A 125,270-nucleotide genomic window follows, 5' to 3' on the forward strand; every position below is an offset into this window, starting at 1 on the left:
AGGACTGTGCTTTCTGAGCTATGAGGGTAAGGGAAGGGACCTTGTTTTATGGTATAAGTCCCCTGATCCCAGACAGAACCTGCTGTCATCATGTTGGTGAATGGCTCTGGGAATGGGATTGGTTTTTAGAGCTGATTTAAAAAAAAAGGGTATTATTCTATGAAAATATTTAGTCAAAGAGTTGAACATTTTCAGCCAGCTATATCGATTTTGTAGCTGTCTATGAACTTGTACTCAACTCTGAGATAAAAGCCTACTATTGCTTCAGAAGGGAGTGGCCTCCTGAGAATCTCTCTCACACGTGGCCTTTCCCCAGTCCTGAATGGAACCCACTAGAGTTGCTGAGACCCCAGCATTGAACAGATGCAAAAGAGTCCTGTCCGTTGGGGAAAGGGGCTGGTATGGTTCTGCCACACTTCTAGAGGGAACCTGTTGATGCTCTGGTGAATAGCATCAGGAGAGATTCAATACAGAAAGAAATGGAAGGAAAATAACTTCTTTATTTCACCACAATTTTGGGTGTGAATAATAATATTAATATTAATATTATAGAATGCAGTCCCCTTCCTTTTTCTTATCAACTGAAATTCAACCAAAGACACTTATTGGTATCCAGGCCTTTAGTGAATTTTGTGTTCCTGCGTCTGGATAATTAGTCACAATACTTGTACACTTTGTATACTGGTGGGGGAGAAGGAGTGTTTAAAGGACATTTGGCATGCTGTATCATATGATGTTGGTGTTTCTATGCCAATCATGCTTTAACTAAATACTCTCCCAGAACAAAAGGTGGAGTCACCTCAGGCAACTTTTGTTTCATATCTATGAATATGTGATTTTCCAATTCTCTGGTGTTTTTTTTTAAGTTTCAGTGGATATAATGCATTCAGACACTCCCTTTTTTTAATGACAGAATCCGTCTTCTTGTCTACACTAGTCTTCAACAGCACAAGGGGGAGTTAACCACTTACATCCTGGCTAGCCAATAGATTTGTTTTACTTGTTCCCAATTCATTCCAGACTTTTATGAGGAAATATTCAAAAATAAAGCTGAAGAGCTGGAATAATAGTCTCTCTTCTTCAAGGCCTCAACTACTGTAAAGTGAAAAATATGCCAAAAATGTGGGCATTTTCAAACATGTAAGCAGTAGCCTGAAGGCCTCACACAGCACAGCTGCTTCCTATAAAGCTTGCCATGTAGGGACAGATTCCCTGAGTTACAGAAATTATGAGTATTTTTACACCTCTAATTAAGTCTCCAGAAACAGACAAGTATTTTCATTATAAATGGTTTTCAAAGCACTGGTTTTCAAAAATATGTGATAACCACAGATTCCAGCATCATTTTTTGGGACCCAGAGACACCATTTTTGACTGACTATATGTCATCCAACTAAAACTCCTTCCGTGTTAGGGTACCTGACATTTTGCTAAAACTGCAATATTCATACTTTATACTATACAGTATCTACATTCTGGTTTAGAGGCCTTAAGTAATACAGGATGCTACAAGTGGTATGAAAAAATGAATTTTTTAAATGGTATGATGTGTCAGAAGAAAATTTCTATCATTTAATAGGCTCCAAAATGAACACATCCCTGCAGAAAAGAAAGATTACAGAAGAAGAGGACATTTGGGGCATAGCTACAGAGAGGAATAGAACAGGGTCAGTTGATTTACAAATATGCACATGCACCAGCCATTTCCCCTGCGTAGGAAGCACAGCACCCACATAAATACTGCAGACCCAAAGCAACAGTAGTATCCATAGAGTGATTCTACTGCTGCTCCATTGTCTGGGAGGGAAGTATTTAGTTTTTTTTTCTTTAGGATCTCTAAAGAAAGCTCCGTATTGCCTTAATAGTATTTAATAGTATTTTCTTGGTGAGAGAGGGTAGGGAAATTTTTTTTTCTGCTTGTATTTTAATCTAAAAAAATGTTTGGCATATCAAATTGTTGTTTGCAGTCCTATTGTAGCCATGTTGGTCCCAGGATATTAGAAAAAGACTAGGTGGGTGAGGTAATATTTTTTACTGGACCAACCTTTGTTGGTGAAAGAGACAAGCTTTTGAGTATACACAGATGTGACCCGAGGAAGCACTATGTATAAGTTCAAAAGCTTGTCTCTTTTCACCAACAAAATTGGGTCCAATAAAAGATATTACCTCACCCACCATGTCTCTGGAATAGCAAGTGTGCTTTAGTTTTTTGAAAAATTGGTCCTTAGAGCCTTGGTTTCTTTTTGGTTTTCATATTAGTCAGATCTGCATGTCTAGCTAGTCATTTCAGATACTGGCCCCATTTCTATTCCTTTCTCTAGATTTTATTTTTAAAAACAAAACAAAATTAAGGCAATTGGGAGTTCAAACATGGATATTTGTATTTAACCACTCACCAGATCCCTGGAGAGCACTTTGTGCTATTTTAGTTTGTTTATTTATTTATTATACTCTTTTAGCTGGATAGTCAGCAGTCCAATTCAGTTATAAAGTGTATAAAAAATAAATAAGGTATATAGCTTAAGTATCTTAAGAATTAACGCTATTTTACTCTTATTGCCATAGCTGAAAACAGCATTTTTATAATATCTTGTAAATGCAATGGCCAGTGAATTCCTCTGAGTTAATGTCATTAACCTCCAGTATAAATAATCCGTGGTGTATATTGTAATAAGATAATGTGAAAGTCCAAAGGAACTCATTCCCAGACTACATCAGAAAAGCTACTAAGTCAACAACTGGAGCAGACAATAACAGTGTGAACTAAGGGAGCAGAACTTTTAAAGCATGTTACTTAAAATAGAAAAGCATTTAAAATGCCACTGACAAGATTAAATATGTGCATTCAGACTTTACTGCTATGTGAATTAAAGTCAGAACATTAAAAATGCTGTATCAATCAGATCTGTATTTCTTAAATGACAACTAGCTATATTAAATTACATCATACAAAGCCATTACTTTTCCTGTTTTGTGTTGTCATCACCAAGTTTCACATAATTGAAAAGGAAAATCATTTACTTAATCTAATTTTTAAACTACACTTCATACAAATACACTCGCATCTAAAACTCTCTGTGCTTCTTTACATTTTGATTCCCTGTGTGTACAGGAGGTGCATGCAGGCCAGATGGATGGCAGGAGAGAGATCACTTGATCATTACCTGTTAGGTTCACTTCCTCTGGGACACCTGGCTTTGGTCACTGTCAGTAGACAGGATACTGGGCTGGATGGACCTTTGGTATGACCCAATATGACCATTATTATGTTCTTAGATGTTAGGAGTTGGAGTAAAGACAAAAAAAAGACACCATGATAGCAATGAACATGTCGTTCCAACTGTTCTTTCAGATTAAAAATAGGATTTTAGTTGGTTAGAATTGATTCAACTGGACTCTGCTTTGCTCACCAGTCCCAGACCTCTTCTAAAGGGACAGAGCCTCAGCTCCTGAAAACTGGCCTTGTGCCACTGAAGTCAATGGAGCCAGACCCATTTAGCTGAGAGGCTGGCCCAAAGTGTTTTAACAAGTTGACTATACATGAAGAAGCAATACTGATGCCATATGCCCATACTTATGAAAAAGAGCATCGTTTTTCACTTTACTCGACCAAAGCCACATAGTCTGGTATATTGTTATATCGTATATTTGATACATCAGTGCAAAATAAAACAAACACAAAGCAGTATTGTGGCCGAGAATCCATACCCACAGAAGTCAGGAAATTAAAAATTATGGTTGCCATAGCAATTGTAATTCAACCCACTTGTGTAGTTTCTTTTACTATCCATATTGTTAAAATGTATGCCTTAAATCACACTGGAAAGGAGTGGACCACCACCACACTTGTTATGGACTCAGATACTTCTTCTAAATGTAATCCAAAAAGCATCTTTCTAGGAGCCACCTTCAGTAACTAACTGTTCTCATGGACTGGTTGCTCTTCACATTGTTTAATAAAAACCACCCTCATTTAATAGCTACACCTTTACTATGCAAGCCACAGGGGAGAACTGTTATATTAATATAAACCACCTTTGTTTTGAAGTTTCTCTTGATTTAAAGCCACAGCATGGAAAAGTAATTACATTTAATAAAAGCCGCCACTTCTAAGCAGAAATATATGGTACAATGCGGCCAAGTTACAATGGCTTTGAATTTTTGTGCACTTAAAATTCACTACCATAATGCTTTTAAGGCACACATGCATTGCAGTCTTTGATTGTTTTCCTAAGAGATATAAGGAAAAGAGTGACTGATGGTAGTCCCCCTCTGCTCCCCAATGTTCACCATGATTCCCAGTGCATATTTGAAGGGATGTAGCTGCTGAGCAATAATTCTCTGATCACATAAGTGAAAAAAAGAAATGTTTCCTCATGTTCGTATTTGGACTTTGCAAAATTCACCAGGCTTAAATCCACAAATTCTAAGCCCAAATGAACAGAGTGATAAAATGTTATGGGCCTGATTAAAATTCAATTTAAAAAATCACAAGAAAGACCTCCGTCATCTTCAGTGGGAATCGGATCGGCCCTATGAACCTAGCAATCTGTGCAAACAATACACAATGTCTAAGATGCATGTTCATAAGCACAAACATGCAACTAAAGCAAGAGAGGCCTGAATGTAGTAAGCCTATAAAAAAAAGTTCAGATAAAACAATAAATTAACCTATCATAGAATTATAATCTGGGTCACAATGTCCATGTCCATAACTTCTGCCCAGCCTCCATTACAATGGCAGTCTGCAAAGTGGCACCATTGGTTTTTAGAGTGCTAAATGATGCAGACAGGAGAATACAGCTCTGACACCATCCCTCTTTTAAAAAGGTCATCGTTATGTCTCAGCTCGGCAAGTGGCTTTGCTTTGTTGCAGTGGACTCTGTGGAATGGAAGTCTCTCCCAGCCAATATCCAAAGTAACTATGGAGTGAAGAATCAAGCTCAGTGTTCTCCAGAGACTTTGCTGGAACATTGCACCACATCATCATTCCCAACATCATAAAAGACACAGTTTAGCTCTAGGGTGCATAATTAGCCAAGCGTTAACATAGGACTAGCCAAACTATATCAGAGCAATGGCCCACCTGGTCCAGTCTCCTGTCTTGGACACTTGTTAATACCAGCTGCTTCAGAAGATGGAGTAAGAAACCACATAATGGATAATTATGAAGTAACTTACCCACAGAAGACTCTTCTTCCTAACCCCCCCATCAGTTAGCGGTTGGCTGACGCCCTGACGTGAGGGTTTATTTATATATGTATCTATTGAACTGTGGCTGTTCTAATTATCCGCATAGATGCCTAATACTTTTTTGAATCTTGCTAAGCTGTTGACCTCAATGGTACCCAATGACAATGAGTTCCAGACATTGATTGTGCATTATGTACAAAGTATTTCCTTTTATCATTAAATTTGTTGCTTTTCTTTACAATGTCCCCTCCTACTTGTATTATACAAAAAGCGAACACGGGAGAACCCAGTTTGCTCTCCCTCTTCCATTCATTATTTTAGATTCATATATCAGGCCACTTCTTATTCACCTCCTCTCCAAACCAACCAGTCTCAAGCTTTCCTCATACAGAACTCTTTCTCTCTATCCAGCTTTATTAGATCCTCTCTGTTTTACAGCTTTCTAAAAGGCCTCCAGGCAGATCTGTCATCCCTAAATTTAGCCTCTATTTTCAGAGTTTTACTCTTTTGTCCCTTGTGGTGGGTGGCAAGCACAGAAGGCAGAATCCTCTTTGCTTGTCCCTGTGGATTTTCATTTGCATCCAAATTTTACATGACACTCTAATCTCACTTGAGTTTTCAAGAACTGAGCAGCATGTGACGCAGGCAACATAGTCAGCAAGCCTGCCTAAAGAAGGACACTAGGTGCTGAAACAGCCTCTGGCCTCCTCCCCAGGACATGAAGTACCGGAATACAGCATGGAATGTGAAGGGGGGTAAGGGAAATGAGAGGGGAATGAAGGAGACCACTTCTCACTGCTGTTTCTCTGGCTCCTTTAGTATCTGTGCCTGTATTTCCATTGAAATATACATTGAAATTATAAGCCTATGGGTTTTAAATCTATTGATTTAATAGGCTGATAAATAATAGTTAATAAGATAATACTATATTAGTAATAAAAACAGTATATAGGGTAATAGTGCTTTCCTAACTCACAGGGGCGTTGGAAGATAAATATGTCCAAGATTGTGAGGCCCTCTGATACTAGGGTGGTGATGATAAGAGGATACTTTAGGCTATGTATACACCGCAGTCACGGGGTGTGAATGCAGCCCGTATGCACATACCCAAGCTTGCTTTAATCTAGCTAGTCGGGTACTGCAAAGTGGAGCTGTGACAGCACAAGCTTCAGGGCAGGATGTAGAAACCTGCCTGGAGTCTTGGGTATTTACTCAGGTGGTGCTGCTCCACTGCTGCTCCACTGCTTCACTGCTCCAGTATCCAAGCTAGCTAGATTAAAGTAGCTCAGGTACATGATCTACAGATGAGTCTGCATGTGAGTGTGATGCAGTGTAAACTTCACCTCAGAGAGACAAAAAGAGCTCTGAGAGGCTCACTGTTCTCTCTCTACCCAGTTCTCTCTGCAAATCGTAAGCCCCATCACATCAAGGAGACTTTTATAAGGAAACTCTGCAAAATGAACCTCCTAGATTTCACCTCCTTCCCTCTTTTCATGCTCCTGTGGGTTTTACCATGACACAAGAAGATTACAATCTCATAACATCAAAACCCTTAGTTTAGAAGGTGTGATCACTTCCAAACGCAGATGCAGCTAGAGAGTTCAAAGCTTCTCTGTGCAAGTTATTCAGTTTCTCAGGCCGTAACGTGGTTTCAAGGGCATAGAAAAACCAAAACAAAGCAGGTGTGTTCAGACAAGTTGATATACACGCGTTATTGACTCTGAAATGTGGTCAAAAGTTTTGTTTGGGTTTCTGTTTAGCAATTACTAGAAGCCAATCAAAAAAGTTTCACCAAGAAGGCAGAAACCAGATGAGATCCTCAACCCTGCTCAGATACCTACATCTGGGTGAGAGGGCCAGAGTGGTGTAAAGGGGCCCTACGCTCTGGTTACTGCAGGGGAAGGATTCCCCCAGTGCAGGTACTGGAACAAAAATAAAACATCTTGAGTGTCTCTTCTGAAGATCCCATTGCAAGCCAATGGACACTGTCAGAACAGTCAGGCTCTTAGGGCTAAATTATGTAAGGACTTCTCAGTCTCTGGAGAAGCCCAGCAGAAGGATGGCGCAAGGGTCACAGACACCACAGATCCCATCCTCAGAGTCTGCAGCTCCAGGGTCTCATCTACCCTTAAAAGTTTTACTGGCATAACTATGTCTGTTAGGGGTATGATGTTGAAACAGTTACACAAGTAAAACCCCTAGTGTCAATGCAGTTATACCGGTATAAGGATTCCTTATCCCAATATCGTTTATTTCAGTTCCTGAACAGGAATCAGTTGTACCAGCATAACTATGTCCATGCTGGGGCATTGTACTGCTTTACCTATACCAGCAGAGTTAAAGCAGCAAAATTTTCTAGCATACAAGAGTCCTAGGGGTGCGTCTACATAGGGATAAAAGATCCATGGCACAGCCACTGCTGGCCTGGGTCAGCTGACTTGGGCTTGTTGGGGCTTGGGCTGCCAGGATAAAAATTGCTATGTAAACACTGGGGCTCAGGCTGGAGACCAATCTCTAGGCCCCTCCACCTACTCAGGGTCCCAAGTATGGGCTTCAGTGCAGGCTAGCCACCTAAGTAAATCCCCAGGGCTCCAGGCAGGCTTTTACATCCTGCCCTGAAGCACATGCAGCCACAGCTTCATTGCTCCAGTACTAGAGCTAGCTGGATTAAAACTAGCTTGGGTATGCATACATGGGCTGCATTCATGTCCGGTGATTGTGGTGTAGACAGAGCCAGCCTGAGCCCAAACGTCTACACAGCGATTTTTCATCTTAGAGCCTGAGTCCAACAAGCCAGAATCAGCTGACCTGGGCCAGCCACGGGTTTTTTATCCCTGTGTAAACATACAGTAAGATTTGCTGCACAGAGTCTCACCCTCTGCTTTTAGAGAAGAAGGTGTGAGAAATGGAAGGAAAATATTGATAAGCCCATGAGGAAGCCTGCTGGAAAAAATACACTGTTGTAATTTGTATCCATGAATCTGCTTAGAAAAGACATCAGGGTAAAATACCCAAAGGACTTTTTATGCATCTATCATCCAGATTTTCTTTGTAGCAGGGATTTAGTATCAGGGTTGCGTAAAGGAACTGTAAGAACTTCAGTGCCATTGTTGACACACAGGGCTGGTCTACACTAAGGGGGAAAATCGATATAAGATACGCAACTTCAGCTACGTGAATAACGTAGCTGAAGTCAAAGTATCTTATATCGATCACTTACCCGTCCTCACGGCGCGGGATCGATGTCCGGGGCTCTCCATGTCGACTCCGCCACCGCCGTTTGCGGTGGTGGAGTTCCGGAATCGATAGGAGCGCGTTCGGGGATCGATATATCGCGTCTAGATGAGACGCGATATATCGATCCCTGAAAAATCGATCGCTACCCGCCGATACGGCAGGTAGTGAAGACGTAGCCTAAGAGGATGTGGTCTAATAGCATGTTGGATGGAGGAGAGGAAACAGTAACATCAATGGGCAGAACAACTTGCTTCCAAGCCATCTGCTTTGGAATATTTTGACAGAGATAAAAAATGGAAAATGCTCCCCTAATACATAGAGACACAAGGTGGGTGAGGTAACCTCTTTTATTGGACCAACTTCTGCTGGTGAAAGAGACAAGCTTTCAAGCTATATAGAACTCTTCTTCGGGTCACAGAGCTCTGTATAGCTCAAAAGCTTGTCTCTTTCACCAACACAAGTTGGTCCAATAAAAGATATTCCATCACTCACCTTGTCTCTCTAATATCCTGGGACCAACATGGCTATAACAATACTGCAAACCCCTAAAACATAGCTAAACATATGATGCAAGCCACTAAGATCAACACTCCAGTTAAATCAGATGGATGGAGTGACCAAAAGCTATGCAAGAAGGGCTTAGTGGATTTGTACAAATTCCTAAAACTGATAGAAAAGTTTTCCTGAGAGATGTTCTAATCCCACCTATACTGCTTCTCTCATCAGATATGCTGGTCAACCAAACAGCAATTTGGCAAGGACTAAGTGCTCAAGTGAATAAAAGTCCCAGCTGCTGTTTATATATTGTGCACTACCTTACACACACTTGTAATGACGTCAGAATAGGGCATGAACATGTACTTCCATTAGAGTTACTCTTTTTATGGAAATATTTCAGTTTAAGAAATTCTACCAGCTCTATTGCTGGAGAAATGAATGAATCTGGAAGAGCATGACTTAATATCATACTGTGGGATTTTCAAAAGCTTTCAGGTGTTGCATAATTTTGCTCCCTCTGAAGTCAATGGGAGTAGAAGGAGACCAATGTTTTAGAGTTTTTGAAAATCCCACCTATAGTGTCTAACCAGGGAGATTTCCTGATCAACATTCTCTGATGCAGCGAGTGAACATTTCTGGCATCCTTCATATCTCTGGCCCAGACAAATACAAGAGGAAAGCTGAGGATGCATTACTGACTTCCCCACACTCCCTCAACTTGCTCTTGAGCCTTAAACTCTTCTACCTGGTTTCCAACAAGACAGTAGGTCACTAATACGTCACACACAAAATATTACACCTATCCATGAAGTCCTGAAGGCATTCCTATTTGCTGTAATCTTCAGATAGAGATAACAGATTAAGCTTTTGATGTTTTTTTAAATAGCAAAACTGTAAAGCATGTAGAAAGTCTGGTATGTCTGACATGAATATTCACATAGGTCTGCTCCAATTCCCATTGAAGTTTATTTTGGGCCAAATTCTATCATGACCTTTCATGGAAGGTCTGGTGGGGCTATGTGCATTAGCAAATGTAGACTGGAGGCTGGTGTATTGTTAGTGGCTGTTTGAACTATACAAGTGGCTGAATTCAGCTCCATGCCAACAAGCTGAGTGTGGCAGCTGTGCTCCCAGATCGCAAAATAGTATTCTCTTCTACCATTGAATTTGGTAGTTACTTGCTAAAGTATGGGAACCAAGGAGAATAAAGGAATCCTCTCTACTAAAATGAACGAGGAGTCCGGTGGCACCTTAAAGACTAAAAGATTTATTTGGGTATAAGCTTTCTTTGGAAAAAAAAACACTTCTTCAGATGCATCTGAAGAAGGGACTTTTTACCCATGAAAGCTTATGCCCAAATAAATCTGTGGATACAGACTAACATGGCTACTCCTTTGATACTAAAATTAAGTTCAATGTATGCACTGGTGATGCTTTTTCAGTGACCACAATGTAAAATGCAACTTTGTGTTATATGTCGCACCAGCCTGGCACTTGGGAATGTCCAAAGTGAGAACTCTGTGGCATGTGAAACAAAATTAGGGTAAGTTGTCCTGCTAATGCCATGGATAGCATGATTCACTATTATCTCAGAAGTAAAACTGTGAAGCTGACTTATTTCAAGATACTACTATGCTTACTCCCATTGAGTAGCAGCTTTACTGTGCAAGTAGCCCATGGACCAAAAGTTACTACTTAGTATGGGTCGGATGGCAGAATTTGGCCTTTGATTGCACACCACAGAACCAAATTCTGCTCTGGCTTCCATCCTGTATAAATCCAGAGTAAATCTATTTAAATCCATGATGTTGCTCCTGATTTATACTGGCATAAGTGAGAGAAGCATATGACCCAAGTCTGTAATCTCACAGTTAGCTTGATTGTTCAAAAAAAAATTACCAGGTGTGTACATTTTACTCATGATAAGAACCAGGTTTATCCACCCAAAAAGCAAGGAATTACTTTTTGCTTGAAAGCAGGCTTTCTATGAAAGTGTTTTTTCATCCTTCAAAGATGATAAGCAGTGAAAGAAGCTACATAAAATCACTGTAACAAGAACGTCTGACTTAAGAAAATGGATATCACTTTGAAAAACTACAGCTTTAGTGATGAGTGTAAACTGTAACTCCCTCACCTGCTCCGATGTATCATTTAACAAGCACACCTTTTAGCCTCCAGTGTTTTTGTAAGAGTTGTACATTTATTTTACTAAAATGGTTGTAGATATGGACAAAGAATATAGATTAAAAGCATCTCTCAAATTTATTGCTTTCATGAAATTAGCATTCATATAGCCCTTCGATAATAAACATTCATATCTCAGAGCCTCAGCTGTAGCACTGAACAATAACCATTGCGCACAGATGTTAAACAAACACACTCCCACACATGTAGTATCCAGCCTAATGAAACTGCAGCCACTGGCAGGTTGCTGGAAAATGTTCAGGTTCCAGAAGGAAAGGTGGCACACCCACGACCAGCAACAAAAGAGGTCTGTCACAGAGCCTCAATGTGCACAGCTAATCAGCTGTTCTCAACACCTCTGTAAAGAATGAGACTGACGGCCAGATGTTCAAAGATATTTAGGCACCTAAAGATGCTGGTAGATACATAAGTCCTGTTCACTGCAATGGGAGTTAAGCACACAGACTGCTTAGGCACTTTTGAAAATCCCACTAGGCACCTGCATCTTTAGGTGCCTAATACTTTTATATCTGGCCCTGAGTCCATAAAACAACAAGATTATAGAGAGACAAGGTGGGTGAGGTAATATATTTTATTTATATTTTATTCTGTTGGTGAGAGAGCCAAGCTTTCAAGCTTACACAGAGCTCTTCTTCTAGACCTGAAGAAGATCTGTGTGTAGACTTGAAATCAAAGATGACCTGGGCCTGCCAATAGTGGAAATGGGGGACAGAGCGAGGGCAATGTTACTGAGCATGCTCCATCTGTGTTAGCATGCTCGGTACAAATCAAACAGCAAATCGGGGTGGGCACATGACCCTGCAAGACACCCCACGTGACCCCACATGTCCCCCCATGTGTCACCTCTGTTTGAAAAATAGTCTTTCTCACCAACAGAAGTTGGCCCAATAAAAGATATTAACTCATCTACTCTGGCCTGGTCTACCGTCCACACTAGGAGGCACCTATATCGATTTTAATGGCTCGACAGCATTCTGAACTCTTTGAATATTTCCTGTTTACCCAGCGTGGAGCTCTGATCAGCCGGGTGGTGATGCAGTTAATCAGTGATCGCTGTAAGGGCAGGCAAATCTGTTCTATCAGAAGACGACATTTCAAAATCATTTTTAAATATCTCCAGACAGATGCCATAGCAAAGCCAAAGAATCAAATGGACGCCATGGACTGGAGGACTCAAGCTATCCACAGTTCCTGCAGTCTCTGAAAAAATTGCATTTCTCTTGGCTGCTCAAATGCTTCTAGGGTCAAAAACAGATGACCAGCATCTGTTAGGTTGATTAAGGGTGCCTGGTCCTAATTTTTCATGGTAGATGGTGCAAAGATTCAAGTGCCCCTGAACTAGCAGAGGATGCTGGGCCTCCTCTCCTACACACTCTACTGTCCTGTGTGGACTCATAGCAGCAGGCTGAGGCCTTCCACCACATCTCATTAACAAAATCACTGTGTCTATTCCTTCTTTTTTTTATATTTTCATCACACAAGTGGGGACGCTGAGGGAAGAACGAAATCACAGGGTGGGTTTGTTGCAGGAGCACCTGTGAATAGAATACAGCATATAAATTTCTGCAGATCTGACACAGAGCAGAGCTGCTCTTGGTTCTTCTATGATAGTGGTTCACAAAAGGCTAAACAGGTCCATGATTTTGCCATGCTATGGCATTCCAGGGCAATCCAGGGAAAAAAAGGAAATGCTTGTCTGCCATGCCTTTCCCAGCAGAAGGGACAAAAGGCTAAACAGGCTCCATGATTTGCCATGCTATGCTCTTCCTTCAGGCAATCCAAAAAAAAATGAAAAAAATGTGCATCTGCCATTGCTTTCCCAGCAGTGGACAATGATTTTTGCGCATCAGGCACTGGGATCTCACCCGAAATTCAAAACTTTGTCTCTCTAATATCCTGGGACCAACACAGCTACAATACTGCATAAAGCTACAAGGTGCTATATATTTCTCAAACTATTTCCATTGACAAAATCACAAGAGGGCATATATATTTTGAAGAACCATACACACAGGCAATGCTACTGCTGAGAATCACGATGAGAGATTAAGCAAGAAGAGTAGAGATAAAGGGCCTGATTCTTGACAACCTTGTAACTCTTGTAGCTATTTCCATTTGCTCAAAGGTAAAGTGAAGTGAGGGTATATTTCTGGCTTGGCAGCATTTCACAACTGCCTTGTACAGGTGTAAATGGCTGCACAAGTTACTAGACAATGGAGAATCACACCCCTAGAGAATAACAACACTTAGCTCTTATGTAGCACTTTTCATCCAAAGGTCTCAAAGCACTTTGCAAAGAAGGGAAATTGAGTCACAAAAAGGTGAAGATACTTAAGAACAGAAGAGCGGCCATACTGGGTCAGACAAAAGGTCCATCTAGCCCAGTATTCTGTCTTCCAACATTTGCTAATGCCAGATGCCCCAGAGGGAATGAACAGAACAGGTAATCATCAAGTGATCCATCCCCTGTCGCCCATTCCCAGCTTCTGGCAAACAGAGGCTAGGGACACCATCCCTGCCCATCCTGGCTAATAGCCATTGATGGACCTATCCTCCATGAACTTATCTAGTTCTTTTTTGAACCCTGTTATAGTCTTGGCCTTCATGACATTCTCTGACAAGGAGTTCCATAGGTTGACTGTGCGTTGTGTGAAGGAATACTTCTTTTTGTTTGTTTTAAACCTGCTGCCTATTAAACCTGCTTGCCCAATTGTCACACACAAGGTCCGTGGCAAAACTTTTAGGACCTTAATAGACTAACTGCCAATTTAGTGTCCTGTCCCTGGACCACAAGCATCCTCACCTTATCTTTGGAGAATGTAGATGTCAAAGTTTAGTCGGAGTTTTCACGGACAATAGTTATTTTGGACATAAGTAAATTCAGAAGTAACTGAGGATATTCTGCATTCTAAACCTTAGGGTTAAGTTGTCTGTTAGCCACAGATTGTTGCAAGGGGTAGTGCAGTCAAACCACACCAGAAGGAGCCCTGGGAGGCATTACATACAATACTTCTTGAGCACTCCAGTTGTGTTGGGTGGGTAGTTTACTCAAAAGAATGCAGCATAGGGTATATACTCACTGCAGAGTCAAGTCAGGTGATCAGCACCTGGGACCAAGCATCCAGGTTAGTCTAACTAAGGGTATGTCTACACTACAAAATTAGGTCGATTTTATAGAAGTTGATCTTTAGATGCTCCCATTAAGCGCATTAAGTCAGCCGAGTGCGTCCTCAATACCGTGGCTAGCACTGATTCACAGAGTGGTGCACTGTGAGTAGCTATCCCATGATCCCCTCAATCTCCACTACCCATTAGAATTCTGGGTTAACTCCCAATGCCTGATGGGGAAAAATATTGTTGCGAGTGGTTTGGGGTACATGTCGTCAATCTCCGCTCCCTCCCTCTGTGAAAGCAAAGGCAGAAAATCGTTTTGCACCATTTTTTCTGTGTTACCCATGCAGACGCCATAGCACAGCAAGCATGGAGCCCGCTCAGCTCAGCGCTGCTGTTTTGAGAATTGTAAACGCTTTGTGCATTATCCTGCAGTATGTGCAGAACCTGGCTAAGAGACAGCACGAGGACGATTGTGAGGAGGACATAGACAAGATGTTCCTGAATTCATGGGATGTGGCAATTGGGACATCATGGCAGCAGTGGGGCAGGTTGATACAGTGGAACACCGATTCTGGGCCTGGCAAACAAGCACAGACCGGTGGGACCGCATAGTGTTGCAAGTATGGGATGATTCCCAGTGGCTGCGAAACTTTCACATGCGTCAAGCCACTTTCCTGGAATTTTGTGAGTTGCTTTCCCCTGCCCTGAAGCACAGGAATACCAAGATGAGACCTGCCCTGATAGTTGAGAAGCAAGTGGCGATAGCCCTGTGGAAGCTTGCAATGCCTGACTGCTACCGGTCAGTTGGGAATCAAGTTGGAGTGGGCAAATCTACTGTGGGGGCTGCTGTGATCCAAGTAGCCAATGCAATCAGTGACCTTCTGCTAACAAGGGTAGTGACTCTGGAAAATGTGCAGGTCATAGTGGATGGCTTTGCTGCAATGGGGTTCCCTAACTGTGGTGGGGCAATAGATGGAATGCATATCCCTATCTTGGCACCGGACCACCTTGCCAACCAGTACGTAAACCACAAGGGATACTTCTCAATGATGCTGCAAGCACTGGTGGATCACAAGGGACATTTCACTGACATCAACGTGGGATGGCCGGGAAAGGTGCATGATGCTCACATCTTTAGGAACTCCGGGCTGTTCGAACAGCTGCAAGAAGGGACTTCCCAGATCAGAAAATTACTGTTGAAGATGTTGAAATGCCAATAGTTATCCTTGGGGACCTAGCCTACCCCTTACTCCCATGGCTCATGAAGCTGTACACAGGCAGCCTGGACAGTAGTAAGGAGCAGTTTAACTATAGGCTGAGCAAGTGCAGAATGGTGGTAGAATGTGCATTTGGACATTTAAAAACTCGCTGGCGCTGTTTGCTGACTAGGTTAGACCTCAGCACAACCAATATTCCCATTGTTATTGCTGCTTGCTATGTGCTCCATAATATCTGTGAGAGTAAGGGGGAGACTTTTATGAAGGGGTGGGAGGTTGAGGCAAATCTCCTGGCAGCTGATTTTGAGCAACTAGACACCAGGACAATTAGAAGAGAACAGGTAGGAGCGCTGTGCATCAAAGAGGCTTTGAAAACCAGTTTAATGACTGGCCAGGCTACGGCGTGACAGTTGTGTGTGTTTCGCCTTGAAGCAAAACCACTTCCTTTGCTGAATTTACTTCCCTTTAAGCCAATCCCCCTCCTCCCTTCGATCACAGCTGGCAAAGGAAATCAAGTCCCTATTGTTTTGAATCCATGCATTCTTTATTTATGAAAAAAAGGGAGATCACTGACAAGGTAATCTGGGTGGGGTGGGGTGAGGGAAGAACAAGGCTACATTGCTTATTGTAGCCACACTACAAATCAAAGATGTTTAAATGACAGCCTTCTGTTGGTTAGGCCATCCTCTGGAGTGGAGTTGCTGGGTGCCCGGAGCCTCCCCCTCCGCGTTCTTGAGTGTCTTGGTGAGGAGCATATGGAACTTGGGGAGGAGGGCAGGCGGTTATACAGTGGATGCAGCGGCAGTCTGTGCTCTTGTTGCCTTTCCTGCAGCTCCACCAGATGCCTGATCATGTCCGTTTGCTCCCTCATTAGCCTCAGCATCGCCTCCTGCATCTTCTGATCACGCTCACTTAATGCTTTCCTGGCCTCTGTCACTGAATGCCTACATGCATTCAGAGGTGCCCTATCAGTGCAGGAGGACTGCATGAGCTCGGAAAACATGTCATCGCAAGTGCATTTTTTTCACCTTCTAATCTGCGATAACTTCAGGGACGGAGATGATACGGGGAGCATAGAAACATTTGCACCTGCAGGAGGGATAAAAAGGGAGAGTAAAATTTAAGATGATACATTTCTGAGAACAAAAGGGAGACTCTTTCACAGTGAATCAAGCAATTCACAGCAGATAGCACGTGTTTTAGGTACAAGGTCGTATTTTGCCTTTTTATATTGAGTGCCTGCCAATATGGTGACACACATGGCTGGGCAACATAATTCAGTTTCCAGGCAGCCATGGTAAGCCAAAGGGTACGTGGAGTTGGCTTCTAATGCCTTGATAACATGTGGGAATGGTTTCAAACTGCAGTGCCCTCCTTTCCCATAGCGAGCAATGCTGGTTGGGTTTGCCATTTAAAAGGAGGGGCTGAGGTTTTGGGGTGGATGTGCAGCACACTCCTCCCTCCACCTCACCACATGGCAATTCTCTGGGATGATACCTTTTAGCCAAGCACAAACAGCCCAGCTTGAATGGGGTCCTTTTACTGTTCCCTTACAAAAATTCCCCTATTTCAACCAGGTGACCATGAATGATATCCCTCTCTTGAGGCTAACACAGAAAGATAAAGACCAAATGTTGCTTGAATGCGACCAAAACCCAGGACCATTCTCTGCCATGCTTTGTGCTGCAGTGATTCCAGACTACTTGCTACCGGCTTGGCATGGTAAAGTGTCCTACCATGGAGGACGAAATAAGGCAGCCCTCCCCAGAAACCTTCTGCAAAGGCTTTCTAGGATAGCTTCATGGAGATGTCCCTGGAGGATTCACGCTCCATACCCAGACATGTTAACAGACTTTTCCAGTAGCTGTACTGGCCGTGAATGCATCCCAATTCTTTGGGTCAAATCATACATTAAACACAATTGCTTTTAACCCCTGTAGTGTAGTTACAAATGTGCACTCACCAGTGGTGCCTTCTCTGGCTTCAGGGTCCGGGAACCCACCTTGGGAGGGTATTGGCTCCAGGGTAATGAAAAGGTCCTGGCTGCCAGGGAGAACGGATTCTCTGCTTGTCTGCTGCGCATTCTCCTCCTCCTCCTCTTCCTTATCAACAAAATTCTCCTCCGTGTTGCGTGAGTGGTAGGATCCCCACATAGAATGCCATGCAGCTGATCATAGAAACGGCATGTCTGGGGCTCTGACCTGGAGTGACCGTTTGCCTCCTTTGTCTTTTGGTAGGCTTGCCTGAGCTCCTTAATTTTCATGCAGCACTGCTGTGTGTCCCTGGTGTAGCCTCTCTCCACCATGCCCTGTGCGATTTTGGCATATATATCACCATTTCTTCTTTTTGATTGGAGTTCGGCCAGCAGAGATGCTTCTCCCCATACAGAAATCAGATCCAGTGTCTCCCATTCACTCCATGCTGGAGCTCGTTTGCGATTCTGGGACTGCATGGTCACCTCTGCTGCTGAACTCGCCACACTGACCAAACAGGAAATGAAATTCAAAAGTTCCCGGGGCTTTTCCTGTGTACTTGGCTAGTACCTCGGAATTGAAAGTGCTGTCCAGAGCGGTCACATTGGAGCACTCTGAGATAGCTCCTGGAGGCCAATTCTGTCAAATTGTGTCTGCACTACCCCAAATTTGACCCAGCAAGGTCGATTTTAGCGCTACTCCCCTCCCTGGGGAGGAGTACAGCAGTCGATTTTAAGAGCCCTTTAGGTCGACGGAACGGGGTAGATGCATTGCTTATCAAATCGACCTAACACAGCTAAATTTAACCTAACCTCATAGTGTAGATCAGGGCTAAGTGTACAAAGTCATACCCAAGTTACTGTGTCCATTGATGCTGCTCTCACCTGTGTGTGTTACTAGGACTTCTGGGGGCACACCCTATAGTACTTTGTGTTGCAGTTAGCTGAGCCATTTTATGATTCTTTCCCAGTGAATTGTGGGAGAACCTGTCCATCTTGGGCACACGGGGGAATTGTGGGAAGGCACTGGAGGAGCATTTGTGCAGTTTAGCTTAGTCCTCACTGAAAAGTGATTCGGTTACTAATGGATTTGGTATCCAACCCCACAATAGGCCATCTAGCCAGGACTGAAAGCACCACTAAATTCAGGTAACAGGGTTTTGTGTGTGGATGGGTGCAAGGTTAGGGGCAATACCCAAGTACAGTGAAGATATACCCCTAGTCTCACATATACACAGCACCAACCTACTCTCCCCCACTTCTTTTTTGACTACTTGCTACTTGGCAGTCCTTGCAAGCCCACCTCTTCCATACTCCCTTCCCCTTTGTGTGGCCACACACTTAGCCTGATTGTGCAAACACTTACACACAAATGATATCATTCATATGTGCAAGGACTGTTTGTAGGATCAGGACTAAATTAGCAACCAGACATTAAAAAAAGTTTAGTAATCTAGATAAATTGAGTTGTGTGTGTAGATTATGCAAATGAATTGTACAGGACTAACTCTGAGATACTTAATCTATTTCTTTTATACACACTGCAGTATCCCACCACCCACACAAAAAACAAGCATGACATTTTATATAGTCTTTGACTCAAATATCCCAAAATATTTGACAAGTTCATGCATTTATTACAAGCAATGATATCAGTCCAAAAGCCCATATCTACTAACACGTTAAATCTCTAGTGAAGACAAAGTATTAGTGTTGTTCTACACTGGGAACTTACATCCGCATAGCTATATCTCTCAGGGATGTGAAAAATCTACACCCCAGAGACATAACTATACCAACCTACTCTCACCAGAAGAGCCAGAGGCTATGTATGCAAGTTACAGAGTCATATGGAATTAAGAATGGAGAAATTACTTTTCCCCTTTCTCTGCTGCTGCTGCTTTTTGAAGTCACATCATATAGTAAATTAAATGTTTCTAACTGTAACACTTTCTGCTATCAAAGATTTTGTATTTACAGCCACTCTAATTCTGAGGTAAAATTACATAAAATTGCACTTGCATAGGAGGCCTTTCATCATCAGAGCATTTTACAAACATTAACCAACTGATGAGCGCTAATGGCCACTGTGTGATAAGGAGAACAGGCAGAATGGTTCTGTGTAATAGACCACAGCGCATTGTTACAAAATCCTTCATCCATTGGGCGACACTTTTCTTTATTAATGTTCATGGGAATGCTCGTATTAAGGAATCTCTTGCCAGTTAAGGGGCTGATTGAGCAAGGTACTTAAGCATGTGCCTAACATTAAGCATGTGAGTAGCCCCTCATTGAAATCAATGGAATTACTTCCAGGATTAACGTTATGCACATGATTAAATACCTTGCTCAATGCTCAATCAGGGCAAAAGGCTCTACATTACTTATAGCAAGGGGTATTAAGATTTGCCATAGGCTTTGTTCACCTGGGATCCTTGGAGTCCCATACAAACATTTTTTAAACAGAGTAGCTAGTGTAGGGACGGTCATTCTCATGCTACATCAGTCTCTTCCTCCATCTCCAAGCACATGATTACCAACAATAATAGCAATGTCATATCACTACTTTCCGGAGGGAACAAAATGATATTCACTTGTGTCATTCAAGACCCTGTGTGTGCATTTTCTTATACACATGACTGCACAGTCACATAGCATATCTGGAAGACACATTTGATTTCATTATGTTTTAAATGCAGGAAATATAGGGACAATATGTTACTATATGTGAAATATAGGGACAATATGTTACTATATGTTTCTGTTATAGTATTTTAAACACTACTTCTGTTTGCATATAGACAGACAATGTTCCCATCCACTAAGGCAAACATCAATCAAAAATACAGAATTTAAGTGTAACATGGCCATTTATATTAGTATATTTCTATTAATTTGTTCCACAGAATCCCATGTGTTTCTTCTTCAATGGATTCATGATTTGGCTTTTAGTATTTCGGATGCTCTAGAATATGAGTGATTATTAATCATAACACATTATTTCTCAGAAGGTAAAATGGCAATGTCCTGAGTAAGGATTTCAGAAATGGACCTGCAGGAGACAATAGTTAATACAAAGAAAAAAAAACACAGCTGAGGCCTTTCCACAAGGTAAAAACTGCCCGGTTCTGCTCCCCTTGGGGAGCTTTGATGTTCACTTTACTGGGAACAGCCTGTAAACGGGGCGGTACTCACCCCTGCCGCGCCTCCTGCTGGTTGGCCCGTCCCTCCCTCCCCGGGGCCCCCGCCCCAGCAGGCTGGTGACCCGCCTGTTCTCTGGCCCCCCGCGCCCTCCTGGACCCGGTGCCGCTATATATATTGGGTCTCTCCCCCCCAGGGAACCCCCACCACCTATCCCCCTTTGCCTCAGTGTGGTGCTACAGTCATGGTCTGGCCCCACCCCCTGGGGGGGGGCAGACTCAGCCCAGCCACACACTCACAGGGGGGGGGGGTTGCTGCTTGCTGCCCCTGCCCCCCTGGGCTGCCCTCAACCACCCCTACCCACTATGGCCGGGGCGCAGGCCTGTCCTGGGGGGCTGTCTGGCTGCTTCCTCCTCTCCCTCCCAGCCTACCCAGCCTCAGGTCTCTGGTCTCTAGCTAGCAGCAGCTAGCCCAGCCCATCTCTCCAGCAGCAGAGAGAGAGACTTGGCTGGGCTTTTGGCTTCTCTTCCCTGCCCCCCAGGGCCCCAGGGGGGCGCGGCCCCCCAGCCAGCCCAGCCATCTCAGCCAGCCAGCCCAAAGCCCCTTCCCCAGGCCCCCACCCACCCCGCCAGAGCAGAGCGCCACTCCAGCCACGCCCACAGCCCCTTGCATACTTCTGTTCTATCGCAGACTGGTGGCAACAGTTTGTTTTTAACTGTGGAAGATAACGCTTCCCAAACTGCTTTCAAATCTCAACTACGAATATTTTAAGCAACACAGAACAATCCTTCCCCTTCAAAAACCCAGCTGCAGCATTTAACTCCATGACCTCCTATGCCAGGCAAATTCTACAAGTTGGCTATATGGTTTCCAATCATCACTGGCACAGAATGAGGTCAATTTCCTATTATGTCAGAATTTGTCTCTTTATACTGAACATAAGAAGACAGGAAAGATAAATTCAGCCTTTTCAACCACACATTATTTTCTTTTAAAAACAGAGTAACTATATAATTTAGAGGCCTGCAGAGCCGAGGGAGGTGTGGGAAAGGGAGCACTAAAAACACCTAACAAGCCTAATGTGGTATTACACCTTCGGGGGTATCTTCCAGGGGACTGGAGAGTGGTATGTGTAGCACCCCGCTTCAGCCACTCTACACCCAGCATGCCCTCACTCCATCCCCTGAAATGCACAGAGAACTGTCTGGGGAGGATTTTGCCACAGACATCCCTGAGCCCTCCTTCCAGACAAAGGAGTGGAGATCACATGAGGCAGATTCAAAGCAGGAGATGCCGGAGTGAAACCATTTGGATATTTTTAACTATCACATAGAGAGTTAAACTACTGTAGTTATGCTAGGAGTTGTACGGATTAAGTATAGTATCGTGGGAAGAAAGGGATACACTCACATAATAATTAAATGCACTTTGATGTTAATTAAGAACCGCTACTGTTGTAAAATTACAGTGTTGCATTCACAGATTATAGCTAAGGTTCTGCCAGCTCTTTCACTGCAATATTTAGTAAGATTAGTCATGTTTGTTGTTTTGTTTTACAAAGTAAAGATGACACAATTGAATTAAGAAAAACTTTAAACGAACACTCTCAAGTTTATAGAAGCTTTTTCTTTGTTGTGTGTATATGACTAATAACCATGATGTGTTCTTATGCCTGCATGCTTGTGTACTAAACAGGGGCAGAATTAGGTTGGGTAACTGCTAAGTGTAGGGAACATTTGTGTGTGTGTGTTCCTATTACCTTTTGATAAATATTGATATTTACATGGCAGTAGATGTCTATGACAGACAATTAAAGGTCAGATTATCAACCCAGTCTTACTCAAAATTGACAAAATGTAACAGAGCAGAATTTGGCCTAGTAAGATTGCATGGAGCATAATTTAGCACAGAATTTGGCCCAATGTGCAAGACATTCAGTCTTCACGGCTGAGGATGTTAGGGAGATTCCCAAACCTGGCCTGGCTTTTGTAGGTGACAAATCTGAGGAACTGTCACAGATTGAAGTATCACTAGAGGAGGTTTTGGAATTAATTGATAAACTCAACATTAACAAGTCACTGGGACCAGATGGCATTCACCCAAGAGTTCTGAAAGAACTCAAATGTGAAGTTGCGGAACTATTAACTAAGGTTTGTAACCTGTCCTTTAAATCGTCTTCGGTACCCAATGACTGGAAGTTAGCTAATGTAACACCAATATTTAAAAAGGGCTCTAGGGATGATCCCGGCAATTACAGACCGGTAAGTCTAATGTCGGTACCGGGCAAATTAGTTGAAACAATAGTAAAGAATAAAATTGTCAGACACATAGAAAAACATAAACTCTTGAGCAATAGTCAACATGGTTTCTGTAAAGGGAAATCGTGTCTTACTAATCTATTAGAGTTCTTTGAAGGGGTCAACAAACATGTGGACAAGGGGGATCCGGTGGACATAGTGTACTTAGATTTCCAGAAAGCCTTTGACAAGGTCCCTCACCAAAGGCTCTTATGTAAATTAAGCTGTCATGGGATAAAAGGAAAGGTCCTTTCATGGATTGAGAACTGGTTAAAGGACAGGGAACAAAGGGTAGGAATTAATGGTAAATTCTCAGAATGGAGAGGGGTAACTAGTGGTGTTCCCCAAGGGTCAGTCCTAGGACCAATCCTATTCAATTTATTCATAAATGATCTGGAGAAAGGGGTAAACAGTGAGGTGGCAAAGTTTGCAGATGATACTAAACTACTCAAGATAGTTAAGACCAAAGCAGATTGTGAAGAACTTCAAAAAGATCTCACAAAACTAAGTGATTGGGCAACAAAATGGCAAATGAAATTTAATGTGGATAAATGTAAAGTAATGCACATTGGAAAAAATAACCCCAACTATACATACAACATGATGGGGGCTAATTTAGCTACAACGAGTCAGGAAAAAGATCTTGGAGTTATCGTGGATAGTTCTCTGAAGATGTCCATGCAGTGTGCAGAGGATGTTAGGAATCAAACAGGAATCAAACAGTGTGCAGAGGATGTTAGGAAGCAAACAGGATGTTAGGAATCATTAAAAAGGGGATAGAGAATAAGACTGAGAATATATTATTGCCCTTATATAAATCCACAGTACGCCCACATCTCGAATACTGTGTACAGATGTGGTCTCCTCACCTCAAAAAAGATATTCTAGCACTAGAAAAGGTTCAGAAAAGAGCAACTAAAATGATTAGGGGTTTAGAGAGGGTCCCATATGAGGAAAGATTAAAGAGGCTAGGACTCTTCAGTTTGGAAAAGAGAAGACTAAGGGGGGACATGATAGAGGTATATAAAATCATGAGTGATGTTGAGAAAGTGGATAAGGAAAAGTTATTTACTTATTCCCATAATACAAGAACTAGGGGTCACCAAATGAAATTAATAGGCAGCAGGTTTAAAACAAATAAAAGGAAGTTCTTCTTCACGCAGCGCACAGTCAACTTGTGGAACTCCTTACCTGAGGAGGTTGTGAAGGCTAGGACTATAACAATGTTTAAAAGGGGACTGGATAAATTCATGGTGGCTAAGTCCATAAATGGCTATTAGCCAGGATGGGTAAGAATGGTGTCCCTAGCCTCTGTTCGTCAGAGGATGGAGATGGATGGCAGGAGAGAGATCACTTGATCATTGCCTGTTAGGTTCACTCCCTCAGGGGCACCTGGCATTGGCCACTGTCGGTAGACAGATACTGGGCTAGATGGACCTTTGGTCTGACCCGGTACAGCCTTTCTTATGTTCTTATGTTATGTTCTTATGATGATTCAAAATTCAATAACTTCTTATCAGTGATGACTAAAAGACAAAATTCAGCCAAAAAGGACATAACATTTTTCAATCTGTTGCTACAGTATTTCAACCTATTGAATACTTCTCTCTATCTGAACTACTTCTTTGGCCCCTACCACCATGACACCAAAGCACCTTGCAGCCTGTAATGTGTATATCCTCACAACACCCCTGTGTGCTAGGAACGTGCTATTATCACCATTTTACAGGTTGGGAACTGGGGTACAGAGAGACTGAACTGCCCAAGGTCTCACACAAAATCTGTGGTGGAGCAGGGAATTTAACTCAGATCTTCCAAGTCCTAAACTGCCACCATAACCACTAGACCACATTTCTCCTCTTATATCCCCCTCTTCTGGGACACACAGAATTTAAGGTTGGACAGACCTAGTCTGACCTGTCCATCACAGATCATTAAATTTTACCCGGTTACCCCTGTAATGAGCTTAGTGTGACAGTCTATATCCCTATGTCAACCCCTTTTTCAAGACTATGATATGTTTTGTACAAAATATGCCTTGTAAGGTATCATCTGAAAACTCATGATATCCTGATCATTATTGTTCTAGTAAAATATGCATGGCAACATTGTATGTAAATATATAAGATTTGTCTGTATGATGTCACAAACACATATTCTGAATCTGGGGAAGCAGCCATAAACCAGTTCCTCAGAGACAAAAGGCAAACTGACACCTCAGCCAGGGTCATCAAAATCAAATGGACTTTCACTTTGTTAAGTGGCCATTCTTTGGCAGGAAGGGTGTGAGAATTTTACATCTTGGCAAAAAAACAGCTGGAAGTTCCCATTCCCACAGACTTTCTGTCTCCTAAACCTGAGCTGGAGATGATTCTCAAGAGGAAAAAGGTATAAGGATGGGGAACCGATGACCCAAGATATCTCTCCAGGCATCTCTACTCATGGCATTGACAACACTTGAAGGACAAAGGAAGCATCATCGGATTGGGGAGGGATCCTGGCAGAAAGGAATTCAGCCAGGAAGACTGCTATAACATGTGGTGAGAGAGACTTTTGCTCTTAATTCACTTAGCTTGTTGAGTTAGGTGTTAGTTGCATTTTACCTTTTATTTCTTTGTAATCAGTTCTGCCTTTTATGCCTCATTGTTTGTAATCACTTAAAATCTATCTTTCTGTAGTTAATAAACTTGTTTTATTATTTTATCTAAACCAGTGTGCCTATATTGAAGTGTTTGGGAAACTCTATTTGCATATCATTTTCTATTAATAAAATGATGGACTTTATATGAGCTTGTGTTGTCCAGGAGAGGGCTGGGAAGTACAAAACACACATTCCTGGGAGAAAGTCTGGGACTGGGAATTTGCTGGTGTTGCTCTGCAGTGTAATTCAAGATTGGATGGCCATTGCAATCATACGGTATGGCTGGGAATAATTTACATGCTGTGTGTGAGCAAAGGAGTGGTTGCTCTCCCAGCAAAGCAATGTAAAAGGTACTCCAAGTTGGAGAATTGAGGGGACACAGTTGTTCAACAGTCCAGATTTTACCTAGGGTAATGTCACACTCAGTAACTTGGATGTGATTAATGAATACCACCCAGAAAGGCATCCAGCCTTGATTTGAAAACATCAAGAGATAGACAATTCACCACTTACCTGGGTAGTTGGTTCCAAAGATTAAGATAAGAACCTAGGAGCAAAATTTAGTCACCTACATACAAGTGGCCTGGTTTTCAAAGAGCTGAACACCCCCAAATTCCACTCAGTCTATAGATGCTGTAGGTGTTCAGTACCTTGGGAAAAGTGGCCATTTGAATTTAGGTGACTAAATATGGATTTAGCCATTCAAGTTTGAAACCACTGACCTAAAGAAAGGAGGACTATTTCCTTCTCTTTGCTTATACTAGTTCTAGAAAGAGATGACTTACTATCTAGATCAGAAGATTTTCATCATTCTCTCCACTAATTACTATTTTTTTCCTGGTAGAACCAAAGATAAAATTTCCACTTTAAAAAAGGTGCTAAGTGAATAATACACATCAGAGTTAAAGCACTTTTTCCTATATTCAAGGGTAACTCCATTTAAGAAGATGGAACCCAGTTATAGAAGAGTGCTTAACATGTATGAAATTTCACAGTCTAGCATGTATAGTCTAACAAATATTGTATATTGCATGATGGAAAATGAAGAGAGAGTTATGTTGCAAGATTGTGATTTAGTTTCATTATTGTGTAATCAGTGACTATATGAACATTTACAGCAAATAAAAGTACATGTTTTCTAGTAATGATAAGTCTAATATTTTTCAGATTTCTGGCAAATATTGCATAAAGTTTACAATAAACTGCAACTGTTTTTAGTTTCTACCTGCAGTCTCACACATTGTTAATTATGAAAGCCATAGAGAAGGAGGAGTTCTTAAGGGATTAGTGATGGGACACAGCTTTTGCTTCTAGGTAACTGGCTGGTATTAAAGGAAAGTTATTATCTTTTGGCAGTGTGTGTGAAATAAATGACAGCTCTTATTCAGATACTTGTGGGATACGTGTCTCCCATCACAACTGGCACTAATTGACATCCTTGTTGGCAGCTTCAGTTGGAAAAAAATCAGGAATCAAATCTGAATTATGCCCTGATCCCTAGAGCTAGACCCCCTACACGTCATAGTAGAGGCAGATCAGCATGGCAAAACAAAGAAATGTGGCTGTCTGTACAATCCCTGTTCCATGTAGGATATTATGCTCCAGGGCAGCCAATCCAACATATTTAATGAGCCCTACATTCACTAAACATTATATATATTTGAAAATAAAGGAAAAGAAGAAAACCTCAATCTGCATCCAGCTGCAGCAGGCACATTGGCAAATGAGCATGGTTTTCATTCCTTCAGCAGTGTGAGATAATACAAGAATGTCAAAAATTCACCACAGTCTCCTGAAGAAACAATTCTGCCCTTGACAAAACATCCGTATTTTGAATGATAGAATTTTCCACAGGCGTAGTCTGTCATTTTCCAATTTCCTTTCTTTAAAGGGGCATACTGGCTGGTCTTGCTAACTGTGAAAACACAGCACTATCCAGGGATTTTTAAACAATGTCCTTTCAGTCAGATACTTTGTTGGTCTTATATTCAGTTTCATGCTTAAGAGTAAGAATAGCTGAGTTAGAAAGGCATCCAATTTTCACATAAAATAAAGTTTTAAGATTTTTTTCAACCAAAGACTGAAGAGATGCCTTCTTCATTGTAAGTACAGAGGTTTTTCCACAATTCAGCACCGCTAGATTTATTTTGAAATATATGTATTTTCAGGAAAGATCATTTTTGCCTTTTCCTTTAGGTTTTAAACTTGTCATTCAAAAGACAGTTTATGTTATTGTACAGTGTGTTGATTCTGTCCCATTTGGGTGGTTTGGTTAACTTTTGCAGACTGTAAATGTTTGGGAACAAAGAGTCCCAGCAACTATTGATACTCTGAAAGAAGACACTTTATTTTCATTTCTGATACATCCTTGATACAAACCATTTCTATATGAAACAGTTCTTTGTTCTCCTTCCCTTGGTTGTATTAAACAATGCTGAAGGCTAGCAAAGTAGAATGAATATGTATGATTATTATTTCTTTAGATTTATAAAAAAACTTGTATGAGGGTTTATCCTCCACCTAATTGTAGTATATAGAAACCCTGTCAATGATTTCCTTAGGTGCAGATCCAACCTCAGATGCTCACACTATGTTCTGGGCACCTATCACCAGAATTAAAATGCATAATATAGATAATATTAAGGATTGCTCATCCTACATGATCACAAATAAATATCCACCCATTTACATTAGAAATTAAATCCAAACACCTAGAGGGGACTTCACAGTCCTGGGAGACTGCAAATGGTATACAGAGGTCATTTCATCTTTGGTTCATTGGTTTACATATAGCCCCAAGCTGGTAGCAAGCAAAGGTCATAAGCAGATGACATCTATTGGCAGGCAAATCAGTTGCTCTCAGTCCAACTCCTTGCAGCCACCTGTGCACATAAAGTGGGGGGGGAGGGAACCCACCAGCATAATTTGCACTGTTTGCTGACAACAGCAGTAATGTGGTTGCAGAAGAGACTAGAAAGGACTGCTCATGGAGACTGAACTATCTTCTGATCTCTAGAAGGAGTCAGCTCAGAACAGTGTTGAAATGCATTGAGAAGGCATTATGGGGAAGCTTGCAATGCTTCACAGAAAATTTTGATCTCCATCTTTCACAAGCACTGCATTCACTTGGGAAAGGGAGCTGGAATATATGCAATAAATAGCTGTTCTGTGTAGGAAAGGAGAAACAAAATTGTTCAAGGGTGCATGTTATTTCACATCAAGACAGACTCTCTCTCAGACCTGGAACTAGGAGTGCTGGGGGTGCTGCCACACCTCCTGGCTTGAAGTAGTAATAACAACCCAAATACATGGTTTCTGCCTTCAGCACCCCCACTATAAAAATTGCTCCTGCACCACTGTCTTAGACAACTGCTCAGGACTGTCATGTAACATAAGACTGATCTAGATTTAAAGGGGGAGGGGAAAGAACTCTGTGGCCCACATTTAGACCTACCGTAAGTGGGCATGGCTCCCACTGAAGTACATGACAGTGTATGGGGGACCATTTTTCGAATAATTCACAAGAGTAGAATTGTATATAGGGGAGCCTCTTTTCTCTTAACCAAGATGGAGGTTTTTCAGTGTTTCACTCAACAGTAAGAAATCAAAAAAGAGAAATGGAGATGGTAGTACTCCAAATGAAAACAATGGGGAGCTCATTGAGATGTCATATCAAGTCTCCTAAAACAGAGTGAATATCTCTCCTTTTATTCATACATAAACCTGGTCAAATTATTCATTGCAAAAAATGTTCACTGCAATTTTAGATCTTTTTTTCTTCCTTTACAAAATGGTCATGATCTGATCCTGATTTTCAAGAATGTATTTGTTATTATTCAACATTTGCCAAAGAGTAGAGAACAAATATCAGACTATGGTTTGTAAACAAACTATTCTTTTTAACTGTTCACTGTTCCTGGTGTTATTAGTCACCTAAGTCACATGGCATTGTTTCTCATTGGATGAGAAACTTAAAAAAAAAACAGAAAAATAATGAACAACAAGCAATGAGAACAAAATGTGAAGAATGTGCTTCCATTATGAATTTACTGAAAAGTAAATATTTGAGTTACAATTTGTGAAGCTTCTGAGCTCCTTGAGCTCACAAATGCCTGGTGGCCATCTGGGTACACACTAAGAATGAATAAAATGACCATACATTTTTATATTTAACCAGTTCCATTCTTAGGTGTCAGTCTCATTTGTAGACAAAGTAAAATTGTACCTGCATCTTGGAGGAAATTTTACAAATATTTTTAGTTTCTTTAAAATGTTAAAGTTTAAACTGAATGCTATAGTATTAATTTATGTCCGAAAAAATTAAGTTTCTTGGTCTATTTTCATAGATTCATAGATTCTAGGACTGGAAGGGACATCGAGAGGTCATCGAGTCCAGTCCCCTGCCCTCATGGCAGGACCAAATACTGTCTAGACCATCCTGGATAGACATTTATCTAACCTACTCTTAAATATCTCCAGAGATGGAGATTTGACAACCTCCCTAGGCAATTTATTCCAGTGTTTAACCACCCTGACAATTAGGAACTTTTTCCTAATGTCCAACCTTGCTGCAGTTTAAGCCCATTGCTTCTTGTTCTAGCCTTAGAGGCCAAGGTGAACAAGTTTTCTCCCTCCTCCTGATGATACCCTTTTAGATACCTGAAAACTGCTATCATGTCCCCTCTCAGTCTTCTCTTTTCCAAACTAAACAAACCCAATTCTTTCAGCCTTCCTTCATAGGTCATGTTCTCAAGACCTTTAATCATTCTTGTTGCTCTTCTCTGGACCCTCGCCAATTTCTCCACATCTTTCTTGAAATGCAGTGCCCAGAACTGGACACAATACTCCAGTTGAGGCCTAACCAGCACAGAGTAGAGCAGAAGAATGACTTCTCGTGTCTTGCTCACAACACACCTGTTAATGCAAATAAATATTTCATTATCATATTAAACAAAGAAAAATTGAAGTTCCTACAAAAGTAATTACAATAAGTGAAACATTAAACTAATCAAGAAAGTCAAAGATATGTGATTGAATATAATGAATGAACAATTTTAAAAAAACAGATGCTTTGTTCTTTTAGTTCAGGAAACTGTTCCTTCAAGTTTCTTAGAAATTGAGAAATAGCCAGTTTTGGAGTAAGGGGGTCATGTAATATTCAAGAGGTTAAGTAGACAATATAAAAGATACAGGCAGGATTTGTTGTCTCTAGCTATTAAATAATAATGCCATCAACTTCTGAGGCTTAAAAATGCATATGTAGAAACACCTATTTTGTACCTGGAACAAATTGGAGTCATAGGATCAAACAGAGGAATGAAGTAAAGAGAAGGATTAGGTGCCTTATATGTTGTGGTGACTCTCAGACAGTACACCTTACAACAAGTCCAGAGAGTGATAGGTTTTAAAGCCACTGTTAAAAACAGTTCAGTTGTCTAACTGTATCATCTGTGCTATTTTTATTACTTGTTATAAAAGTGTTCAAGGTCTTAATCCGTTGTTTATTTCATCCATTTTATAATCAGCATTCAAATTTCCAATCTCACTTCAGAGCATTCCTTCAGATCACCTACAAACTATCAGCAAAGTTGTGGATATGCAAATCTCTGTGGTATATAAAGGCTTTATTATCAATACAGTATTTATCTGTCAAACCTTTCGTGTGTTTGCTAATTTCATATAGATTTGTAAAAATGTACAGTTTTCTTTTAGCGCAAATGCCCTTCTCTTTTACTATAAAACTAGCAGAGTTGCTTAATTTTTTGCAAGCGAAGTGATGCAGCATTGTGGATATTTGGTGATAAGACGTACTGCCCAATGCAAGTTTAATTTGCATCTCTTCAATGATTAAATTTTCACTTGCTGATATGCTCAGATCACTGATGTGCTCAATAGAATGATGCTGTTCTGCTACCAGTTGGTGGAGGGAAGAAATAGTGGCATCCAGAAAACTAATGACCCAGACTGAATTTATTGTCCACTGGCTAGGAAAGCAATTATGTATCCATGTCTATATAACTGTTCTTTCTCTGCTTTCAGATAAATGGCTTAGCTTTGCCCAAAGTATTGCATGCTATAAGTACCTTTTGAAAACATGCTGTTTCAAAAAGTGAGATATACTCCTAAGAGCACAGCTACAAGATAGGTTACAGAAATAGTCCTGAATTCTAATTGCAGATCTGGCTGCCTCTGAAACGGAACAGCCCAGGAGCATATTTGAAACATAAGCCCAACCAGAATATAAGCACAACCTTGGCTGGAACTCCAGATAATCCTGTTGCCTGTGAACCTCCATAAGCTGTGACCTTGGTGTCTCCATGAACTCAAGCAGCTTAACTGCGATCAGTCTGAATGGACACAGGATGGAGGAGTGGACAATGCTATGCACAGGAAAATTCTCTGCTAGTAAAAATGGGAACAGCTCTATTTACTTCAATAAAGTTTTTTCCATTTATATCAGCAAAGAATTTGGCCCGTTAACACTCTACATTGTTTTGGGACAAGCTATACCTCATCTGTCGTAACAATAATCGGAGGAGTGCTACTATGAAATTACTAGACTCCAGTTTTGTATCCTTTCCCTCAACATCTGTACAGTCCCCTGATTTATTTTAAGATTTTATGTCTTTGAAGGGCAGATATAATATTCCTCCTCCATGCCCTATAATCTTTCCAGACATCCCTCCTTAATATTCCCTTTGTTTTCTTCCATTTGGGATTCTGTGACTCCTGGTTCAAACTCCACACCTGGGAATGACTTACTCTTCTTATATGCAAAGGACCTTGCTCTCCTCCTTAAAACTTTGCTGATCTCCTATTATTCTAGGGCCTAACCATTAAAATAAACAAAACACATGCACAAAACCATCTAAACAAAACCCAACCCCCTTCCATGTAGATGCGTCCTGCACATGTTGTAGAGTCTGCCACAATGTGTGAGCACATCAGTAAGTCATATAAAATAAGGCAAATCGTTCCTTCAGACATTGTATGTACGAGGGTCTATGCACGCTTTCAGAGACAGCAGTCATCTCAGTTTTCACACACTGTCATGTACTATGTCAACAGGACACCCAGATTTTATGGAAGTTAGGATCCTAAATACCTTGGAGGATCTGGGCTTTAAGCTCTTAAAAGCTCAAGCCTCATTAAAAGTCTGTGGGACTAAATCCCTTTACACCAGTTTAACTAAACTGCTTTAATTAAATTGGTTCAAAGTTTATGTGCAAGCAAGGCCTAAAACCATTTTCAAAAAGAAAGCTGCAGATCTTTTAAAAGGTCAAAAATGTAATTTTTTCCCCCTTTGCCTCCACACTCAAAGCATTTGAACCATTTTTGTTCAAACTTTCCAAAAAAAATCACACTTAACCAGAGAGCAGTCCTGGAAAACTTCAGCCCCAAACATGAAAGTTTGTAAAAGCTTAACGTTCCTTTTTCAGTTGCTTATGATTAGAAATTCTTGGGCAACTTTCACGACCGGTGTCACCACCTGCTTTGTCATAAACTTCACACAGTCTGAAATCTCTTAGTGTTCTAGGGAACCTGTTTCACAAGTATTTATAAACCAAAAAGTGCGGTCTATGAAAGCTATTTCCCAATACACATAAAAGTGGTAAACCAGATCCTCAGCAGGTATAAACTGGCATAACATCGTTGGCTTCAATGAAACTATGCTAATTTACACCAGCTAAGGATCTGGCCAGAACTTGTATTTTGCCTTATAATTCTAAACCATCTGTCCAGTTTTGCTAAAAATAAAACCAGAGAGAGAGAGAGAGATTAACTACATGGTAAATTTTCAAATCTGAAAGATTAAAATAAATTAATCCAATAGAATTTTGCAAATAATGGTTTACAAAACACACCATAACCATGGAACAGCAGCATAAAAGCCGAATAACAGCAACAAACATAGTTTTATAATAACTTTTAAAGTAATGTCTTAATTAGGACATTATGTTATCACGATGCAAGTAAATTAGATAGAAACAGATTGTGAGCTCTCTGGGATTCTTTGTTACATGTCTAGCCAGTAATGAGCATAACGAGGCCCTGATCCTTGACTAGTGAACCCAAATTCTACTGTAATACAAATAATAACAGAAGTGTCAATCCTAGCATTTTCACATAATATTGCCTTTTTCTTGGTAATAACAATAAGAGGAAATATGGCCTTGTTAAAATACAGAACTGAGATCTAGGCCAAATCCCAGACTACTCTTGTGAGTATGTTGAGCAAGATTTTGCCAACATGACTCTTTTCCTGGTTCTGCCATCTAACTCCATTTTGACCTTGGGCAAGGTTATTTTGCAGTTCGGGAAATGGAGGCAAAAAGGTTAAGTACCATTTATGTACTCACAGGGCTATTGGGAGACTTCATTCAATAATGTTTGTCAAGCACTTGAAATCTTAAAATGCAAACTTCTATGGGAGTGCAAAATATTATTAATACAACTATTAGCTTTCTATCATAGAGAAAATGAATCTGTGAATTGAACAAGTGCTGGATTAGACCCATTGTGAGCAGGCTCCCTATTAATAAATATCAGTGTTCCAGTGTTCTTAGGGGCTATTCTCAGTTCATGTCAATATCAAAAGGGTTAAAAGAACTTCCCCCACTCTTGTCTTCATCTATGCCCTCTATAGAACATTGTTGCCTCTTTTGACCTGATGGTTAGCCAATATGTGGGGGGCTTGTTGTTTGTTTCCAGCAGAAGAAGAAATTGAGGAAACTACAGTAATTACACTGAGTCAATATGCCCCACCCCCTGTAGTACACTTTGCTTTAAAGAGAAATCTAGTGTCATTATTATAATATAGTAGTCGGATTTAAAAACTGCTGTTGGGAGATTAGGGACTCTCTTAAAATATGGCCTGTAAACTGGCTTCCACATTTGCATGTAATTTGGCAAATGACTCCTCCTAAAAGTCCAGTTGGTGGCATAGTGAGGCTAAGGCAGGCTCCCTGCCTGCCCTAGCTCTACACAGCTCACAGAAGCAGCAGGCATGTCTGGCTCCTAGGCACAAGGGTGGCCATGGGGGCTCTGTGTGCTGCCCCCACCCCAAGCACTGGCTCTGCAGCTCCTATTGGCTGGGAACCACAGCCAATGGGAGTTTCAGAGGTGGCACCTGTGGGTGCAGGGAGTGGGCAGAGCTTCCTGGCAGCCCCTCCGCATAGGAGCTGGGGAGAGGGAACATGCTGCTGATTCCATGAGCTGCGTGGAGCCAGGGCAGGGAGGGAGCCTGCCTTAGCCCCGCTGCACCACAGACTGGGAGCCGCCTGAGGTAAGCACCCCCTTGCCAGAGCCTACACCCCAAACCCCCTCCTGCACCCCAACTCCCTGCCCCAGCCCTGAGCCCCCTCCTGCACCCCAAACCCCTCATCCCCAGCCCTATCTCAGAGCCTGCACCCCCAGCCAGAGCCCTGACCCCCTCTCACATGCTAACCCCCTACACCAGCCTCAAGCTCCCCCACATACACACCCTGAGCCTTTCATTTATGGCCCCACCCTGGAGTCTGCACCCATGCCGGAGTCCTCACACCCCCACACACCCCAACCCCCTGCCCCAGCCTGGTCAAAGTGAGTGAGCGTCAAGGAGAATGAGCAACGGAAGTAGGGGGAATGGAGTGAGAGGTGGGCGGGGCCTTGGAGAAGGGGCAGGGCAGGGGCAGGTCCTCAGAAAAGGGACAGGGCTAGGGTATTTGGCTTTGTGTGATTAGAAAGTTGGCAACCCTAGGTGTGTATAAGGGCAAACCCATCCCACATGCCCCACTTGCCCACAGTACCTGCAGCCCTGAGGTGGGGCTGTCTGACTCCTTCTCCTGCAGAATCTGCAATGGCTGGGCCTGGGTGGATGCTGTCACGGCTGCCAGATTCCCTGCCAAGCCTGAGACTGGTGATCCTGGAGTAATTGCTGCTAGAGCTGAAGTACCTCCAGGAGTATGGCTTGCTCTTGTTGGGGGGCCTGTTGGGCCTCTCTTTGGCTGCTTCCCTGCAGCCTCTTTAGGCAGACCTGGAGGACCCACCTTCACTGCTCCTTTTCTGGGGTGTGGTGTGTTAGGACTGCAAGGCCTCCCTCAGGGAGCCTCAAAAGGCCTAGCACACCCGGTCACAACACCATATTTGATAGATATATAGCCCTTGTTTGATAAGAGTTCCATCTCTTGACAAATTTGAGATGAAACATTAATGGATTTAGGAGAAGACAATCAACCTATTACAAAAGAAGCACCTAAAACAATGCACATGCTTATGCACATGTGCCAATCATTTAAACACTGCACTTTGAAATTTTCTTTAAAAGAAGAAATAATCCAGATGTGTTAGAAGTGGGTGGGCCACACCCTCCTCTCAGTTACATACTGACTCCAGTTCCCATGGAGTAGAATTTGGTCCAGTGTATTTAATGGGAAATTTTAGACAAAACAATCTCATTGCCTGTCAAAATTAAACACTATTTTCATAGCCTGGGAGTTATATAAGGAATATCTGAGAGGTATGCAGTTGTTGGGAGAGGTATGTGAGTTGTTGTTGCCACACTCAGCAAGCACTCTGTGAGGTATGAAGCCAAAAGTTAATTGCCTCCAGGACCTGGGAAATGAGGAGAACTCAAATAAGCACAATCCCTGGCGTATGTTATTCTATTCAGACATGGTCTAATTGACATTTTTTTGTGAAGAAGGAATGGGGAAAGATAGTTAAATAGGTCTAAGCCACATGATTCTTGTCCCACAATTGCATATATTGGATCCTTAGGATTTGCCTACACTGCAATTAGACACCCACAGCAGGCCCATGCCCGCTGACTCAGGCTAAGGGGCTCAGGCTCAGGGGCTGTTTAACTGCTGTGTAGACATTCAGGCTTAGGTTGGAATCCAGGCTTTAGGATCCTGCATGGTCCCAGAGCTTGGGCTGCAGCCCAAAACCAAACATCTACATTGCAGTTAAACAGCCCCTTAGCCAGAGTCATCTGGCATGGGCCAGCCAGGGGTTGTCAACTGCAGTGTAGACATACCCTTAGTTAGATAATCACATTGCTCCCTAAGGCCCCAAGCCTGCAAATACCCATACACATGTATAAATGTAATCACAGGAGTAGTCCCATTGGCTACCTGACCATTTTCTACATAAGCAACAGCAATGTGATTAGGTGTGTTTTCCATCAGACAATACATGCACAGAGGGAATCAACAGATCCTAAGATATCCACATTGACTAATAAAGGCAGTGTGGCCTAGTGACTTGTGCCCTAGCTAGGGACTCAGACAAGTTGGGTTTTAATCCCAGCTTGGTCACAGGCCATCACATCACTGACCTCTGTTGTAAACTGCCTTGAGAATATCTGTGATAAACAACAGCAGTTATTTCCTACAGTAATACAATGGTCTATTTTTAAATAAATTGTATAAAACATTAATCACACAGAACCAATGCACCATAGCCACCTACAGCCCCAGCTCTGCCAGTAAACCCCAACCACCCTGTACCCAAGCTCCCTGCACGCCACAGCTCTGCCAATGCACCTGAATCCATGCAAAAACCCTGAATACATCCACCAGTTCATTTAGACTGTGAGGTCTTTGGGGCAGGGGCTGTCTCTGTTTATTATAGTGCTGCACTGATATGTTAAGGTTGTGTCATGACTTCTGTTTAAAGGTCAAGTGTCAGTTCTAAATCCTCTAAACTTGACAGGCTTACGTGGATTCCTTTGAAATTTTGTGTCAGAGGAGGTTGCAGGATAGGATTAGTGATCCAATTTGGGGTCATTTGAGCTAGGGATTATCATTTGACGAAGTGGGTATTCACCTACGAAAGCTCATGCTCCAATACGTCTGTTAGCCTATAAGGTGCCACAGGACTCTTTGCTGCTTTTACAGATCCAGACTCACACAGCTCCCCCTCTGACATTTGAGCTAGCCATTTTAAAAAAGTTTCTAGGGGGAGAGGAGGGTTGCACAGACCTAGAGATCAAACTGTTGATTTGATACAAGTCAAAATGGTCTAAATCTGTCAAGTTTTACCCAAGGTAGTGCATGGCATCCACTAAATCTTTGGGGGACCCACCCTGAGAATAGTATTTAAGAAAAGACTAAACATGCCCAGTTTTGTTAACACTTCCTCATAGGTCAGATTTTTAAACTTTTATTTTTGTTGCTCTCCTCTGGACTCTCTGCAGTTTATCAACATCTTTCCTAAAGAGTGGTGCCCAGAATTGGATCTAGTACTCCAGCTGAGGCTTCACCAGTGCTGAGTAGAGTGGGACATTTACCTCCCATGTCTTACATATAACACTCCTTTTAATATACCTCAAAATATTAGCTTTTTTTTTGCAACCGCATCACATTGTTGCCTCATATTCAGCTTGTGATCAACTATAACCCCCAGATCCTTTTCAGCAGTACTACTGCCTAGCCACTTATTCCCTGTTTTGTAGTGGTGTATTTGATTTTTCCTTCCTAAGTGGAGGTACTTTGCACTTATCTTTATTGAATTTTATTTTGTTGATTTCAGACCAATTCTCTAATTTATCAAGGTCGTTTTGAATTCTAATAAAAAATCTTACTAAAATCAAGAAATATCACTTCTACTGCTTTCCCCTTATCCACTAGGCCAGTGACCCTGTCAAGGAAGGAAATTAGGTTGGTTTGGCATGATTTATTCCTGAAGAATTCCATGCTGGCTATTACTTATAAGCCTATTATCGTCTAGGTGCTTACAAACTGATTGTTTAATAATTTGTTCCAGTATTTTTCTACATATTGAAGTCAGGATCACTAGTCTACAATTCCCCGGTTCCTCTTTGTTCCCCTTTTTAAGGATAGGTACTATGTTTTCCCCCTCTGCAGTCCTTTGGAACCTCACCCGCCCTCCATGAGTACTTGAAGACAATTGCTAACTATTCCAAGTTTTCTTCAGATAGTTCTTTAAGTACCCTAGGATGAATTCCATCAAGCCCTGCTGACTTGAATCACATCTAATTTATCAAAATATTTTTAAATCCTGTTCTTTCCCTATTTTGGCTTGTGTTCCTTTGCCCTTGCTCTTAATGTTAATTGTGTTGAGTATCTGGTAACCATGAACCTTTGCAGTGAAGACTGAAGCAAAAGAGGCATAAAGCATTCTTGCTGTCATCCATTATTAGCTCTCCTTCCCTGCTAAGTAGAGGACCTGCACTTTCCTTTGTTTTTTCTCTTGCTTCTAATGTATTTTAAAAAATTTTATTGCCTTTTATGTCCCTTGCTAGGTGTAATTTATTTTGTGCCTAGCCTTTCTAATCTTGCCTCTACATGCTTATGCTATTCTTTTGTACTTCTCCTTAGCAATTCATCCATGTTTCCACTTTTTGTAGTATTTCTTTTTGATTTTCAGGTCATTAAAGAGCACCTGATGCAGCCATATTGGCCTCTTACTATTTTTCCTACCTTTCTTTCACATCAGGTAGTTTGCAGTTGTGCCTTTATTACTGTTGCCTTGAGAAACTGCGAGCTCTCTTAAACTCTTTTTTCCCTTAGACTTTATTCACCTAACCTACCAGTTTTCTGGGTTTGTTAAAGTCTGCTTTTTTGAAGTCTTTTCTCTTTTCTCTGATGCTCTCACTCCTGCCTTTCCTGAGATTCATGAAATCTTTCATTTCATGATCACTTTACCCAAATTTCCTCTTACCTTCAGATTCGCTATCAATTCCTCCCTGTGGGTCACAATCACATCTAAAATGGCTGTGCGCCCAGTTACTTCCTCCACCTTCTGGAACAGGAAGTTGTCCCCAACACATTTCAAGAATGTATTGGACATTTTGTGTTTGCTGTATTATTTTTTTCTACAGATATCTGGATTATTAAAGTCCCCTATTACCACCAGGTCTTGTATTTTGGGATCTGTCTCTTATTTGTTCCAAAAATGCCTCATCCACCTCTGTTCCTGATTTGGTGGTCTATAATAGACCCCTACCATGAAGTCACCTCTATTTTTCCTCTTTTTTCTTTACACAGAGACTTTCAATTGGTCTGCCTTTCTGCCTCATTCTATACGTCAGAACAAGTGTATACATTCTTGATATACGATGCAACGCCTCCTCCTTTTTTCCCCTGCCTGTCCTTCCTGAATAAGCTATTACCTCTGTATTCCAATATTCCAGTCATGAGATTTATCCCACTAAGTCTCTGTGACGCCAGGAACAAGGTGTGGTATTTCCTGAATGAATGTGGTTAAGAGGGTGGTGCTAATATAAGAGTAGATAACAACAAAAGATCTTCTCTCACCGGAGGCTACCAAACAGCTTTGTGTTCAGCAGCATGTGATTTTTTTCAAAATACATCAGTCTGCAGGACTGATTGATCATTGCACTACTCCAGTTTTATACTGTTGTAACTATTAATATCCGGCTCACGGTAGCTCTGCTCATTTGCTAATATTAAGAAAAGAACACATCTTTCTAATTGCACAAAGCCAAGTTTTGTTTTACAGCTTCCTTTAAAACACGCTGTTCTGCTGAATTCTAGGTTATAATAGCTCTATAACGTAAGGTCTTCAAAGCAATACCATTTTAATAAAGTTACATAAAATCACATTTCAGTAAAATGCAGCGATCTTTTCCATTCTTTGATTAACATACACCTGTATTATTTGCATAACTCTATTGCAGCCTTTGTGTTAGAAAAAAATTAAATCCATGCTTTAAATGTTTGCCCAACTTCTTAATCCAGGATATCCTTCTAGCAGGATAATACAAAAGTACAGCGTAATATCTAGTGTTTATATTCCACTTCTTATGGGATCTTACTTTCAGCTCACAATTCAAGGTAACAAATACATAACTGAAAACAGCTGATTAATAACAACAAGTAAATAAATGCCAGATCTTTTCTGATTACCACATACTGTACCTAAAGATTCTGTTGTAACGCCTTTTGTGTTTCATTCATAAATCATTGACTAAGCCACTCCTTTTCCATATTTCTTTGAACTTATGCCTATATAACCATGATCATCGCAGATCAGCTCTAGGTGAAAGATTGTTCTCATCTCACAGTAGAGCTGGTTTGAATCCCATCTCAGATACATTTTCAGCTGAAAACTAAAAAAACTAGGATATTTCATCCAAAAAATGTAAACAAAAAACTAAATTTTCTGCAGAAAGCAGACAGACACTTTTCATATAAATTTAATTTAATTGAAAACCCAATTTTTTGTCAAAAACAGTTGCTGGATATTTTTAAAATAGCCCTATCTTACATCTTTTGTTTCTGTTATGTGCACGTGTGATGCTCATTAATGTATAGAATACTAAGGTGGTATCAACTTTCCCACATAACAATTAACAAAGAGTCAAGCATTCCTAAGGACATACAAACATGGAATTTGTTTTTTACTAATTATTATTAGAAGTGATCATTCAGCTAATATGAATCAAAGCTGATTCTCCAGAAGCCAGTTTCCCTTGCTGCTGCTATATTTTCCTCCTGATTTATTCAGATAAGGGAGTATTCAGCTGTACAGATCTGATTGCAAGGATTTCTTTGATATTTTTGAAGTCACGAAAGAATTTTGTACCTTTCTCAGTACTTCTCACATTCCAGGTAACTGGGAGTGCTCTGACTGAGAGTAAAGGGACTTGATATTTAGGTATATAACTATCAGTTTTATTAATTATATTTTTACTACCTGGGTAGCTATACAGTAATGAATACAGGGGCAATTCTAGGTGCAGACGAGCAGGGCAGTTGCACGGAGCACCAACTTCCAGAGGTGCCATACTGCTGTGCCACTTGTTTGGTTTGAGGTTTGGTTTTGGTTTTGCACTAAGGTATGGGGGAGTCAAAAATGTCTTCTGCCCTCGCCAGCAAAATGCTAGGGCCACCCTTGACTGTATATACTCCCAAAGTCCTGTCTGAGCATACATTGGACTCAGTGTAGCTTCTGGGAAGGATACTCTGAGGCAAAGCTCTCCTTTGGTTGTATCTAAATCCTAGTCAGAAGGGGATGTTCCTAAAGTATTATGCAACTTTGTTGCTGGTAAAGAGTGTTACATCTTGTGGGAATACTAATTACAGACAATTCTAAACAGAATAACCTACCTTGGCACTAAACACCAGTGAGAAGTAGCTGTGTCCTGACATGATAGAGATTTCATTTCCATGCATGTTTGGGTCAGGCATCTCACTCTTTCATGAATCTGCATGTAGCAATGAGTCAGATGTTAAAGGGACTGGCCAATCCCTTTAACTGAATTCCACTGCTATTAGTCATATTCATAGTCTGACTGCTAGTTAAAGTGTTAAGGCAGCAGGTGGTTTGAGAGAGTGCATTAACTCTTCACCTCTCAAGACAGGAGTTCAAATTAGCAATTGATTTCAAATCTTGGATCTAGTATGGATACGTATCTGAAAGTTTGGTTATTTATTTGCACACACAGAAGTCAGTACCCAGTTTCTCTCCTCCACCTAGTCTCAGTGGGAGATCCGCCCCCTTCCAGCTTCTTTGAGGAAGCTGATGCAATCCAGTCTTAGGGTTGCATTACTTGACTTCTTCTCTTGAAATTATTAGAAGGCAGCTTATTTGGTTTCCGTTTCCTTACCTGCATCTAGTCAAATGACATTTCTCTAGCAATAGAACTCAGAAACTTCTTTGCCAGATCACACTGCTCTGGCCCATTAACAATTAATGCATTTGTGTAGCTCTGTGGCCTAAAAGGGAATTCTAAAATCCCCAGTGTTGCTAACTTTCACAAATTTTATTGAAGTCTCATAACATTTGGCATCTTTCTTAAAGCTACAACTTCTGAAGTCTAGTGATTTTGTGAAAAGCTCATTTAAAAACAGAGTTTCAACTCTCATGGCTGCAGAGAAAAGCTTCACTCCAGTATATTCGATGGGCTCAGAAGTTGTAAGGCAAATAAACACCCAAGATCTATTACTTTTTTAAATCTCACGATTTTCAAAGTCCTGACTCATGGTTGTTGAACACTTGGGTTTGGCTATCCTGGAACTGGAAGATATTTGTGGGCACATGTCCACAATTCATAAACTGTATGGTATAAAGGACCATGCTGTGCTCTCATTTACACAGTGTGAACTACTGCACATGTGCATTGTCTGTGTTTGACTTGGACTCCACTGAAAATGACTAGCTCTTGGCATTCTGTGAATGCCAATCAGAGGGTTAAACGTTGTATGTAGTTTTGTAATACCTTTATAAAGTTGTGTTCCATCCTTGTGTTGAAAGAGGGCTACTTCTATTATGTTTTATAATATCAAATGAAAAATTTGAAATAATTAAAATAGAGATTAAAAGTTCTAAAGTCACACAATCACATAGGTAATATACCTCCACATTCCCATGAGTTCTATGGAGACAAAACTTGTCCCTGATTTTAAAAAGCTACACCTCTTTGCCATATACCTGACAGATACCTGCCCCTTCACAGGGTACCTGCTATCAGGGCACTTCCCCTGTCCATGAGGACACCCAGCTTTTCACTTAACAACACAGAGCTTTCATCTTTCAGTTGGCAGATCCAGACTTTATAGCATTTGGTCTAGTAGGGGATTCTGAAGCTGCAACAGTAGAAATCCAAGGAAGACTTTGTATTTAATTGAACAGCCCAGCAGCCACAGTTGTGTGATGGCTGATGAATGCTTTAAAATATGCTCTTTGCTAATTAACATATTAGCAGCTAAGTAGTTTTACAGTGCCCCACCTAATATTTCAATCTAGAGCTGCCTCTCCCTGTCAGAGAGATTAAATGGATTCATATCACTACACTGGAGAGAACAATTAATTTTACTTTTGGGTAAACATAACAGTAACATACAGCTACAGTAGCATGAATTAATTACTGATCACAAAGGATTCCTAGTGCTTAAAGAGAAGTCAGTTTACAAAAGGAGGAAGTAATTGCTTTTTTAGAAGGTTCTTTCACGCCAACATTGCTGGTCAATTGCATTCGGCAGTTTCTGTTATTCCTGGCAGTAGAAAAATATCAACCACAATCAGGAAACAGCTCAGTGGGTGAGAACCAGGCCTGGCTCCAGCTTTTTTGCTGCCCCAAGTGGCGAAGAAGAAAAAAAGATAAAGCCGTGATCGGCGGCACTTCGGCCGCTTCATTCTACCGTGCTGCTTCATTCTTCAGCGGCAATTCGGTGGCCAGTCCTTCCCTCTGAGAGGGACTGGGGGACCCACCGCTGAATTGCTGCCGAAGACCCGGACGTGCCGCCCCTTTCCGTTGGCTGCCCCAAGCACCAGCTTCCTGCGCTGATGCCTGGAGCCGGCCCTGGTGAGAACCACAGCCCCTGTATGGTCTTTTTGTGCTACTCCTGCAGTGCAAGGGGATCATAAAGCTGCCCTACTTAGTAAACTGAGGATTCCCCCTCCATGTATAGGGAACACACTTGGGAGAGGAGGGACAGTTAGAACCTTGCTGCTCTCCAGTGATTTCTGACTAGTTTAATAGTCTCTGGGCTCAAGTTTGAATGGCCCTGACACTGCTCTAACTTGCACTGAGAACTGTGTCAGGGGATTGTACACAAAGATGGTGTATAATCACAGTTACCTCCCACTTCAGAGTTCAGCCAGACCTCAGGATTGAGGCCCATTTGTACAAAGTATAGTCTAACTTTTATAGCATAAGAGTAACTGAAATAGGATGTTTCATTTATAGAAAATGTGTTATTCACTCAAAATAATTAAATATTAAAAATGTAAACAACAAGAGCCATCTCACTTTCTTCCTTCTTAGCCTTCAAAACAGCTTGATTTATTTATTGTGTGGGATGGTGAGAGAAACTTTACTGTGTGAAAGCTATATCAAAGGAATTAGTTTTACATTCATTTCTGAGGCTTTGTCTACACTAGCACTTTTGTTGGCAAAACTTTTGTCAGTCAGGGGTGTGAATAAACATCCCCCTGACTGATATAGGTTTCACTGACAAAAGCGCCAGTGTGGAGAGTGCTATGTCGATGGGAGAGCATTTCCCGCTGACATAGCTACCACTGCTCATTGGGGATGGTTTAATTATGCCAGCAGCAGCACAGAACAGCTACACAAGAGACTGTGTAGTGGTGCAACTACAGCAGTACAGCTGTGCCACTGTAAGGTCCGTAGTGTCGACACAGCCTGGAAGTGGTGAGGTTCGTGGTCATGCTTATCTCTCGTGGGAGGAAATCCTATAATGCATCTGCAACTCCAACATACGTTCTGCCTCCAGCACTCACAACCCTCTCTCAGTTGATCAACTGTTTCATTGTTCAGGTGGGACACAGACTCCTTCATCAAAGGGGGTGTTGGCATCCCTGTTCATAGGGAGCCCAGGAGGGTTTCTACTCTCTTTCACCATCCAAGAAGAGTAGGGGTCAGAGTCACAGGTGGCAACCATGACTCTCCATCAATATTTTCATGACCTCTGCTTCTGTGAAAGGAAGACATACAGTCCTATGATGGCCACACAACTATAAATTAGGGGAGTATTCTTAATTTTGTATTTGTGTAACATCCATTGGCATGGTTTCAGTATGAACACTCCCTTGCACTGTGAGCTTCCTGAATGACCAGCATTGGAGGGTATTACTAAATAGTTCTGTATCAAATTAGGAGGAAGTTTCCAAATCCAGAGATTCTGTCATAAGTATTTTTAATAAAAGTCAGGGGCAGGTCACAGGCAAAAATCAAAAATTCACTGGAGCCTGGGACCTGTCTCTGAATTTTACTAAAAGTACCCGCAGCGGGGGGCAAACAGAGCGCTGCCAGGGGCTTGCAGCTGCTCCAGCCCTGCTCCTGTGGCAGAGGCTGACTGCTGCTCCAGCCCCAGGGGAGCTGATCCAACCCTGCCTGCTACTCTGGAGGGCCGGGGAACCACTGCTCCAGTGGCCCCGGGACCACTGCTCCAGGGCTGGCCACTGATCAGCTGTTCAGCGGCCCTGGGGCTGACCATCAGCCACTGTTCCAGCAGCTCGGGACTGTTGGTCCTGCTCCTACTGCACGGGCTGACCCAGCTCCAGCTGCTGCTTCAGCCCCGGGGCCATTCCTCCAGCCCTGCCCCAAAAGAAATCACAGAGGTCCCAGAAAGTCATGGAATCCATGAAGTCCATGACAGAATTGTATCCTTACAAATGGTCTAACGACTGGTAAAAGGCCTAGTTTTATTTAGCCTCCTTACTAATACTTTGGAAGAACAGCAGAGTATTGGAGGTGACACTAAGGCCCAGATCCAGCAATTTTCTCCACTCAGTAGACTGCTGTACTTGTGAGAAGCCAGTTGCAGGATCACAGCCTAAACTGGGAGGTGTTGCTAAAGCAGAAAAATAAAACACAATGACCAACAGATAAGAAATATGGGCAAGAAATAACATTCTATGCATCCAAAGAAGCGGGCTGTAGCCCACGAAAGCTTATGATCAAATAAATTTGTTAGTCTCTAAGGTGTCACAAGTATTCCTGTTCTTTTTGCGGATACAGACTAACGCAGCTGCTACTCTGAAAAATAACAGAATGAGATTCAGCTTGGGGAAAAAAGCTAATACATGTGGGGAATAATAATCCCGAACCCAGATATTAAGGGGGAAAGAGCACTAATATGCCAAAAAAGACTGAGATGAAGGTGGACATCCAAATGTTTATGAGCCAACGGATTACAATTTGAGGCTGCTGACACAGGCAGATGAGGTGATGATCTTTCTCCACTTCCCATTGCAAATGGTTTTAGACTCCTCAGTATCAGAGAGACATCAACAAAGTGGAAGGAATTCAGAAAAGAGCAACAGCAAAGTTAAAAGGGCTAAATTGTCAAAAGATTAAAAAACTTGAGGGAAAAGGAAGAAGTGATAACTCTCAGAAAGTGTTGGAAAAGTGTGAACTGCAAGGAATGAAATTGTTTAGATTGCTACAAGGAAAGAAAGTTATTCTTCTACTTGTTTTTGTTACAGACGTCCTTTCCACACAGCAGTCTGTATCTCCTGTCTAGGAGCATGCGAGCCACTTGCACACACTAGCATAACCAGGGACACAGCCATTGAGCCTGATGCCCACCCCCAGGGGCAGGGCTGGGGGCTGTACTGTCACATCGGAGGAGTGGCCCGCATGGTGAGCTGGCTCCTGCGAGCACCGGCCCGACATGCTGCTGCTTTCACCACTGCAGTTCCCAGCAGAGCCTAGTATATCCGATTTATATCCGCGGGTATAAATTTTGTATCCACAAAGGGCTCTAGCTACAAGTCCTTCTTGGGCTGCCCTTGCCTTTCTGCTGCCTTCTCTGTTTCTGTGGTATTTTTTTCTCACTCACAGACACACAACTGCAATCCAATCAATCCCATGCTCCTGTTTTTATTATCAGAATCCTGGGGACTCCTCTTGGGCCACACAGCTCACCTTTTATTCCAGCCTTGCATGTGGCCTGTGTTTTGGGCAAGAGGCTCCTATGGTTTCAACTATCTATTCCATAAAGGGGCTGAACTGCTTCTTACATTTATCCAGCTTCAGTGAGGTTCTGCCAATCCCCGGCATAACAAGAGGCTAAAATTTATAATACTTACTTGATGTGTCATTTAAATCCTAATTTCAGATTTTATGACCAAATCTTGTAGTCATCAGCTGAGCAAAGTTCCCTCTGAAGCCAAGAGAAGTTTAACTGAATAAGGACCACAGATTTAGCCCTACAGTTCTAAGTTTGTATCAGAGAGAAGCTTATATAAATAAATAGCTTAATCCCAAGGCTAAATAAAGGGCACTGATTTAAAAGGAGAAAGTTTCACAAGCAGTTGTTAAGGGAGACTGGATGACTCAAGACCCTGTTAATATATGAGAGGCTTTTCATCTCCAGGCCTCTTCGCTGAATCCAGCTGTGGTTGGCAGTGAGCAATAGTTGTTACAATCTTTCAGCTGTTCAATGGCTTAAATGAAATAAATTGGGGGTCTCTGTTCAGTTCTCAACTGGACAGCTGCCCACATCAAGAAACTGTCAACACAGCTGGCACTACTGAGTGCACTTGTTCAGCAGAGAATGAGGACTGAATGGGGACGGAGACAGGGCTACTTTTTCCTCTCTGGTGGTGGTCGCTCCTGCTCATGGCTGGAGTGATGCTGGGGCACATCCATTGCTTCTGCCTGTGCTGTGCATGTACCATGGAAAAACACATTCACTGAAGTCAATGGGAAAACGGCCACTGACTTCCGAGGGGCCAGGATTTCATGTAGGAACTTCAGTTTCTAGGGTACCTTTCCTGAGCATTTTAAAAATGGAAAAATGAAGTGCTGCATGTGACAAAGCACCCTAAACACAGGAGGGGCCTGATTCTGTAAGAGGCTGAGTGCCTCCTGCCAGATGCCCAGCCTCCTCAGCTCCAGTTCTTGGTGCTGGCTACCTAACAGGAGCCACCGGTGAGCCATCCCAAAGCAAAGACATTGTTTTGTAATAATAGAAGGCATAGATTTGTATGCAGCCATTTTTGAAATGCTGAAAATGTTGAATCCTCTTTGTTTTACAAGCTGTAGTGTTAATTAGCTAATGTACACTGCGTTAACTCCACAATCCAGAAACAAAAGTATGCCATTATGTACATATGTTAAAACAGGCAGCATATTGTATTTAACTGTTTTATCAAAGTAATCTGACCCTCTGTAGAAGAGAATAAGCCTATTAGCAAATAACGTAGTGCACATAGAAATGTCTGGCTACATTCCTCTTTCACAGACATGTTTGGCGCCTGGGGTATTAACTTTCAGACTTTGTTTCTTTTTACTGCATATTCGTTCACAGCCCTATTGCCTACACATGGGGTACATTAGGAAAACAAGCCTTGTTCCTCTTGCTCTTCCTCTGTGCAGTCAGATGAAAAGGTAAATCAAACCCCCTAAACACTGTGTGTCAATGTGCCTTCTTGCATGATATTAAATGCTCTAACCTAGGAAGAGTTCAGATACAATCTTTCATCAGAGTTGTCATCCTTGTAAGTTTCCACTTACCAATGAAACATTGTTTCTGCTGCTGTAGCAATAGAATAGACAGCATTATAAAGCATTGTCTCTGCTAAAGAGAAGAAAGTTATAAATATTGAGGTACAAAATTAAAGGGAGATAATCATTGTTTGATAAACTTACCACTGTTCCGGAAAAACTGTTATGCCCTATCTGATTCAAAGGCGTTTCACACACTATTTTGATGAAGCAATTTTATGTAAATAACAACAAACTGGTGTTTTTTAAATAAAACAAAAATGAAAAAATATATTCCACAATATGTTTCTCATAGTTAAATTCAAACCATTTAAATTGCAGTTGTGACCAGAATTCACTGACATCAATCTGACCAATGATCACTATAACTGAAGTTCAGAAAAATCTCTGCACAACAAAATAGCAGCTGCTAAGTGTAAATGTAATACATTCAATTTCCTAGAAGTTGCCATGAGTGATGACAACTCTCTCTTTACATATAGGAGCACCATCAACTTGAAATCTACTCTTTTGAAAAAAAATTAGCTGTAAATAGTTTCAGGTATTTCACCTTTCCCTCAGTCTCTCAGGTTTTGTTTTTTGTGCTTCTACAATCTAAGGCTTCAGTCCCATAATGAACTCCACACAGGGTACTAATTTTAATATTAGTAAGTTAAAAAAATCAAGATAGAAATGTGATGTTTAGCTTGATGTTCCTTTAAATTTTTGCCTGACAACCTGTTTATAATATGGTAACACTATTAGTAAAACAAGCCAAATATGTACATATGATGTGCACAAATGCATCCCATGTTGACTAAATGTTAAACAAAAGTGTGCTCCAATAGTAGGCTGTGATTGCTTGTGGGGCACAACTAGGGCCCTACCAAATTCATGGTCCATTTTGGTTAATGTCATGGTCATAGGATTTTTAAATAGTAAATTTCATGATTTCAGCTATTTAAATCTGAAATTTCACCGTGTTCTAATTGTAGGGATCCTGACTCAAAAAGGAGTTATGGGGGTTGCAAGGTTATTGTGGGAGGGGGTTGCAGTACTGTTACCCTTACTTCTGCACTGCTGGTGGTGGTGGTGCTGCCTTCAGAGTTGGGTAGCTGGAGAGCAGTGGCTGCTGGCCAGAAGCCCAGCTCTGACGGCAGCGCTGCTACCAGCAGCAGCACAGAAGTAGGGATGGTATGGTATGGTATTGCCACCCTTACTTCTGCACTGCTTCCTGCAGACCTAGGCACCCAGCCAAAAACAACTGCTCTCCGGCCACTCAGCTCTGAAGTCAGCACAGAGGTAAGGGCAGCAATACCATGACCCCTCTAAAATAACCTGACGACCCTCCCTGCAGCTCCCTTTTGGGTCAGGACCCCCAATTTGAGAAATGCTGATCTTCTCCAAGCACACAAAAGATCAGATCTCACAGAGGGAGACCAGTTTTCACAGTCCGTGATGCATTTTTCATGGCCATGAATTTGATAGGGCCCTAGGCATATCCTAAGGAAGGTTTAAAGGTTCATCTGAGTGAATGATCTCTTGAAAAATGGATGTCAGAGCTAGCAAAGGTAAGAGTGGAGACTTCAAGTCAGAGCCAACTCCAGGCACCAGCATTCCAAGCAGGTGCTTGGGGCGGCAATCTGCAAGGGGTGGCAGTCCCTGTTGTTTTTCCCCCAAGCAGCACGCCGAATTGCTGCCGCAGACGGCAGGGGCAGTCCGTGTGCCGTTAGGGCAGCATGCATGTTTCCGCCGTGGCGGCAATTCAGCGGCAGCTTCAATGTTCAGCTGTCCGCAGCAGTGCAGCTTCTGTCTTCCAGCTGAAGACAGAAGCTGCCGCCAAATTGCCGCCACCGCAGAAACGCGCATGCTGCCCTAAGGGTACACGGACTGGCCCCGCCGTCCGCAGCGGCAATTTGGCGCGCTGCTTGGGGCAGTGAAAACAGTAGAGCCGACCATGCTTCAAGTCAGGACTGTTGTATTCTTGGATCTACTGCTCTTTTGCTAACTGCCTTTGGGCAAGATGCAGCACCTCAAGGTGAGCTCCAGAAAGCATTGCCTCAGAGCGGGACAATAGCTTCTTTTTCTCCCCAGCAAAATACAGCAAGAGAGCCCTTAAAATGATGTAACGTGCACTTCCTTGTGTGGCTGGCCAGATCTGCAGGTTAGTACAGGGAAGGTGATATGATCACTTCCCCCGCCCTATCCCTCCTTTTCCCTTTTGGAACGGCTAGTGCATGGGCAGCACTATCTTCATGCATTCACTGTATGCAAGAGCTTTTCATGCCTTTGGTTCTGCACATACAGGCACACCACAACAGGACCAGGCCAAAAACCAGGCCTTTCTCACTGTGAAACGGATATAATACCTTCCTCAAAGGAGCGTTATTGGACATGAAGTATATTTGAAAATATGCTTCTCGTCCTCAGATGAAGTGTAAACTGTTATTGTTATGCTCCCTTGACTCTTCATTTAAAGCTATTTCCTGGGAATCTGTTGCTCTCTGGCGTAAATTCCCCTGTGATTAATCCATCCTAGCTGGAACTGAGTGAAGAAATATCAATGGAAAAAAACCTTGCTTTGATATTTTTACAGTTAGATGCAGTGCTATTAAATGTCAAATGAGAATAACCCTTCATATGATATTTACTCACTTGGTCACTTTCCTGTGTCCTGAAGAGTAGCACCTCCAGCTATTCTAGCTCTAACAAGCTATTCCTGCAGGGATATACTTTTATTTATTATTAATTATTTATTATTAATTTTATTTATTATATATTTGTAAGAATTGTGCAGAACAAAAGATGGAATGATTACAGAAGGCTGTTGTTTCTGCACAGGAATCGTGACAGCTATTCTCTACTTCCCTCCTCCCACCATTTTCCCTCTCACATAAAATAAAGGAAATTCAATCCAAAAACTCTGTGAATGGCTCAGTCTGTTGAGATTTAAAATCAGGATTCAGGGATAAAACCTCATGCTCCCTTATTCTTAGTTTTCCTTCGCCCCCTCCCCAAACTGGTCCCCTCTTTTCTTTCTTCCCTCGTGTCTTTCTCCCTATGTCCTTGCATAACACAGAGAGGACCCTCCAGGGATGGATTACATTGTTCTTGTGCAGAAGTTAGGGTAAACTGGCTCCATGTCAACCTTTTTTTCCCACTTGCCCTAGACTCCATGGAGGGTCCTCTTATCGGAAGGAGCATACAGGGGATAGGCAGGCCAGTGAAGGGAACACATATTCTCCCATAAGCCCCAGCTACTCCCCTGGAAAGTCAACAAAACTAGATTGTATTAACTTTCTGTGCCCTTCCCACTGCATAAACTCACAGTGAGATTGATCCCCCATTAAAGGGGACCCTGGTACAGCCACGACCTGGAAAAACACTGAGTAAGGAATGGGGAGGAACTGTTGGGGTCATAGAGTCAGCAGAGAAGCACAAATGTCTCTGGCCTCCATCTTGTCCCCTCTGTGTCTGCACAGATTCCTGGTGATCTGCAAGGATAATAGGTGGCCCCTCTGGCCTATTCTGGGCTGAGAGGGACAACCACTGCATCCCATAAAACAATTATGAAGAAATCTCCTCAAGAAGAACCTCAAGGAGATTTCTTTCCTTTTAGCTCTCGCCCATAGATTTAGCCACACGAGGTCTCGACCTAGCCTCATGATAGGACAACCTGACAGGAAATCTCTCACTTGCCAACTAATCCATATATCAGATTTTATATATATATAAAGCATTTGCTACAATACAGTATTTTTCTCCTGCTTAACCCTTATCTGTAAAATAGATATTTGCCCTGCAGCAAATGTGAAGTGATCAGAATAAGCTATGGTGAGAGGGAAGTTGACCAAGAATCAGGCAAACTTATCTCTGATTTTTCTGATATGAGTGTAAATTTCACCCTTAATGTTCCATTAACATACTTCTGAAATGAATACACAGTCTCCATTTACCTTCAGACTTTAGCTAATTTTTAAATCCAGCTTTCTCTAAGTAGTGATAAGGAAATCCACTTATTTTCTCTTCAGCTGAACACCAAACAGCCGCCCTCTGTATTTGTTAAATGCTTGAGCATTGAGATCTGGAGGCACTTACAGGGAAGCCAGAGAGATTAATACTAACAATGAGTCCTGGCAAGATTATCTCCATCAACTCCACCAACCAGCAACTACTCTTTCCGGTTTGTTTATGAGAAGGTGTGGGGGGGGGGTTCCCTCTGGGGGACAGTGGAAGGAGGAGAACACTGTTCCCTCCACCACTAATCAAAAAGGCTTTTTAAATGTGAAAGCTCTCTAATGAAAGGAAGGTCGGTCTTGTTAAGGCACTGGACTCTGGAGAATGGGTTTCTGCTTTTGGCTCCATCAAAGGCTCCTTCTGCAACCTGGTTTGGACAAGTCAGAATCTCTCTGTGCCTCAGTTCCCCAGATGTAAAGTAGGGATGATAATAATAATGCTGTCCTTGTCAGGTCCATTTAGATGCAAGACAGAACAAAAACTGTGTGTATGTACAGCACCTAGCACATTGGGGGTCCAATCTTGCTTGGCACATCTGTGATACAAATAATAATATAATTGCCAACCAACAAGCTACATATATCACATTAATTTCTACTGAAGAGCCTATCTCTCCTAGGTACTTATATGGCCCCCATTCCCTTAATATCTGAGCACCTTATAATCTTTAATGTTCTATCTGCACAACACCCCTTTGGCAGGGAAGTGCTACCCATGGGGAACTGAGGCACAGAGAGACTAAGAACCAAATCCACAAAGTCATTCCATTGAAATCTATAGAATGTAGGAGCCTAAATACCTACATAGATCTGGGCCTAAGTGACTAGTCCAAGATCACACAGTAAATCTGTGGCAAAGCCGGGGACTGAATAGAGGTCTCCCAAGTACCAAGTTAGCACCCTAACCAATGGCTCATCCTTCCTCTCATCTTCAGTTTTCTAAGGCGTTAGAAGCTACCTTACCTCAAAAGGTAGAGAGAATCTGGGTCAGAGGGATTGATCCAATGCCCACTACAGTCCTTGGAAAGACTCCCATCAGCAACAATGGTCACTACACTGGGTCCTGGGAGAGAACCTTGGAAACCTGCAGTCACCCTTTCTCCCTTTCTGCCATGAGGGATCCACAGAACAGCAACTAAGCACACAGCTTTTGAACCCATTCTTTCATTTCATGACACGTCGTGGCATGTTTGAACTGAAGACCTTTACAGCAGGCGTCGTCTTTGGGAGGGGGGCTGTTTGTGGAGGGACTAAAAAGTATTTTAACAAAGCAAAATTAATGAAAGAACTGTGTCCTGAATGGGGTAAATTAAAAACTGTAGTGGAGGGTGGTTATTACATTTGCATTTAATTAAGGGCTGGGATCTGTAAGTAATTTATGGTGGGGGTTTTGAAAACAGTGGAATAAACATTAACTGTACTGGCATCCTGCATAATTCATGTGTGGGTACTTGTACGACATGTTCAATCTTTATTTTTCTAAAGTTGTGTAAGAAACACTGGTATTTATTCTCCTCTCACTTACATTAGTTTTACACTAATGTAATTCCTTGGACCTATGTAACCGAGAGAAGAATTCGGCCCACTGAGCAGTAGGGGCCTGATACAAAGTCCATTAAAGTAAAAAAAAGAGTCTCTCCATTGTCTTCAATCAGCTTTGGAGCCGGCACTAGGGAGTGTATGAACCTTAGGGAGCCTGAATTGTTGTGGGATTTTTAAACTACTTTGGGGGGTTGCGAAAGGAATCTGAGTCTGCCAGCTCTTCTGCTGTGTAATTTCAACTCATGGTTTGTTTTATTTCCTCTAAGGATAATTTAATAAAAAAAATTAAAAGCTTTTTTTTAACTAAATACAGTCGTGTAATGCATTAAGGGTAGAAGAACAGTCCCCTAATCAAGGCTTGGCATAATCTCTATCCCTAAAGATATATACTTTTTAAAATTAGGATTTTTTTCTCTCCCCTTTCTCTGCTTCTTTCCCAGAGTCTCGCTGTCTGTGTTTTTACTCAGCCTGTTCTCTGTTGCATTTCTGACACTGCTTTTCACTGTCTGCTCACTCACTATATTTCTGTCTGCGTCTTGTTTACAGTCACTCCTAGAGTGTGCTCCCAATACTGAGTGTAGATCAAAATTTCCAATCAATGGTATTTCAGCAGGTTTAAAATCCATCAGCACATTTTAACCCACAGCTAATAAGAACAGGATGTCCATGGATTATTTCCAGCTTTCTATCTCTTGTGATCTTACCCCTCTGACTCAAAAGTGCTGCATGCTGAATAGAACTGGTCCATTCTCCAAAAATAACTTCCATGGCTATTCACTCAAATAGAAGTTTCAATTAGCTTTGGTTGTGTTCATGATCCTTTTGTGTTCACTTCCCATGAATATGCTGTGAATGTGGTTACTGACAGGATTGGTCATGGAAAACAGCAAATTTTAAGTTAATATTAGCACACGTTTGAATTGGTTTGGAATGATCCATGCACCAAGAACCATTCAGAGAAACTATCCAGCAAATAATTTTGAATAACAAATAAATGTGAGAAAACCATAAGCTGCTAGTGGACAGGTAATCAAGAAAAATAAGAGGCTAAACTGCATAAATTATTCTCAATTACCGGTAATTATTTCTTCAGTTCAAATATTGAATAAATATTGTTCTTTATCTGAGACTGTTGAAATAGTTTTAATACTGGCTTTCTCAGCTACTCCCTGTACTAATCCAGTTTCCAATGTGACCATATATCAATACTACATTAAGAAAACCTTTAAGACTGAGCCCAAGTACTGTAATTAAGGTAGGTAATCATGGTGAGCCATCACACACCTCATATCCTATCTCTCTGCCTTCAGACACATTTCTTATTAACGTAATCTCTAAGGCTAAGATTTTCTAAATTCCCTAGTGATTTTTAAGTGCCTCAATTGTGAAATGCCAAACTTCAGATACATTAAAGGAACATGATTTTCACAAAGTACTGAGCACCCATTCTCTAAAATTGTGGCCCTTTTAAGGAATCTGAAGTTAGATACCCAAAAACTGATCCAAAATCCACTAACCACTTTTGCAAATCCTGGCTTAAAGCATTTAGTAAAAATGTTTTAGACTTGGATGATCTCAGTTAATATGAGCTCAGACCCAAAGCTTCTCTTAACATTGTATGAAGGTCAATCCTTTACATTCCACCTCGGAAGCCCAGAACCCAGTTTTTACTTACAACATTGTTTTCTAAGGATTCCCATTTGGTTATAATAACATGTTGTCTTTCAAAAGCAGCAAAGAATCCTGTGGCACCTTATAGACTAACAGACGTTTTGGAGCATGAGCTTTCGTGGGTGAATACCCACTTCATCACATGCATCCGACGAAGTGGGTATTCACCCACGAAAGCTCATGCTCCAAAATGTCTGTTAGTCTATAAGGTGCCACAGGATTCTTTGCTGCTTTTACAGATCCAGACTAACATGGCTACCCCTCTGATGTTGTCTTTCATAATTGCATTTACCACAGTTTACAGATTCTTAGCCTTTACTCTACATTCCTGTGATAGATTCTCCCATTTTCCAGTTCTGCTCTCCAGCATTACAAATATTGATCTAGATAATTTTATTTTACTCTCCAGTGTTTTTATTATTATTATTATTATTATTATTATTGATAAAAGATCTATTGCCCTATTCAACAACTATTAAAGTACTAAGACTTTATCTCAGGGGTTCTCAGACTGGGGGTCAGGACCCCTCAGGGGGTCGCGAGGTTATTATATGGAGGGTCACGATCTGTCAGCCTCAATCCCAAGCCCTGCTTTGCCTCCAGCATTTATAATATATTTGTTAAATATATTTTAAAGTGTTTTTAATTTATAAGGGGGGGTTGCACTCAGGGGCTTGCTATGTGAAAGAGGTCACCAGTACAAAAGTTTGAGAACCAATGCTTTATCTAAAGGTTATCTTCAATGAGTCATGGATAATATGGCCAGAAGGAAAGAGATGTCCCAAGAGCCACTGGTCTCAGCCCAGTTGCCTTCCCCAGACCCAGATAGTTTAAAATCCAGGAGCATTCTCCAGATAACCTTTGCTTTATAAGGTAAGCATTGTCCAGGTAAGCTTTGGAAGCCATAATCAACTGAAATGAAAAAAGGAAGATCTAAAGGAAAGTCAAACTGTCCAGTAAAATAGACTCCACCAAGTAGACTCCAAAACAATCTAATCATCTTCATCGATTTAGTTTATATGACCCCATTCCTCTACCAGCCACAACCCAGTTTCACTGCAGGAACAAGCAGCCACAAGGGACCTGCACACTGATTCAAGAAAAAAAAATGTGATCAAAGGAAGAGGCCTATGAAGATTAGCAGACAGGACAGCCAGCTGAGAGCTCTGAACAACACTGGTGCCTATCAGAAGCACACATTTTTTTTTTAAATAAAGCTCAGATAAAAGGTGCATTCTCATATCAGCACCTGCTCCCGAGCCTCTTTTGGGAAGAAGTTAGTTGTTTATTTGCTCATATTATTAGTATAATAAAATTGCAGTAGCGCATATGATCCAGTAATGCGAATTTTCCACACTGTACAATACTGCAACTGCTTTAGCACAATGCAAACTAAAATCTTGCTTCTCAACCCCAAAGCATATTTTTATGCTTACATAAATAAAAGCACCAGGCACAAATACACTGGCACCACTGATGGCCATTACTGATAGGTTTAAATGCCCTGTGAAGAAAAGGGAGTTACAAATGGATTAACTTTGAGTATTTTTATTTCATGGACTTATAAATATGGCAAAATGGAAATTTTTACATCAACAGACCTACTCGTGAAAATGAGCAGGATTTGGCTCATAATTTTCCTTTTTGTTCTATTTATAAGACTATGAAATAAAAAGAGCCATAGTTAATCTATTCCCAACTTCCTGTCTTTCCAAGTACAAGGGGAGACTCATTATTATGTCTCATGGTAGCACCTAGGAGCCCTAATGATGGACCAGGTCCCCACTGTGCTAAGTGCTATAAAAATACACTCAGATGAGTATAGGTTGTAAATGGTTCCAAACCCAAACCACAAATCCAACAATCCTAAATTTAGAAAACTGTGGGATCAGGTCCAAACTTTGTATCTTGGGCATATCTGTGGTACTTGCTTAGTTTACATTCTGGAGGTTTGAAAAATCCATGATTACTAATTCTTACTCACTTTTAACTTTGTCTTATCAGATACAAGACACAAATCAAAGCCATGGCAAATTAGAGCACCCTAATATACCACCTAAAGCAGCGGTTCTCAACCAGGGGTCCACGTATCCCTGGGGGGTATGCAGATGTCTTCCAGAGGATACATCAACTCATCTAGATATTTGCCTTGTTGTACAACAGGCTACATAAAAAGCACTGGCAAAGGCAGTACAAACTAAAATTTCATACAGACAATGACTTATTTATACTGCTCTATATACTGTACACTGAAATGTAAGTCAAATATTTATATTCCAATTGATTTATTTTATAATTATATGGTCAAAATGAGAAAGTCAGCAATTTTTCAGTAATAGCGTGCTGTGACACTTTTATATTTTTACGTCTGATTTTGTAAGCAAGTAAAAGTGAGGTGAAACTTGGGGGTGAGCAAGACAAATCAGACTCCTGAAAGGGGTACAGTAGTCTGGAAAGGTTGAGAGCCACTGACCTAAAGTAATACTCAAACCTAGAGTAAAGACAGAAACTGTAAAAACATATAGAAAGTATACCCTCCTCCTGCAAATAACTGTAGGCACTGTAGTGTGTTCATGCTGAAAGTCTATGCTTTCCCTCTAGGATAGAGAAGGGGGGACCTTGACTACAAGCAGTTGTGATGAAATAGGAACTGTAAATTGAATGAGACATGGGAGAACTGGGAGAACAGCATTATGGCATAGTTAGACTAGATACTTTAAACAGTTAATGATTTAAGGTGGAACTGATTTCATGGAAGTTAGAAGCCTCAATAGCAGTTAGGAGCCTAATTCCTTTTGAGCATTCCACCCTTGGTGCCCAATTCAGTCTTGGTATAAACATGATGTAATTTCAAGGGACTGTGATTCTTGGGAAGGAAAAGCAGATTATTTTCTATATAATAATGGTAAAGGCCAACCTGCTTCTTTATGATCTTAAATGAAGTTCTCATCTGTAGAATACCAGTCCACCAAGCAGGCAGAAGCAATCAAGGTTTTAAGCAGTTACCCAGTTCCACATGTGATGTGTGCCTCATGATCTCTCCTTTCAAATCAATGTCCTTACAATGATAAAGAGGCCACATCTTCCATCCCCCATAACTGAACATGTCTTGGTTTAACAACATTTCTATGTTACAATAAATCTACAGACAAAGTTCTGGATTTCATAAGTATAAAGTATACTACACAATGCTTACATTGCAAGTTCCTTGGTATCCACAGTTAAAGGGCCATGCTACAGGTTGCTTCTTTCCTGTAGGAGAACCTAAAAGCAAGTGTTCAGAATAATGGGAAAATGGATATTTCTAAGGACCTGATCCTGCAAATTGCTGAATGCCCTTAACTCCCATTGATTTCTGTATGATTACTCACATGCTTAAAATTAACCATGTGTATAAGTGCTTTGCTGATTCAGAGCCAGAGAACTCAGCACTTTGCAGGGTTGAGCCCTTTGTGCATAGTCTTCTCCTTTAAGATTGTAAAGACGGCCTTACATTATTTTTCAACTTTTATAATCCAAGGAGTTACTCTGGATAAAAGAGAGCAAAATTTGACCAATTTTAATAAATTTCTTTCTCACTTAAAGCTATGAAAACTTTTAAGTGAGTGTGAGAAAAATCTACTGAATACCATCAGAAAAAGGAATGTATAGGTGCCTTGACATGAAAAGAACACATTGCCATACTACTTAGATCTCATGATTATTTAAAGATAATTTTTAGTATGATATGATCTAATATATGCTTTGCCATTTTAATCAGAAAGGAAAGCAGATCTTTTGGCTGTGCAAATATAATAGGATTACTAAATCTCCTTTGACTTCCATGCTTTAAAAAACTTTTTGTACTTCTGTGTAAATTCCATATTTGTGAATCATTTCCCCAGTACACATAGCGGCATCATCGTGTTTATGACATCATGTTCTGTTTCCTGCATAAGAGCTAGGCAATTTCTGTTGTGGCTTAAACCACACAGATTTATCTTAAACGTACAGCTCTGACAAATATGCATTACTTCCTGTTCTACAGGCCGCTCACTGAGATAAACATAGTGAATTGACCCCAGAATCATTTCATTTACTTATCATTATTATTGGAGATTTTTTTATTATTATTTTCTCTGGAGCCTGGACCTTAACTATACCTTTGACCTGGAAGTTTTAACCTTCACAAAAAAATATTGACTACCCCTGCCTTAGACTTTCTGTGCCACATTCATCTTGCTGAGTACTGTGTCAGTCCCCTACCCCTCTTCAATGCATGTTTATTAAATATTGCATTGTTGTCTATTAGAACTTGTAATATTTTCTCCAAAGCATTTTTAATGTCTATGGAGTATTTCAGTTTGTTACTAATTAATAATCTAACTGCAAAAACATTTTACAACACTTCTTAAGCCCGTTGATCTATATTTATTATTTATAGTACAGTAGCTCACGATTAATTGCAGTTTTAATAGCACTGTTAAACAATAGAATACCAATTAAAATTTATTAAATATTTTGGATGTTTTTTCTACATTTTCATATAGATAATGTATCCTGTGTTGTAATTGAAATCAAAGTGTATATTATTTTTATTACAAATATTTGTACTGTAAAAATGACAAACAAAAGAAATAGTGTTTTTCAATTCACCTCGCACAAGTACTGTTGTGAAATCTCTTTGTTGTAAAAGTTCAGCTTACAAATATACCTTTTTTATTACATAACTACACTCAAAAACAAAACAATGTAGAACTTCAGAGCCCACAAGTCCATTCAGTCCTACTTCTTGTTCAGCCAATCGCTAAGAAAAACAAGTTTGTTTGCATTTACAGGAGATAATGCTGACCATTTCTTATTTACAATATCACCAGAAAGTGAGAACAAGTGTTCACACGGCACTTTTGTAGCCAGCATTGCAAGGTATTTACGTGCCAGACATGCTAAACATTCATATGCCCCTTCAAGCTTCGGCCACCATTTGAGAGGACATGCTTCCATGCTGATGACACTCGTTAATTAAATTTGTAATTGAACTCCTTGAGGGGGAGAATTTTATGTCCCCTGCTCTGTTTTACCCGCATTCTGCCATATATTTCATGTTATAGCAATCTCGGATGATGACCCAGCACATGTTGTTCATTTTAATATGTGGAGAGGGATAGCTCAGTGGTTTTGAGCATTGGCTTGCTAAACACAGAGTTGTGAGTTCAAGCCTTGTGGGGGCCATTTAGGGAACTGGGGTAAAAATCTGTCTGGGGAATGGTCCTGCTTTGAGTAGGGGGTTGGACTAGATGATCTCCCAAGGTCTTTTCCAAACCTAATATTCTATGATAAGAACACTTTCACTGCAGATTTGACAAAACACCAAGAAGGTACCAATGTGAGATTTCAAAAATAGCTACAGCGCTCACCCAAGGTTTAAGAATCTGAAGTGCCTTCCAAAATCTAAGAGGGATGAGGTGTGGAACATGCTTTCAGAAGTCTTAACAGAGCAACACTCTGAGGAGGAAACTACAGAACCTGAACCACCAAAAAAGAAAATGAACCTTCTGCTGGTGGCATCTGATGCAGATAGTGAAAATGAACATGTGTCAGTCCACACTGCTTTGGATTGTTATTGAGCAGAACCTGTCATCAGCCTGGACACATGGTCCTTGGAATGGTGGTTGAAGCATGAAGGGACATATAAATCTTTAGCACATCTGGGATGTAAATATCTTGCAATGCTGGCTACAATAGTGCCCTGGGAACACCTGTTCTCACTTTCATATGACATTGTAAACAAGAAGCAGGCAGCATTATCTCCTACAAATGTAAACAAACTTGTTTGTCTGAGGGATTGGCTGAACAAGAAGTAGGACTGAGTGGACTTGCAGGCTCTAAAATTTTACATTGTTTTATTTTTGAATGCAGGGGTTTTTTTTACATAATTCTACATTTGTAAGTTTAACTTTCATGATAAAGAGATTGCACTACAATACTTGTATTAGGTGAATTGAAAAATACTATTTATTTTGTTTTTTACAGTGCAAATACTTGTAATAAAAATAAATATAAAGTGAGCACTGTACACTTTGTATTCTGAGTTGTAATTGAAATCAATATATTTTAAATGTAAAAAACATCCAAAAATATTTAAATAAATGGTATTCTAACCGTACAATTATCATGCGGTTAATCACGATTAATTTTTTTAATCATGCGATTAATCGCATTTAATGTTTTTAATCGCTTGACAGTCCTAGTTTTAACCTATAAATCCCTAAATTATTTAAGTGCTGGGTACCTCAGAGACCATCTCTCTCCCCTGTCATAGTCAGCAGAAGTGCTTAAGCTAATAGGTTGTTTTAGTGACAGTTCAGCTCTGAAACTTGTGTCCTCTCTTTGGTCTGCCAGAGCCCAAATAATTTTATATTCTAGTCACATGGTAAAGCCCATATTTTTTTACCAGTTATTTTTCTGAGCAAGTGGTCTGAAGGGGTTGTATTGAACAGTTGAGAATCCTAGTTTGGATGGGAGTGAGAGTGTTTTGGATTTTTGGCACTGGTCCTAGCAATGTGCTGGAAGTTTATAGAGGCTTTCAGGCCCTCTATACCAGAGTGAACTTTCCCCAAAAGATAAATAGAGACATGTAAACTTACTATGACATAATATTTCAGATACCCATTGCACATGTTTTCTTTTGATACTAGTCAGAGCCATTTTATTGGCAGTGGTATCTGACTTCTATAGGAGTTCCAGCAGTGGAGGGCTTGCAGAATTGGGCCTACTGTGATCATGAAAAAATTGTTTGTTGTACAAAAAGCCTCCTTCAAATCCATTTTAACAGAAGCTTTTAGAAATGTTGATTCCATAAGCAAACAAAACTGTACTATGCACCTTTCATTTTAAAAGAAACCTGCAAAGAATCTTTTTTCTTTAAACTGGCATGTGTTCTTTGGGACTTTAAAAAGGCCTCCGTAGATTTTGTTAATTTTTTTTCCTTCTGCTTATTTTTACCTGAGAAATATCAGGAATGTTAATTCTATTATTCCCTATCTTGGGACAACCATTGGGAGGTATAAAAGATTGTATTTTGCACTTCTAACATATTCTAACTAAACCTGACCTAAACTTGATCTTTTTCCTAATGTAGATATGGGGTAATACTGTTAGCTTAACTTTAGCTAGTCATGTTATATCATGTATTAGCTAAACCCAACCTAAACACATTACATTTTCCTGATTAAGATAAACCGACCGAGTCTCCCAGACAGTACCTGAATTTCTAATGTCAAAAACAATTCACATTTTTTAAATAACCTTTCAGATGTTCTTTATATATCACATTGTTTCCTCTTTTCCACCTTTTTATAGTGACTTTTTCTAAAATTCAAAATGCTAACTTCCAATTATAGTTGAATAACAAGAGTCCTTAGGATAAAGTTTATTCAACCATAATAAAATGTTGAGATTTTCTACTGCCATACTACATCTTCTCAAGCTCATTATTCTTATCAAACATATATCAAGAAAAATATTCTAATGTGGAACCTTATTGCCTGAACTACCAATTCCACAAGTATATTATTTTCTTGTGGCTTAATCCTGTATTTCTTGCACCTAATCCAAACCTGAAATTACTTAACAGGAAATGTGAGATGGTCATACAATGCAAGAAAATCATTTCTCCCCCACCAAAAAAAGTATACCTTTTAATCACAATGTCAGCTATTCATTCTTCTAACATATGGTAGTTAAATATTGTAGACTTGATTCTCCTTTCACTTACACTGGTGTAAATCAAGAGTGACTCCATTGATATCAATGGAGTTACACTTGTGTAAGTGAGAAGAGAATCAGGCCCTTTTGATTACAGTATTTGCATCATATAGGCAAACTTACCTGGCAGACACATCATAATTTATAATAATTTATCCATATTCTTTCCAATAAAAAGTGTTAATTAAGTTAGATTCTGTGCTATACTGAGGCACTCAGCTGCTATGGTGATGGGCAAACATATCAAAACCCAGATAGTCTTGACGTGTCTTTAAAACAATTCCTTTTTATCTTATTTAAAATCTTGCCTTGTTTTATTTAGTGCATAAGAGTCCTGTATCAGTCTGCATTAGTTTTGTAACCAATGTATGGTAGACAAGCTTGCCTATGGAACTCTACTTTCTTTATAGCTAGGTAATAGAAAATTAGTTTTTGTGTGGAAAAATAGTATTTTTTCTCCTGTAATTTCCTGTGAAATCTTTCATCATCTTATCCCAGCTCCTCCTGAAGATGCATTAGCAGTTCTCAATATCAGTTGATTTCCATGGCCAATTGCTAGCGAAGTATAGTTTGAGACACATTGGCCTATAGAATACATAAATAAAGGGTAATCTTTTTAAGATCCCTACTTATTAAAGACAGTTGAAATGTTTTCCATCTAAGTATTTCTTTCCAATAGAAAATGACTTTTCAACTAAATGGAAATTTTAATCAAAAATGTTTGATTTTTCATTATAAAAAACCACACCAAATCTCCCCCCTCCTCCCCTTGAAAACTGAAGATTGGATTTTCACATTTTTGGGACGTGCTGGTGGTGTGTTTTTTGTTTTGTTTTACAAGAATGGTAAAAAATAAACCACACTAATTTTATGGGGGGGAAACAATTTCTCAACCAGATCTATTATTTATTGAATTCAAGTCCACACAAATGTCTAATTCGCTGTAAAGTGGAAATTAAAAATAGTTTAATCTTTCATGTGACAATTTAAATTATAAAAGTAATAAAATCCAACTCATGCCATGTTTACCTACATCTGCTTTATATGCCCTTACACAACCTGTGAGGACTGCAGCAGGTGGAACTCCTCTGGAAGGAGGGCACTACTGCCTCCATGACATTATCCCTCTCAGTCTTGGACCTCACGAGTGTGACAGATACAGCAATTTCATGCAATATCTTTGAAAGACCTTATTGTATTAAGTTTATGTATTATTGTGGGCTGGGACTGTATGTAATGTCTCTAGGGTGGCTATGTGACCAACATAAAACCTGGGACTTCAAATGAATGTATTGAAAATGTGCCAGATAAGAATGGACTTTGGGGACTGTAAAGGTGCGGGACTCACCCCTGCAGCACCTCCTGCTGGTCATCTCCGGGAATTAGCTCTTTTCCAGCCTGCGCGCCGTCTGCAGCCCAGTGTCTTACTTGTCACTGACCCCGTGTCCATCCCAGACCCCAGTGTCCCTTTATCCTGGGGCTGCCCCCTGGCAATACCCCCACCAGTCTCTATGGGTCTCCCCTCTCTGGGAAACCCCCCAACCCTCTAATCCCCAGCTTGCCTAAGTCCTGGGCTACTGCCAGTCATCACCAAGCCCCCACTCCCTGGGGTAGACTGCAGTGTAAAAGCCACTCATCATAGGCAAGGGAGTTCGGACCTGCTGCCTTCCTCTGCCACCCAGTACCTCTATGGGCCTAGGACCAGGCGCTGCAGCCTGGGTAGTTGCCAGCCTGGAGCTCCCCTGCTCTGGCCTTTCCCTAGCCCTGCTTCACTCCAGTACCCTTTAGGGCTCAGGCAGCTAGATCCATCTCCCTCCTCAGCTAGAGGAAGATTCTGCCAGCTCCTGGCTCACTGGCCTTTTATAGGGCCAGCTGTGGCCTGATTGGGGTGTGGCCCAGCTGTGGCTGCTTCCCCAATCAGCCTAGTAGCTGCTTTCTCCCAGCCACAGCCCTCCCCAGAGCTACTTTTAACCCCTTCCGGGCAGGAGCGAGTGATCACCCCGCTACAGGGACAATGAGTGTTAAGTGGATTTCGTGGGGAATCCCTGCAGGTAGGTTCATGTACATTACCCAACTCTGGTTATGCAAAAACCCAGCCTTCTGAAGGTAGGCCCTGAGGAGAGGGTCATTGTCTGCTGATAGAAGGCCAGGATCAAAGGCCTGAGCTACATAAAGAAATGGCTTATCTGCCCGGTCTTTGTTCTTTCTGATTCTGGATCTAAAATGGATGAACTTGTAACCATAGGAAAATCCAGTTTGGGGTTTTGAAGGGCTAAAACCTATCAGAACCCTAGGCTGGAGCTAGGGGTGAGTTTTGTTAAACTTTTCAGCATGCATGTAGGTTCTTTTATTGTTTTAATATGTTTTCTCTGCAATGCTTTTACCTTCAGAATAACTATGCTTACTTAAAAAGAGCTGTATGATAACTTACAACTGCTGATACACTGGTCATAGGAACTCTGCTGGGTTTTGGATGTTCTTTCCACTGGAGGTTTTTTCCATAGTTGTGGCTGAGCAGAGGCACACAGCCAGTGGCAGCATGTCTGCTGCTGGAGGTGAGTCAGTGGAGCTATGCGAAGGGAACATCATCCATGCAGGATACTTCCAGCCTTTGTGCTTCTAGAGGTTCTCTTACCCATTGATCAAGTGGATCTGTGGAGTTGGGGGATTTGCCACCTCTCCACTTCTTGACTACTAAATCTGTCCAACTAAATGGAATGATTCCATGCAAATCCTCTCAGGTGAACCTGATGGAGTCCTCAGTCCCCTTTGGACCTGTCCTATAGATTTTTCAGTGAAAGGGGGAGATCTGGACCCAGCATATGAATATTCTGTTTCTGTAGAAGTGAGATAATGTTATATTAATATTTTAATGTTATGATGGACTTAGCCTATCTATCCTGCTAGGAATCTACTATCACATCCTTGCACAAGAGGGCACTTAGGGCTACATCCTCAATAGGGCCACATGAGGGTGCAAGCATCCACAAGGAATCTCACCCTCCCATTGGGATCCATTGCGAAGGATATAGACCTTATTCTTTATTTGACCACATCATGACTGACATTTAGAATTACTGTTCACTTTTCAGTAGCTGCACTAAAAGTTTCAAAATCTCCAGTTTAAATGTAAACACTTTGAGTATTATCTAAATTGTCTCAATTTTTCATCCATCCAGATAGTCCTAATGTACCTAATAGTATTGTCCAGGAAATCTATACCATTCAGACAAAGGATGACCTTCTCCTAATTTTCTTTTGAAGACTGATGAGCTAGTTAATCCTGAATCTGCTATTGTAAACACCTTGAGCATTGTACATCTCCTGGCATTTATCACACTGGTACTTCTTGCTAGCACATTATAATACTATCGTCAGATGCTACCCTCACTTGCTGCTTAGCCATATCCATCCTTAATTAATGTTCTTTTGGAATATCTTTCATGCTCCAGGGAAGGAAAGCAGTGAGATCCTGTTGAGGACAAATTTGAGAATCAAGTCTTATTGTTTGGAAATACAGATATTTATACTGCTCAAACTAAAGGCAGTAGTTCTGAATGCTTCCTTGGGATTTTAAGATTCCTCCTTGTTCATTTTGCCACATAATCTTTTTCCTGGTGTTTAGAGGTCAGCCCAACCTGAACAGAAATAGGATGTTTCCGTTTCCGGAATTTCTGCAGTCATACTGATTGGTTCAACAATTTCAATAATCCTTTAGACATCAAAAGCTTCAAGGCCCACTCAAGAGAGCTTTTATGGGACTCCTCTACCAAAATCTGACTGTATTTTGTTTTTTTGTGATGTGACAGCTAATTTGTAGTTTAATCTTATTCTTCTGTCCTCTTAAAGCTTGAGGCAACACCACTGAAGAGAGCTAACATTCAGTAAAATCTTGGATCTCTGCAGAAACAAAATATACCATAAGGGGAATCTTTCTGTTGCTTTAATGGTATACTAACTACAACACACATTGAAAAATAATCTAGAAAAAAAAAATTAAACTAAGACTGCCTCTAACTCTAAAAATAAGTAACACAGAGAAACATTTCTGCAGCAACAGTGATGGAAAGTAATTAATCTAGGAAGTATAAAAAATACTGAAAAGAGGTACACAACATAGATAACTGGGAACCAATGGATGTATCTGTGAATGCTACTGAGAGAAAAGGAAACAAAAGGTTACATTAACAAGGACGGTGTGTAATCCCCTCAAGATATTCATGTCCTTGCTAATTCCTAACAGTTTTATATTAAGGTCAAGGACTTGTCTATGGGCTTGTCTACATGGGAAAATTGACCAGCACAGCTCTAGTGGAATAACTATTCCTCTATATGATGCTGATATAACTCCCCCATTCAGACACTTTATTCCAGAATAAAAGTGACTTTATTCTGGAATAAAACAGAGTAACTGTTCCAGAATCATGTCACTTTTATTCCAAAATACCAGTTGCATCAGTATAGCTATAGAAGAACAGTTATTTCACAATGGTTATGCCAGTCAATTTCCCCATGTAGATAAGATCTGAGTTTTGAATTAGACTCTCACCACTTTACTATGCACCAAATGCTACATAACTCAAGAACACTGAGCATACTTGCTGTTTAAAGAGGGTACAGTATTACCTATCTTAGTATGAAAAAAGAATTCCTCAGGTCAAGGAATTATTTGGGCCAAATTCTTGTCTTGTATGGATGGAAGTGTCCATCTGTCATGGATTTCATTGAAAGCAATGCATGCGTATCCAAGAGCAGAATCTGGCTTTTTGTATTTCCGGCAGAAAAGAATAGACACAACACAAATATTGTGGCCCAAATTCTTTCCTCCACCCAAGTCAACAGAGTTACACCAGCAGAGAATCTGGCTCAGTATGTCACTTTGTCTGCATAGTTTGTTTCAGACATCATAATTCTGGATTGGCCAATGTTTGTCTAAAGTATCTGACAATAATCTCACAGATATATAGTGCCTTACATTCAGATTAGTTTCAGGGCATTGTACAAACTTTAATAACTGAATAAATTATAAATAGCAATTGCTTCACTTATCACTCAAGTGCAGCCACCTCTTTAACAGCAAACAGCAGCACTACAGAACAGGTAGGAACAAAAAGTGAAGCTGTATCTAACTCAAGCCATTGAAGGAATTTAGGTAAACGGAATGTAATTGCCCAAGTTGGAATGTAGCCAAAATTTCTGTATACAGTATCCAAATCTGAATATATATATATATATATATATATATATATATATATATATATATATATATATTATATTCCTGTTTCTTGTTTCCAATGTTGCCATCTGTTTAATCAGCTGAGCATATTTGTCATATAAATTACACCCATGACACATGCAATAATGACAATCATGTGATAAATTAGAAAGCCATATGACAAGCTGCATTTGCCCTGCACCTTTGACCATCTCACCTGCATTATGCTTACTAATTCATTTCTGCCTGGATGCATCTGGCATCCAAACCTCCAAGCAGCTTTAAGCTGTAATGATATAAAAAATAAAGTGACAGAAAAATGTTTCCTTCTTTTCTTCTATAATGGGCACGTGCTCTCCACCACTCTGCAGCACCTTTTCATGGCTCATCTGGGAAATTAGCCCGTTAACATTCACTTTGGCTACCCTGCCTAACTCTCTTACAGCTTCACAACTCATGGTCATTATTGTTTATACAGAGCCTAAACTGTATTGGGTGCTTTACAGACAAATTCAAAGACATGATCCCTGCCCCAAGGTGCCTATAATATAGGAATCCAATGCTACGGAATACATACTGATGTGAGTAGTCCCCTGGCTTCACCAGGGCCCACTTTTATAAATGCCTCAATTAGTGAGAGCTTAAGCCAATAAACATTTTATACCATATCACTCGATCTTCTATTCTCTCTCTCTTCCTATCTCATTTGTACTCTCTCTCTCTCTCTCTCTCTATATATATATATACATATATTTACACTGTATATATGTAAATGTATGTATATATGAGTATATATGGTGTGTGTAAACAGTTTACATCCATATCTTTCTATCTCTATATACATTGTACATGTGTGTAGATGGATAGATATGGACTTAACCTATTAAAAGATCACACTGATATTTTTAAAAAAATTATTGTGTTAATAAATGAAATTACAAATACCCTTTCTAGTTTGTGCCAAGTCAAACATATAAAGATATTGTAATAAATCAGGCACTTACCAAAAATATACCTCATATTTGCAAAACTAGTGTGACTAAGCCAGCCTTCTATAAATTTTTGCAGATTCCCATAAAAAGGCACACAGGAAATGCCTTATAGTGCAGCTGGTTACATAAATTTGTGTGGGCAGATGGTTGGATTTTCTTCAGTCACTTCTTGCTAGTTACACCACGGAATCTAGAGCAAGAAAAGTTTAGACTATATGGACCAAAAGCATTGTTATCACAACTCAATGGAGTTACTTCTATGGAGTTTCACCAGCAGAGAATTTAGCACTGTGTTAGCTGAGCACAGTGGAATAGACTACTAAAGGAGGAGGTCAAGGCCCCAGGACTACAGATATTAAACAATATAAGTCAGGTAAGATATTAGCAAAATTGTGTAAGTACTCCCTAAATTTGCACGTTGTCAGGCTACCTTGCCCAACTGGTCATATGCTTAATAGCAATGCATAATGTATAGACAATAAAAAAAATGTGACTGTTAACTGAACAAAAAATAGGCAGGCGGAGGTAAAGTATTTGAACACATTTACTAGTATTACTAATATGTGGTAATCTTTCATATAAGATGGCCTGGGCATAAATTGCATAAGTGGTTGAGGGTCTCTTTTTTGCTTGCTTCTCTCTGTACACCCTGCACTCCTGTATTTTTTAGTCAAAACTATTTATTCTGTTGAAAGTACCTCTGAAGGTCCCAGGAAAGTAGTACACTTTTCAGTACAATGGAAATATTCTATACATTATCCATGAAGAAAGTTATAAATATAGGCACCAGTCATGCATGTCCTTAATCACACAGGTCCCAGTCCTGACAACAAACGCCCACAAGGAATCCCACTGACTTCAAAGTGGTTCCACATGAGCACAGAACTTTGTGCTAGCACACCTATTTTCTAGAAAAGGACCACAAATAGAATGTGAGATTGATTGAACTTCTCAAATGAATAAACCTTTGACGGATTAAGCCCATGATGTACTATATCAGGGTGGGCAAACTTTCTGGCCCGAGGGCCACATTGGGGTGGCAAAACTGTATGGAGGGCCCGGTAGTGAAGGCTATGCCTCCCGAAACAGCCTGGCCCCTGCCCCCTATCTGACCCCTCCCACTTCCTGACCCCTGACTGCCCCCCTCAGAACCCCTGACCATCCAATCCCCCTCAGTCCTTATCCCCTAACTGCCCCCTCCTGGGACCCCCACCCCTAACCACCCCCCCAGAACCCCACTCCCATCCAACCCCCTGCTCCCAATCCCCTAACTACCCCAACCCCTATCCACACCTCCACCCCCTGACTGGCCCCCCGGAACCGCACGCCTATCCAACCCCCCCCATTCTCTGTCCCCTGACCCCTATCCACACCCCTGCCCCCTGAGACTCCCACTCTTATCCAACACACCCCCCCACGTTCCCGTCCCCTGACCGCCCCCCAGAACCTCCACCCCATCCAACCACCCGCTGCTCCCTGTCCTCTGACTGCCCCCTGGAACCCCATGTCCCTTATCGACCCCCCCCCCCAGCCCCTTTACCATGCCGCTCAGAGCAGCATGTGTGGAAGCCACGCCACCCAGCCGGAGCCAGACATGCTGCTGTGCTGCCTTGCAGGAACACACAACCCTGCTGCCCAGAGTGCTGCCCGCGTGGCAGCGTGGCTGTGGGGGAGGGGCGACAGCAGAAGTGGGTCTGGGAGCTCAAGGGCCAGGCAGGACAGGGGCTGGCTGTGGCCGTAGTTTGCCCACCTCTGTGCTATATGGAAGCATGAAAACAGATCAGTTCATCCTGTATGATATTTCATTTTATGGGACCTCAATAAATAGACATGTCTTTCATAGTTCCTTTTAATTTATAGAAACATGTTTTTGTTAGTTTGATACATTTTACATCACAGTGGTAAAATTTAGGACCAGTTGAATATAATAAATGTACTGGCATGTTTTACTACCTGTAAACTGCTGCAAAGACTTACTGTTCTATGATATTTTTAGCTTCTGGATTTACACAAGGAGGGACAGAAGATCAGCTATATTTAAAATCTGGAAGGCTGTCACATAAATGCTAGGTTTACATGCTCACTTACAGATTAACTACAATTCTACATTCAAAAATAGATCATCATAATCTAAAGCCTGGACTACACTACAGATTGAACCTCTCTAGTCCAGAACCCTTGGGACCTGACCTGACCTGGCCGAACCAGAGAATTTGCCGAACCACGGGAGGGCAATGCAGAGTGCCAGCAGGTCTCCATAGGAATGGGAAGTAGGCTTTGCACCCAGAGTGGCCCCCTGCCCGGGAGCTCTACTGCCACCCAGGGTCCCAGCAGCCAGCCCCTCACCCAGGATCTCAGCCACCGGTCCAAGGTCCTCCCCCTCCCTCCTGGACCTTGAACGCTATGAATCAGCTGTTCGTGGTGCTCAGGAAGCGCTGGGAGGGAGGAGGAGGAGTTGGTAAACACGGGGCTGCTGGCGCGTGAGAGGTGCAGGGGGAGGGGGAGCTTGGCATCAGTGGATGTTCCACACCCACTAATTTTTCCCCGTGGTTGCTCCAGCCCCAAAGCACCCACGGAGTCAATACCTATGCCAGACCATGGATGTTGGCGGACCAGGGAGTGCCAGATTAGAGAGGTTCAACCTGTACAAACTTATCTCGAGGGAAGCCACCTTCTGTTGACCTCATAATGTATGTGTCTACACTACCAGGTCCCTTCTGCCCAACCTAACTCACCTGTAACATCGACTTAATTACTTCACCTCCATGAGAGGCATAGCTCTTAATTCAATGTTGATGGGTCAACAGAGAGGCAGTGTAGCACAGCATTGTGTAAGTTGACTGAATTGGCCTCAAGGAGGTGTCTCACAATGCTTCACTGAGACCAATCTGGAGATCATTTTCAACTCTGCTGCACAGCAGCTAGGTACACAGAAAACAGCTCCTCCCCTGTTAAAGACCCAGGAACTTTTGAATTCCCATTTCCTGTTTGATCAGCGTGGAGAGCTCATCAGCCCAGATGATCGTGGTGACTCAACACCCCAAATGTTACTATTCTTACCAGCTAAAGCCCCAGTGCTATAATTGACTAATTTCATGTGCAGTCCTGTACCCTCCAGGTGTCAATTGCAGGATTGGGTCCAAACTCTCACTAAATGTCATTGACTGAAGACAACTTAATCTTATGTAAATATGAATTTTCTATAATTAACCTAGAGAGTTTAAAATGATGTAACTATTTTAAAAACACTTATCTTTTGCTGTATGCCTGTGTACCTAAACTTTCACTGAAGTCAGTGGAGTTCAGGATGAATACAGCTAACTGATGTGAAACGGCACCATCCCACCAGGAACTCTGCGGGGGGGCTTGAGTTTCCCAAAGAGCAAAGCCTTCTACAGTTTCCAGGTTCGCACAAGCATCGTACCCACTGCTATATCCCAGGTGAGGGTGCCTTATGTACTCCCTATCTAGCTGTCCAGCTATGCTGGGTAGCATGGAGGGAGGCAGGGTACGTATGGCCCATCTATTTTCTATTTACAATGAAGCCATTTCCTGTAAATGTTTGAAAGGGAAGAAAGTTCTTTGAGCCTTTCTCTCTGGTTAACTAACACCTTTATGTGCATACCTTTGGCTCTGGCCACAATCTTGCCCTAAAAACTCAATCCTGCATGCCACTGACAACTGCTGAAATAAGTACAGAGAGGAAAATTATTAGCATACAGTACATATGTCTTAACATTCAGTCAGCTCCTCTGCAGAGAAGTTTGTGAATAGCAACTGATTCACACCTGTGGCCAAGAAACACTCATACTGTGTAAAACCCATCATCCAAGCCTGCTATTGCTCTGCATCAGGCCAATCTCACAGTGCCAGCTACCAATACCTCTGAGGGATTGTTAAAACAGCCTAGGATCACTGTGAAGTAAAGGTGTGCACAAACATAGGGGATCCTTGGGTGGCATAGATCTATGGTGGTAGTAGGGTGTATTAAAAATTGTTGTGGTGGCTCTGTGGTACACAAGGGTGCCTACATGAAGGTGATCCTTCTGTGGCTGGCTAAGATGGCATTAGGGCTACTTTGCACCAGTGGCGTGGCAATAAAGAAGCCTTAATGCAGGAGAGAATCTGTCCCATTTTAGAGAGAAATGATTACATTACTCAGCAATGTGAACAAATCTCTATACCCTCACTGGAAATTTTGAATGAGGGGAAAGTGAACATGATGAAATGTAGAGAGAAGGTTAGGCCAAAGCATAAATTCTTAATTTACTGTTACAATTCAGTGAATGCAAATGATTAACTGGCCTCTGTTGACTCTCTCATCCCACATCCCCTTTTTTATCAGTTTTTTTTTGTTTCTCTGCCTTCATTCTCTTTTTTTAAAGTAAGGTTCTAATATTGATGCAGCCCAACATTTTGAACCTGATTGAACACTGCAGAAAAGTAGTTATCCTTGTTGTTAAGGTTTTATAAAGTGCCAGTCTGGTCTGCTGACTAAGGGTCACTGGCATCAGCCATAACATGAGGCAGATAACGGGGAGGCAAGGAAAGAGCTGATGGAACAGTAGAGAAGAGCAAAAATTGTCTTATCTCTGAACAGTGTGGAGACTTGAAAGCTATGGTTGGAAGGGTGATATTGTTAGTGTTGTTTCAGTTTTGGTATCACTTTAAAACTATTGGCATAGTTCATGTTAGTAATAATGACAGTTGTACACTCTAGTCCAAATGAGTAACTATTACTACTGTGTCAATCATCATCCATATCCTCCATGAGATTTAAAAAACATGTACTCCTGGAAGTATTCTAAATTCATTCTGAATCTCAATACTAGCTAGGGACTCAACATTTCCTACACATAGCAGATTACATTAGTAGGCTACAACCCTAACAGAACTAAAACAAATAAATACCTTAAAAGCAAAGGAAAAAAACAAAATGATACACAAATCTGATGCACTCACATTATTTTAAGTTGTTTTATTTAATTTCCTTTGCATTGTAGTATAATTTTCACTTTAATTATTTTATCATTTTTAATTCATCCTATAATAATCTGTGCCATTTCTCCATTTGGGGCTTGTCTTCAGTAGAAAAATAGGTTGTATTAGAACTTGACCTTGAGGCATTCTGAAACTAACAAAATGTTAAACATAACTTTGCACTCAGAGTAGACAAGGACAAGTTGCATTTAACATTCCATCAGCTGGACATGGTTACTTCTATGGTTCCAATTAAACCATGTTTCTGATGTTAAAAATGTTACCCCTGTGAACACTGACTGCTGAATTGTGTTTAACATCGTGTTAGTTAACACACTCAAGGTCATGTTTTAACATGACCTAATTTGCTGGTGAAGAAAAGCCCATACCTTCCTAATCTGGAGGCACATCTAATGCTTAGTCTGCAGAAATTTTAGTACTCTCATAATGTATGCGTGTGAGGAGACCCATTGATTGACGTTTATAGGACTACTCATATATGTAAAGTTAGACACATGAGTAAGTCTTTGTAAGACTGGGAGCAAGGTGCTCCCCATACCCATGTTGCCTGACTAGGTAAAATGTGTGGGAATCAAAAGCCCTTAGAGCTCATAACATGATTATTACAAATCCAAACAAAAATCTCACAGGAATTGAAAAAGAAGTTAATGTTCGCAGCATCTCGTAGCCTCATAAACTATTAAATATAGATTAATATCATAAACTATAGCTCATATGGATCATATAGACTGAGATTTAAGCATTCTACTTGTGCGTATGTCTCACTCTGTTTAGACACCATACCCAAAGAAGAGTGACATGCAGTCTTCTGGGATCTAATATTCCATATCTATTCAGCAAAACTCCTACTGAATAACTGTATGGTTAAACTGCTAATTCAGCACAATGACAGGAACATGATTACAATATGTTTATTTAAATATTGAACAACTGTTAATGCCAATTAATGATGTACTGTAGATAGGGTTGGATTACTTTATATGACCACACAAACACACTTCTGTTCTTGTACATTACTTTTTCTAAACCTATCTAGAAGTGCTGTGTCATGCACTGGTTGCCTGAATAAGGAGTGCAGATAGCCTATGAACTAGAGGCAGTCAACCAATTCTGGGTCAGAATGTGGAGCACCAGTTATGCAACCTATGCATGACACAGCATTTGCTGATAAATTCAGTAAAAGTACAGCACATAAAAAGAGAAGAACAGAAAGGGTAGTTCAGGTAATCGATCCTTGCTGATGCTAGAGATTCAGCAATATTTAAATAAATAAAATAATATCCTTCCCATTGTGCTGAATCAGTATATATTCCATAAAAAAATAAATGTGCTTCATACTCTTGTCTAATTTAAAACTATTTATTGTATTATAGAAGACAATATGAACTGGAACATCTAGCCATCCCTAACTTCTGCCAGGAGTTTGTTCACAAGAACTGTTATAACTAAATGAAAACATAAGACTGCTAAAAATGAAAGAAGTTAGTGAAAAATACTTTTCTATATTTTTTGTGTGTATTGATAGCTTTGTGTACAGTTTCACTATTGCCTATAGAGTCATTTTTCTTTGTTGAAAAAATCCTATAAACGTCAGTGGAATAAACCCTTATGAATTAAAAATGTGTCCATTTTGCCCAGCTGAAGAATATGAAAACTCACTTGGTAGAAGGCATTTCCCACTACATTCAAAGTGTTTAAATGCATTTCCACATAATGTTTTAAATTAAAATTGGCATTTTCAAGTTTAAATGTTCTAAACTAAAATGAAAATGTAAATGTGTTTTATCCACCAAAGAACTCTTAAAATGCCCAGGTTTGGAGTCCTAATTAAATGGGAATTAGGTACCTAAATACATTTGAGGATCTGGCCTGTTGCTCCCTCATGATGCAGACCTTGGTAGGCCATTGGGAGAAATTCAAAGATACATATGTCAGATACTTCTGTAAAGTAACTCAGGATTGTTCAAGAGTGGGCAGGCAGGTGTGTTGTTCCCACCAAATAATATGAACATGAATGGAGTATTTGTTTCCACTATGATTCTGGGTAACGCTGTCTACCCTCTACTGCCAAAAGTTATGAAGGCTTTCCCTGATGTGCAGTATCCTGGCCAAAGATGCCGTGGTGCATTCAGGCCATCGGATTAATGTAAATACATATCGCGTGGCTCCTCCTCTGCCCCCATCATTGTTCTTCACGCTGAACCTTGTGGGACTAGTATGGAGGCATGTTGGGACCCCTACCAATTGCTATAGTTTCTCTCCCTTATGAATATAACACCATTGTGTGGTCTTCTGAACCACTCTTCCATTTTTGGGGGGCCCACAAAAATGTAAGTGATCTTTTCTAGATCTGAAGTGGATTGAGGGCTTTGTTGACTTCATAAATTATGTTTATACACAAACAATGAAGTAAATGTGTGACAAACATCTTTGAGATTCTAAATATCTTTTTTTAAATCGATTTTCCATCACCAGCAAAATTTAAAAGAACAAAAATTTTAGCTCTGATCCCTGAAGGAGCTAGACAATAAATATGGGCGAGGGGGAGAGGAGGGGAGGATTCAGACAGTGGAGGGAGCTTGAGCTAACAAATACTAGTTCCCAAATTGTACTGCATTATCACAGAGCAAAAAGATAAACAAAAACCTGATGTTAATTTCACACAACACAGGGAGAAAATCAATGTTTGCTGAGTGGAAAAGATCAAGATTAATAGAGAGAAATACTATTTTTAAACCTCTTAAGAGAATGTTATAGAGTGAAAAACATAAAGTGAAAATCTTTCTCATAGCTTTTGGCAGTGCCCTTTTAAGACTCACTCATTTTTATGTGTGGGTATTGTTGCATATATTAAATGCAGAATCCACTGTTCTGAGTGAACTCAAATACAAAGCACAACTGTATGGCTTAAAAAGCAAGGCTCAGGATTCTTACCTACTTTTGGTATAAGTCTAAATTTTAATATAGTAAATATAATTTTGTTTAAAAAGTTGTTTTTTAACATAATGATTTTGTGGTGATCATATTGGAAAGCTAAAACTAGGCGAGGATGAACCCAGGAATATATATTTGAGGATTAAACTAGGTTTTGAATGATACTCTTAATATGTGAGTCACCATCATATGAGCAGCATACACACACACAATTCCTGTTGGCTTCAGTGGGAGTTTTACCTGAGAAAGGAGTACAGGGTAAGATCCCATAATAGCATGCAACTGTCTGTCTGTTAATATGAAATATATTTACAGAGTTCATTCGAGATTGCAATCTCACCACTGACATCTGAGGCTTCTGTTGCGGCATACTTTAAAGAAACACAATCAACAGGAAGTTTTTTATATTGACTAATTTTTTTAAAACTAATTTCTCACAGAGCAACCTTTAAATATGTTCTGAGGATTTTTTTTAATTCATAAGGGTTTATTCCACTGACGTTTATAGGATTTTTTCAACAAAGAAAAATGACTCTATAGGCAATAGTGAAACTGTACACAAAGCTATCAATACACACAAAAAATATAGAAAAGTATTTTTCACTAACTTCTTTCATTTTTAGCAGTCTTATGTATTACATGGATAACTATAGTAGGTACACAAACTTCATACAGAAAATTCTGTTCCCTTTACATATCCACAAAGCACAAAGTATTATAAGGAGGCTTGAAGTGGTTGAAGACCACCTACAAGGAACAAAGTGGAAGGGAAAGGAGGCAGGACAAGAACATTTTAGGTATAGAGATGAGGGAGGATAAGGATGAGAAGAAAAGTCTGAAGAAAAGGGAAGGAGAAGGAATATAAAAAGGCTGAAGAGAAAAGGGAAGGAAACAAGCAAAAAGAAGAAAGGAGCAAGGATGAATAAAAAGAAAAGGAATAAAAGGAAGAATAAGAGGTAAAGTGGTAGTGGAAGGAAACGATGAGTATGATGATTGTTATTCTGCCTCCAAAATATATGGAGGAGACATAAAGGTATTTAAATATTTTTTCAATTGCAAAACAAATTAAGTCAAGAAATTCAGAATTAAAATAGCCAGGAACTGTTTACATTGGTCCTTGGGAAAAAATGGAAAAGGTAAAAAATATAATAGATTTACTGAATCAACTTTAGGTTCTATGATAGATGAAGGAGTTCAGAGACTGTAAATTCTTCAGGGCAGGGACTGTCCATTTGCTACATGTTTGTATAGTGCCAATCACAATGGGGCCCTGTGGGTCCTAGGCACTACCCTAATACAAATAATATCAATATTTTCTTTCTAGATTATTTATATATATTATCTTCTCATACATTACAGCACCACTCCTGTCCCTCAATAAATTATTCACTTATTAACTCAACCCTTGAACAAGTCTTTACATCTCATCCTTAAACCCGTAGCAGTGAAAAATCTCCAGGTGCCAATCCAGCAAAGCACTTCACAGAGGCCTAACTTTAAACACGAGTAGTGTCATTGATTTAGATGGGACTGTTCACCTGCTTAATATTATGCACATACTTAAGTGTTTGCTGGATCATGGCCCAACAAAGTAGCAGCCATGAAAACTTTCATACTCTCCAAGACAAGATTTTTTTTCAGGTTCTCATTTTGTTATGTTGATACTTCTTTTCTCTTCTACAAGAGGTGTAATGTTCATGGCAAGTGTGCATAAATGGCTTTTACATTTATCAAATGTTTTAGCTTCACTTTGGCATTTAATTACCCATAAAAGCCAGGTGATTGTCTTGAATAGGGTGCTGCCACGGACATTATCCCATAAAAGACAAGTTTATGGTAAAAAAAAAATCCTTCGGGGGATTGACAGTGCCTACAAAAAGCATAGTTTGCACTGCAGCACTCTTTACTTATTTGGTATTATATTAATGCAAATCACAATAAATAGGTCAACCTGACTTATTTAAAATATAGTTATTTGTATAATTGCCAGTGCCTGAAGGTATGATTTTGGCCCAAAAGTGGTATTATAATGCATTTATTGATCCAATTTAAAAGGTATATTTTTCTCTCCAAAATTAAAGTGGACACACATTGTTTACCTCTATTATTGCGCTTTTTAGGTTTCCCAGTAAAGTGAGCTGTGGAGCATGAATTTGCTTTGGTTTCATTCTTCATGTTGTTGCTGATTTTGCAAAGTAGCTTTTATGATATATTTATTTATCTGGATTTATACAAGCATTAAGGGTGCTTACTCACAGGCTACAGGCACCCTTCATATAACTTCAAAATACATCAAATCATGGGTTTTATTTTACATTAAAACCAAAGAACAAATCCCACTTTCGGATGCAGATAGGTAACCCGTGTGAACACCTGTGGGTAGGCAGGCCATTCAGCTGAACAGTGCTGTTTTTCTGTGGTTTGTCCTCTGTCTGGTACACATGGGCGCCAGGTTTGTAAAATGTTTAGTGGTGCCCAGAACGGGTCCAAGCAGAGCCGTCTTGTCCATAGCATGGACTGGGACAACCACCCCGGGCCCCATGCTTCGGGGGGCCCCATGCTTCAGGGAGACATGGGGTCCAGAGCAGGGGCTTGGGAGAAGGGGTGGAGTGGGAATGGGCTGGGTTGCTCACTGCTGTTGGCACCCGGCCACCCTGGACCCCGTGTCCCCCTGAAGCACAGGGCCCTCCAAAGCACGAGGCCTGGGGTGGTTGTTCCTGTCTGTCCTATGGATGGGAAGGCTCTGAAACTATAAGCCCAAATGTTGGTGGAGCCAGGCCCACCTTCCTTAATATTGGTGGAGCATGGGCACTATGGGCCCACATAACTCACCGCCTATGCTGGTACGGAGACTAAATGGGACATGGTTTTGACTGGTAACATGCATAGCGAACAGCATTTTGAAAAGCACATCGCTGCACCCCTCACCAGCATGACCTCCCATGTGCCATCATGCTGGCAGAGGCAGGGGTCACACCAGCAGGGGTTAGATCATGCCAGCAGTGGCCCAGTCACATCACAAGAGGCACAGTCATGCTGAGGGGCAAAGCCACAGACACAAGGTCACCTGGCAGGGGCAGGGTCACATCTTTCCTGGAAGTACTGGAATGTCCATGTCCAGTGTGCAGGTGATGTGTCAGTGACCACCCTGCCTGTGGCACATTTGCCTTGACCAGCCCTTTGCTGGGCACCAAGCATTTCTTTCCCAAGGCGCCAAACTTCCCAGCCTTGTTTGCCCGAGGGCCACGTTTAACAACCGAACTCACATGTGGTTTTAAAGGGCTGTGGTGGCTGAGCTGGGCCGGCGCCAAACCCAGCAAGGGTGTCAGCAGATCAACCCCCCCCCACCCCATTTGTGCAGGGCGTTTGGGGCCTTCCGTCAGCTCCTTGACACCATGCAAACAGGCCCGCTCCGCGCGGCTGCTGGCAACCTGGGTCACGGGGGCTCCCCCGGCCAGCGGCACCGTGTGCGAGCGGCACCGTGTGCGGGCGGCACGCGCAGCCCGGGCACCCCTTGCCCTGCTGCAGACCCGGCCCGGCAGAGGGAAGGGAAAAGGAGCACGGGGGCGCCCCGGCCCTGGCAGCGCGGGCACGTGAACAGCGCGTGAGCGGCCGTCCCGGCTTCCTGCTCGCGCAGGCTCCTGCCTGCCTGGCCTGGGCGCTCACTAACGCGTCACAACGCCAGGGAGGCGGGGCCAGCGAACACCTCTCACTTGCGGCAGTTATGGAAAATTTTTAGAACCTTTTCCCCGCGCTCTGACAGCAAGGCCCCGCCCTCTTCCTCCTCCTCCACCCCCCTCGCCGTCGCCCCCCCCGCCAGCCCGCTCTAGAACTTTCGGCGCCTCTACCCGGGCAGGCTGGAATCTAACGGTCGGCTCGCGCCGCCGGGCTGAGGCCCCGGGTCTCGAGGCGCCGAGTGCCCGAGCTGCTCGCGCCGCCCTGCCGGGGAGAGCCCCGCAGCCAGGGTGGGGCGCGGTCGGCCACTAAAGAGGCGCACCCCTGAGTGTAGCAGCTGCGCCTTAAATCCGCGCGCCCCGTGCCCCCGGGGGTAGGACACCGCCTCCCCCCCCGATCCCGGCCCGCGCGGGGCCGCGTGTGCGCCGAGTTCCGAGCGCGCGGGGCTGCTGTGCATGGCGCTCCCGGGGATGTCCCCGTTGCAGCCGTGACAAGGGGGGCGAGAGGGGGAGGGCTAGACTACGGCGTGCGGCTCAGACGCACGAGGCTAGCCCAGCCAGCACACAGCCCCTTCCGCACACACGTGCGGCCCTCCCCCCGCAGGGGGCTCCACACAAACACCCCGCGCCGCAAATGCGCGCACTCATCTGCCTCCAGCTCCGGCGGCTGGGAAGGAATTAAAGGACGGGGGCAGTGCGAGGGAGGGATACCTCCCCGGGGGAGCGCACGTTGCACTGACAAAGACGCCCCCCCCCTCCTTTCCAAAGGCACCAACCTCGCAACTCACGGGGGGGGGGGGGGACTTCCCGCAAATCCTTCCCCCTCCCTCCCAAGGCCGCTCACTAAAGGCGTGTGAAATACAGTGGAACATTTGTCTACACAGGGGAAAGATCGCGAAATCACCCCACCAACTTCCCAGAGCGGGGAGAGGAGCCATAGAATAAAATCCATGGCCAGCCCTCCCTGGAGAGGCGGTAATGCTTAGTACTGACTCTCACCCCGCCACAACCTGCCTGCATCGTAGCGAGAGCAAAATCCTCCAGCTATCACTAGGGGGGAAAGACATTGGCTGAGGATAAGGGAGTTGTGTCCCCCTTCCGGGGCCCCTTAAAAGGTGTGAGACCCAAGGCGAAGGCCTTGGAAAATACTCCAATGACGCAAGCCTAAGGGTTCCTTTTAAATTCCAGCTACCATCTGGACTTATATGTGCATGCACCGCATCATACATTACAAATAATAAATGACAGCAGTAGGACCATGGGACTGATCAGCTTTCACCTCGGTAACCTTCGCATCATTGTAACGTGATACAAACTCTAAAGAGGGGATGACTGGAAACAGTGAGAGTCTGGGGATCACTCACAATGATGGAGTCTTAGCTACACCCATTTAAATGGTACTGAAATCAAATAATCGGTAAACTGCAATTGTCAAGTGCGAATTTCTTTGCACCAAGGAGTTCTTTACAAACAGCCTCACCCCACCTCTGTGAAGTGGGATTTTAAAGATGGGGGAGGTTGAAGCCGCAGAGCTTTTAGTAATGAATGAATGATGTCCTTGAAAGAACGATGGTTATTGCATCATGCATTCACTGAACCTCTCTGTACCTCTGTCGTCTTCTCTCTAAAAGGGGGTTTCCCTCACCCACTCTAGTGTTGTGAGGCTTCATGCATTGATGTAGGGCCCTTTGAGATCCTCTGAAATAGGTGAACACAAAGTAGTGGTGGTATCTCGTTTAGTGATGGGGGGGTTAGTTAAGTACAGTTTGTCTCCAGTGTTACATCAGTGCTAAACAATGTTCTCCTGGTATTTCTCGTCGATGGAGGAGGGGGGTTAGAAGTAACAGCAGTGGCATCTCGAGCCGGGGGCGGGGCTACGGGGTTGGTGTTGGTATACAAAGGAAAGGCGGCACATTGCTGCGTATGGTGGTGCCTCGCCCTTTCCTCCTCCCGCCGCGAGTCTCCGCAGTCCGCTCTCAAAAAGCAGAGGCAGCAGAGACATTTTTCAGACCTGTAGCAACGTCGAACGGGAGCAATATCTGGCTGCCCGGCCGGGATAACAACACTGCCTCCCAAAGCCACATGCTTCTGCTCAGCCGAGGGTTTGAGTAGAAGGGGAACCTTCATTTTTTTTTGTCTCGTGTACCGGTGGCTTGTAAACGAAATTTTGATACTTTTATTTATTTTTTTTACTTTAAGGATTGTGGTTTTTTGTTTTAAAAACATTTAAAATTATCGATTTAGAAAAAGATCTCGTCGGTATTCTGAAGATTTCAGAGGGGAAATCCTCGGTTTTCAGCTTCGCCACGGTAACGTACTGTGCTTATTGCTTGTGGGGGTGTGGGGTCTGGGCTTTAAATCGCTGAGTGTGTTATTGGTGCCTTTAGTTAAGGTCAATATTATGCTTCTGAAACGATATTTACAACCCCCCGCGAGGGATGTTCTGTGTGTGAGAGTGGGTCAGACGGACCCAAATCTCGCCCCAGCTGCTGCTTCCTTCCTTCCAAGATTAAAAAAAAAAAAAAAAAAAAACCCACGCTGCTGGTGCAGTCTTGTGACTGATTTGCATTGTTCCCCATTTAAACTGCAGGGATCCCATGTCCCTGGAGGGGGGGAGGGAAATAGAAAGCAGGGAGCGGTATGGAAATATTTGAGAGGAAGGTTCATCAAGAGTGAATATGACAATCGCACATGGATGTTGCATCAGTTTTCTTTTCTGGCACAGGAAGAGTGGACTGGAGGTATTTCTCTTTCACACACATAGTACACGTGTGTGTGAGAGATCAAATACATCTATGTGTAAGGATTATTGTTAATATAACAAATATTTTTCATTATAGTATACTGTGGGTACTTCGTTATAAATCTTAATGTGAATATTATAGTTTTTTCATTGCAATATGATTGGTCTCCATGTAAGTTAGGTGGATTTGATCTTCAGATATAACTGTCTTCCTAGCAGCTGAAGCGTGTGATCTTGATTTCATTCTTTTGCTTTTGTGTGTGCATGAAAGAACATGTCTCAGAAAGCCCAACGTACATACACAGACCCTTTCCTATGCAGATCACATCTTCCGGCGTGTGCTTGGGTGTTGTAGTTGAAGATTTATCTTTGTTCTCCGTTGTAGTCAGTATCTTGTACTTTTCCTCTCCGCCCCTTCTCGGCTGGTACTTTTCCACTCGCCTGGCTGGCGATGAATCAGCCCCAGAGCAGCAGCAAGCAGCCGCTCTTCACGTGACCGGCTTGATAGACCACTGCAGTATTGACGTTTCCTTTTTACCTTCACAGGCAAGGCAAATCCAGCATCCAAGGACAAAAGAGCGAGCTCAGTGGAGACTGCCACCGAGGGGCAGTCATCAGGCCATATTCTCCACTTCATCTGATACTGGGAAAAGCTAATTAAATTCCCATCATGGACAGAGCAGACGTGAGCAAGTTTAACATCTCTCCAGATGAAGACAGCAGTAGCTATAGCTCCAACAGCAATGACTTCAATTATTCATATCCAACCAAAACACCTATGAGGTCAGAAGGATTTTGCATTGGTCTTAGTTTTGTTTCTATTTGTTAATATTTCTACAGTACTCTAAAGGTGTGAAGTACATTATGTGTAATAAAGTACTCTTTTAAAATGCCTTGCAAGATATTGTTTTTAGTGTTTTTATCGATTAGAAATATAGGAAGTTGAATATACAAAATTTTGTATAGTCATTTTGCAGATGACAGATTATGTAGTTAGTTTTGTTGGATGATTTGCTGGTTTTCTAATTCCCTTTGAAACAGAATAAAAAACAGGAACAACTAACTTCTTAAAGGCAAATAACGTATAACTGGTTCATTATAACAATTAAATATGGATGTATTTATTATTTCTTACAGACCTTGTGTAGACAGGGATCCAGAAAATCAAAATTTCCTGCTTGAATCCAATCTTGGAAAGAAGAAGTATGACATTGAATATGTAAGTATGCACTAACAATGTTTTAAAATTAGCACACTAAACAATTGCTTTACTTTCAAACATTTAACCCTGAAAAGTGGAAAATGTTCATTTCAATTCAAATCTAAAGCATGAATAAATCATTGGTTCTCTATTAATTATTAGCTTTTCCTTCCCTTACACAGCATCCAGGTACTACTTCCTTTGGAATGTCAGCGTTTAATCTGAGCAATGTTATTATGGGTAGTGGCATCCTTGGACTTTCTTATGCCATGGCAAACACTGGAATTATTCTTTTTGTGTAAGTATGTTTTGGTTAATTAAAAAAGGCTCTTCTGCCATGTATCTGTTAATAGACAATATTAGCGGTATCCAGTGTAGTTGTAGCTCTGTTAGTTCCAGGATATTGGAGAGGTAGGTGAGGTAATATCTTTTATTGGACCACTTTCTGTTGGTGAGAGAGACAAGCTTTTGAGCCATATAGGGCTCTTCTTCAGGTCTTTGAAACAGTTACAAGCCTTGTGGATAAGCAGAAGTAGTAAATGTGATATAGCTCAACTTTAACTAGGTTTTCATATGGTCTCGCATGACCTTCTCAGAAGCAAACTAGAGAAATATAGTCTAGGGGGCATGGAATGTATTCAGGGGGAGGGAGGGGAGAAGCTTTAGAAGAGTAGCAACTGTTGGCTGGGTGTGCCTTACCTTAATTGACGACAGCGCTGCCTTCAGAGCTGGGCACCCGGCCAGCAGCCACCACTCCCCACTCTGCCTTCCAAGCTGGGCAGCCAGAGAGCAGTGGCTGCTGGCCAAGTGCACAGCTCTGAAGGCAGTTCCACTGCCAGCAGCAATGGAGAAGTAAGAGTGGCAGTGTCATACCTTTCCACCTTAACTTCTGCATTGCTGCTAGTGGCAGCACTGCCTTCAGAGCTGGGTGCTTGGCTAGCAGCTGCCACTCTCCACTCTGCTTTCAGAACTGAGTGGCAGTATATGTACTTGAGGGGGGGGGAGGTGTAAATGACTACAGACACAAGCAGGAGGTGGGGCTGAATCAAATAAGTTTGAGAACCACTGGGCTAGATGAACCTGTTGCAAGGTGGGTGCACAACTGGTTTGAAAATGGAATTCAGGGAGTTATCAGTGGTTCACAGGTCAGGCTGGAAGGGCTTGTAGAGTGGAGTCCCACATGGATATGTCCTGAGTCCAGTTCTAGTCAATATCTTCATGGATAATTTGGATAAATGAAATGGAGAGTACACTTACTAATTGTGTGGACAATACCAAGCTGGAAGGGTTTGCAAGTGCTTTGGAGGATAGGCTTAGAAGTCAAAATGATCTTGACAAACTGGAGAAATGATCAGAAATAAATAGGGTGAAACTCAACAAGGACAAATTGTTCCTTCTTAAGTGGAGTACTTTCAATCAGTTGCACACATTCAAAATGGGAAATGACTACCTTGGAAGGAGTACTGCAGAAAGGGATTTGGGGGTCATAGTGGATCACAAACTAAATATGAGCGAACAGTATAACACTGTTGCAAAAAAAGCAAACATCATTCTGCGATGTATTAGCAGAAGTGTTGTAACAAGACATGAGAAGTAATTCTTCTGCTCTACTCCACACTGATTAGGCCTCAACTAAAGTATTGTGTCCAGTTCTGAGCATCACATTTCAGGAAAGATGTGGACAAATTGAAGAAAGTCCAGAGAAGAGCAACAAAAATGATTAAAGGTCTAGAAAACATGACCTACTAGGGAAAGACTGAAAAAATTGGGTTTGTTTAGTCTGGAGAAGAGAAGACTGAGGGGGAACATAACAGTTTCCAAGTACGTAAAAAAAAAAAAAAAAAAAAAAAACTGTTATAAAGAGACAATTGATAAATTGTTCTCCTTATCCATGGAGGACAGGACAAGAAGTAATGGGCTTAAATTGCAACAAGGGAGATTTAGGTTAGGCATTAGGAAAAGCTTCCTAATTGCAAGGTAGTCAAGCGGTGGAACAAATTACCTAAGGAGGTTGTGGAATCTCTATTATTGGAGGTTTAGTGCATGGCATGATTTTTTCTTTTTTTTCCTTGCTAAGAACTTTTATAATTTTATATACCCTTTTCTTTATACATACTATTAATATTTTTTAATTAACAAAGCTGTGCCATATAGTAAAAATAGCAAAGAGGCATTTACCTGCCTCTTTTATATGCCAATTCCATGCTCCAGAGGTTCTGTAGTGGTTATGATAGCCTACCGTGTGTTATGCTGGTGACATCTCTTAGGAGTTAGTGTAGACAAAAAAGTAAAATAGGTAGGAGGAAGCAAGTTTAAAGTCAGTTATTTGAATAATTCAACACATTATGCTATAATCAGTTCATTTAAAAAAACAAAACACTTGTAGCTAGCAATTTAGCAATCATAGGTGCCATAGTGGTTTAATTCATTATTATATTTTTTTCATCTCTAGATTGTATTCAAATATATTGCTACTGAAATAAGGCTACACTAGTTCACATAACAACATCACAAAATTAAGTATGATTAGTAGTCTAGATGCAGGAGAGCACAGGTTTCAGTAGCTAAGACGTTACTGAGAGTGCATGGCTCACAGGATTAATAACAGTATAAAAAGCGTTTAATGTCTAGCTGATTGGTTCACATCTGGCCCAGGCTGATAGTGACTTTAAATTTTTAACATGATAATTATTAGGTGGATTATATGAACTGAGCTGGTGGTATGTACTGGACAAGTGTTCTCAGTGTGTGTGCTTGGTAGTTTCCGCATAGAAGCCAGGAACTAAATGAGCACACGGACTAAACCAGGGGTTCTCACAGTAATTTTTTTGGTGGCCTCAGAGTGTGGCCACCAGCTCTTGCTGGTGGCCACTCTCACAATTCTTCCTAAATTACTTAATTAACTTTAGGAAAAACAAATAAATATGCACGTATACATGTCCAAATCATAGTAATTTATTTATGTAGGGTTTGGGTTGTTCTGTTTTGAGCAGACTCAATAATATACATTTGTCTCTTCTTTACTGGACCGAAAGATAAAGAAGGTGTTTTGTTTGTTTTTTGCCTTTTGGTTGCTTTGTTTTGACTTGCTAAGTAGTAAGTCTGCTTCTGTGAAAAGTGATATTAGCTAATATTACTTTTTTCACAGCAGCACACTTTATAGCTAGTTGGGAGGCAGTGAAAAGTGATATAAACAAACAAACATACAAATACCACTTTTCACAGCAGACTTACTGGCAAGCTGGGGGACCAATTAAGCCCTGGATGGGGAGGTGGTAGGGAACAGGGGTGATGATGGGTGAGACCGGGGAGGCAAAGCCCTGCAGCTGGGGATCAGAGCTGGAGGACACAGTGGGGGCCAGGAGCAGTGGAGGGGTGGTGAGCCCAGGGCCAGAATCTGAAGCCCCGCTGCAGGTGGGGGACAGAACCTGATGTCACGCAGCTGGGCCTGCAGTTTGCCACCCAAGGCTGAAGCTGGAAGTCCGAGTCCCGCCACCCCTGGGAAAGTGGGGAACTTACCTGGGTGCCTGCTTCTCTGGCATTTGCAGCTCCAGAGGGGGGCAAGGCCAAACCCCTACTGGTGGCACCGGGGGAGGGGGCGCTGCTTTGTCACCTATCCGCTCCCCCCCCCCGATCACCACCCAGGAGGCTGTGGCTTCAAGGAAATCTACTGGTGGTCGCATTTGAGAAACACTGGACTAAACTACCTTGTTACTCTGATAAAGTGGCCATTCTAAGTCTGAGGTAGTGTTGAAAAATATATCTATTATCTATGTTTTCTGTAGTACCAAACATTATAATCTGTACGCTCTTTCCAGTACTGTTTATGACTGGTGAACAAATAAGAAGTCCAGTTACCAGTGCATCACTTAATCATTACCTTTCACAATCATGAAAATTTATTTGTATATGATTTGCAATGTATTCTGCAGTACACTGATGGAGCTGTATGGAGATTCTTGTATTACTTGTCAACAATATGCCTGATAGCAGCTATAGTCTCTCTGGGAACTATTCTTTTAAAGCCGAATGCTTGTATTGGTGTAGGAAGCGGTGGTGTTTTTTTTTTTTTATTTATTTATTACAGTTTTGTGATAGTGTTGTTCTTTAGCTGCAAAGAACAGTGCAGCTGCTGAAGGGTGTATTCGTTGTGATTCATTGAGAATTTTTAGAGGTTACAAAGAAGCATTTCAATAAAGCATGTATCAGAGGGGTAGCCGTGTTAGTCTGGATCTGTAAAAGCAGCAAAGAGTCCTGTGGCACCCTATAGACTAACAGACATATTTGGAGCATGAGCTTTCGTGGGTGAATACCCACTTCGTTGGATGCGTGTAGCCACTACATGCATCCAACAAAGTGGGTATTCACTCACGAAAGCTCATGCTCGAATATGTTTGTTAGTCTATAATGTGTCACAGGACTCTTTGCTGCTAATAAAGCATATGTAGTTCTAATAGAAACTATAAGAAAATTAGACAACTTCTGGGAGCCATTCACAGTCTCTGTTTAAGCACAGGTGAAACAACAGTAAATGTTAAGCAAAGAAAACTGACCTGCGTTCAGATAATTTCCGTGTATATGAATTTTAAAACAAACCGTACTGAGTCACGAGCTCTTACCATTTTCTAATTGTCCATCCATACTTTACCAGTCAATTAACTGTCTTTGTATCTTGCTTTACACAAAAAATCACATACAGCTATAAGGTGATTCATTTCAGACTTCAGCAGATTTTCTCACCTAGTCACAAATTACATCAGTCACAAGTCTAGTATTTCAGAGATGAACTAGCTGTGATCTAATTACCTAAGAATGTGAGGGGGGGGGAGTAAAAATAGAAAAACAGCTGTTATAGCGATACAAAATGTGGCTTTTTTTTATATTTTTGTTAAAATAATGTGTTTTATTGGATCAATCAAAATATATTGGGTCTTATTCTCATTTATACCTGCACCTCTCTAAGGCCCCTTTACACTATTAGAGTGTTGTAAAGTTGATGTAAGTATTTAATCCTACTTCAGCAGTATCTAGTATAAATGAGAATTGGGCCTGTTGGCAAAATAATAATGAAAATAGGTAGGTGTATCTTCCAATGTGGATTTAAGTATGATGTCCTTTCATACCTTCTCAGCTAGCATTGGAACTTACACTTCTTATTTTTCTTAATTATTGTTTCATTTCACTATATTTCAATATTGGTTCTTATGTTTTATCTTAAATCCTTCCTATTCAAATAGCACACTTAATATGGCTAAACTAAATACATTTAAGGCTGTCTGAAAGTTGTTCGGCTTTTTTTTTTTTTCCCCCTCCTAGGATTCTCTTGGTGGTAGTGTCAATATTCTCTTTATATTCAGTTCATCTTCTCCTAAAGACTGCCAATGAAGGAGGTATGGTAAATTCTTATTATTGTACAAATAGTTATTACTAACTTAATATTATCTTTCCTTTGTAAAATACAGCTTTTCAATTGATTTATTTTGTATGTTTGTAGGATCTCTATTATATGAACAGCTAGGAATGAAGGCATTTGGTTTGGCTGGAAAAATTGCAGCTTCTGGATCAATTACAATGCAGAACATTGGAGGTGAGGGTTTTAAAAATATGTACTGTAGATTGTAATGTCAAATAGTAAATACTACCTCTCCATTCTCAGACTTTTTTTCACATATCTTTTTATTAATTGTTTGTGTCAAGTAAAGTTATGAAATAAGTTTTTATGTCATGTTCCATCTATATTTTTAATGATTTATAATGTTATTCACCTACAGCTATGTCAAGCTACCTCTACATAGTGAAATATGAGTTGCCATTGGTCATCAAGTCATTTATGAACATCGAAGAGAACACAGGGTAGGTGATAGAACTCCTCCTCATCAGAGAAACTATCAGTAGAAACAAAAAATGGACAACATATACATTCTATATGAAGACCTCCTTTGGTACATCTTAGTGTAGCTTCTTAATCAGAGATAGGGCTCTGTTAAGCTCCAGTAAGCATTTTTTTCCTACCCCTTGGGTGGTCCATTTGACATGGATCTAGCCTTTGCCTGGTAAAGATGTTAGCAAAATATAAGTATTCCATCATATTATAGAAAACAGTTATGTAAAGAATATCTGGTAAGTGCTAATGGCTGTGCTGGTCAACATATTGCTCAATAATGAAATGAAAGTTTAATAGGGTCATAGTTGTTAACTCTAATGTATTTCAGGAAGCTTAGACAGATAAGATAGTTTTCAAACATTAACATTGGGGGAAGTATTCTTACTATAAAAGTAAGCTGCATTTCTACAGTGATTCTAGTTAATGTTTGCTTAAGAACAAATATTCAGTAAGTCTGTGGCAATATTAAAAACACCAGCTCATTGATTACAGTGCATGTAGTGATTTAAGATATGCAGCATACATCCAAACTGTGCATCTACATTATCCATTAATCCACACAGAAATTCCATAACTTCTTGACTTTGCGAGTCATGATTTCCTTCACATGGGCATCACCAACAATAAGATGCCCTCTGATGAGAAGTGCTGAAGGCCTTTGATATCAGTGTTTTGTTTTGTCTTTTTTTTTTTTACTCAACAAAACATTTTCTTGTTTTAAAAAAAGACAAGTTGCAGTACATTAACTTTATCTTACAGATGTCTATATCACACTAATTTGGGAATGTATAGTGTATTTTTTTAATTTATTTATTTTTTTTAATTCCAAATAAAGTAGCTGAAGAAATGGGTCCAAATTCTTCTCTCATTTGCATTGGTATGAATCCAGAGTGACTCTGTTAAAATGAATCCAGATTTACACCAGTTTTCAGAATTTAGCCCTTAATGTTCAAACCAGTAAAGTCTTTAAGATGGATTATTTGCTCAACAAGGCTTCTTTTCTCAGCCAAAGATTACATCTGGTTTAAAAATATCTCCTGTTATGGATCAGCTAGTACTATTTCCAGTGTTAACAGTAGGATAAAGGCTTCACTATTACTGCCACAGTTGAATACCCATGACCAGTTTTGCCCTGTTACTTCATTGCACTGAAGTTACATCTGCTTTACACTGGTCTGAGAACTGAATTTGTCCCCCAGTGTTTCAGAGGAAGGTGCTCCCAATACACCTGACAAATGACTGATTACTTTTGCCTATTGAAAGAAAGAAGAAACACAGGAGGGGGTTCAGGGAAGAAAATCTCTATTAAATTTCCCTTGTGGTGATATTCTTCCATATTTTTTTTCAATTGTGATGGGCCAGATTTGCCCCTATGGAACTGAATGAAATCTTCCCAAATGTCCCAGGTGATAGGCAGAAGGCCAGGGCCAGCCATGCAGAGGCCGTGTGCTTCTGCTGCAGCTCTCGGCACTCTCTCTCTGGCTTTTCCCCTAGCTCCCTGGCAGCATAGTAGAGCCACATTACCAGAGATTTCCCCTGGCTCTTCAAAGCCTCTCTTAAAGGGTGATCTCCATCCCAGATGGGGCATAGTGAGAAAGATAATGCAGCCTCAGGGTGGGGGGCTGGGGAGCAACAAAGAGACAAAGGCCCAGAGTCACTTAGGCAGCTACCTCCCATTAGTATTCAGGGACATAAGTACCTTTGTGAATTTGAGCAATATGCATTTTTATTTCCAGCAGCCTCATTATTCACCTGACCAACCCACTGTCTATCTCCTGTCCCTCTCCCCCCCCCCCCCCCACCATGTATACGCCTATCCTGGCAGAAGACACTGAGGGAAAGGGACATTGTAGGAGGGAAGATGATGGGAGGATCGCCTCAATATAGTTCTGGGAGGCGTGGTTCTTTTCCCTCCCCCTGCCCCCTTGTGGTGTGATCCTTCCTGACTTGGATACTATTCTGAAGAATAAAGTTCAAATAGTATATTTGAATGCTAGAATTTTCAGCATCTAAGCCTATTTCTCCCATTTATCAGGTTCAAAAAATATATTTGAAACATCTTGAAATAGCAGTATATCTTCAATAGCCCCTTTATACATTGTTTTGTGAAATTATCACAACATAGTTTTATTCTCTGGTATTGTTACTGGATATTTTATCTTTTACTTATATTTTTTCTATAACACACTATTGTTTGTAAGGATTAACCTGTAAGCATCATTGTTGTAAAAATGCTTTGATTACTTATATAAATTTCTCTTTTTTTTTTTTTGTTTCTTGCAGAGAATGGTATCTTAATGGTGACTGTTTGGTTGTGCTGGTGTCTATAGTGTTCATTCTTCCTTTGTCACTGCTGAAAAATTTAGGTAAGCAACTATTCATTTAAAGTAAATGTGGAAACATAAGTTTGATTGGTTGTTAACATGTAGAAGGCCCAGATATGGGAGCTACCTCCACATTACTGATCTCTTGCCAGGTGAATGCTGGGAGAACTGTGCAAATGATCTCAGTCACTGAGGAGAAGAACAGGACCTCTCTTTTTAAGAAATAAATGAGGGCTACAGAGTGTTTGTAGAGTATAAGAGGAAAAGAGAGTGGGTGAGGACAGGACGGGAAGCCTGCAGTTCCACTGCCTTTGACTGTGATCTTGTCAGATCTCTGTTTACGCAGATTTGGCCTGGTCAATGTACGTGCTCTATGCACGTTTGAGGAAAGCATAGATGCTTTGCAAAGTGATGCTCATGATTCAGTTGGTGGAATACTTTCTCTGAACCAATACAGAGTGAATACCCCACATGGCGCTTGACTCGATAACCCACCCTATGTTGTAGAGGACTATGGAAAGTGGCATTTTTCAGATAAAATACAGGACCAATTTCTGCTCCCACTGAAGACCATATCAGAATTCCCATTTCACTTCATTGGAAACAAGATTAGATCTATTAAGTGAAGCTTCTGACCACTTACGGTCATCAGTTACTACATGGCACTCTTCCAAGAGTGGGGATGTTAGCCTTTGTGTCCTGGCCAAATTTCATTTTGGGTAAATAAATTTTCCCTGCAGTTTAAATTGGAAATAATGATTTTTGTTGCTGTTTGTTTGGGGTCCTAAACTGTTGTGTTGTATTGCTGCATAGTCACTGGATTAGCAGTTGCTGATGAAGTGCTGCATCCTCCAACTGCATTACTAACTCCAGTGACAACAGCCAGCTAGCTCAAGTTTAAATTTAAAGTTTTTAAAACCATATAATCTGAGCTAGAAATCTTTGGGTGTGGAAGGAGGGGCAAAACTTGAGTTTATAGCTTCAGCTAACACTGCAGTGAAAACAAGCGATGAGACACTTGTAAATTACAAAATTTTGTAATTTACAGCAAATAAGTGGGGGGAAAAAGCAAGGCTGTAATTAAAATGTTGTTGTTTCTCTTTCTTGATGACAGGATATTTAGGATATACAAGTGGCCTTTCCTTAATGTGTATGGTCTTCTTCCTTATTGTTGTAAGTATAATTTCTCTGTAGATTTACAGTGCTTGTAATAGTGTGTTTCAAGTGAGATTTCATATGATTTCAAACAGCTTTGTTATTTTTAACTGATACAGTATGATAATGTGGTATGGTGGTATTTTTAGGTAATTTGCAAGAAGTTCCAAATCCCTTGTCCTTTGGGATTGGAGTATGACATGATGAACACAACTCTGAATGGCACATTGGCACACCTGGCAACTGCTGCACCTTTGCATGGAACAGCACAAAACATGACTAGTGATGACATGTGCAGGCCAAAATACTTCGTCTTCAACTCACAGGTAAGATAGCATATGTAAATAGCATTCTCACTACTAAAAATAAAGAGGGAGAACAAACATTTCATAGAAATATGGTCATTTTTACTTACATAATTGCCAAACCTAATATTTTGGGGGCCATTAATTATGTCACAATCCTGAAAGGCATTGTGCACCTCCTGCAAAATGGGGCTTCCTTAACTTTTATTGAGCTCAAGACGAGATGAGGGTTTCCAGCCTCTCCTGGGAGGCAGTCAGCACTTCTCATGGTAAGGCAAAGCACTTAAGCACATGTTTAACTTTAAACATGTGAGTAATCCCAGCTGTATTCAGCAAAACAAATAATTTACCAGATTAAGTTGCACTGGTGCAAACCTCTCACCAGTAAATGAATTTTGCACTGGTGTAACTATAATGATTGAAAAGTCTCCATTGACTTCAGTGGGCTTTGGATCAGCCCCTAAAGGCCAAATCCTGCAAACCTTTACTCACACATATACCCCTAGTGATGGAAAATCTCATGAGAAAGTAATACTCATGTGAGTAAAGATTTTCAAGATCAGGCCATAAAGATTCAATCCAGCAAGGAGCTGAGCACCTCTTGAGAGATGCAGAGTGCATTCAAGTACCATGGGCTTAAGTGGGGCTTGAGGATTCTCAGTATTGGGGCCCTTAAGAACAAAAGAGAGAGAGAGTGTTGTAATAACCTTACAGAATAGTTGACTTTTTTTTAATGGAAAATTGAGACCAATTATATTTTCAATGGAAAGTAAAAATATAAAGTAGAAACCTACTGATGAATTCTGTGCAACAAAGATAAATTTTGCTACATCTATCAAGAAGTTTATAAAGCATGTTTTATGTTTTTCAGACTGTCTATGCCGTACCAATCCTAACATTCTCTTTTGTCTGCCATCCTGCTATTCTTCCTATTTATGAAGAACTGAAAGGGTAAATGTATAGATTGTATATAACTTTACTATTCAAAAAGAAACAAGCAATATATTGTCACTAACACTTATTTCTGTTTTTGTTTCTTTAATAGCCGAACCCGTAGAAGAATGATGAATGTGTCCAATGTTTCATTTTTTGCCATGTTTATAATGTACCTACTGGCTGCTCTCTTTGGATACCTGACATTTTATGGTAGTTATTGCCTCTTCTATTTTCTTTTAAATGAAGCATGTCTCCAGAAATTCAAAAATCTTGTGGCTTTTAAAATGTAAAGCAAATTAGCATCAACTAATTAATTTATTTTTATACATTCTCACACACAAAGGGGGCCAGTGGTTTTACGGCTAAAGTTCAGGACTGGAAATCAGGCTATTTTGGTGCTGTTTGACACAGACTTTGTGTTATCCTTGACCTGTCTGTGCCTAAGTTTATCCCTCAGTAAAATGGATTTACTACTAGCAGGGATTGTAAAGCTTATAAAATTCATTTATATTTGTAAAGTACTATGTGTCCAACATTGAAGTTACTATGTAAGGACAACTATAGAAGTGAGTTTATTATGATTTTGAGCCTTAATATGTTTAAGAAGGGAAATGAGCTTGTTTTTTCTCACTAGCCCCTGTAATATTCTTCACAGACCTCTCGTAACTGCACATTATTGTATTTTTTTCCTTTTCTACTACTGTCCCTGTATTGGTTTTATAGATGAAAACCAAAGAACTAAGTTCTGCTCTGTAGTTTCATTGTCTTTAAGGAGTCTACATTTGTATAACTGAGAATAGAATTTGGCTCGAAGAATTTGCTATGATGTTGCCATAGCCTAATAATAAGGTGAAAACCTATATGCCTTTGTCATGCAAAGTCAGTGAGTAGCAGAAAGCAGAATTTGGCCCAGCTGAAGTACATGTGCAAATAAAATGAGTGGTGATAGGCCCTGTGTGTGTCTGTCTCTCTTCCACAAACTCACAGGACAATGTGCTCAAGACCAATTGAGTTTTTAATTCACTGTAAATTTGTGGAGGGACTGTTCTGTTTTATTTCTTAAGTATACAGGGATATTACCATTCTATTATGTCTTGCTGCAGTCTTGTGAAGAGTGTGTTATTAGAGTTCAATTAAAATGCCATTTTCTTTATAGGAAATGTTGAAGCAGAATTGCTTCATACTTACTCTGCAGTCCTGGGTGCTGATGTTATTATTCTTATTGTGCGTCTGGCTGTACTTATGGCTGTAACCCTTACTGTACCTGTAGTTATCTTCCCAGTAAGTAATCCTTTTTTATTCGGTGTATCCATCTTCGCCAGTAATTGGGTACCTTTTCTTCCTCTCTGGCTGTGGACTAATAGTAATATTAAATTAATTGGGCAAGTACAGTTTGCTAATTTCTAGTAATTTTTTTAACTTAAAAAAATTGTTCTATATAACAAGTCTGTGTGCATGCTTTTTACTCATTTAACTGAATCAGAATAATTGAAATAGATGATGGGCATCAATTTAGAAAGTAAAACATTTTTACATAGAGGGGTCAAAAGCTTTTATTTATTAATAAATATTTTAGCCTATATCATTTTTCTATATTCAAGTCATTTAAAAAAAAAATGAGATAAAAGTAGTATTGGGTACTACACCTGTCCATTTACCAATTTCTTTGTTTTAAATGGTTTTTAGCTAGGTTTTTTCTCTCTCCCCTGTTTATAAACACCTATATTAAAAAAAACTGGAAAACCTGTTTTCATAAAGAGCTGTCAAATGCATAAAGTCAAGTGCAAAACAGAGAAACATTTTTCTCTGTCTTACTGTTATAGTAATCCCAGTTGTTTTTGTATTAAGTTGACAGTGTCTTTTTAAAGACTTTTTTGTGATTAATACTAATGTCCTGATTATTTTTTTGCAGATCCGCACTTCAATTACACAGCTGTTTTGCGCAGAGAAGGAGTTCAGTTGGTTACGTCACAGTTTAATTACAGTTTTTGTTTTGGCATTTACCAATGTTCTCGTAATCTTTGTCCCTTCCATTCGAGATATATTTGGATTCATTGGTAAGTTTTTGTATATTCATTCAGGGTTTTGTTTATTTGTTTTTCAAAATCAGAACGTCTTCAAAAGTCTAATGAAACACTGTACTTATTTCAGAAAACTTTTTTTTTATTATTATTATTAATATAGGTGCCTCCGCTGCTGCCATGCTGATCTTTATACTTCCTTCTGCTTTCTATATCAAACTAGTGAAGAAAGAACCTCTGAAATCAGTGCAGAAGATTGGGGTATGTGTAGAAGAGTATTTTCATTAACATGCTTTCATCACTTACTGGCTCAGAGCAAGGGTTTTAGTTTATTTCTTTATAATCTAAGGATTTCAGAATGTCTGCGATCTTCTTCATTGATGAACTAGCAGTAACTAGTAGTGTCTATTATTCTAACAAGCAGTAGTTTCATAGGCAATTGTAACTGGAGAGAGAGCCACCAGGAAGTTATTTCTGCATATTTCCCCACATGACCTCTCCAGTTGTCCCTGCCAACTCCAGAGGTGACAACAACCAGGATTTCATCCTGAAATAGCAAATTGTTAGTGGAAATTAAATAGTGGTGGAAATAAAATTTATTTTAATTACATACAGCTATTGCACCATTACTGACACTAAAGTAGTGTGAATAGAAATGGGGCACATTTTGTCTATTTTATAACAAATAATATAAATAGCGGGAAAGTGCCTGATAAATATTTAGTGGAGTGTATTCAGCAAAATATCTATTCAGTACTGAAACTGCTGTATAATATTATGCAGCCTCACTGGCCTCTCTCAAATACTTCTTCAAAACCTACTTCTCTCGGTTACTCTCAGAGCTGACCTCCTCCTGATCACTTGAGTCCTTTGCTCGATGTTGCTGCTTCTGATCTTAGACATTCAGGTTCAGATTCCCAGTTTGCGAAGCCAGGCATAGCTCCATTTAAATCAATAGAGCTATGCCCGTTTACACCAGCTGAGTATGTAGCCTGCTATATTAAAAATACATTTATTAATCCATTTTAAAAAGGCACCAGAGCATGTGAAAACCAAAGGTTATCTCATTGTCATTTACTATAATCTTTGTTCTTTTTTTATTAGTCATTCCTTAGTGTTCTTTGACTTATTTAAGATTAGTCACTCAGGACAGGCACTTACCTGTTTATGTCAGGTATACATTTTGTAGCTGAAGAAGAAAATAAAATGTCTGAAGTGAATTTTATATTTTCTCTTTCCAGGCTATACTCTTCCTGGTGAGTGGCCTGTTTGTGATGATTGGAAGTATGATCTTGATTATTATGGATTGGATCCATAATTATGCATCTGGCGGACAGTAACTGGCACGATTTAATCTCGAATACTCCAGCATTCACTGAAATATCTACTGAGAAAGAAAATTTACCTAGGTTTGCAATTTTTGCTTCCTTTAAAATGGAGATTCTTTGATGCTGGTTCTTCTGACTGTAGAATAAGTGAACTCTTGAAAAGAAACTATTCTGCATGATGGAAGTGGATATTAACATCAAACCACCTGAGTCTCTGGGTGAGGGAAGTGACAATTTTATTCCATTCCAGAGAATGGACACAACTCTCTGTAGAATTTTATCAAGCCATGTTTGGCTTTCGTCATTGTTACTTGGGTATTTTATTATTTTACTTGAATGTGCCTAATGGAACCATTTGATGTGAAAAATAACTTTTAATTTACAGCAAAGTGTTGATATATCTAATGAGAGAGAGGAAAAAAACACTATTATTTTATGTACCAAAAATTCTTATGGACCTCAAAAGCATGAATTTTTTTTTTAAATTTAAAAAATTGTTTTCTTAAAGTCAAAATGTATCCCAGTGACATAGAACCTGTACAAACATTTAATCTGTGTTCTGAATTTAATACAATTTTCCCTTCTATGGAGGCATAATTATACTGACTTTTAACCAATCTGATTAGGTCAAAACTCCGTAACTAAATAGAAACAGGGTTGGGTTTTTTGTTTTTTGTTTTTTTTCAGTGAAACTCAGATACTCCAAAATTTAATCAAAGAAGTCATTGTTGATATCACAAGTCATTGTACATAATCAACTAAAAATATCATAGTTTTAAAAAATGGCAGTCTGACTCAAGTTTTAATGCCTTTTAACAGTTTCAGGTCATCAGAATGGGTGATGTTTAAAATAAACTTTTATACAGTGAAGAGCTCATAAAGATCTTGGGAGTTCTCTTCTTGAGGTTCTCATTAGTGCAATTGGGTAAAACAGGGTGGTTGTTTATTCTGATTCAGTTGCAGCTATCTACCAAATCACACTGGGTCATATCATGCCAGTGATAATACAAAACTCTCTTTTGAGATTAACGGGGGGTTCTGCTTCATGATAGCATATGGCCCATTGTCAATTAGGTTTGGGTTTTTTGGCCAGTCTTTCTTGATCTTGCTGCACCATAAAAAAAGAGGTCCTGCTATAGTTTATTAATTGTACTGTTTTTACAAACTGCACAGTATTTGTCAATTTCTCATCCACTGTTGGATTTTAAATTACTTGATTGATTATTTTTGTTCCAATTTTGTCCATGCTAAAAGACTAATACACAAACTGCACCAGTATTTGGTGCTCAATACAAGTTCTCTTCATATAGGCAACTGAGATTCCTCATTTAGTTGATACTGTATAGTAGTTTAAACAAAACAAAAACCCTCATGGACTGAACAGTCATCTTATACTTGTTTGCTTCAGAAATAGATACATTTTGTTTGAGTCCTAACTAGCTACCAAAACAGGTGCTATGTTTGTGATTAGCTGTTTTTTCTACTACGTGTTTACTATTTATTCCTATCCCAGGTTGAAGAGAAATGGTACCTGCATAAGAGCACATTTGACTTATCAACAGGCTCTTTCTTAAACACCACGATGGTGGGTGCAGTATAAGAACCTAGACACAGATAATAAAAGAGTGTCATGGTACTTTTGTTCAACTATATTTGGCATAATGTTTTAAAAATCTGATTTACAAAATTCAATTTAGTAGTTGGGTCAGAGGGAACAAACAATGTCATGTAATCAGTTGATTAAACAGCACTGAAGATTTTGTCTCAAAAGCCAGAATCAATTCTAGGTAACAATCACTATTTGGCAGATGATACCTGTCTTTCTCCACAATTTTAAAATCTATGAAAAATCGCAGATATTTTGATTCATACTTCTGACTAAAATTACCAATCACCACAACTGTAGAAAACATAATGAAAAGTGAGAGTTTTCTCTCATTTTGCTTGTTTGATTAGTCCAGTGGTACTCAACTTTCAATTAGCACTTTGAACTGATCAGTGCTTCTCTTACTGGGACTCAGGAAGAGGATGTGGAGTTCAGATCAATGGCTCATTTATTTCTGATCTATGGATCAGTGATATGGCAACTCTGCTTCATCCTCCCCACGCACACGGAAAGCTGGAGGAGGATATAAAATGTCCTCTCCCTCCAAGAGTTTATAGTGTGTGTAGAGGATGAAGAGATCCCCTTTCCAGCATCAAAGGGAGCAAAAATGAATCTCTTCCTTCTCTGCAACCGGAAGAGAGGGGGAAATCCTTCAGTCACTGTCAGGGGAGATAAGAGGGGAAGATGTTACATGATAGCACCTCATTATGTTGTATCAATACATGTTATTGAGTCTTGCAAATTAATGCAGCAATGTCTGGATGTTACATTGTGAGTAACATCAGTTGTTCTCTGAAGCTCCATTTGATGACTAAGTAGCTCTTCAGCTGTTAAACTTGAGTACCACTTTGCTAGGTAGTTTTCTAATATATGAATCTGCTGCAAACCTGTCAGTTTAGAGGTCCGTAAACAACATACCAGTGGAAATAAGCAGCTTCAGTATTAAACCACTGTATTGTCACCTTGTTTTTACGTCGCTGTCTTCCACGATATTTCAGTCATAACTGTAATGTTATTTATAGAACATTAATCAATTAAAACTAAAACCTATTTTTCAATATTTATGATAGTTATGTACATAAACTGTATGTGTCTATATATAATGTAAATATATTGTATATAATATAGGTTTGGAACTTTGGGTATATGTATATATTCCTCTGCCATTATTAATGGTTATTGCATCATTTCAACAAGTTGTTCATGTTGTACATATGTGTAACAACTGTCAAGGGAAAGTTTCTTTACAGAAAAATGCTATGCTTACAAAAACTGAAATAGTAAGTTACCACTCAAGATGTAAGAACACAAGAACATGAAAGGTTTTATTTATTACAAATGTAAATGTTACAATAAAGAGGAGTCTTTGGGGTCCATAAAGAAGTATATATCAGGTACAGATTTTTTTCATACAGTTTATCATGGATGTTATAATTTCCCAAATGCAGTGACTAACACCTTCTTTTACAGTCTAATGTATCTGTTACAGGTGTTGTACAGTACATCTTTGTATATATTGTGTATATATGCCCACTGTATTGTTAGAGGTCAACAATTCAACTACAGTTGTTGGCAAAGAGTGTTACACAGTTTCAATGAAACATTGTATGTTTGTTTTAACTGAATTAAAAATAAATAGATAGATAATCCTTAGCAATTTTGTTTTTTCTTGGGGGGATGAAGAGGTGAAGGAATTACTATCAACTCAAAAGCAAAGTACAGCACGCAGGGGATTTAATTCCTTAGCTATTTGACATTGCTTGTATTATATATATTTTTTTCAGAAGTGTTCACAGTAATCTAAAAGAATTAAGTCAAATGCTGCATATGAACAGACTCTCAGACACCACTATGATGGGCATGATACAAGAACCTAGACAGAGATTATCAAAAAATACTCATGGTATTGTGTCCAACTATATTCATCTGGTATAATGTAAAATATCTGATTTATAAAATTTCATTTAGTAGTTGGGTTGGAGGGAACAAGTAATTCTATGTAATCTGTTGATTAAACAGCACTGAAGAATTAATCATGCAAGGAACATACATCTATTTATTACAGTAGCACTTAAACCCATCCATGACTGGAATCCTATAGTGTTAGGAGCTGTATATCCTCAAACCACTCACTACACAAGTGGTCAGCTTCCTCCAAGACAGTTCTGACTTCTGACAGAAACTCCACAACATTAACAACCTGCCCCAGAACACCATCCTTGCCAGCGTGGACGTCACCTCCCTATACACCACCATCCCTCACCATGACAGCATCATGGCATGCCTCAAATACTTACAAGATACTGTACAACACCTAGAAACCCACCCTAAATGAATCACCAAATATCCATTTAATCCTTACGTACAATAATTTCACATTTAACAGTGCACTTTGTCCAAACCATGGGAACAGTCATGGGTACTAGGATAGCTTCCCCCATATGCCAACCTTTTCATGGGTCAACTTGAAGAATTTCTGGGAGAAGGCACCACACAACCAACTATGATGAACTATGATGAACTATGATGTTCATCCTCTGGATGGACAAATTTAAACTCCCTCAGATTTCCAGCACAACTTCTACAATCACCACCCATCCATCAGACTTTCTCTAGAACACTTCAACACCAGCATCAACAATCTAGGCATACAATCAGCTTCAACAATAGAACCCTACTAATGACTACATACAACAAACCCATAGATCACCACACTTAACCTCCACAGATCCAGCAATCACCCCAGACACACCAAGGCACTCAGATAACACAGAATTTGTTCCATAGAGCAGTTTGGGGTACACAACACACTTAAAAAGGCCTTCACTAAACAAGGACATGCTGCCAGAGATGTAGATTGGGTGGATCATTCCATGCTGCAGACACCCCATGAGAACCTGTTTCAGTGTGGGGAATCTCACTGACAACATACCCTTAGTTGTCACCTACCAGCCCACACTGGAATCTGTGGTATCATCAAACAGTTACAAACCATATTTGATGGGGACTCACATCTGAAAGAAATATTTCTTGAATGCCCTCTTCTGGCCTTCAAGCAACCCCCCAACTTCTCCAAGCTCATCATTAGAATTCACAGACCAAGTGACACCAACTCAAAAGCAGCACCAGATCCTGCCAGAACAACAGATGCAAAACCTGCAGACATATCTCCACTGCTCTGATGATAAATACCTTCCACAATACACCTTTCAAGATTCATGGGTTCTAGACATGCCTATCACAACATGTGGTGTACCTTATCCAGTGCATCATATGTCGCACATCAACTATGTGGGCGAAACCAGACAATTATTACATTCTCAAATGATACAGATAAATGCTAAACGACAAAAAAACTATGTCACCCATGGACAAATACTTTTCACAAACAAATAACTTCATATCTGACCTCTCAGTTCTCATCCTCAAAGGAAACCTGCACAACACTTTCAAAAAGTGAGCCTCATAATTTAAATTCGTAATGCTGATAGAAACTAAAAATCATGGACTCAAGAGACACTGGTTTTAAGGCTCCCTACAACAATTTGTAACAGACCACACTGCCTGCTAACCCTTAACTGCCCACTTCATTTTAAGCAGTCTCCTACAGCATGCGTGAACCCCTTATGCTTAACAATCTGTCCCAACTTCTGATTAGCTCAGACACTTTGGTTACCTTTCCCAGACCTGAAGAAGAGTTCTGTGAAGCTCAAAAGCTTTTACCTTCCACCAACAGAAGTTGGACAGTAAAAGATGTTAACTCTCCTACCTTGTCTCAAACATAATAAAAGACAGTCCTGCCCAAAAAATTTCACAGTCTAAAGCCATATTCCTGTAACTGGATCTGCATGAGTAGAACCTTGTACCTGTGCAGAGCTTTAGGGCTTTTACATTTCTAACAAACTGGGTTCTGCCAAATGAAGACATGTGGAATAATATCCAACTCCTCCTAATATCCAAGTTTGCATCCATCCATTTATGCAAATAAGAACATACGAATGGCCATACTGCATCAGACCAAAGGTCCATCTAGCCCAGTATCTTGTCTTCCGACAGTGGCCAATGCCAGGTGCCCCAGAGGGAATGAACAGAACAGGTAATCATCAAGTGATCCATGCCTTGTCTCCCATTCCCAGCTTCTGGCAAACAGAGGCTAGGGTCACCACCCTTGCCCATCCTAGCTAATTGCCACTGATGAACCTATCCTCCATGAATTTATCTAGTTCTTTTTTCAACCCTGTTATAGTCTTGGCCTTCACAACATCCTCTGGCAAAGAGTTTCACAGGTTGACTGTGTGTTGTGTGACAAAATATTTCCTTTTGTTTGTTTTAAACCAGCTGCCTATTAATTTCACTTGGCGACCCCTAGTTCTTGTGTTATGAGAAATCTTCTTACTTCCCAAATTATAACAATATATGTAATAGTGTATGTGTAAAAGAAAAGGACTTTCAACTTTGATGCCATAACATAAGGGCCGGTGCAAGGATGTTTCGCGCCCTAGGCAAAACTTCCACCTTGCGTCCCCCTCCCCCGCGCCCCCGCCCTGAGGCGCCCCCCTCCTGCAGCAGCTCGCCCCCTCCACCCTGAGGTGCCCCCCTTGCAGCAGCTCCCCACCCTCCGCCCCGAGGCACCCCCCCGCCCCAGCTCACCCCTGCTCCGAGCACGAGCACCCCGAGCACGTCGTCGCTACTTCACTTCTCCCGCCTTCCAGGCTTGCGGCACCTAAGCTGATTGATGCCATAAGCCTGGAAGGCGGGAGAAGTGAAGCAGCTCACCCCTGCCCTGCCTCCTCCCCTAGCACACTGTCACCGCTTCACTTCTCCTGCCTCCCAGGCTTGCGGCACCAATCAGCTTAGGTGCCGCAAGCCTGGGAGGTGGGAGAAGTGAAGCAGCCATGGTGTACTTGGGGAGGAGGCGGGGCAGAGATGAGCTGGGGTGGGGAGTTCCCCTGCATGCCGCCCCCCTCCTTACTTGCTGCAGGCGGCCCTCCCCGCACTCCCCTGCCCCAGCTCCCTTCGCCTAAATGCCGGCGGCGACCGGGGCAGCCGAAGATACATCCGCTGCGGTTGCTGCCAAAGAAAATGGTGCCCCCCCAAATCCCAGCACTCTAGGCGACCGCCTAGGTTGCCTAAATGGTTGCACCGGCCCTGCATAACATACTATTATTACACACAGAGAAGAAGTTGAAAGAGCATTATTAAGGGGTGCAATGTCAAGCACTCAAAACATAGGAAATGCCAAAATTAAGGTTGTGTGAGCAACTTTATGTGCATTATGATGCAATCTTTAATTACAATACTATCATTTCCACAGAATCCCTGCTACATTCAATGCAGAGGGTGGATGGTGCTCACTTACTGTGTAGCTATTTAGTATTTTGTTTCTTCTTCATTCAAAGTATGACCCAAAGTCTTATTTATTGCATACCCTTCAAACCCTTCTCTGAAGATAGAATTATTTATTCTTTGAGCAATGTCCCTATGGGAGATCCACTTCAGGTGTGGATAAGTCCCATGGGCCTTTCATTGGAGATTTTCAGAAGCAGTGCCCATTCAGCCTATATATATACGCTCCAGATATCCTTGTGCCCTGTACCAAAGATAAATGAAGCTGCCTGGCAAACCACCCTCAGTCCCTTCTCAACAACCCTATAGCCTGAGCTGGAACATCAAGCATGCCTGCTTTCAGCCTAGCCGTAGCTTAGCTTTGTATTTCAGTCTTAGTATAGTTTAGCTTTCTAATTAGTCAGTTGTTTAATTTACTAGTTCGATGTGCCTTTTTATTTGATGGTTTGTCGGATGACTACCCCATCTTTTCTCCCCACACCCTTTCCCCCTTGAGGTGCTCTTCCTTGGAGGTAGTTGTCGCTGGTTATGCTGGGATCCCCAAGCTTTAAGAGCTGCTGTTCCAGCCAGGAGGCTAGCCCAGTTAGCAACAGGCATTCCACTGGTTGGGAGATACCCATACACCAACCAAGTGCAAGATCAGCACTTCTTTCAAGAGCAGATCTAGAAAAAATATATAACATCCAGGCTCCTTATAATGGAGCAAGCACTAAGACCAGTTTCAGAGCTGGGCTCAGCTGACACCCCTGTATGCCAGCCTTCAAGTGAATTTAGTGCCCCATTGATCCCTGTATCCCGCTCACTGAGATCTTCACAGGATAAAGGCACCGAAGTACCAACAAGGCCCCAAGGAAAAGGAGTTCTGCGACTCCCACCAGAGAACACCTCGTTAAATAGATCCCAGTCACCTTGGAGAACAACTGTGTTGGTGACCTCAGGTCCCAAAGAGTGACTTTGAGGCACCAGTATATTCTGGTACTGAGAGCTCATCAAAGACCTCATGGTCTTCTAAGAGCCACGGTACCAAGCAGGGACAGAATCCAATTTTCTGGGGCACCATTCAACTGCATTAGCCAACAGCCTTAGCCAAGACAAACCACAGAATGCCTCCAAAACAATTTCTAGATCTTTCAGAAAAACATCCAGTCTTGATTTAAATATTGATTTAAAAATTGTCAGTGATGGAGAATCCACCACAACCCTTGGGGGACTATTCCAATGGTTAATTACTCTCTCACACCGTTAAAAAATTAAGCCTTATTTCCAGTCTGAATTTATTCTGCCATTGGATCATATTATACCTTTCTCTGCTATACTGAAGAGGCCATTTATTAAATATTTGTTCTTCATGTAGATACTTATAGATTGTAATCAAATCACCCTTTAGCCTTCCCTTTGTTAAGCTAAATAGATTGAGCTCTTTGAGTCTGTCACTATAAGACATGTTTTCTAATTTTTTAATCATCGTTATGGCTCTTTGAAATCTCTCCAATTTATCAACAGCCTCCTTGAATTGTGAGCACCAGAACTGGACACAGGATTCCAGTAAGATCATCCCTCAATCTTCCTCCCCCTGCACCTACTTGCTTCCAATCCCCTGAGCTCCAAGTCCTTGTATCCTTACCCAGGCAATCCCAGTCTCCCGCTTCATCCCAACTCTTATTCCATTTCCAGCTCCCCACATCCCCGACCAGCCTCCAATACCAGTTTCCCCCATCCTCCAATCTCCTTGTCCCAAGCTACTCTCCCCATCTCCCCCCTACTCTTGTCCCCTCTGCATTTGAATCAGGCAGCTTTATCATCCACATTGCCTGGGCTCTTCTAGGATGTTGATGAGAACACAGGAGACCTGGCACCCTGCTCTGGGCTGGCCTTTGACCAGGACAATTGCCCAGGGTGACATACTGAAGGGGGCACGTTTGCTACCTCCTATGTGACCTGTCCTTCCAACCAAGAGCCAGATGGCCTTACAGAGGCAGCCAGCCAGCCAGGGAGAGAGACATGCATTGCTGGAGAGGGAAGCCCCAAGCTGCAACTTGACTAGGCATTCCATCAGGTAACTACTCCAGTGGGAGCAGCAGGGGTGGGTGCCCAGGCTCCCCACTCTCTCAGGACAGAGCTCTCCCTGCATTAGAAGCCATGGGGAGTGGGGCTGGGCTGGAAGAGGCTCCTGATCTGATCTCTGGGATGGGTGGCTGAGGTTGAGGGGTAGGGGAGAGAAGGAGGAGGAGGGATGTGTGTGCCAGCAGCTTGCCTCTGTGTCCCCCAGCTGGGGGATTGGAGCAGCCTCCCATGCTATCTTGGTTGTGACGGGGGGGGGGGGGCTGCTGCACTAATGTCCCTTAAAAGCCCCACTTGTTCAGGAAAGAGTTTGCTCTGTCCCCCAGCACTGCTGGCAGGAGTGCACACAACTCTGCACAGGTGAGCACCACGCTAACCAGGGGTGCTGCAGCCTGCTCCCATCCATCCCATCCCTTCCCTGCAGAGAGATGACACATGGGGGAGGGGGGAGCATGCAGAGTCACATACCCCTCCCCCCCTCAGTTTTCTGGCAGGTTTTGCCTGCCAAACCCTCCCTCCCTCTCCTGCGGAGAGGCAAACAAACAGCAGGTGCACCAAATAGCTGGGAGGAGGGGATGCTGCTTCAGCTCTGCGCAGGAAGAGGTAATGGAGGAACAGCTGCTTTCCCATAGGGGAACTGAGAGTAAGGGAGAAGCTGCCTGAGAAGGGGGGGCATGACTCCAGCTGTTGGGGGGGACCTTTAAATTGTGCCCCCTACCCCCATCAGCAGGTAAGGGTCCTTCCTGCTCCTCTGGCTCAGAAGCTTCACTCACTTGGTCCCAGGGGCTGCCTCCTCAAAGTCAGGCAGGAGAGTGCACAGGAGATAATGGGTGTGAGATCAGCTCCCCCATGTGCCTCCCCCCACCATCTGAACAGGAGTGGGAATGTAGGCCACAGTGGGTAGGGAAGTTGCATGCAGACTCACTGCACTCTTCCCTGTCCCAGGGCTGTTCCCAGCATAGTGGTTCTGTAGTTTTAATAGCAGATTAACCATTAAGTAGGTGGTGCCTGCCTGCTGTGACCTCCTTGAAACCCATCTCCCTTTCCTTCAATTCCTGATTGCCTATCCCCACCCTCAGGCTTTCTGTTTGTCTCTCTTTCTGTTTCCACTAGTTGTCCTTAACAGTATACTGAAATTCCTGGGGGCAGGGCCTTGTCCAAGGACAGGACTAGACTACAGGGTTAAGCCAACCTAAATTACACAACTCCAACTGCGTGAATAACGTAGCTGGAGTCAACGCAGCTTAGGTCAATTTATTGCGGTGTCTACATCATGCTGGGTTGATGGGAGAAACTCTCCCGTTGACTTACTTTATGCTTCTTGTTCCGGTGGAGTACCAGAGTCGACAAGAGAGTGATCAGCTGTTGATCGATCATCACAGCATCGATCCCCGGTAAATGTAGACATGCCCTAAGATCAGGGCCATCCTTAGGATTTATGGGGCCCTATGCAGTATTATTAAATTGGTGCCCCTATGCTTGATGGCAGCCCAGGCTCGCATGTGATATGGGTGGTCTTTTGAAGGATTTATTTAAAAAATGATATGTCTGAAGATCCAAGCATTTAATGAAGCTAAAGATGAATACTCAGATTGTGCATCTCAAAATCTATCAGGATTTTTTAGAGATATGATTTTATAATTTTCAGCAACATACTAATGAAATATTTTTAAAGCAAATTTTAAACTAAGGTCCCGTAGACTAACATGTTCTGAGTTAATATTACAGTAATGCACAACTATTTTTGTCAGTAAATTCAGAAACTGACCTGGGGGTTAGCAAATGCCTGTTAAATGGCTTTATTACCACTTGAATGGCTCTTTAACAGTTTCAATGTTGTGCTAATCGGTTTGGCAGGCTGGAGGCTTTTTCACTTTTAAGTACTAGATCCCCTCCAGAGGAAGACTCACCAGGCTGCAGGAGCCAGCTGTGGTGGGAGCCTGCAGGAAGGGTCAGATTAGAAGGGATAGGAAAAGGAGGGAGGGTGGACACTAAGACCCAGGGGTGCCTCCAATTTTTGGGTGCCCTACGCAGTGGCTTATGCTGTATATGCCTAAGAATGGCCCTGCATAAGCTGTTGGGCAAAATGCTGTGCACATTTCTATACTGCATGAAGAATAAATAAATTTATTTATCTACTCCCATCTCTGACTTAATCCCATATCCTGAAAACCTCGTTCAGCCTCTAGAAGTCAATGGCATTCCTGCTCTTAGTGTGAGGACAGTGTTAAACTGGGACATAACTCTAGCGGGGATAGGCTCTGGCCCCTCCTCATCCCCATGCTTCAACCCTGCTGCTCTGGTGGCTTATAAATAGGCTTGGTAGGATGCAATTTTTATTTTTTTATTACTTTGCTCCATAATATCAATTGTTTATTTTTAAGCTTTTTTGTATTTTTATAGTTTTTAAATGTTCACAGTTGTGGGAAATTATGTGGGCGGCCAGATAACTTTTTAATGTCAGTAGAAGTTCAGATTCAAAGAGTTCAAGCATTAAAGCTGTTAAAACACAGAGGCACAAGATGGGTGAGGTAATATCTTTGTCTGAGCCAACATTGGTTGGTGAAAGAGACAAGTTTTGAGTTCCACAGACCTGCAGGAGAGCGGGGAGGGGTAGGGGTAGGGGTGGGGGCGGTTTGAAAGCATGTCTCTTTCACCAACCAGAGTTGGGCCAATTCAATATATTACCTCACCCATCTTGTGGCTCTCATATCCTGACTACAGCAATAATGCAAAAACCACGAAGTGTCAATATTACATGTCAGGATGTATAAAATAAATATCCTAAACCCAGAAATGATTTGTTGATGTAACTATTCATTCACTAGTCCATTTGTAACAATCCTGATTCAGAAGTTTATATCACTGAATTTTGACTTTAACAAGTTCTCAAGCAGCATTTTTCTTGCTTTCCCTATCTGTAAATTTCAATTACTACTGATGGAAATATGTTTGTAGATTTGTGTGTGAACGGTGAAATCAACAGCTAATTTCTAAGTTATCTGCAAAAAAAAACCCTATAGTTTTCAGGTGCCTAAGTATCCCCTGGAATCACAGTTGAAGTTGCCCCCCACCCCCCAACCAAAATCTGAAATGGCACCCTGGTGAGCCAGGAATAGCCAGAGGGCTGTGGGTTCTGGCAAGATGTGTGACAGCACGAAGCCCACCTTGAGCCACATGCTGAGCACCAGGCACCACAAGCCACAGCAAAAGCACAGAAGTAAGGGTGCCCATATACCATGCCACCTTTACTTCTGCGCTGCTGCTGGCGGCGGCATTGCCTTCAGAGCTGGGCTCCTTGCCAGCACCCACCAGTATCAGGCTGCCCTGTCAGTGCTTAATTTGTGCCAGGGCTGAGCTCTAGCCTCTGGCATCTCTTTCAATACAAATTAAATAGGGCTATCAAGCAATTAAAAAAATTAATTGTGATTAATCGTGCTGTTAAATAATAATAGAATACCATTTATTGAAATATTTTTGATATTTTCTACATTTTCAAATATATTGATTTCAATTACAACACAGAAAATAAAGTGTGCAGTGCTCACTTTATATTTATTTTTTTATCAGAAATATTTACACTGTAAAAAACAAAAGAAATAGTATTTTTCAATTCATCTAATAAAAGTACTGTAGTGCAATCTCTTTATCATGAAAGTTGAACTTACAAATGTAGAATTATGTACAAAGAATAACTGCATTCAAAAATAAAACAATGTAAAACTTTAGAGCCTAGAAGTCCACTCAGTCCTACTTCTTGTTCAGCCAATCGCTAAGTTTGTTTACATTTGCAGGAGATAATGCTGCCCGGTTCTTGTTTATAATGTCACCTGAAAGTGAGAACAGGCGTTCATATGGCACTGCTGTAGCTGGCGTTGCAAGATATTTACGTGCCAGATGCGCTACAGATTCATATGTCCCTTCATGCTTCAACCACCATTCCAGAGGACATGCTTCCATGCTGTGGATGGGTTCTGCTCAATAACGATCCAAAGCAGTGCGGCCGGACATATGTTCATTTCCATCATCTGAGTCAGATGCCACCAGCAGAAGGTTGATTTTCTTATTTAGTGGGTCAGGTTCTGTAGTTTATGCATCAGAGCATTGTTCTTTTAAGACTTCTGAAACCATGTTCCACAGCTTGTCCCTCTCAGATTTTGGAAGACACTTCAGATTCTTAAACCTTGGGTCAAGAAATGTAGCTATCTTTAGAAATATCACATTGGTACCTTCTTTACGTTTTGTGAAATCTGCAGTGAAAGTGTTCTTAAAATGAAAAACATGTGCTGGGTCATCATCCGAGATTGCTATAACATGACATATATGGCAGAATGTGGGTAAAACAGAGAAGGAGACATACAATTCTCCCCCAAGGAGTTTAGTCACAAATTATTTAACGCATTATTTTTTTAACGAGTGTCATCATCATGGAAGCATGTCCTCTCAAATGGTGGCAGAAGCATGCAGGGGCATACAAATGTTTAGCATATCTGGCATATAAATACCTTGCAATGCTGGCTACAGAAGTGTCATGCGAACGCCTATTTTCACTCAGCTGACGTTGTAAATAAGAAGTGGGCAACATTGTCTCCCGTAAATGTAAACAAACTTGTTTTTCTTAGCGATTGGCTGAACAAGCAGTAGGACTGAGCTAACTTGTCAGCTCTAAAGTTTTACATTGTTTTGTTTTTTACTGCAGTTATGTAACAAAAAAGATCTACATTTGTAAGTTGCACTATCACAATAAAGAGATTGCACTGCAGTACTTGTATGAGGTGAATTGAAAAATACTATTTCTTCTATCATTTTTACAGTGCAAATATTTGTAATAAAAATACACCTCTAGCTCGATATAACGCTGTCCTCGGGAGCCAAAAAATCTTACTGCATTATAGGTGAAATCGCGTTATATCGAACTTGCTTTGATCCACCTGAGTGCGCAGTCCCTCCCACCCGGAGCACTGCTTTATCGCGTTATATCTGAATTCGTGTTATATCGGGTCATGTTATATTGAGGAAGAGGTGTAATAATATAAAGTGAGCACTGTACACTTAGTATTCTGTGTTGTAATTGGAATCAATATATTTGAAAATGTAGAAAACATCCAAAAATATTTAATAAATTTCAGTTGGTATTCTATTGTTTAACAGTGCAATTAAAACTGTGATTGTTATTAATTTTGTTAATTATGACTAATTTAGTTAATCGCGTGAGTAAACTGCACTTAATCGACAGCCCTAAAATTAAACACTGGGGGAGACAGCGGAGCCCAGAGGTGATGGGGTGGGGGCATAGTAAAATCTAAGAAATCTTTACTTAGCATGTGTGAACTGTGTTTTTCAATGGTTTGTGAATTGACCAAATTTGAGTGGATTTTCACGAGGATGGCAAACAGCACATCTCTGACACAAAAGTCTCCCCTACACAAATTTCAAGTCCTTGCTCCAAAGTATGGGGCTTTTCAAAGAAAAAGTTGCCAGAAGTTTTTAAGATAGGCAACACATCATACTTTTCCTTAGCCTCATTCTTGGAAATGTTGAAACCATTTTTGGTGAAATTAAAAAAAATCAGCCTGAGGCAGCTATCCAGCATGGACAATTTCAGCCCAAATGGTTACTTTGGCAATGTTACAAACAACTGAAAACAGGTTATTATAACGGGAAATGTTGTGCAATCTTATAATAGGTGGTGCTATTAACTCCAACAATAATATCTATAAAATAACTGTGATTGTTATTTTTGAAAAAGAGCCACAGGTAGAGGGTGAATTATTGGAAAGGCTCCTTGCTAACACTTATTAGTAAGGCTAAGATTTAGTCACAGGTATTTTTGGTAAAAGTCATGGACAGGTCACGGGCTATAAATAAAAATTCATGGCCTGTGACCTGTCCATGACTTTTACCAAAAATACCTATGACTAAATCTCTACTTACTACTGCTCAGGGGACCCCTGCTGGGGGTGGGGGGAGTGTGCTCCAGTGCTAGGGGTTGACTGCCTCCCAGCCACTACTCCCAGGGATCACTCTCCAAACAGCCTCCAGGTGCCCCTGGGGCCGTTGCTCCAGCTGCCCTGGAACCGCTGCTGCTTGGGTGGTCCCCAGGGCACCCCCAGGACCACTGCTAAGATGCTCACCGTGTTCACCCCCAGAACCGCTGCTCAGGTGGTCCATAGGACCAAGCATACTGGCCGCTGCTTGCGTGGTCCCCAGAGCCAGCTGCCCAGGGCTTCCTGAGTAGCGGCTGGTGCAGCTGGCTCCAGGGACCATAAAAACAGTTGGCCCTGGGTCACTCCAGCAGTGGCTGGTGCTGCTGGCCATGAGGCGCCCGAGCAGCTGGCCCTGAAGTAAGTCAGTGGCACCAGCCACTGTGGAAGTCATGGAGGTCGCGGAAAGTCATGGAATCTGTGACATCTGCGACCTCCGTGAAACAATCGCAGCCTTACCTATTAGACAGAAAAAAGGTTTTCCCAGATTACAAAACATAAAATGGCCAGATAATACTTGCTTTGAGTAGCTAGTAAAAATAAATTATGAATCTAGGCTTTAGAAAGGAAATTTTAAGTTTGATTTTAAATGTTGCATGTAGAGTGGTTGCATGTAAGGTCTAGACATCTAATTTGTTACTAAACTGGTAAAAAAGATAAAATTAAACTGAGAAAGATCAGTTGTTATGTGCTTGTCTGGATGTCCAGAGGCAGCTGGGGGATAATATGGTTAACCATGATTTTACTTTTGTAACACAAATAAATGTCCATTCTCAAACACACAGTATAGAGTTACTTTCCTATCTAAATCAATAGAATAGTTTGATGTGTTGGTAAGGCAAGTTCCAAGGTTAGGGCGAAATTCAAACTGTAAAAAAAAATCACTCCCACAAGCCAATTTTTCAAGACTTAGGTAAAACTTGATCCTGCAAGGTCTGCCACAAACTTCAAGGGGAGCTGAGAGCATATGGCACCTTGTAGGAATGAGCCCATATTGCAGATGCTGGCTCAATATTATTTTCCCTTACCTTCAATGTAGCTCATGCTCATGAAATTTGCCAGGCTGGCAACCTTTCAGAACCAAACTTCCATCCGACCATGGGTGTGCCCTCTCAGATCTTGGCTTCTCCACTGAGACTGTAGCAATATCACCAGCTGAGATGATGGTTTTTGTGTTGTGCACACCTCTTCACTGAGGGCTGGATGCAGACCATTAACCCTACAGTAACAACTTTCAGGCAATATGACTTGATCCAGATTTGTGCTAGGGACCTAGAAGGGAATGGCTGTACCATTGCCAGTTCCCTGAATAAGCTAGTTCTCTTACATCAGGGGTCCCAAACTTCTTCATAGTAATATTTCTCTAAGAGCAATAAAAGTATTCTGATGTCTACCCGCATGAACAATTTTTTTAATGAAGTGCTGGGCAATGGGTCTTATTGGGAAAAAAAGCTGTGGATTGGGAGTATTGTAATGCTCTAAATGAAGAAAGATGCTCACTTTTTCTCCTTTCTTGTTCCTTTTAACAGGAGACTCAGCAAACAAGCCCATAAATATTCAGCCTGTAATATTCAGTACTGGGTCTGATTCTAGCACATGCTAAAAAAAAAGCAAAACCTCCTTTTTACTCAAAGAACCAAGAGGGAGGTTGAATTCAAACCCCTCCCACTCCTGTTTAGTTCTATTTTTAATATTATTTATTTGTATTACCGTAGCACCCAAGGAGCCTTAGTCTTGGACAAGGACCCCCATTGTGCTTGGCACCCAGACCACTGAGTTCAATGGGACAAGGCACCTAAATACTTTTAAGCATCTGTGCCCTAATGTCTTCAACAGGGATTGTGTGAGTGGGGCTTCTCCACCAGGAATATTGTAGTTTTCTAAGTATGGATCCTCCTCAACACCAGGCAACTTGGGAAGGTAGGCAATTATCCACTTTTCCAGGTAAAGTAAAGGTTACACAACAAGTAGGCCTCCCCGGCCTATTGACACATAACATCAATAAGCAGTGGAAGAAGAATAGTCTTGTGGCTAAGGCATTGGCTAGGGCAGGGGTGGGCAAACTTTTTGGCCTGAGGGCTGCATCGGGTTTTGAAAATTGTCTGGAGGGCTAGTTAGGGGAGGGGGTCGTGCCCCCCCCAGGACTCCTGCCCCATCCAACCCCCCCGATTCCTGATGGGTTCCCCTGGGACCCCTGCCCCATCCACCACCACCAACCCCGTCCCTGTCCCCATGACCGCCCCCAGAACCTCTGCCCCTGACTGCCCCCTGCCACCCCATCCAACCCTTCCTCTCATTCCTGACTGCCCCCCGCCCGGGACACCTGCCCCTATTCAACCCCCGTTCCCTGCCCTCTGACCGCCCCACCCCCTAACCACACCCCCGCCCCCTGACCGCCACTCCAAACCCCCCTACCCTCTATCCAACCCCCCCGCTCCCTGCCCCCTTACCGCACTGCCTGGAGCACTGGTGGCTGGTAGCGCTACAGCCACAATGCCCAGCTGGAGCCAGCCACATCATCGCCACCGCGCAGCACAGAGCACCGGGTCAGGCTGGGCTCTGCAGCTGCGCTGCCCCAGTAGCTCACAGCCCGGCCGCCCAGAGCATTGTGCCAGCGGTGCAGTGAGCTGAGGCTGTAGGAAGGAGGAACAGTGCGGGAAGGACTGGGGGCTAGCCTCCTGTGCCAGGAGCTTAGGGGCCGGGCAGGAGGGTCCCACGGGCCACATCGTAGTTTGCCCACCTCTGGGCTAGGACCTCAAAAATATGGCTTCAATTCTAACTTTGCTACAAGCTTGATGTGGGGTCCTAAGCATGTCATTTCATTGTGATTCAGTACCCTAGTTATAAAATAAAATAAAATACCTCACAGAAGTGTTATGAGTATAACATTTCAGATACTCCAGGAATGGGGCCTCTGAGAGAAAGAACCTTTATTTTTCATATTCCTGTTGCTTCTTTTTTCTTGCTAAGGTGGCATTGGGCTATGGAAGGAATGGCTGAATACCCACATGGAGAGAAATGTGACTGAGCTCATAGTCCCACATAGCCATAGATTATAGTATCTCCAATTTAAAGTTGCCTAAACTGTCTCCTGAAGCTGGTGGAGTTGGACGTGGGTTAAAGTAGGCACGGAGGTAGGTAAGGATGTTTGAGATACTGTAACTGTGAAATTTCATACCATTGCCTTTCTTTTTGTGTTTTGTTTTGAATTTAACTTTCATTAGAATGCCCTGGCTTTCTCATGTTTAGATATTTAAAACTAGTGTTGTCCCTTTTTATCTTTTAAGGTATGGTACTTTCTCATCCTTAATTCCAGCTTAATGAAGTTTTTTGTCTGGGAATTGACACTAAGATTTATTCTCTCACCCGCTAGTGATTCACTAGGTTCATTATTAACAGGGTGTACCATAAAAGGGAGATTTTCATTAATTTAAATGGTCACATTGCCCAGGCCAGAAGGTTTACAAGCTTCAAAGATGTGTCCAATTTAAGAGTTTTTTAGGATCTGGTCTTTTTGAAGAGAACAAATGAGCCACATTACAACACTTATATTCATGTTTCTGAATGCAAATAGGACTCATGTCCTTTTAATCAGATTAAAAATATGAGCATTCCAGGAACATACTCCAGTAAATTATTTATGCTTGTAGTGAGCAGTTGCCATGGTTTGGGGCCAGACTGTGGCTGATTGTATGCATGTATGCTGACAAGATAAGGTGAAAGGGCCTTCCCATTCTGCTTGGGTCCTTGTGAGGGAGGTGAAGTGGAGTAGGGTGAGACCCAGCCTATGGCCCCACAATCCTTCTAAAGTGGAGAGCAGACCAGCCTCTGGGCATGGGAGCCCACATTATGGCCTTTATGAGGGTAGCAAAGCTTCTGCTCCTGCATTCTTTCCCCTAGAGTCTTAGGAGGAATTCTGCTGAATTATTTCTCCCCAGGCTCATAGTGCAGCATGGTCCTTCTCATCTCTCTATTTACAGTGGCCAGTGGTTAACTCCACAAGTTAGCCGCTCATCTTTAATGTGTCAGTTCTGTGTGGATATTCTGTTTGGTATCTTGTATTTTATCAAACTTACCTGTAGAGAATTTTACAGAGTAGAGCACACCCTTGCATATATTATCCTGTGTGGCAAATTGCTGGCACTATTATGATGGGTCTCGTGCTTTCTCTTCTTTGGGGAGGGATTTCAGGGCACCATTTCTTGCCCCTGAATTGGAATATTAACTGCCCCACTAGAGTCCTAGAGGAGGGGAGTGGAGAGGGAGGAACCTGGGCCCGCCCTCTACTCCAGATCCCAGCCCAGGGGCCCTGAGGACAGTGGTAAACCACTTGAACTGACGGTTCCTTCCCCTAGGCTACTTCCTGTCGCAACCCTATGCTCAAACATGGCATCTGTATGGCCAATTGTCGGTCAAAAGGTCACATTGGTGTCGTGTGCAACACTGTGGTGCCGTGTGCTACCCTAAGGTGCGGTGTGCAACATTATAGTGCCGTGTGCCTATTCTCAAACCTTCTGTCTGGTCCATTGTAGGTCACATTGGTACCGTGTGCTACAATACCAGCGTGTCGTGTGCATAAACTTAGTGTGCCAGGTGCAGTACCTGTTGACGTAGAGGGCACCAGCTTGGAACCCGGTTGGTGTAGGAGTTGGGGACCAATCAGATGCTGACACGAGTAAGGGTCTTCGAATAAAACTATGTCCCGCGCCAAAAACTGCAGGAGTATCCGCGTGTTAGCTGAAAGGCCTGATCACCCTTTCAGCCAGGGTCTCCTCCGGATTTTGCTGGCTCGTGTCGTGTCGTTTTTGGATTACCCCCCCACCCCCCAATTCGTCATGCACTTGGTGTCTGTACTGCTGGTCAGCTGTGCCTGGAGTGTGGTATGTGCATTTTAATTTCCGTAAATATTCTGTTGGTTTAACTTCTTCCCCTTTTTCTCTTTCCTTATTTGATGCAGAGTTGTGTACATAGTATACGAGAGCCATATTGCTGTATTAATTGCCATTGTAGTTAGTTGGTGTATTTTACAATATTCGGTTGATACATGTACAGTTTATTCAGTTTGCATGCCCATTCCGGATTTTAGTGAACGGTTAATCACAGATTGTTTAGTTTCTTGTTGTTGGATGTAAATAGACTGTTTCAAGTTGTGTATATTGCCGCTCTGGTGATATTTTTTGATTGGTGATTTGTTTTCTCTTGATTCGAGTTGTGTGTGCATTCCTGTTCTGATAATATTGTTGGTTGGTAAAATCGCTCCTCCCCAGCCCAAGTTGCAATTTACCCTTGTTAATAAACGGCCACGTGGTTTGAAATTTTAATTTGTCACGTTTTGATTTTCCTCTCTCACTCAAATATTTCACTCGAACCTGCATTGGTCTTGGACACTTCCCTCTCCTGCCCTTCAGCTTGTGAGGGGCTTCCTGCCCTCCCTCTGTACAAGCCAGGTGCCCCTTTACCTAGGGTCTTGGACTTCTTAGCCCACCGCAGCACTTCTCCAAACTGCCCTCTGCTTCCCTTCAAACTGTTCTCTGCTCCAACACCAATCTCGTCTGCTCCAACTCCTTCAAACTGTTCTCTGCTCCAATACCAATCCTTTCTGCTCCAACTCCCACACTGTCTGATTGAAGCAGGGTTTTTTATCATGTGACTGACTGCAAGTGCTCTAATTGGCTTCAGGTGCTCTAGTTAATCTATAGCAAACTTTCTTCCCCTTACAGGGAATAAGGCTCCCTTCTAACCCTCTCCTGCTGCCCTCTGGCCATGCTGTATCACACCTATAAGAAAGTACCTACCTCCTTCTTCCCTCCCACCAATATATTTTCCATGACCACAGTCCCAAATTGTGTGTATGCTCTTTTAAGCTATCAAAGAAAATAAAACTTGCACTAAAAACTAGGTCCTTGTGTCTGAAATAAGACTTTGTTTAAAACCTTTTCTGAGTCAAACATTTAACATTGCCAAATATTTTGATCCTGGCATTTTGATGTAGCATTTTACCACCAGCAACTACCTTTAACAGAGTTTGTTTCCCTCTTTTGGTTCCATTCCTCAACCTGTTCACCAAGGAGATCTTTGAACATAACATTTATAACTTGTATTTGTTTCATCAGTTCATTGCTCATCTCTGAGTTTCACTGAAGATCGGTATTGGCTGTACATGAGAGATTTGTGATGGGTATTTTTGAATCTGTAATATTTGAATTAAGTGCAAAGTCTGGTGAAAATATACATTTTGTTCTTCCTTTCAACACCAGTCTGATAGGGAATCACACTCTTTGACCTTGACAAATTATTTTCTTCTGCTTTGTATTTTCTGGCTGCATTCTGGATAGAATTAAACTTTTGTAGAACTGTAGTGCTGATTTTGATGCTGTTGATCGAGCAACAGGACCAGATTCCTCTCTATATTGTTCAGACACTTGGATATTAGAATTCTAATTAGGCTTAGTTGTGTCTCCCTCCACCATCAGTGACTTTCATGTCTAATGAGAGTAAAACTCTAAGCAGTTTTTCTACAAGTTTTTTCCAGATTTCACTCTTCAAGGCTTATATCAAGGCCAATAAATCACAGGATCTTCCACCATGCTCTTTTCAAGTTTCTGCAATGTATTGCAAAATTTATTACAAAACTTTTTTTCCGGAAGAAGTCTCTCCATTGCTTTTTAGAGATTTTCCATTTGCTCTGTGGAGTTTTCCATTTGTCAAGTCTTTACAGGGATTATAAAAAGCTACCTGAATTCAAAAAGAATAAATAAATAATTATCCCAATTTCCCTATGAAATATAGATGGAAGATATTATTGCATAATTTGACAATGGGATATGATGTATTGATTGAAGGGTATGCTTATGTTAATTTTGGATAAAATGTGGTTTGCAGGGTGCTTATGCATAAGGAAGCATGCTGTGGCTCACCACCCTAGGAACATTCTAGAGAAGGCCAGTGGGAGAAGAAGGAGTTCAGCATGTGGAATGGAGAACTATGAGCATGTGATAAACAAATCCATATATGGAAAGGTTAATTCATTGGTTAGAGGTTCATGATATGTAACTTGTTATGTAACTTGTTATGTAAGTGTCATGTGCTATAAAATAGCAAGGGGAGGGGCTCCTTGCTGGAGGTACTCTGCCTGATTTTTTGTACCAGGGGCTCTCCTTTTGTGCACATATTGAATAAAGCCTTGTTGAATTGAATTGAATCGCATCGAATTGAATCGCATCGCATCGAATCGAAGTCCCTTGATTTCTGCCCAGCATCTGACTCATTGGGAACCACAAAATCCCAACATGATATAATAGGTGGGCTAAAAATACCCAGTATTTAATGCCTGCAGGAATCAACTCATTTGAAGACTAACCTTCAAGAGTATCTACTTAACAGAATGAAACAAAACTAGGAATAATTTTACTATTTCCAAATCCAAATAAAACTTTTGACAGGGTGAAGTACATTGTTATTGGGTTTTTTTAATAAGAAGATATTATCTGGCCCTAAATTCAGGTAATGAATATTTGATAAATAATATAATATTATGCTGATGAGCATGGTATACAAATAGGTACATTTATGTTATTGAACCGTGGCTTTCTTTGAGGTCCAAAATGGCAAATAATAGAGACAAGAGAGTCCCAACAAAAAGGATATTTGGTCTATGTGGTAGTCAAAAACTAAATGTGAAGTAGGCACTAAATGCTTAGCCAAGGAATTGACAAAGGGACAAATTTTGAGGCCTTGTCAGAAAAACACAGGACAGTTTTTTCAATATAACTTAACGTGAGAATTTAAACCAATAAAATTAAACCGATATAATGCATGTTAGACATTCTTATTCCAATATAATACCATCTTTTTTATAAATGTAAGCTGTAATGTGACTCACTTGTTCAAGCCACTCGAGCTAAGGAAGAATAATTAGCCTAGTGGGCTGTGTTTAGGGGCCATTGCTGGGTCATATCAGTAGCAAATGTGTAAACACACTCCCTCTCCCTTCCACTCACACTCAGTTTTAAAAAATTCTTAATCACCTGGGTCACAAAGTGACATAACAGAATCTGACCTTTACTTAGTCACTTTCTTTCCTGAAACTGAACAATTTACTGAACTCAGTTGCCTTGATGCAATCAGATAGGAAGGAAAAGAGGGATATTTTGAACAAACAGACTTACACAATGCTGTCAGTGAGTGAAGGCATTGGCCTGGAAGGGGGTGGGTTGTTTTTTTTGGCTCATCCCAAATGGCTTAATCACCAGGAATTTGAAAACATAATCAGCTCTGTGTAGTGTGTCTGTACTATGACTGATTTTCCTATGGTGGTTCCATGGAGAATGAGTTTGTCTAATAAACAATAAAGTGAAGCAGTCTTTTAATTAGATACTGTGGGCCTTTCCATTTTTCATTATATCTTGCTGCAGTGCATCTTAGAGTAATCACATTGCTTTTTAAAGATAATGTATATATTTATATATATAAGCTGAGAGATACTAAAATTTCATCACGATAGCCTTATAGGTAGTGTTGGGGAGGAGCCGGAGGTCTTGGCATATGTAGGTGGTACATGTAAGTACCAGACATAGGGAAAAGTAGGAGAGAAGTCTTGGAAGCCAAATTTAGGCTGCTAGATAAGAGATTAAAGTTCAGGACCTCCACAATAGCATTTCAGAAATGCTTCCAGTTCCATGCGCAGGGCTAGTAAGACAGACAGAACAGCAGTGTCTCAATGTGTGGATGAGACAACGGTGTAGGGCTTTAGGTTTATTAGGAACTGGAGAATCTTCTTGTGAAGGACTGGCCCATATGGGAGCCACAATGGAACATAAAATCAAAAAGGTTGTAGAAGATTTTTTAAACTAAGGGCTGGGGAAAAGCCAAAAGGTGTGGAGGCACATGGTTCAGGTAGAGAAGTCCATTAGGAAAGAATTTACTAAAGAGAGAACTCTGTATCCTAGTAAAGTGGACAGAAAATAACTTGGTAGGGCGGGTAGTGGACCAGCCATAGGGACACACATCTTGAAGAACTACAATTACTGTACAGGGTGAGTAACAGCTCTTTCTTCTTCAAGTAGTGTCACTTTGGGTGCTCCACTTCCGATGACTATCTCTGGGAGGAGGGAGCTTCAGAACAGAGACAGTAGAGAAGTCAGAGCTGCACTGCCCACTGCCATGTTAGATCTAGAGGCCTGGACCAAGGCAGTGTTTGGAGAAGGTATATAGTGAAGATCCATAGCAGTCATGCAGATTTCAGGTACTGGAAAGTCCTTCAATAAGGTCACAGATGTTGACTGCAACCTAGTAAAGTGGGGCCTGGTCTATACTACAAAGTTAGATCTACACATGCTGTGTTAGATCAAGTTAATAATGTATGTGTCTACACTACTGAGTCCCTTACGCCGACCTAAAGGGCTAGTAAAGTTGACTTCTGTATTACACGTCCGCGAGAGGCATAGCGGTTCAGCTGACATCCACACATCGACATGGGGATAGTGTAGACACTGCGCTGTGTAATTTGGATGAATTGGCCTCCAGGAGGTATCCCACAGTGTTCTGCTGTGACTGCTCTGGAGAGCACTTTCAACTCCACTGCTCTTCAGCCAGGTACAGGAAACAGCTGCCCACCCTGTTAAAGCCCCAGGAACATTTGAATTTTCATTTCCTGTTTGATTGGCGTGGACAGCTCGTCAGCACAGCTGACAATGGATACTCAAGGCCACAAATGCGCTCCGGCATGGAGCACACAGGAAGTAGTGGATCTTATTGCTGTGTGGGGAAAAGAGTCTGTGCAGGCAGAGCTCTGAACCAACAGAAGAAATGCTAACATCTATGCCAAAATCGTGCAAGGCATGGGGGAGAAGGGCTATACCAGGGACACACAGCAGTGCTGCGTGAAAATAAAGGAGCTTCAGCAAGCGTGCCCGAAGACAAGGGAGGTGAACAGCACTCTGGTTCTGAGCCACAGACATGCCACTTCTATGAGGAGCTGGATGCGATTCTAGGCGGCAACCCCACCACTACCCCAAAACGCTCCGTGGATACCTCCCAGGATCCAATAGTGACCTTGGGCAACAACGAGGAGGACATTGTTGATGATGAAGAGGAGGAGGAGGAGAATGCACCCCAGGCAAGCAGAGGATCCATTCTCCCTGACAACCAAGAACTTTTTTTAACTCTGAAGCCCATCCCCTCACAGGACCAATTGTCAGCAGAGTGTGATGCTGGGGAAGGCACCTCTGGTGAGTACACATTTTCAATCAGACTGTAGGGGTTACATCTATTATTTTTAATGTTGAATCTGAATTTAAAAATTGGGATAGAAGTTATCGGCGGCCACTCCAGCTACACAGAGGGTGCTCTCTGGAAAAGACTGTTTATGTGCCCGGGGATGGCCCAGGAATCCTCCCTCGAGATCTCTAGGAAGCTTTCTTGGAGGTTTCTGGGAAGGGCTGCCTTCTTTAACCCACCATGGGAGGACACTTTCCCGCACCACATCAGTATTAACTCTTCTGACATTGTTGTAGCACACAGCATTGCAGTATAAGGACCAGGTCTGTACCCAAACACTTGCAGCATCTGCTCCCTTTCTGCCTCTGTTACCCTCAGGAGAGTGATATCGGATATGGTCACCTAGGGGAAACAGGGGAAGGTTTTAAATGCTAGCCCTTAAACTGCAAGCAATTCGATAAGTAATCTGCCCCTGTTTGGTGAATTCTGGGTCACACAATTACACTTTCCCGATGTCAAAGTTAGACTCAGGACTCACAGTTTGTCAGACCACTCAGATAATGTGAGCACCATGCAAGACACAAACTATCTTATTTATACAGATAAAAGGGTGAGAACTTAAACAGGTAAATAAAGGAAGCAGAATCAGATAAGTTACCTGGGGCTAGGCATGCATATCTTATTTCCTTACTAACTATTACCTCTTGTTATGTTTTTTTTAACATTATTACATGTTTATGCCTACTTTTTTTTTTTTTTCCCTCTTTCTGTATTTTCTTATTTTTCTTTTTCTAAGGTACATACAACATTTCACATTCTTATTTTTATTTTATAATTTACAATATAATTCATTCTACTTTCACAGTCCAAGCTCACTCAATGACCAAAATTTCTGAGTTCCACATATTAATCATTCTTTAATTCTCTC

The 125,270-nt window shown here is 41.3% G+C and overlaps 1 protein-coding gene and 1 long non-coding RNA gene across 7 annotated transcripts; both read left to right on the plus strand.

Annotated features, from left to right (window-relative positions):
* Positions 1–81,585: 81,585 nt before the first annotated feature.
* SLC38A2 (solute carrier family 38 member 2) lies at positions 81,586–102,386 on the plus strand. Of its 5 annotated transcripts, none has more exons than XM_039504693.1 (17): positions 81,586–81,604; positions 83,475–83,539; positions 84,520–84,756; positions 85,111–85,192; positions 85,357–85,472; positions 90,491–90,564; positions 90,669–90,761; positions 90,946–91,027; positions 93,342–93,424; positions 94,497–94,555; positions 94,687–94,863; positions 95,714–95,793; positions 95,888–95,988; positions 96,935–97,059; positions 97,691–97,835; positions 97,963–98,060; positions 99,041–102,386. In XM_039504693.1, exons 3-17 carry the CDS (start codon positions 84,644–84,646, stop codon positions 99,137–99,139), a joined length of 1,527 nt encoding a protein of 508 aa, XP_039360627.1. In that variant the 5' UTR covers positions 81,586–81,604; positions 83,475–83,539; positions 84,520–84,643; the 3' UTR covers positions 99,140–102,386. The 5 variants fall into 5 exon arrangements, with proteins under 5 accessions (XP_039360627.1, XP_039360621.1, XP_039360611.1 ...); XM_039504687.1 differs by lacking the exon at positions 81,586–81,604 and adding an exon at positions 82,187–82,205; XM_039504677.1 differs by lacking the exon at positions 81,586–81,604 and adding an exon at positions 82,315–82,627.
* Positions 102,387–109,414: 7,028 nt separating this feature from the next.
* Positions 109,415–121,320, plus strand: LOC120391595. 2 transcript variants are annotated; one of them, XR_005591396.1, is made up of 4 exons: positions 109,415–109,534; positions 115,840–116,044; positions 117,095–117,258; positions 121,007–121,320. It is a non-coding gene; the product is annotated as an uncharacterized LOC120391595 (long non-coding RNA). The 2 variants fall into 2 exon arrangements; XR_005591399.1 differs by lacking the exon at positions 121,007–121,320 and adding an exon at positions 118,657–118,822.
* Positions 121,321–125,270: the final 3,950 nt, after the last annotated feature.

The sequence above is a fragment of the Mauremys reevesii genome, linkage group 1, assembly GCF_016161935.1.
Source record: "Mauremys reevesii isolate NIE-2019 linkage group 1, ASM1616193v1, whole genome shotgun sequence".
NCBI lineage: Eukaryota > Metazoa > Chordata > Testudines > Geoemydidae > Mauremys > Mauremys reevesii.

Bases quoted from the DNA above. Each gene is read 5' to 3' on its own strand.
- SLC38A2 (XM_039504693.1), top strand. From the start codon at position 84,644: ATGGACAGAGCAGACGTGAGCAAGTTTAACATCTCTCCAGATGAAGAC. The intron at 94,556-94,686 runs GTAAGTATAATT...TGGTATTTTTAG, and splicing joins TGGTCTTCTTCCTTATTGTT to GTAATTTGCAAGAAGTTCCA. The intron at 97,836-97,962 runs GTAAGTTTTTGT...TTATTAATATAG, and splicing joins AGATATATTTGGATTCATTG to GTGCCTCCGCTGCTGCCATG.